This window comes from Furipterus horrens, unplaced genomic scaffold (genome assembly GCF_987537825.1).
Source record: "Furipterus horrens unplaced genomic scaffold, mFurHor1.1.pri manual_scaffold_10, whole genome shotgun sequence".
Lineage (NCBI taxonomy): Eukaryota > Metazoa > Chordata > Mammalia > Chiroptera > Furipteridae > Furipterus > Furipterus horrens.
In genome coordinates, this window is record NW_028327180.1 from 50742993 (window position 1) to 50866709 (window position 123717).

General features: G+C 48.1%; 5 protein-coding genes and 1 long non-coding RNA gene across 16 annotated transcripts; 5 read left to right on the forward strand and 1 right to left on the reverse strand.

Annotated features, from left to right (window-relative positions):
* Positions 1-356: 356 nt before the first annotated feature.
* On the forward strand, positions 357-35822 carry XPO7 (exportin 7). Of its 2 annotated transcripts, none has more exons than XM_090290086.1 (28): positions 357-424; positions 936-1082; positions 3429-3522; positions 4080-4246; positions 5836-5928; positions 8224-8328; positions 9901-10066; positions 10626-10699; positions 12483-12602; positions 13672-13818; positions 14648-14820; positions 16929-17122; positions 17573-17678; positions 19026-19161; positions 19670-19743; positions 20887-20967; positions 21877-21940; positions 22324-22432; positions 23390-23496; positions 25992-26080; positions 26751-26858; positions 28833-28915; positions 29161-29375; positions 29560-29698; positions 31414-31574; positions 32322-32420; positions 32960-33087; positions 34236-35822. In XM_090290086.1, exons 1-28 carry the CDS (start codon positions 404-406, stop codon positions 34327-34329), a joined length of 3294 nt encoding a protein of 1097 aa, XP_090146212.1. In that variant the 5' UTR covers positions 357-403; the 3' UTR covers positions 34330-35822. The 2 variants fall into 2 exon arrangements, with proteins under 2 accessions (XP_090146212.1, XP_090146213.1); XM_090290087.1 differs by having other exon boundaries at positions 5836-5901.
* Positions 35823-44972: 9150 nt separating this feature from the next.
* On the forward strand, positions 44973-64498 carry NPM2 (nucleophosmin/nucleoplasmin 2). Of its 5 annotated transcripts, none has more exons than XM_090290096.1 (9): positions 44973-45172; positions 45405-45544; positions 45658-45739; positions 45836-45921; positions 46034-46159; positions 62092-62182; positions 62937-63112; positions 64092-64125; positions 64213-64498. In XM_090290096.1, exons 3-9 carry the CDS (start codon positions 45682-45684, stop codon positions 64485-64487), a joined length of 846 nt encoding a protein of 281 aa, XP_090146222.1. In that variant the 5' UTR covers positions 44973-45172; positions 45405-45544; positions 45658-45681; the 3' UTR covers positions 64488-64498. The 5 variants fall into 5 exon arrangements, with proteins under 5 accessions (XP_090146222.1, XP_090146224.1, XP_090146221.1 ...); XM_090290098.1 differs by lacking the exon at positions 44973-45172 and adding an exon at positions 63238-63272 and having other exon boundaries at positions 45291-45544; positions 64213-64320; XM_090290095.1 differs by lacking the exon at positions 44973-45172 and having other exon boundaries at positions 45292-45544.
* Positions 64499-69372: 4874 nt separating this feature from the next.
* FGF17 (fibroblast growth factor 17) lies at positions 69373-74326 on the forward strand. Of its 2 annotated transcripts, none has more exons than XM_090290100.1 (5): positions 69373-69407; positions 69590-69626; positions 72527-72704; positions 72897-73003; positions 74033-74326. In XM_090290100.1, the coding sequence occupies exons 1-5, from the start codon at positions 69373-69375 to the stop codon at positions 74324-74326; spliced, it is 651 nt and encodes a 216-aa protein (XP_090146226.1). The 2 variants fall into 2 exon arrangements, with proteins under 2 accessions (XP_090146226.1, XP_090146227.1); XM_090290101.1 differs by having other exon boundaries at positions 72560-72704.
* LOC150000181 (uncharacterized) lies at positions 73811-81432 on the reverse strand. The gene is made up of 2 exons (XR_016513678.1): positions 81100-81432; positions 73811-74744 (listed from the first exon to the last, which is right to left on the reverse strand). It is a non-coding gene; the product is annotated as an uncharacterized LOC150000181 (long non-coding RNA).
* A 1216-nt stretch (positions 81433-82648) lies between these two features.
* On the forward strand, positions 82649-103895 carry DMTN (dematin actin binding protein). Of its 2 annotated transcripts, XM_090290094.1 has the most exons (15): positions 82658-83012; positions 91656-91861; positions 92513-92668; positions 93549-93593; positions 93949-94048; positions 94428-94484; positions 94698-94850; positions 95345-95466; positions 96097-96202; positions 101502-101566; positions 101713-101761; positions 101944-101951; positions 102139-102204; positions 102475-102555; positions 102675-103895. In XM_090290094.1, exons 2-15 carry the CDS (start codon positions 91844-91846, stop codon positions 102786-102788), a joined length of 1140 nt encoding a protein of 379 aa, XP_090146220.1. In that variant the 5' UTR covers positions 82658-83012; positions 91656-91843; the 3' UTR covers positions 102789-103895. The 2 variants fall into 2 exon arrangements, with proteins under 2 accessions (XP_090146219.1, XP_090146220.1); XM_090290093.1 differs by lacking the exons at positions 102475-102555; positions 102675-103895 and adding an exon at positions 92114-92188 and having other exon boundaries at positions 82649-83012; positions 101944-102147.
* A 3536-nt stretch (positions 103896-107431) lies between these two features.
* FHIP2B (FHF complex subunit HOOK interacting protein 2B) lies at positions 107432-121207 on the forward strand. Of its 4 annotated transcripts, none has more exons than XM_090290102.1 (17): positions 107432-107558; positions 113609-113687; positions 115646-115815; positions 116174-116278; positions 116377-116499; positions 116701-116940; positions 117055-117251; positions 117584-117692; positions 117901-117977; positions 118311-118500; positions 119026-119171; positions 119271-119399; positions 119554-119644; positions 119865-120008; positions 120357-120497; positions 120682-120782; positions 121000-121207. In XM_090290102.1, the coding sequence occupies exons 1-17, from the start codon at positions 107514-107516 to the stop codon at positions 121136-121138; spliced, it is 2226 nt and encodes a 741-aa protein (XP_090146228.1). In that variant the 5' UTR covers positions 107432-107513; the 3' UTR covers positions 121139-121207. The 4 variants fall into 4 exon arrangements, with proteins under 4 accessions (XP_090146228.1, XP_090146230.1, XP_090146231.1 ...); XM_090290103.1 differs by having other exon boundaries at positions 107433-107558; positions 116713-116940; XM_090290104.1 differs by lacking the exon at positions 120357-120497.
* Positions 121208-123717: the final 2510 nt, after the last annotated feature.

Here is a 123717-nt window from a genome sequence, read left to right on the forward strand (position 1 = left end):
CTAAACCAAATTTTCCTTGCTACTACTGTATAGAAAATTCCTTCTTAGAGTCCAAACCATTCCTTTAAAGACTAACAGATGTTTGTTCTCTTCTCCAGTTAGTCAAGGGTGATTGTTAAGTCATCTCTTACTCGTTCTTCCCTTTTTGCTTTTCAACACGACATTAAGTAGAAGGAGATCTGTGTTCCTTGGGGTTTTGACCAAAGCACACACCCATGCCCTTCCTGCCTCCTTGGAACTGGTTCAAGATTTGGCAAGAAGGGTTTGTTTGGGGGCGTTTCCCTCGTCTTATCTCTGTGTGAGCATACATTAGGGTTGAATTTATTTTGACCCTACCATTTAAAATTTGGAAGCCAAGCAAGAGTTTAAAGTACAGCGGAAGAGAGTCTGCAGAACTTTAGTCATGAGGGACCCGGGGAGGAAGGTGCGTATATGCATTCTGAAGCATTCTCAGAGAGGTTGGCCATCTTTGTGCATACACATACTTGTAAGCTAATAGCTACTTGGCAGAGGGAAAGTATTTAAAACTATGTAAAGATATATGTGACACCTGTAGTATGTGTTTATTAACTTTACAGCAGTGCTGCTAGTACTCATAATATTGGCAAACAGGTAAATTTTGAATTTTTATTTGAAAGTCTTGGAAAAGCTTAGGAAAATGTGTATTTTCAAGGAGAAAAATGTATCATTCATGATTGATCTTTAAGGGAGTAACTGAAGAAGTATATAGATTGATTAGGCGTTCTATCATTTTGTCTTCTAAAGCATCAAATAGAGTTATAAATGGATGTTATTCAATAAAGATCACCCAGCTTCTCAGAGTCGAGAAGCAAGTCTCTCTGCATTGATTATTTCTCTTTGTCCAGTAATTTCGAGCACAGTATCTTGCTTATATAGTAGACTGTACTGATTTCTTTTTGACTGATCTTTTCCAGAGCCTGGCCCAGCTAGAGAATCTGTGCAAACAGCTGTATGAAACCACAGATACAACCACTCGACTCCAGGCAGAGAAAGCCTTGGTTGAATTCACCAACAGTCCCGATTGCCTGAGCAAGTGCCAGCTACTCCTCGAAAGAGGAAGTGTGCGTAAGATTTGAGAAATCCTGAAGGATAAAGAGGTTTAAGGAAATATACTCTGGTGTAGGGGTGGATTGGGATTGCTTCTATTCCTTGATTCTTCTTGGTGCTTCTGCTGTCTTAATTTCATTTTTATTGTTTTATTTTTTATAAAAGATTCTGTTTATTTTTAGAGAGAGGGGAAGGGAGGGCGCAAGAGAGGGAGAAAAACATCAATGTCCAATTGGCTGCCTCTCACATGCCCCCAACCGGGGACCTGGTCTGCAACCCAGGCATGTGCCCTGACTGGGAATCAAACTGGCAGTCTTTCAGTTCATGGGCTGGCACTCAATCCACTGAGCCACACTAGCCAGGGCTTATTTCACTTTTAAAAAGCACCATAGCTGGCAGGTGACCTTTATCTAAAAAGAAGGCCATGCAGCCTCATCAGTAAAATCTTATTGAACATGTATGTTGTCCTGTCATTTTTCATCTTGAGTAATTTCTGGGACTCCTTTTCTGTTGTTTACTCTTAAATACTACCTCTTTGCAAAGAAGACAGGGCTGTATATAAATGACCTTTCTTATCTACAAAGTCCTTGTCACCTTACAAGGTCCCTAGTCTTCTCTATTTTTCCTCCCCTGTACTATAGCTGCTGCTTACTGCCTTAGAAGTGTAGGGGGGAAATGGTCTTAATGAAAATTATAGGAAGTTAAGTTTCAAATTAATATTTTTGGCAAGGTGGGGGTCTTAGGAAGGGTATCCGACCACAGTATCATGAAAGGGCATTGAGAAAGTCAGAATTCCAGCCAGACTAGCAGCTAGTACTGTACTTATTACTGGGAGGAAATGCAAAAAGAACAAAAGCAACTAATTTGTTGAGAGGGTAGAATTCTAGGTGACTTTATTTTTGAATTTTAATGAGTAGTGTTACAGTTTTATGCAGTAAATAGAACAAATTAAAATTGTCTACAAATTATCCTTTAGTAGCTGGTAAGCTAACTTTTTTCCTAGGATCTTAAGGTTACAGTCATGGTCAGAGGTTGCTTGGTGCTCTCTTCTGTTGTCACATGTAGTATTTTATAGAGATCCGTTTAATCACTCGATCTTAGGACTGGTCCACTTAGATTTGTATCAAGGAAGATGCACCACTAGGTTTTCCAGTTGTCTCCCACTGGAGCCCCATAGTATCATTGCTGACACTGTGTTAACTCAAGATCCTCCGGTTGACAGTGAGCAGGCTGGAATAAAATAGGATCAGTGCAGTGCTAAAAACAATTATAGTGGAGTCCTCCTTTTTAATCTTTGTTGACTTCTTGGTGACTTAGCAGACTTATTGGAATTATGTGTCAAGACCATTTGCATGTTGTATAGTATATAGTTACACACCATGTCATATAGTTATGTAGCCTCTCTTGCATTATTAGTGATTTGACATACCCACTCTGATCAGTGTAAACTATGCTCAGGGGTGCTGAATAACAGTCACATTTCAAAGTCACTTTTATAGATTTTTTTTTCTTAAGCGTAAATCATTTTTATAACTGGTGGTGTTATGTAATGCCTATGGATGGCCTACTGTCTTGAGGACATTAGTTTCACCGAAAATTATCCTTCATTCTTGATTAAATTATTTTAATGTTTCTGAGTCTGTCTCTTGTTATGTGACGTTATATAATATGTCACATGGGGGGATTCACACATGACTTCTTGTGCATTATGATCAGATAGATTATTCGGATTTTCTATAAGGTTAAATTTTATTAAAATCCACACTTGAGAATATGATAATGCTATTCCACTCCTGTGGCCATAATTTTTTTTCTCATAAATAATTGTTACAGATTTACTTTAAAACTAGCATATATATTTTCCAGAGCTGTGGCTGATTGATAGCTGTGCTGGTAGAAGGACGTAATTTGGGGTTTAACTGTACAGCATAGTGTGGTTCCCTCTAATATTTTTCTTTCTACCATACTGTAGGAATATTTTGAGGTGACTTTGAGAATATTTGTGAGGTGAAACTTTTTGAAACATCACTTTAACGAGGTTATTGATAGGAGATTTCTGGTTTAAATGAAAGAAGAGATTTGTCTTCCAAAAATTTTAATCTTGCTAAAAAGATTCCCTCTACCATTGACCTCTTGAAGTTATGGAGGTAGTGGGTTCAGTTTGATCAGCATTCACTTTATCCTGCCCCTTGTTCATGATTGAAATCAGCTAAATGAGCACGTATGCCATATAGGCCTCTTAGAATATAGAGCTCTAAAATCCGAAAGATGGAATATAGCAAAACTAATTTTTCTTGAATCTGAGCACAAATCTCCAAATAAAAAAACTGTATGACTGACTTTACCCCCTCTTTCCACAGTCATCGTACTCCCAGTTACTGGCAGCTACATGCCTTACAAAGCTTGTGTCCCGCACAAACAACCCTCTGCCACTGGAGCAACGAATAGATATTCGTAAGTAGAATCATCTCTTCTCTCCTAAAGAAGTTAGTTTGTTTAGTCATGTGCTGGTAATAGTTAAATGTATGTTGGTTGTTTGGTAATGTTCTGAACTTGCCAAGCATACAGAATATCTGGAATACAGGACCCCCCACACACAAGAATTTTCACCTTATGAAAGTGAAGAGTGCCCAAGATAATTTCTTCTCGATGAAACATAAGTAACCCCTTTTGTTGTCAAAAGGTTTCTTTCATTCAGTTCTTACTGCCACTAATAACTAAGAAAAACATTATTAAGGATTTTGAATTTCTTGCAGACTGTTTTTTAAGCTTCTAGGAGTAGATTCAAGGCTGCCATGCTTCAGATTCTTCATTGTGACAAGTATAAAATTCTCAATTGGAAAACCTACTGATCTTAAATTCTAAGTCCCATTTCTCAGTAGCATGAAGTATTAAGGGAGTTTAGGGTTTAATAGTATAAGTTTACCATTTCTCAGACATTTCATGCATTGAAAGATGTATACCCTTCCCTGTCAGAGCTTTCTATCATGTGGATTGTTTCTGTTTTACAGGGAACTATGTGCTTAACTACCTTGCCACTCGGCCAAAGTTGGCTACTTTCGTGACACAAGCACTTATTCAGTTATATGCCAGAATCACAAAACTGGGCTGGTTTGACTGTCAGAAGGATGACTATGTCTTCAGAAATGCAATCACAGATGTCACAAGGTTTTTACAGGTATGATGTATGTATTTAATGTAATAGGAATGGGAGAAGCAACATGTATGTACTTAGTTATATTCTGTTCTATCTAAAAAGTACATGAAATGGAATTATTTGGTAGTTCTCTTCTGTGTCTTTTTTCCCCTTAATATATCTTGGCTTTGCATGTTTGCATGTCAGCACAAGCAAACATCCTTTATTCTTTATAATGCCTACATAGTATTCTGATCTAAAATACCATAATTTTATTAACTGGTCTCTTATGAGTAGACTAGTGTTTTTGTTTGTTTGTTTGTTTTTGAGAGTATGCTTAATTGAGTTGAGAGAGAAGAAGGGAGAGAGAGAAACATCAAAATAAACATTGATCAGTTACTTCTCATACATGCCCTGACTAGGGATTGAATCCACAACCTTTTGGTGTACGGGATGATGCTCCAACCAACTGAGCCACTGGCCAGGGCTTGAGAGTACATTTATTAAAGCTGGAGACAGTGAAACAAGAAAGGCCCTAGGATAGAAGCAGCACCAGGAGACTAGACGGAGCTGCTTTGGCTCTCTAGAAACATTATGGGAAAGAAGTGAGCCAAGGCCGACTGCTCTCCTCACTGAAAGTCGGAGAAAAAGGGGCCTTGGAGACAGGGGCAGGGGATTAGCCCGGGGTGAGCTACCATTGCCTATGGCTACTCTGGTTGCAAGTCTCGCAGGGACTCTTAGAGTGTAGGAACACACTGGTTGGGGAAGAAGAGGGCGCAGGGAAAGGGAAAGGCACAGGTGTCCTCCCAGGAGGTGGAATGTACCTTGTTTCTGTGTTGACTGGTAAACTCTTAAATAAATACTTCAGTGACTGTTCATATTAGATAGATAGATGATAGATAGATAGATAGATAGATAGATAGATAGATAGATAGAACTACTTATATATCTATCTTGTCATACACTGAATAAGTGTAGAGATTATCGGAATTACTCAATCAAAAGGATAAATGTATCTTGGCTTTTAAAGATATTTCCAAATCACCCTAAAAAAAGTTGCTTCCTCCAACAATTAAAAGGTTCCTATTTCCCTGTGCCTCCACCCTGGGATCTCAACTCTTTGTTTTTCCAATTAATAGATAAAAAGAATTGGTATCTCAGCATTTGAGTTATGAGTGGGATGGAACAATTTTTCACATCTTAGTTTACTAGTTAGTTTTTGGTTTTCTATGAACTTATTAATGTCTTATGTACATTTTTTGATCGGGTTCTTTGCCTTTTTCTTGTATACAATTTCTTTGTAGATTATGCTACACAGTTATTTGTAATTTGTCTTAGGTGTGTTTTGCCACTTTCTCTTCTTATAATGTGCATGGTGTAATGCTTGTAGTTCTTTGTAAAATATGTGAGGTTCCAATTTTGATGAAGTCAGGTATAGCAGTTTTCCTTTGTGGCAATTAGGTTTTATGTCCTGCAAAGCAGTGATTTTAAACTATAATTTCATGCCACCTTGTCTAGGCAGTTCTAATAGCAGCGCATGATTCTGTCATTTCTAAAGGATGACTTGCATTTCCAGCGTTGAGATCGGTGTCACACACCACCTCTTTCTACCTTACATTTTTTTTAACCAGGATAGTGTTGAATACTGCATCATTGGCGTCACAATTTTATCTCAACTAACCAATGAAATTAATCAAGTAAGTGCTACAGCCTTCCTCATTGAAGTAAGTGCCATATTTTTTCTTAGTATTGGTGTTTTCTGCTCTGTGTGGGATGATCTTTTCTGGCAGTTGTGTGCTTTCGCGGTAAGTGATTAATACCCCTTTGAAACAAAATAGTTGCATTGGACTTTCCTCTGTAAGTACAGCCTATCTCACTATTTTTTGTCCTGGTCCCCTGTTGTCTCCAGTGTACTTTATCCCCGACTCAGCTTTCCTCACTGGTATTCACGTTCATAGTAGAGATGCAAACGAGCAATGGTCCTAAGTCAAAAGCTTAATGACGTAATTTCTCTGTTAATGAAAAAGAATGAGTCCAAAAAAAGGAACCACGAAGTGGAACCAACATCATTTTTGTCCCTCTTCTGCTGTATACATTAGTGCATGTTTATAATTATTTAAAAATTACTATGTCCTAGTATTAGCGATTTTGCTGGTAATCTTTTCAGAATGCATAAAACATTCTACTAAATACCAGATAATGTTTAAATAGTCATTGATGGTACAGAGCCCTACAGAGGAAACACCATTGGCTTTCTTTTGCTCTGGCTGTTATTTTTTTCAATCATTTATTTCTGTATCCAGCTAAAATTTATAATTATTGAACAGGCCAGTATTAATATGAGTTGTAATAGCTCACCCTTCAGTTGTCGGCTAATAATTACATCGGCATCACTATTGCTATTGCTCATGTTTATGCAGACAGTTTTATTAACCCATGAGAAATTTTAACTGTGAATTGGTACTATTTTAAGTACACTTGCTTAACCTATTAAAATCTGGAGTCCGTACTGTCACATGCAATCCCCATGGTGGTCGGTAGTTATCATCATCATAATAGCTTTTCCATTTGAATGATTACTGTGTGACAGGCACTGTTCTAAGCGCTTATATTAACTAATTTCATTCTCACAATAGTCCTAGATAGGTACTATGCTTAGCCCATGTTTTAGAGAAGGCAACTGAGATACATAAAGACTGAATAACTTGTCTAAGTTGTCACAGTTAGCAGGCAACAGCATCTGAACTTAAACCCACATGGTCTTATTCCAGAGTCTGTTCTCTTAATAACTTTTTTTTAATAACTTTTTATTTAACTACTGTTACCTTTGTAGTCAGAGAGCGTACATTAACTAAGTACAGTGTTGATATTTAAAAAAAAAAAAAACTTCAAAATTTTATTTATCTTTCTTAAAATAGGACTATGAGTAGCACATTTAATGTAATTATTCTTGGTATTATGGTCAGCACAGTAAATTATATGTGGCATATTATATATAATCTAGGAGTGACTTATTTATTTAGGACATTTGTATAACACAGTGACACTGAAGCTGGAATTGAGGAATATTTTGAACCTCTACGTAACTTAATTTTCTGTGGGGTTTTTTAGGGGTTTGTCAGATTCAATCAGAAAATGTATTTCTGTTTCTATTCCTACTTGAACTTAGAAATAAAATCAAGGAGGGCCCATAATTTGATTGTCTTGTCAGAAATCTTGCCTCATTATTTTTTAATGTACCAGAAGCAAAATGAGCTCCCTCTTGAATGAATTGGTCAGTATATCAAAGAGATTTAAGCTTTCAATTGGACTAAAAATACCCTTGACAACCTCGAAGTTTTTTTATTCCACTACTGAGTATCTACTAATGTGTCAGGAATGGAGAACATTACTAAAGAAGTGAAAGATTTAGTCCTTAACCACAAAAACCTTTAAAATGTGGCTGAAAATAGAAGAACAGCAGAATAAGTGACTAATACAATCACTGAATTAAAGTGTTTACTTTTGTGGTTGCACTCCATGTAGAACTAAATAGGTTAGAGAAGGAAGAGGGGGAGCTACAGGCTGTTGTCATTTAAGTTCATGGCTGTTGGTTAATGACTGTTTTTGGAAATTCTGCAGTAACTTCAGCCCAGTGGACTACTTACCAAAACCCAAGCCTTGCTACTGTTTTTGAAACTAAACCTCAATGTAGCATAATAATAATTATTAGCAACATCTTCCAAAATTGTTAAATTTTACCTAAGTGCAGAGGAAGTTAAAACTTCGCAATGGAGATATTCATTTCTTTTTTCTGTCTTCCCTCTCTAAGCTCTAGAAACATGATATTCTGACTATTAGCAGCTTATTGTTTCATCCTCTCACTTTATATAATTCCATAGTAATTTAAATGTTAAAAATCATTTTGTATTTATGTTGCTCTTATAGGAAATCTTTCTAGTTTATTTGAAGTCTGCATGAAATTTTTTTTTTCTTTGCAGTTAATTCTAAAACTTGCAATGGTTTATTTTTCTGCACAGGCAGACACCACTCATCCTTTAACTAAGCACAGGAAAATAGCCTCTTCTTTCCGAGATTCATCGTTATTTGATATCTTCACACTTTCCTGCAATCTACTAAAACAGGTGAGATTATAGGTTGGGTCCAGCTTCCTCGTTCATTTTCAAAGGATGAGAATGAGTGAACACTTGTTAGATAGCGGCTCTTAATGGGTCCCACGAGCATGTATGCATCTTTTTAATCGTCACCATCATCTCTTACATAACACCTGTGTCCAAGATGCTAAACTTGCCAGACTTGACCACTGATGGTAGAGAACGGATTGTGATTTCCTTATTTCAGATCTCTCTCCCTATGTAAGAGCAGTAAGGAAACACTTATACTCTGCTCCTATCTTAAAGGAATTTCGTTCACCACAAAGGTTGAGGTTCTGTTGTTTGCTTTTTTTTATACCTACATAAGATCTTCCTATACGAGTAAGAGCATGTTAACTTTAGTGCTCTGAAAGCAGACTCAGATGACATTGTTAACACCAACATGAGGCTGACTCCCCATCCCCTGCTGAGTCAAAAGGAGCAAATAAACAAGCAGCATCTGTGAGGAAAAGCACATTTTGAATTTTTAACATCCATTTAGATTTCATAACCTGAAGGGTTAGACAGTATCACATAAGGAAATTGCCTGTTTTAAAATAGAAAAGTTGGTGTTTCAATTCATTTATTGATAGAGTTGAACTAAGAAATGTTAATTTACATGTTTCTGCACATTTATAACAACGTTTTGTCCCTATAGAAAGCTAAATGAGATTAGCGTCTGGCTCTTTGTTCGTTTGGGGGATTTAGGATTTTTTGGTTCTTACTCTTATTTTCCAGTATGTCCCAGGTCTCATTTTAGAAACCAGTTTGGATTCTTTCTGTCATTCTACTTAATGATGTCCATCTTTTTCCTCAGTTACCTACTTATCACAAAATTCCCAGACGGTCTTCAGGTTAGGCAGGCTGCCTGGAAAAAGCTGTTGTACCCCCTGGAGGGGAAACACTTTTGAGAAAATGAAGGTTTACATCCTCCTCACTGACACTATCAAAAGCAATCAGCGAGCCAGTCACCAAGGTCATAGCTGGTATGAACTTTGATTATGAGAATCCCAGTAGCTATGGACCAGCATTGAGCTATAGGCAGGTATAATTGCAAGTGAATAAATCAAATTCAGTGGCGATTTTGTTTTAAGTTTTGTTTGAAATATTTTTATTGATGCTTGTGATGGTAACATTAAAAAGAGGAAGGAGGGAAGGACAGAGTATCAAACTTATTAGAACTCCCTCCCAGAATTTAATCTTGATCTTGTGTAGAAATAGCTAGAATTTCACATAACAAATGAAGTAACCACGAGTATTGCTTCAAGATTCCCTGTGGCCATTATGTCTACATGTAAAGAATAAGCATCAAAAGGGAGATTTCTTTAAATACCAGCTTTATGTTTTGTGATAAATATGTTGTAATATCAAATAAGGAGCTAGGATTTTCATAGTGACATTAAGGTACTAGAAGCACAGCATCTTGTGGCAGAGGAAACACCACTTTTCTGTGTTGAAATATAGCCCTCCTTTTCTTAGCTCAACAACCTGCCTATGAGACTGGTAGCAGGCTTGGAAGAGAGGAGTGTTTGTTCAGGACTCATTGTGTGGTAATTCTTACAGGCCTCCGGAAAAAATCTAAACTTGAATGATGAAAGTCAGCATGGTTTACTCATGCAGCTGCTCAAACTCACTCATAACTGCCTGAACTTTGATTTCATTGGCACATCTACTGATGAGTCCTCAGATGACCTCTGCACAGTACAGATTCCCACCAGCTGGAGATCAGGTAGGAGAGTTGCATACCTGAAACAGGCTGCTGCTCAGCTCACATAGCATCTGTGGGATGATCTAAAGGACCCCGGGCAGTTCCTGGCTTACTGTACAGGGACATTCAGAATCTCAGCATCTATCTTTATATGAGGGAGAGGTTCTTGGAGGATCTTCTAGATTCCCCCAGCCTGGAAGAACTCTTTAATTACTGACCGATGTGACTTTGACCTTCTTACATTAACCACCTAGAAATGTTCATTTGAGGTAATGACTAGCTTTAAAAACAAAATCAAGCAAAAGAACATGCGCTTATGTTTTTTGTTCCTAAGGATAAAAATTCTTGCTATGAACAGAACCCTGGTTGTCTTAAGTTCTCCATCAGAAGAATGAATCTGTTTCTCAGAAAAGCTAAAAACTAGTGTTTTAAAAGGAAAACAAAAAGCTCCTATTAGCATGTCACTTTCAAAGGACATATTCCCTAAGACAAGAAAGTGGAAGTATGTACACCCTAATGTATAGTGCCAGTAGCAGTGTGCAGACATACTCAGTAAAGTGCTCTTGTGTCTCTCTTCCAGCATTCTTAGACTCTTCAACTCTGCAGCTGTTTTTTGACCTGTATCATTCCATCCCTCCTTCATTTTCACCTCTGGTGAGTCAGTTTCTAAAGCAAACCTATTTCCAGAGAGTGGCAATGGTGAATGAGCCTCGTGTTTATTTAGTTGTACAAAACCTGGTTGGTGTGGCTCAGTGTATTGAGCACCAGCCTGTGAACCAAAAGGTCTCAGGTTCCATTCCCAGTCAGGGCACATGCCTGGGTTGCAAGCTAGGTTTCCCTGGGTCTGGGGAATGTGAGGCAACTACACATTGATGTTTCTCTCCCTATCCCTCCCTTCCCATCTCTCTAGAAATAAATAAAATCTTTTTTAAAAAATTACAGAACTAAAGCATGGAAATAGTAGAGTTGGTTATCTAGCCAGGATGAAGCTTATAGCTTAGAAGTTCTTACAGTAAGTCTTAATTTTTAAAAAATTATTCCTGTCTAATGACAGATTGCTACAGATGTCAAGTTCTTTTACTCTCGCCTTGACCTTATACTTCAAATTGCCACAGGCCTGAGTGCGGGCATTCAACTTATTGTTCGGCTGAAGGTTGTCCTGAGTGAGAAAGTTCTGAAAATCCCTCAGGCATAAGTGATACATGGAAGCTATAATGGGAAGGCAAATTTGCATACTTATGTCTAAGTAACATTTGGAAGCTCTTGGGAATGATGTATTTCTCCTTTAAAGCAATAAGTAAACTCCTCAAATCACAAAATTCATTCAAGTCTTAAAAGACATAGGTCTGGTATTTCAGATTATTGGGGTAAAATACTATTATGCAAAACATACAGACAAAACATAGCAAAGTAATGAGTTTTGCATAGTGTTTCTACAGCGGACTACTTTCCTGGTCATTGTAGTACTTTTCCAAATTAATGTAGACCATTGCTTTAGCAAAGCATGAATTCATTGTTAGTTTACTGTAGGAAAAGGTAATGTACTCAAGAAGGGCAATTAATGAAAAGGTTATTTATAAAGCTATGGGCAAAATTAAGGAAGTCCAACAAGAGGACTGACCGTACCTCATGGGACGAACAATTATGGGAAGCTTCAAGGGGCAAGGTGGGAGCCCTGGAGAAAGCCGATGTAGCCAAGGGTCGGGCTGTATGACAGAGGCAGAGAGGCTGCCCGCCATGGCCCAGCAGGGGGTGGCACTGCCTTCCTCCTGCCTTCATCTCATTGTGGTACTTTCCAAATGGTTGACACCAGCTAGAAGCAAGAGGCAAGGGAGCTTGGCTGTTGTTAGGCACAGAGGCCAGCCTTCCAGGGAACAGAGCAGGGTGGAGCAAGGTAGAAAATAGATCTGGTGGGGCAGAGAGTAGAAATATCTAGCACAGTAGGGAAAGGGTAAAATGTTTTCAACATAAAAGCTGGGGGGTTTTTCATGGCACAGATATGACTTGCTTATTTCATTGATGTAGCAAAGCCTGTTTTAGCCAAAAAAAACCTCAATAAAACAGGAGAAAAAAATAAATCTAAAGCTTTATTTAATTATGACTTGCTTGGTATTGTCAAGTCTTAAATATGTATCTTAATAAGAGTTAAGAAAGCAGCCATTGGCATGGTCAAAGAATAATGCCTAAATGAATTTCCAAAGTGTGAATTTAAGTAGTTGTTATAATCAAATTGGATTTTTCTTTTAATAAAGTTGTTTCAGATATCCCAAGTTATACCCTCCTTAATCTTTCTATATTATTATAATTGTAGCAGGGGTTGAAAGGACAGACTTAGTGGCATATGTAAAGAAGAATGTTACAGGATCTGAAAAGATCATGAAAATCACTGTACAGTCTTTTTAAAATCATAGGTGTTTGGGTTGTGCCCTGTTTTTAGGTATTATCCTGCTTAGTACAGATCGCCTCAGTCAGAAGATCCCTGTTTAACAATGCAGAGAGGGCCAAATTTCTCTCTCATCTTGTCGATGGTGTTAAACGAATACTGGAAAATCCACAGGTAAGATTTAAGGATTTGTTTTTATTTGAATATATATATATGATTGATATATGTACATAATATATATAATTTTGTGTCAATGTGTCTGTCTGTTATGCATCAGAAGGATATCCATCTAGAGGCTTTGCTTAGGGGACATCCCAGAAAACAGCTCAGTCTGTTCTTCAAAAGATTTAAGTGAATCTATATTTGTAGAAAATTTTTGAGAACATGTGCCCCAAAGAGGAGCTTGTATCCTCTAGCTTCAGGAATGCCAGAGCTGTGGAAAGGATTGCTTTGTACGGAGAAGACAGATGGACTATAGTCATTTTTCTTCAAGAAATTAATAATTTAAATTTGTTTATGTTTTCATTTTTTTGAATGTGCATTATACATGGAAGTGTATGAGGCTGCTTTTAGGTGGGAAGGGAGAGATTTCTCAATTAGTTGTCATTCATTCAACAAATTTTATGAAACACCTGTGTGCCAGGGATAGCGTAGTGAACAAAACAAAGTCCATTTCCTGTGCTATAGAGGAAGACATATATAAGGAAACATATGCTGGTATAATATGCAAACAAGTCAGAAGTTTAAGTATATAATAAAATATATAAACATACAGGAATAAATTTATTATAGCCATGATAATATAAATATGTAAAACATTTGCATAACTTTGCTACTGCAGTTTAATTGTACTTGATAAATTTGGCAGATGTGAAAGTGAAAATTTCATTGTCTGTCCTTTAGTTGATGGAAGACAAACAGACTGGTTACATTTTAGATCATGTCCCTTATCTGCCCTTTATCAGCTTTACAACCTTAGACTTGTGTGATCTTTCTGGGCTTCCGTTTCAGCCTCTTTCAATTGAAGCTAATAATGCCACAAGATGATTATTATGAACAGATGAAATCATCAATGTGACCATCCTTTTTTTTTTTTTTTAAAGAAGCATTATACAAATGTGTCATTCTGAATGATGATATGCATCTCAGAAGTTCTTCCCCAGCCCCCATGCCATCTCAGATGTCATTCGGAAGTATTGTGAATCACATTTTACATTTTCTTTTCCTCCTCTGCTATTGCCAGAGTTTATCAGATCCAAACAATTACCATGAGTTTTGCAGACTACTGGCCCGACTGAAGAGTAACTATCAACTGGGAGAATTAGTAAAGGTGGAGAACTACCCTGAGGTCATCCGATTGATAGCTAACTTCACAGTGACCAGCCTACAGGTTTGTCTTTGATTGCTTGGCTCTTTCTTCCTAAACACTGGAAACACTGGAACCTCTTCTCTTGCTCACTGGCTTTAATCTTAAAAGAATATTCTTTTTTTCTTTTCCTTTCTTTTCCTCTTTCTTTCTTTCTTCCTTCCTTTCCTTCTTTCTTTTCCTTTTGGCAAAAGTAAATATAAGTACATGCAGGGTGACCCTGCAGAGTAGTTACAATTGTAGCCTACTCATGTGTATCACAAAAGTTCAAGGAACATTGGGAGAGGAACATGTGGGAATTGCAAGGGTAATACTTAAGATGCAAGGCAAGAAGCATCTCCTCAGAATCACCTCCGAAAGGGCAGGATTGGAGCAGAGCTGGACAGAAAAGTGGAGAGAGTCTGTGTCCTCTCTTTCTTAGTCATGTAATGTACAGATGTGCTTCTCAGACGCCGTGGCTTGTGTCAAAATCATCCCGGGAGCTGGATGAAAAAAACAGGTGCTCGGATCTTACCCCGTAATTTCTGGTTCACTAGGTTCTGGGTGGAGCATGGCGTCTCTGTTTCTGCCATGTTCTCAGAGTGATTCTCGTGCACACTGATGTTTGAGAACCACTGATGCAAGATTTTTCTTGTGGTAAGGTTTATTCATCCAGCATAGAACAGCTTTCTCATTAGGTGCTTCATCTTTGAAATACTAAGAAATACATTAAACTAGTTGCCATACACAAAACAAAGCCCATAGAAGCTTATCATCTTCTTTTTAAATCTTTATCCTTTGTGTCAAATGGCACGAGACTAGTGTATTGTGTACAAAATAAGAACTATGCCCCTACTCTTTTGGTTTTCCTTAGCACTGGGAATTTGCCCCAAATAGTGTGCACTATCTCCTGAGCTTGTGGCAACGGCTGGCAGCCTCTGTGCCATATGTGAAAGCCACAGAGCCCCACATGCTGGAAACTTACACTCCTGAAGTCACCAAAGCCTACATCACATCCCGTCTGGAATCTGTGCACATCATACTGAGGTAAGGACACTGGAACAGCCCCACCCCCACCTTGTTCCCCCACCAGCAGCCTGGTGTCATACTTGCCAGGGATCACTCAGTTGGCAAAAACGTATTTGATAGTAGTCTTATTGGAGCTAATGCTGTTATTGGTCATGTTTTTATGTCAGCAGAGTAGCATAAAATCTGAAAAAATAGTCTTTAACATCCTATTCATGCCCTCCTGTTATTGCCATCAATAGCAGTATCTTTGAATACAAAGTATATCAGTATCAAGTTCGTCCTTGCCACTGATTTTCTTTAAACAAGAGAGAAACATTTATAGACTATAGATGATAAGAATTATAGGTACTTAATGTGAACTCCTAAAATATTAAGTAGATCAAAAGGGATTACACAATCCAGAGCTTACTAGAAGATATAAGCATTCTAGGCAACTGATCACTGATTGCATTACATTTAACACATGGTTTCTGTCTACTCTGACTGTTCACTGGACCAGAAACCAATAAATAGCTAAAGAGATGACCCTTTCAAAATGACCTAAATAAAGTTATGTTAGTCTGTGTTTTAGGGACCTTTCATGTTTGTGTGGGGTTTCTTTTTTGTTCTTTGTTTGGCATAAACAACATTTATTTTTCTCACAGTTTTAGAGGCTAGAAGTCTGAGATCGGGTGGCAGCAGGGTTGGTTTCTTGTGAGGTCTTTCTCGTCAGCTCTCAGATAGCCACCTTCTCTGTGTCCTCACGCGGCCTGTTCTATGTGTACACGCAGATACATCTGTGTTGTTTCTACTTATAAGCACACCAGTCCTATTGGGTTAGGACCCCACCCTTAAGACCTCATTTAACCTTTTTCTTAATTGAGGTATAATTGATATACAGCATTCTATTCGTTTCAAATGTACAATATAGTGATTAAATATCTGTATAGATTACAAAGTGATCATGATAAGTTTGGTTAACATCCATACAAAGGTACAGTTTTTTTTTTTTCTCATGATGAAAATTTTTAAGACTACTCTTATATATTCTTTTATCGGCTATTTCAAGTTGGATTCTTACTTTGCTTAGATTCAAATGCATTTAATTGTAACAGTTCATTGTCTCAGCTGTTTATGACTTCAATCATTTCAAAGGCTGAATATTTGTGGAACCAAATGGGAGGCATTGTTTTATTAGCTACATAGTTTCTGTTCCTGAGGAGTCAGCTGGTTTCAGTGAGACCATGTTGGGGGGTGGTTACATGTGTGGGCTCTGGGCCCAGAGAGCTAGTTAATAGCTGTGTACTCTTGGGTAAGATTATTACAGTGATTAAATTCCTATGTCCTGGCCCACTGTGTGGACCATGGTAAGCACACAACTATGACCTGCTAGTTGTGGTAGTGGTGGTGCTGCTGGTGCTGGATTGTCGTGCTGTGATGTAATAATAGACAGAGAGCTTGTAATTTGACAAGATTTTCAAATTTACAAACCAGTAGATAAGGCAAGATCTGGTCTAAATCTTTCTCCACAGTGCCGCATCTGCAATTCTGAAATCCGAGATGTGAAAACTAAATTTTCTCATAAGCTTAGCACCAAAATTCATTTGGTGCCAAACTTGACATGCGCTGGAAACCCTTTGTAATCTTTTTTTTTTTTAATTCTGCTTAATATGACTTCATGATATTTATACATTTTGCTATTGGAATATTGTATTTGACACACCACAGAGTGCATTGAGGATTCATATTACATGACAAAAACATCATATTGCCTCCCTAAAACCTGAAGATTTCTGAATTCCAAAACACATCTGGTCAGAACAGCCTCACTCAGGGACAGGGCACTTGTCATCCCAGGGTTTACTGTGGTCACGAACAAACAAGAGGCTAAGAGGCCAGAGCTCCTAGGGGTGGAGAAACACAGGAATGAGGGGATGAAGGCCGACAAATGTTAGGAACTGGAAGTTCAGATTAAAAGATTGGACACCAACAAGCAAAATATTCCTAAGGGAGACTGGTGCTAAGTTGAAGACATCTCCCTTCAAATTTTTTTGATGTCCCTCTGCCATGGAAATAGTGGCTAAATGAAGAAGAAAAAACTGCTCAGATGGGGAAACCAATAGATATGTTTCTTCCCTTGGGGGCAGAGATGGACTGGAAGACCCTCTGGAGGACACAGGTCTGGTGCAGCAGCAGTTGGACCAGCTGTCTACAATTGGGCGTTGTGAATACGAGAAGACGTGTGCACTCCTTGTGCAGTTGTTCGACCAGTCAGCCCAGTCCTACCAGGAGCTGCTGCAGAGTGCCACCGCGAGCCCAATGGACATTGCCGTGCAGGAGGGTGAGTGCACCGGGAGCTGGGCCTGGGCGCAGGTGATATTGGTGCTCTTTCATTCACTGCCACCTCTTTCCAACCTTCTCTCAAAAGGATTCTTCCCATCATCACTTCCCTCCATGTACACACAGAAATAGTTGTTAAGTGCCACACGGAACAAGGGAAGAGTAACTGAAATCATCTGCAGTGGTTGTGTTTACCTTTAAGAAAGTCCTGCGCTCTTAACAGTAATGACCTTGTCTGATAGGGGAACCTTGGTTATCTGATGAGTTTCCCCTTTGGCCTCACCTTCACCAGAGCGGAGTAGTAGCTACACTCTAAGAAAAGGAGGACTGGCTTCTCCGTAGTGTCCTTAAGATAAAGGAGGCACCTAGGAAGAAACAAACCCCACAATGAGGAATTTCTTTATGACATTATCGCTGGAGGTGACAGTAGTGGGTCTTCTTCCTGTTGCAGGAAGGCTGACGTGGCTGGTTTACATCATTGGTGCAGTGATCGGTGGCCGGGTCTCTTTTGCCAGCACGGATGAGCAAGATGCTATGGATGGCGAGCTTGTCTGTCGGTAAGCGCTCCCACCAAGGCTTCCCATGTCACTGCTGCAGCCCTCCCCTACCCCCACCCTCTTCTGGGTTCTGAGACCACAGGAATTGGACATGCTTTTGTTAATGCTTTCCTCCTCACTTACGGAATATAATCTCGTAAAGCTGATTACCCACAAAAATGAAGGACTGTTAACAGATCCGACTTGAAACCTTTTATAAATTCAGCAAGAACTCGTCTATCATCCTGACTAAAAAGAAATATTGTAGTAATTCAGTGTAGAACTGATGGATACAGAATTAGGAAAACCAGACTAGAGAGGAACTTTTAGTTCTGTTTAAGAACAGTATTCAGAGTTAATAAAATGCAGAACTGCTTTGGTTTTGTGGCCTTTCAGAGAATTGCTACCCTGTGAAGGGTTCTCAACTTTTAGATACTTTCTTTATAGATAAATACATTTTACAGGATGCCTTAGAATTTATTGGTCCCAGGCATTTCAGTCTGTAATTTTTATCTGTATTCTGAAAATCCCTTTTGTCTCTTTCTACCCTCATTTTGTTTATCAGTATTCATCTGCCCTTAGGTGCCTTAGTCCTGACAGAGGTCTTCACAGCGTGTCAGGCTGGCACTTTTGGAAGAGTCAAGCAAAAATTTACTGAGGATGATATCTAACACCTCTCTGAGTTTGCAGCCTGGTGTGCTACCGTCTGTGTCACAATATAAATGGAATTTAGACGGTTTCTTCTATGCCAGTTGTTGATTTGAGTGTTGCAACACAATGACTGAGTCTAATTCACTCATGATATGTCACAAATTCTTTGTTACCTATTCTCACAATATCAAAATGTCAAATGACTCACTTGCAATAATACTGTTCTTACTCATCCACTGTGATTTCTCACTTGTATTCTAAAAGGCTTTCTTTTGGGGGAACAGGTGCAGGGAAAAGGGATGACGTCACAGGTAGCGTATCTGCTCTTGGTCCCTGGAAGTGTTACCCCCTGTGCACATCGTCTTCACATATGCTCATTTCTTTCATGGCTCTGAGAAAAAGGATTGGGTGGGAATCATTGGTTTCCTTCAGTCTCTCTCATTTTATAGAGGGGGGACTGGGAAGCTTATGACAAGTTCTGCCTCAGTCTACAGTCTCACTGGGTTGAAAGGTTTAAACTTCTGACTAGTCGTTCCTATTTATTCTTTGGCCATGGTTCCTTCGGGGCAGAAATGGAGAATTTTTTTCTCTACAGTGCGTAGAGCCTGCAGAGAATGCGTTTCAGAGAGGACAGGAAGGAGGGGAGACATGTGTGGCTCTTTCTAGAGTGATCAGGATACCCTGCTGTTGAGAGAACCATTGCTCTTCTTTCTCCAGGGTGCTCCAGCTGATGAACCTCACAGATTCCCGCTTGGCTCAGGCAGGCAACGAGAAGCTAGAACTGGCCATGCTGAGCTTTTTTGAACAGTTCCGTAAGATCTACATTGGGGACCAGGTGCAAAAATCCTCTAAGGTACCAGACTCTCAGTGGCTCCATTGGTTCTCCTCACTGCTTGTGGAATTGCTGATTGAGGGAGCGGCTGGCAGCAGCTCAGAGACAGTCTCCAGGTTTTCCATATGGGGATAGTTCAAATGTCTCATCTTAGTCTGTAAAATTGGGAGACTCCTCAAAGAAGGGGTCTGTATCTCCATTGCTCCATACATTTACCAAATGGCCAGCCAAAAGATCTGTTGGTATCCTCAAAATTGTCAATCTCGGTCTGTGTGCATGAATTGATGTTCAGAACAGAAGGTTCTGACTGTGTAAATTCGGGGCTGAAGGGGACTGACTGTAAGATAGCTCAACATCTGTCCAGTATTTAGTAATCCTTAGAGCCTAGCTTATCACTCCAGTAGACTTCCCGAGCATTGCTGTCCACTTTTCTTCCCACATCTCACCCCTGAGTGAGGTTGCAAACGGTACTGGGATGTGATTTTTCTAATCCATGTTTTCTGATTACTCTCTCTTCTCTTAACACCAGCTATACCGCCGACTCTCAGAAGTCCTGGGCTTGAATGATGAGACTATGGTCCTAAGCGTCTTTATAGGAAAAATGTAAGTGTTTTGGCTTGCCATCAGCAAGCGTCCCTTGCAATCCTGTACAACTGTAAAATGTGATCTTGGCATTGTGCTGCCGGTGCCTTGGTATTCCAGCATTGATCGTTTGCGTCAGAAACTTGTGCATTTGAGTGTGTGACAGCTGTGCTTAGAGATATGGCCCGGCCCCAGAGCATTCCAGGCTTGTGCAGGCAAGGATTTAATTCAGTTCACGTGGAGTCTCATCCACAGCCTCTGGAGTCACAGGTGAAACCCTGTCACGGCATTATGAAACAGCCCTCCCTCCCGGTGACAGGTGCTCAGCCTCTCACTTGATCTCTCTGCTGCCGGGGGTGCCCAGAGTGGGCACCCCTTTCTGGTGCTGATTTTCACTAGGCATGCCCCCCAGGAGGAGAGCCCCACTTTAAACCAGGCTTACTCCTCTCAAGAAGCATCATACCCTTGAGAGTGTTGAATCTCCAAAATCTAGTGCTTATTGTTTGACTTGTCTTCAAAGTTGGAAGAAAAAAAGCTCCTAATTGGCCCTTTTTTTTGTTGTGTTTTTTTAAGTTGTGCCCCCTTTGTTTACATTTTCCTTTTTTTAGGAGTTCAATTTATCAGAGCACACACTAGGCGCCAAATTACCCAGGGCTGTGTGCAAAGTGACATTTTGCCTCCTTCCAACCATCCCAATCCTAAACACTCATATCCATGAGCTGGTTAATAATTTAAGATGAAAAAAGCAAAGGGGGTCTAAAGGACTCTGCCAGCCAAGAACCCAGAAGCAAGGGCTACTAGAATTCTGCAGCTGACAGTGGATGGTGCAGGTGCAGAATTGCAGACGTCTGCATGTTATCACTGCCGCAGAAATCTCTTACCCTTGCTGCAGAAATCAGCCCTGGAGTGCCCCAGAATTCCAAGGGCCTGGGTATGGGCCAGTGTAGCTTTGGAACCAAGTAGTGAAGATTATCTGAAGGATAATTTTTCTAGTCAACCAAATGTAAGTACGGAGATTTTATACCCATTTTTTGTGGTTGTGATGTCTGTGAATTGGTGATGCAGATGTGTGGTGGTTCGTTGATGGATGATTTTCTTCTCCCAACCCTCAAGGAAACCAGGCAAATCAAAAGTGTCTCCTTTTTTTTTCTTTTTGTCCTCCAGCATTACCAACCTGAAGTACTGGGGCCGCTGTGAACCAATCACCTCCAAGACACTACAGCTTCTCAATGACCTCTCCATTGGATATCCTTTTCTAAGCTAGCTTCCGTGCACAACGGGAACTTGTGTGCCACCCTCTTGGAAGTGGTGGCTGCCTGCTGTTTCCACTTTAATATAGTTTTATGAGTACTTGAGTATCTTCCATTCTCCTAGGAGCCAAAGGCAGTGCCCGTACAGAATCCAGGAATAATTCCAGACCCCAAAAATGAGCCCACCTACAATCTGATAGTTTACTACGGGTTTATTCCTGACTATCTCAAAGATCCACAAATACCCAACAGATCTGTCTGATGGGTACACACTCTTTATGGCCAAGATTTTAGCATCTTCAGTAGCGGCAGAGTTCATCTTGCTTGTCAGCCTATCAGTAGAAGCAACCTAATTACAAGTTTTGCGATAAAAGTAGTAGCTCTGCCTCCTCTTGACTTGGACTAGGTCTTCTTAAAGTTTGAATTGCTCTAAGATAGCTTTTCACAACCAAGGGTCTGCAAGAGAAGTAAACCCTAAAAATAGTGAGTTTTTTCTCAGTTCTCTCAAAGATTGTATATAGCTAGTATCATTCTAAATGCATAGGAGAGAAAGTTGATTCACTGCACACAATGGATGCCTTAGGCAGGGCTTTAGGGCTTAATTGTCTCAGAAACCTTGTTGAGAAAAGTTACTTTAGGATATTGTGATTCTTGGGGGAAACTGTTGGGCTGTACCTATTTTCTTACAGATAGGAGTTTAGTATGAGTGTTTTCATGGATCAGGTAAATACCTTTTCCTTCCCTTAGGACAGTGTTATACTCAAGTGGTTAAGAAAAATATGATCTGGGTGTGGAATTCATAGTAAAGAAAGAGACTGTACTTAGAATAAAGTCGAGTTTCATTCTGCATTAAAGATTCTGGGTTTGCATCACACTTTCCTTGACCCTCCTCCTTTGTCTTTACATACAGTAGTGTGAGGAAGCTAGTGAAGCTTAGTGCGGTACAGTTCATGCTGAACAATCACACGGTGAGTGACAGCAGCCCCGCCTCCTGCCTCTGCTCTCTAGTCACCCTACTCACTCCTTGCACACGCATGGAAGGGGGATGTTACCTCAGGTCCTTGGCACTGCCCCGGCTGAAAGCCTTCCTGACTCCCAGCCTCCGACAGCTCACGCTGAGCTGTCACCAGAGCTACTATTTGGGAGCCTAATGACCTACTGTTCATACTAAGATAAATTAGTTGTAGGTAACAATAACAAAAATTTTTTTTCAATACTATCCCTGGTACCCTTAAGGAATGTTGATGTAGCCATTAGCTTCAAAAGGCTCAGTTATTCTAAAATTACTGGCTTGCATTCTGTCTCTAACCCATACTTTTATCGTTTTCACTTGTTTTCTCTCTTCTAACAGAGCGAGCACTTTTCGTTTTTGGGTATTAACAATCAGTCCAACCTGGCAGACATGCGGTGTCGGACTACCTTCTACACAGCACTTGGGCGCCTCCTCATGGTGGATTTAGGTACTGCAATAAATCCTAGAGGCTCATGAAGTAATCCGGCATTGCTCTGAATTTTTACTTGAGGATAGAAAACTAGATGTGGGGGGAGGTCTTTTCTGTTGTTTCAACAGTAACAAAGCTACATGAAATAATAGTCTGATTTCACCGAGACTACATCACACTATCATGGTCCCTGTAACTAGAAGAGGATAACAGTATGTGCCTCCAGTTTTCAGCTAATGTGCAGTGGTTTTTAAATTCTGTTCCTGTTTCTCATCTGTAAAATGAGGAAGTTGGGCATTGAGATTCCTAAATGCATATTGTTGATCATATGTCCCCTCCATCTCACATAGGGGTGCAACCCACCTGAGACAGTCAACGAAACCCTTTATTTCCCAGTTCATTAGCACCTGTGAACCCAGAGGGTGTAAGTGCCTTCCTAGCTTTAGCTGTGATGTTAGCAGTTTGTGGTCAACTGATAACTGAACCAGAATGGCATCTTCATAATTTGGAGCTATTTAAATTTACTTCTACTACAGTGACGTTAAAAAATATATATTTTTTTAAGCTTATGAATGGTTGCTGAAAGAAAGAAAAATAGGAATAAAGACTTTATGCACACCTGATTCAAGTTTGAGTCTCATCTAGTTCTCATGCACCAGACTGAGTCCTGCTCCGCTGAGTCTGGTTCTCGCTTAAGGAAAAAGAAAGAAATACCAGAGTGCCTTACACTCATACATAGGAATCTGATGTTGTAAGTTATTATTGAGAAAATTTGAACAGTCCTGGACAAGATGATTTCTGCCATTTTCTACTTTAAAAATAGTTACTGTATGGATACTTTATTCTGTAATTACTACTAATACCTATTGGGGTAATAAAGGGCCCTGGATTTACCCTTGGATCTGCTTATTTTTCATGCACACACAACTTTGAATTTTGTGCGTTGGGGTCACATCCTCCTTGTTTCCGTTACAGGAGAGGATGAAGATCAGTATGAGCAATTCATGCTACCACTCACAGCAGCATTTGAGGCTGTGGCCCAGATGTTTAGCACGAATACTTTCAATGAGCAAGAGGCAAAGGTGAGTCCTTCACCCACTGATTAGTCAGCTTCTGGTTGAGGACAGTTCATGATAGAGACTTGATTAGCTAGCGGTGCAGAAAATAATGCTTACCCCTAAATTTTCCATTGGGTTGGCTTTGTGTTTCATATCCCTGACTCCTAGGATTTTGATGTAGAAGAGCCAGTATGGATTTATAAACTCTATATGTTAAAGTGTGTTCCTAAGCAGCCGTTAGGATTTGTTTGTCTGAATTTTCAAATGTATGAGCATAAAGTTAATTTATGTGCTTTGCCTTGCCTTGCTGATCTCTGTTATGTATTTAGTTTATTCCTCCTTTTCATTTTTAATACTCTGTTATTTTCATCAGTCTGCATTTTTTTACTTTGTTTTAGCTCTATTTTATCTGGTATTTCATTTATTTCTAGTTTTAATCTTTACTTTCATATATTTTCCTTGGGATTATTCTGTTCTAACTTATTAACTTTTCAGTCCTTATTTCCTGTTGTAACTGTGAAAGACTATAAATGTCCTGCTAGGTGTGTTATTCCAAAACTTGTTTTTTTTTATTGTGGTAAAAACACATTCTCTCTCTCTCTCTCTCTCTCTCTCTCTCTCTCTCTCTCTCTCTCTCTCTCTCTCTCTCTCTCTCTCTCTCTCTCTCTGTCGCCAGCTGGCTCAGTGGGTTGGAGTGTGTTCCTATACCAAAAGATTGTGGGTTCAATTCCCAGTATGGCACATACCTGGGTTGTGGGTTCAATCCCTGGTTAGGACAACCAGTCAATGTTTCTCTCTCACATAGATGTCTGTCTGTCTGTCCCCCCCTGCCCAGCCCCCATCACTCCCTCACTTTCTCCCTTCCTCTCTCTCAAATCAGTGAACATGTCCTCAAATGAGGACTAAATTATATATTTTTTAAAAACCCACATAAAATTTACCACGTAACCATATTTAAGTGTATAGTTCAGTAGCATTAAGTATGTTCACAAGTTTTGATGTGTCACATTTTTATTATTCAGTTTTTTGTATCTTCTAATTTCCATTAAGATTCTTTGATACATTAGTCATTTAGAAGGGTTAATGAATTTCTATATATATGGAATTTTTAATTTACCCTTAGTTATTGATTTCTGGCTCTCAAAATTTTCATTTTTAGATTCTACTTTCCTCATATTTTCACTTCATGTACATCTGCTCTCCTCACCTGTAGATCTCTGTACTAAAACCAGAAGGCACTGTGCTGTTAATATTTGTAGGATGTTTTCATAGTGTTCATAATGACACTGAGGCTGAATTTTACAGCTACCAACTAGCCGGAGGTATTGCCCCCAAAATGCCAGGCTTTACCTGACATTCTAAAATTCTAATTTTTCATCTTTAGAATGCCTCTTAGTTTTCTGTATTCAAGTGAGCAGGGAAGTCAGAGAGCAACACCACTTGGTCCACCTCTGTCTCCACTTTATCCCAGTGTTTCAGGGTCTAAGACGGGTATCATTCAAAGCTAAGTTAGTGTGGAACAGCAATAATATAGACTAGGGTGACAGCCAATATCAAGGATAACTGAGGGATGTCAGCCCTTTCCCCATCATATTAGTTACATACAAAGCAAGTAAAATTAATGAAAAGAACCACCATGGCTGTGAACTACCACTATTACCGTATCTTTGTTACACCTCATGTAACAAGTCTTTTGGATTGACCATGTCGTAAACTTGAAAATTGAGCTCATGGTATCAGTGTAGGAATAGAACTGGCTTGCTTAAGGCAGGCTTTTAGTAGAAGTACAGACATTTTTAACAAATGAGCCAGGATACACAAATGTGCTACCTCCTTGAGCCTACTGATAACTGCTAAGTATTAAAGGGGTCTATTGCTGTTCAGAGCCCATAACTAAAAGTTCTATTGAGAAAGGAAGCATTGGATTTGGAGTCTTGGTGCTGTGAGTCCTAATCCTGGCCCTCTTGCACCTCACAGAATGACTTCAGGAAAGCTATTGACTGCTGGGCCTCAGTCTTTTTCTGGAAAGATATTATCTAATACTTCTCAGCTCAAAGATTTAACCCAGCAGTCTTATTTCCAGGAATCGTGGAGACTTTTGTCTTCCTCCTGACAGGGTCTGCATTTGGGGTCCAGCAGTGCTGCTGGCACCTTTGTGTCACTCTGTGGTGCCAGGCCTTCAGGATATACGACTCTTCTACCTCTTCTTTTTTGCCCTTTTTTTTTTACCCATTTTTTACATGATTTATCACATTAATATCTTAAAACTTTGTCAGCCTCTATTTTTGCTGTGATGGACCAGGGACTGTCACTTTTTCTCTGTATAACAAGGTTCTAAACCTAATTTTCTGAGGGAAAAGATTTTATTCTTATATGGAAGAGATCAATTCCAAATATTTGGGAAGGATTATTTGTTGAACGATGGGAGGAAGAATTTGATTGCAGATATGTGAAGGCACCATTAGGTGGTTATAAGTTTGTTTGTTCTCTTTTTAACATACTTTTGCCTTCTACTGCAGCGAACTCTAGTTGGCCTGGTAAGAGACCTGAGAGGGATAGCTTTTGCCTTCAATGCCAAGACCAGCTTCATGATGCTGTTTGAATGGATGTATCCTAACACATATCACAGCTAGCCTTCATTGGAGTTTGAATGAGTGATGGAGTCATCAGGGAAGGCGGCAGGGGGAGGAGTGGGAAGGTAAAAAGAACTGCCATATATGTCCTGTAAGCTGCCGTTCCATAGTGGCCTGATGACATATGCTGTCTGCTCTGCTCAATGAGATAGGAAGTGAATGAGCTGCTTCCCATCTGCTCTTTGAGTCACAGATACAAATGCCTGTGGAACTCGCCCACTGTGGAACTGTTGCACAGGAGCTTTGCTACACATAGGAAAGAGAGACATTTCAGTCTACTACAAAAAGACAGCTTTACTAGGAATTAGAAAGTCAAACCTTACTGACATCATAATTTGAACAGATCATTTTAAATCTGAGTGCCTCTGTTTCTCCAATAGTTACATAACAGAAATAGCTGATTCCCTATAATTACAATATGAAATACATTGTGCTCTTTAGAAGAAAGGCAATATGTAAATTACAGTGTATTATTAGATACCTATTATAAATTAAAGGACACACAATATTTCTAAGATTAGCAAGCAAGAGACAGGAAGTTAGAGAAGTGTAATCAGACCGTTTATACTGGACCAAAGCTGAGAAATTATTTCAAATTTTGTACATTTCTGTATTCAGAATTCTTCCTTAGCTTTTTGTTTCCAGATACCCATCCTACATGCCAATTCTCCAGCGGGCGATTGAGTTGTGGTACCATGATCCAGCCTGTACCACACCTGTGCTTAAGCTGATGGCCGAATTGGTTCATAATAGGTAAGGAGGAAGGGCACAGCTGCCCTTCTGTCTGAGTCAGCCCTCAGGCAGTTTGCTCTATGTGGTGTTTTGGGCAGATTGTGGAAGATGATACAGTTCACTGCTAAAAAGATCTCATGGTATACATTCTTACAAGAAGTGAATCTGGCAACCAAGAATCTGATCTCCCTGCCCACACATAAAAGTGGACATTTGGTAATGATGCCTTGCCCATCACATTCCATAGAGACAATTGAGAGTGACTGGGGACATATTAGCATGCCCGTTCTTAAGAAAGGTACTTATTAGGCAAATTACAGCTGGATCAGTAAAGATTTACTTTAAGAGAAAGAACAATTTCCAGAATACCAGGTTGTTACATTTGCCCAATAATATAGGGATGGAAAAGAAGAAAAATCAGCCCTTTGACATAACTAGAACTTCAGATTGGTGTTTCTGCCTCTCATGGCACTCCTGAGAGACTAGTTTTGGTGAGGAGTAGGCAGTATTCAAAGAGGTTGTTGCCTCCCATGAGGCTTATGATCAAGAGTTATTCATTCATTTATAGAACAGAGATCTGAGAGCACCTGCTCTTTGCCTGTCAGTTTCCTAAGCTATTGTACCAGACAAAACCCATGACCTCTTAGGTGTTACATTCTGGGAGGGCAACAGACAATAAAACAAGTATGGACAATCATTTCAAACAGTGGAAAGGGCTAGGGAAAAAGAATATACTAAAACAAAGGAATTGAAGGAGAGGGGGTCAGAGAAGGTGACACTTAAGCTGGGATCTTAGTGACAAGAAAGATTATGGTTGCCCTAGAGAGATGGGAAAGAACAGCGAAAACAACAGCCCAAGTCCTGCTATGGGATGAGCTTGTTGGGACTAGAGAGAACAGTGCCACCAGAGGGAGCACAGTGGTGAGGGGGCCTCGTGGGCAGAGGGCACCACACGGTGATTTGGCACTACAGTAGTGAGGAATGGACCTCTGCTCAGTGCAGCGGGAAGCTGCTGAAGTGTTTTAGGCGGTGAATTAAAATGATCTCATTTACATTACTTAAGGTACCATTCTAGCTACCACGGGAAGAATGGGCCTGTAGCGGGGCAAGAGTGGAAGCAGAAGGACCATAGAGGAAGTGGGAAGATTCAGGGCACATTGAAGAGCTAGGTCTTGATGGAGTCAGCATGGGGAGAGAAGGAAAGAAGAATGAAGGACATCTGGGAGTGAGATCTAGGATTCAGTGGAGTTCATTAAAAGGTAGAGCAGACCCAACAGGAGTTGCTCTGGTCTCGGGAACAGTCAGGAACTCAAAACTCAGGGTGGTTTAAAGTGTTTGCCCTCCCTGCCTGACCTGTGTTGCAGCATTCCCAGTCCCTTCTCACCTTCTTGCCTTAGAAAGTGGTAACCACGCATGTCTCCTCCCTTAGTTGCCACTCAAGCTAAGGTAGATGTAGATTAATGTCTGAAGTCTGTGAATTAGTACTACCAACTGTTAGAATCTCTACTTATCAAATAAAATGAGAATTTTAAGACAGTAATTTTAGCCCTGGCTGGTGTGGCTCAGTGGATTGAGCACTGGCCTGCGAACCCAAAGGTCACCAATTCAATTCCCATTCAGGGCACATGCCTGAGTTTTGGGCCAGGTCTCCAGTTGGGGGCAGGCGAGAGGCAACTGATTGATGTATCTCACACTTCGATGTTTCCCTTCCATTCTCTCTAAAAAAAAATTTTAAGTAATTTTATCTGCTGCTTCATTTTTTTGTTTACTTTAATGTTTTCAATTTGAGCAGCTGAACTTGACTCTAGCAAGCATGTTGGTCTTCAAGATGTAAGCTATATCACTGGTTAAATATCTCAGATTAAGTTGGTTATTTCACATGAGTATAGGTAATCAGCACATCTTAGTGCAAAAAGAATCACCCAAGGTGAGAGCCTGGAGCATCCCAGTCTCTGGCACCACAACTCTGACTTTCCTTCTGTGTTCTCTGCTCAGATCCCAGCGACTCCAGTTTGATGTCTCTTCCCCCAATGGCATCCTACTCTTCAGAGAAACTAGCAAGATGATAACAATGTATGGTAAGTGCTTTGGAGGAGCCCAGCCCTGGAGGAGAACTTCGCCTCCATCACCACCCTCTGCGTGCGGGTCTCAGCCAGCTCTGGGGTAGTCAGGACAGTGCTGTGAGGCAGGCTGTGCTGCTCATGCGTTTGTGTTCCAGGGTCAGCTGGACCAGGAGCCTTTGGAGTAGGATGATTGAGTTGGAGTATAAACTTATCAATTGGTAACATGCTTAAATAAATATATTTATCACATGTCTACTCAGGCAATCGCATCCTGACACTAGGAGAGGTCCCAAAGGATCAGGTCTATGCACTGAAGCTCAAGGGCATTTCCATCTGCTTCTCCATGCTGAAGGCTGCCCTCAGTGGGAGTTACGTCAACTTTGGAGTCTTTCGTCTCTATGGAGACGATGCCCTGGACAATGCTCTCCAGACCTTCATCAAGCTGCTCCTCTCCATTCCCCACAGTGACCTCCTGGTAAGCCTTATGTGTCATTGGCAGGCCTCGACCCCTGCTGTTCAGGCTTTCTTGGCCTGAGACCATGCTTGAACAGTTCTCTGGAGAACTGGAAGCTAGCTCCAGCTATGTCTTTTGTTTTCCCATCTGAAGGGAACTGATTCACAGTACTTAAGCTGATGTTTGTTTTCCTATTTTCCCACAGGACTACCCCAAGCTCAGCCAGTCTTACTATTCACTACTGGAAGTCCTGACACAGGACCACATGAACTTTATTGCAAGCCTGGAACCTCATGTCATCATGTATATTCTCTCTTCCATATCTGAAGGACTCACTGCACTTGGTAAGCACCTGGGTTGGTAGGTTTGTTTTTATAACTAAACAGAAAAAAGAGAATCTTGCCCCAGTATACAAAGGATTATTGCTTTGAGGAATTGGCCCTGCCAACAGAGCACAGAACTCACGGGCACATTCTCATCGGCACATACTTACTGATCACGTCCTAAGGACCAGGCACGTGCTAGGGATACAGTGATTAATAGCACAAAGTCCCTGTCCCTCAGGAGCTTTTTAGCTGTGGGTGAAACAGACAGCTGCCTCTTTGCTTACCCAGGACAGTAGCAGGTATATGAAGTGCAACGGGAGCTCTCAGGAAGCACCCCTAAACTCCTGGATTTCAGAAGCGGGGTCAGGGAAGTCTGACAAAAGAGCTGGTATTAAACGTACACCCAAAAGCAGCAGAAATATTACTAGGTTAATGGCAGAGGCTTCCTAGCAGCAGGAACCACAAGTACTAGCACCTAGAGGCAAGAAAGATCCAGAAATCCAGATGGCTGCACACCATGCAAAGAGAATGAAAAGAAATGAAGCTGGAGAAAAAGAAAGGCAGGGCAAACTTGGAGGTCACCCAGGGGCTCTTCGGCCATATCGGGGTATTTGGAGTCTATCCTGAGGCGGTAGAATCTATGGGAGAGCTTTACGCAGCTAGTCCGTAAGTTTCCCATCCTGCTCCAGCTGGTTTCTGAAAACCATTTTGTCCTCAGGATGCCTTCCAACAATCCTAGTATGTGTTCAGAGAATAAAATACATTTTTATATTAGGCTGAGCACAACATAAACAGGAAGATTAAGTAACTGCAAAGTAATCATGATTCATTGCAAATGCATAGAATAACTTTTGGGTTGTCTGCCCTGGTGAGTTCCCTGTACCTCTCTGCACTTCTTTGCTGTGCATTTACCTCCAGCTGGTGCACAGCACATCTAGGGCAGCTTTGGAACGCTTCTTTATAGCTTCTTAAAAATTAAAGGACCTCTGCACAAACAGGAGCAGAATGCCTTCCTCTTCTACGGGTTCATTCCTTAGTCCTCTGGCCTGAGCCTCGCCAAGTCAGAACTCTGTGCACAGGCTGTGCTGCCGTGTCATCTTTGAAATGCATGGATGAGTCTGCAGCCCCCGTCACCACGCTTCCCCAGGACACTTCAGAGACAAACAAACAGTACAGCAGCCCACTCTAACAAACGTAGGTGTCGATAGGCTGCATTAAGCTGGGCTCAGTGACATCCCCCAGGTAACTCAGAGTGTAGGCTCACAACTCACACCTGGATTCTGTTCACAGCCCTTCCAGTGACTGACAGTGGGATCTTGAGGCAAGTCAATAACCTCCCCAAACTTTGGTTTACTCATTTGTAAAATGAAAAGCCTATTTCCTGGAGTTCTCAAGTGGATAAATTAGAAATAATATCTGTAAAGTCCTCAGCACAGTGTCTGGCACTGTAGAAGTACTTGCTACCTGTGAACTATTCTTTTTTATGAAGCAGAGGACACAAATATACTACATTGAGTCAATAATATCAATAATATTTATTTATATTGTTATTGCACAGTCACTTTTAAACTTAGACTTTGACCTGTATTGAGGGTTGAGAGGTTGACAGAAAGCACCCCGAGCAGTGGCCTTGGCTGACCTGGGATCTCAGTGAAGGGCAGTCATGTTTGCCCAACTCACCATCAGCAGCTCAGGGATTCCACTCTTTTCCACCCCATTCCTCTTTCTTCCAGACACCATGGTGTGCACAGGCTGCTGCTCCTGCCTGGACCACATTGTGACATACCTCTTCAAGCAGCTGTCACGTAGCACCAAGAAGAGGACAACACCCCTGAACCAAGAGAGTGACCGCTTCCTGCACATCATGCAGCAGCATCCAGAGATGATCCAGCAGGTAAGGATGTGCGCATTAGCGGGCAGTGGGCAGTGTCCTGCAGGGGAAGACCTCTCTCTTTTCCTTTGGAAGAACCTCTCTTCAAAAGAGGGGGGAGGTCAAGCCAGATAATGAGTCTGACTCATATCTCACTGGACTAATGCTGCCCAGATGAAGTCTATACCTTAAAATGGCAGCAGATTTTGAGTGTGTGGAGTAATCATTGGCTATAGAAATTCTGAGTGTCACAGCCACGCCTGGTCACTGGGCCTCTCCCATGAGTACTGGCCTCCTTCCATGACGATGACTTTGCTCACCCATGACTATAAGCGGAGCATGGGTGAGCAGCATCCAGCCGCAAAGCTTGTTCCTCCCATATCTCGTCTTTGTCTGCGTTATTTGCTAAGGAAGCCGTAAAATCATTCACATTCCCATCACACCCCCAAAAAGGTTTAAAGCTATCTCCTCTGAGATAAGTGCAAGGTGATTTTGCACTATAATCATTTGCTTGACCAATCCCACAGATCAGGGTAAACTAGGAAGGTCCATTTAAAAATGAGTCATCAAACCAGCTTAAAGAATAGGAAATAAAATGTCTTAGAGAAATTTACCTGGCAATAGAAAATTAAAATGAAGCTGCGTAAAATATTTGTCTGGTTTACCGTGGACAGAAAAGGCTTCCACCCTAATAAACTCCTCTATTTGGAATCTGTAATTCTATCTTGGGTGGCCACCACTAGGTCACTGCCTCAGGTTCTCCATTTCCAGATGCTGTCAACGGTGCTGAACATCATCATCTTCGAAGACTGTAGGAACCAGTGGTCTATGTCCCGACCACTACTTGGCTTGATACTACTTAATGAAAAGGTAAGGGAACCAGTCTGATGCCCAGAGCCAGAAGCCAAGGTAGGTGCACATTTTCCAGGACACTCAAAGAAACAAACAAATGAGAGGGGAAAAGCCCATTTTCCTAAGCACGTCCTACGCATGCTTTGAATAACATGTAATCACTTACCTGTTAGAAGTCAGCACACATGGCAAGTCAGACAAAGGTAAAGGATGAGGAAGTGTTACAAGAAGAGAGTGTACCTGGGAATGAAAGCACTTGCGACCCTAAGTTCTAGTTCCAGGCTGCCATAAACAAACAGAAATAAGTCGATTCCTATAAAAAAAGAATCTGATCATAGAATGCTTAGTGTTTACGAAGTTTAAATTCTTGATGTTTGTGAAAAAAAGGTATTATACATTATCCTGCTGGCTTGAATTTTAAAAAAAACAGTATCCAATTTTAGTAGATACCCCATTCCTGTTGGAGAAGAGCGCTCCTTCCACCCTGCAGATGATGGAGGGCTAATCTGCCTTTCCCCGTCTTCTCTCCTCACGCTGTCCCACTCCTGGCCCCGCAGTATTTTTCTGACCTAAGGAACAGTATCGTGAACAGCCAGCCTCCAGAGAAGCAGCAGGCTATGCATCTGTGTTTCGAAAACCTGATGGAAGGCATAGAGCGAAATCTTCTAACGAAAAACAGAGACAGGTGAGTGTAAAGGGCCCTGCCAAGAAATCCTAGAAAAATTTTTTTCAGACCATTGAAACAAGGGAGACTCCTTGTCTTGTAGAGGCCATTTAAGCAGTGCTGTCCAATAGGAAAGCAAGTCACATAAGTAACTTTAAATTTCCTAGTAGCCACGTTTTAAAAGGGTAAAAAGAAACAGACAATATTTTATTTAACCCGTGTACCAGAAATATTGTCAGTGTATAATCAGTATTTAAAAACTGAGAATTTTAATGTTCTTTTTATTGTATGTATTAAATTCAAGATCTTGTGTACATTTTATACTTATCATGGTATCTCAATTCAGCTGCTAAATTTTCATCAGAAATATTTTATTTATATTTAGATTTCATAAAATTTACATACTTAGAAGTTCGCCAATAGCTGAAATTGAATAACAGATTTTTCTAAATTTTTTAATTTTACTTTGATTAGTTTAAAATATGGCTTTTTTAAAAAGATTTTATTTATTTTTAGAGAGAGGGGAAGGGAGGGGGAAAGAGAGGGAGAGAAACATCAAAGCGTGGTTGCCTTTTGCACTCCCCCAACTGGGGACCTAGCCTACCACCCAGGTATGTCCCCTGACTGGGAATTGAACCGGCAACCCTTTGGTTTGTAGGCCAGCACTCAATCCACTGAGCTGCACCAGCCAGGGCAAAATACGGCATTTTAATTTAAAATTAATTAAGGTGAGATTGGGAAACTGAATCAGTTCCTCGTTTGCACTGGACATAATTCACGTGCTCAGTAGCCACACGTGGCTAGTGACTACCATATTGGATAGCATAGCTCTACCATATGGCTCTTGGCATTAAGAAATGAAATAGCTTCATCCTTTTCCTTTGTGAAGCTTACTTCCTGCCTCTTGTCAGCAAGATTCCTTTTGTGCTGCCATGAACCCAAGATGGCCCTCCACCCCAGATATGACCAGCCATGAAGTTGCAAGTAGAAGGGGGCACAAAACTAGCCCAACTTTCCCTTAGTCTTAAGACTGATATTTACTGACCTTAAAAACAGAACCTGTTAATTCATATGTTCTGCCTCTCAGCAGCCCCGTCTACTAGAAATGTTTCAGGCAAAGACCTTTCCCTTGCACCCTGCTTTGCCAACCTACATGCATCCTCTCTTAGGTTCACCCAGAACCTGTCAGCATTCCGTCGAGAAGTCAACGACTCGATGAAGAATTCCACTTATGGCGTGAACAGCAATGATATGATGAGCTGACACCTCCTTGGACTCTACCTGTACAGAGCAGCGTCCTTTTGGTCTGGCCCAGAGGGGCGAACAATTATAGGGGAGAGGGCCTGGCTGACCCTGGCTCCCTCCTCCAGGGGCGTGGGGGAAGTGGCAAAGGTCAACTAGCTGCTTCCCCAGGGAATAGGGGTGTGTGCGCACTCACTAGGGGGCAGGGTGCTGCTGGTTCTCGGGGGATGGGGTGGGAAGGGTGGTGGGAGGAGATAGAGACACACATGTGAGACTCCAGCCCCTTCTCTTGGGGCCACCCAAAGGCGAAGAACCCCCAGTGTCCTGCCACAACCTGCCTTGTAAAAACATGTACATTTTTTCATAACATTTTGAACAAGGTTTATATTGACTCAAGTTTAAAAAAAAAGTGTGACTGAAAAATTTTTACAGAGTCTAGTGCACCAATGCTGATCTGATGTGAGGGGTTGTGTATGCGAGTGAGGAAAAATGTGTATTCTGGTGGCCTGAAGCTTTACTGGACGAGGATGTGTGAACGTGCAGAGATATATTTAGTGACACAGTGTAGAGAGGCAAAAAAAAAAGTAAAAATTCCAAATGTATATTTTTTCTTATTGCCTTTTCCTTGCCCCCCAAATTATCACTTCCTGTTACTGTATTACCCTTGTTATTAGGAACTCTAAGCCATGCGGAGCACCACCCCTCCCCCTTCAGCCATAGACGCTGCCCCAGGTCCCTCAGCCTCTTGCAGGGACATGATTCCAGCTACAAGTGTTTGGTGTTCTTAGCTTCATCCTTCTTCCCAGTTTGCTTACCCTCATCCTCAGACAGATGCCTCTTGCTTTTAAAAGTCAGATGTAAGTCTGTGATTTAGGTTCTTGGTCTCTGTAAAGGTAGAGACCAGAGAGAAGGGATTGAGCCAGTTGCTCTCCTATGGAGCGATTTGGATGAGTCCACCAGAGGCCCAGCTGCGTGTGGCCAATAACTTTTAGTCTTCCCCAGCCCTTGAGGCATGTGTGTGGATGTGTGCGTGTGGATATTTATATATGTACCCTGCACTCGTGAATGTATGAACTGGAGGAAGTTACTACAGCAGAGGGGTTCTTAATAACAAGGTCTGCCTGGCATGAAGTATTTAACATTCTCCCACCCCCTTAAAAATATACATTTTTATAAAATGAAAACCATAATAAATGTTTTGAATATTTAAAAAGAAATTAACCTACAGAGGAAAATTAATGGAGAAAGCTATTTGCCTTGTACTTTTCCCACAATTGTTGCTGCTAGTTGTACGCATCTCTAGTTCAGCTCTTGCCCATGGGACACTCATCAATTAGGTTTTATTTGTATTTCTCTCCTCTGCCCCCACAAACCTACTAATTTTTTCTTCTCCTCTGGCAACTGTGTGGTGAATCCTTTCTTGCGTGATCAGGTTGCGGATAGACTTGTAAGGGTGTTTGCTGCATACAGTGTAAGCATTGTGACCGCCAATAAACTTCAATGGTTTCTACTGACCCGGCTTCAGCAGTCAAGTCTAGTGTATCTGCAGGACATGTCTAAACACATGAAGACATTTGAAGCATGCATTCCTAAAAGCCAGTGAATGACAGGGACTCCTCAACCTTGTAAAATCACCTTCTCACTGGACTGAATCTAAGTCAATTTGTTTTAAAAGTATGATTGGTTTAGTTGATACATGTATGCACGTAATACAATTCAATCTGCAGTAAAGACTACATTTTTGGTAACATTTTGAGCAGGGTTTATATTGGCTGAAGTTTAAAAACAAAAAGTATGACTAAAATGTTTACAGTCTGGTGTACAGTGCTGATGTGAGGAGGGGTTGTGTATGTGGTGAGGAGAATGTGTATGCACATATATGCTGTTGTCCACAACGATAGAAGTGGGGCCACCCTACCTCTGTACTAGCTTCCAATAGCATGGCAACCAGCAGAGAAATAATTTCAGAAAGCCCAGTTTTGTTAATGTTCTGACATCTGCTCTTCTAATGTGGATTAAACCCTGATGAGTTCAAGGATAAGAATTATCAAATGAAGCACATTAGTTAACAGAGACCGCTTCTCATCCCCCTACTATGTAGTACCTAGGTATGAGGGAACGAAATTGCCAGGGACATTTAGGTACAGATAGGAATTGTACCTTGGAACATTTACATTTGATGAGTCACAGACTATAGAGTACCACTCTTGTCCACCTTATCTAGGGGAGCTTTGCCTGCTCTCTGTCTTCTGGGTGACTTCCTGGCACTAAGTTATTTTGAAGGCAAAAGAATTGTATCCTTATGGCTAAAAGGCAGTCTCGTAAATTATTCCCCATAGCCAAGTCTGTCTCTAAGCCAGCCTTCATTAATATGTAAAGCACTCCAATCACATTGCCTTAGTGACCTGGAATTATATTTCTGTAGTGAATGAGACAAAAGGTAACTCACAGGAAGGCTCTCCCTTCTCTTCCCCAAAAACTGTTTCAGAAGCAAGAAACTCCTAAGAGGTGGTAGTCTCTGTACAGCCTGAGCACAGTCTAGTCATGGCAGGGCCCTGAAGCAACTCTTCCACAGCCACAGTTTTTCAGACAGTCAGTTAAGCAAGCTGCTCTTGCTTAATTGACAATTATAAGAGGAGGCACCTAAAAAGTAGCCTTTGTTTCTGGTCAGCAGTTTCAACCTACTATGAAAGCCAGTTATCCTTAAAAGTTTCCCCAAGAAATCATGTGGAAATTTTATTTGGTTAAACGTGAGTTTTATTCGTTTTGAGGCTATTCTGGGAACTAAGGTCATCAGTTCAAGGGCTTTACACAGTGTTTCCTGACACCAGTTGTCTCTTACATTGACAGAACAGCTGAAGTCTACTATAGGCTATCAAATTTTAAGTAGTATGTGTGTATGTATTTGTTTTGTTGGCTCTGCCAGAATAAGAATTATCTATTCCCACTAAAATGAAAATCGGACAAAAGGGATTTGGCCCAGGGGCAGATTTTAGGTTTTTAGATTTTAAAAAGGACTTTCAACTGTCAACTTTCCATTGACAAATGACGATGTACTAAAAATAGTAGTTTTAATTTGGGGAAACCTGCAAAAGCCCTAAGTCTGATCACAAAGCCTTGAAAAATGTAAATAGTTATAACTGTCTAAGAGTCCTAGTTCTTTAAATACTTTAAAAGGATAAAAATACTGGCCATAATTAAAACTGCCAACTAGGTGCTAAGTAATTAACATCTAAGAGGATTCTTGCTGCTGTAGCTTGACCTTGGGTGCATACACCTGTCTTGGGTTTCTTAGCTACCCTGGAATTCATAGGTGTGCCACGGTGTATTTCAGGAGCAGTGAGTCAACTAAACAAATGAGCTGTCACACAGATGATCAGAATGGAGGGCAGAATTAAGCTTGGAATATTCCCCTTCCTCAGAAAAACCCTTACAGTTTGCAGGACAGGCTGGCTGCTGCTGTCTGTTCATTCATTAGAGATACTTGGCACTAGAGGCCAAATACCTTTTTGGTGATAAGCGAAAGAAAAGCAAAAACAGCATTTGCAAGGCGAATTCATTGCCACTCTTCTGCATAAGATCCCTCACCAGAACAAACTCCAAAACAGTGAATAGAACTTAAGCAGCATACACAACTATTTTAAATTCTGCTTGGTAACCATAAAGGCAGAAACTCAGACCAGCATACAGCATCACCTATATGGCCCAAACCATCCCATCCATTATTAGTTTACAAGGGAATAATGAGTGACAGGAGAGCATCTCTTAGTCTCTGTTAGCCAGTGGATAACAAATTAAGTCCAAAAACGCCTGGATTCAAGGTCAGTGCGCAATCAAACTCAGGGTAAGACCTGATTAATTGAATAACTGGTTTGGCCTTAAGTAAAGCTCAGAAGGGCCAGTGAACAAGGGTAGGCAAATGTAAGAAAGCAGTAATCTCTCAAACCAGAAAACCCACGCCATCTCCCCTCAGCTCTTCAAAGATTGATTAAACTGTGCAGGGAAGATAATGCATCCACTCTAAGAATATAGCAGGCCATTATCATTTTACATACTTATCAGTTCCCCGTCCTTACACAGCTTGCAGTCTGTGAGTTCATCACAAAGCAAATCATGTTATAAACTACCAACCAAGCTACAAGTGCTGCAGTGGAACCTTTCCATTCAACTAGACAGTTACCACTGCCGTGTCTGCCTTCACACCCTGCCTCCTGCCTATTCCTCTCTGCAGAACCCTCGCTTCTCAGGCTGGACGTGCATGCCCTGTTCCCGCCTACCCTTTTCAAGACCCCAAGGTGAGAGCGAGGCCCTCTCCCTGTCTGAAGCCTCCTGACCTGTCCTTCAGTCTTACAGCCTTCTCTGAGGTAGTACTAACCCCACTCCCTTCTCGCCTCTGCAACTAGAATGTGCTCATTACAAGCTGAAACCAGTCAAAAAGAATCATGATGAAAGAAAATGATGTGCATCTGGGACCTCGGTAGTGTCTGCAGAAGATGGAAGGTGGAAAGTGGTTGGACCTAATTTCGGTGAAACCCCTGCACGGAGCCCCGGCAACCTGGTTTGGGCGGGTTAAATTCACATCGTGGCCATAGATAGCTCTCTACCAAAAGGTAAAGAGCAGAAGCCACAGACATCAGACCCCACGACCCTGCGAAGGAACTAGGGAAAGCGTTCACCCCTGTCCCGGTACTACTTCCCGACACACTGCCGCGCCCCGGAAGTGGTTCCGCGGGTTCCTGCTGTTACCATAGTACATACAGGCCCGCTTCCCAGACCAGTCAGCCTCCTGCCATCGCTCGCCCCGCCTCCGCCGCCGTGCGCAGGCGCAGTTATGAGTCCTCCCGCGCTGAATCCCTTGGTCATGTGGCAGGAGAAAGGGCTTACGAGCTCAGTAGTTGCAGGAGCGTTCCTGGGCAAGACCAGACCTGGGCCACTGCGACTGTCAGACCCCCGCCGAACCGTGTGCCCTGTAGAGGTTCGAGTTGCCACGCTCCGCTGCCTCACACCCAGCGCCCGCGGCGGCGACCACAGAGGCGCTGCTCCCGAACGTGTCCCCGGATGGAAGAGCTCCGTGGCGTGGGCGGACAGGCTAAGGGCGGGGCTCTGCGGCTCCCTGTGCGCTGGGGTGCGGGACAGGGGCCCGAGAGGAGGCCTGCAGAAGGAGACAGGCGGCGAAAGGAAGGGAAGGTCACAAGCAACACCTGTACCTCTCCAGGAGATGCAAAATAGCAGGACTGACAGCCGAGTGCAAACCTAACGTTTGTCTGACCAAGGGGTGGGGCAGAGGAGGTTGGAGTTTGAGCCTAAAAGCCATAAATTTCCACCAAGGGCCACTTTGCAAAGCAGTCTAGTGACCAGTCTTTGTTTAACCCACCAGCTAATGGATAATAAGGATTTGAACCAAGACGAGGGCTGTGGGGAGTTGAGAAGTATTGGTGACGGGCAGAGGAATCAACAGGATTGTGTGACCCATTTGGATGTGGAGAGTAAAGGCAAGGGGATTCTAGTATGATTCCCAGGTCCCAGAATAATCGAGCAGCAGCTAACTCAAGGCAGAGGAAGCGTGGGGTAGTGTGGAGGTGAGGGCAGAGTGTTCCGCGTCCAGAAGTGCCTGTTCTTGCAGTCAGACCACCTGAAACTGCACAAAAACCAGAAAACAGGAAGGTATACTTCAGACAACAGACATTAAAAGGAAATATATATATATATATATATATCCCTCGTGAACATAAATGCGAAAATCCTTAACAAAATACAGGCAAATCAGATTAAGGAATATATAAAAACGATATTATGACAGTGATATTTATCCTAGGAATTCAAGGTTGGTTTATCATGCAAAAAAATCAATAAATGCAATTCACCATATAAACTAAAGGAGAAAGCTGATATTCTAAATAGATAAAAACATGACAAAATAATACCCATTTATGATAAAAATTCTCAGCAAATGGTATAGAAACATTTTTTTCCTATGTCTTCTTTCAAGACTAATCACATTTATTTTTTCCACTCTACATTTTTTTTTTTTCAGACTTAAGACCCTTTATAATCTTATAAAGGACAATGGGCGAAAGTCTCGAGCTCCTCTAGCTGCTTCAAGCTGGACATGGTCGTCGTCCTACCTATCCTTGGGTCCAGAAATCCCTTATAAGAGTGGGGGTGTGGAGGGGAGGGTGGCCTTCCCACATGGGGAAGGGTCTTGCAGACTCCAGGTCAGTTGGCTGTCCCCAGACAACGGCATGCTTGGTTTAACAGGGTTGTATTCTGGGGGCAACAGATTTGGCAACACGTTTAAAAGGCATCATTCAATCCATAACCACTAGATGACAACAGGCAGGTATTAATTTTTCAGTGTCCCACATTAGGGGAAAAAAGGGTTTCTTTGGTAGAAACATTCTTAACCGTTTGAAAAGACATCTAGAAAAAACTTCCAACTGCATACTTAAAGATGAAAAACCGAATGTTTCCCACTCTTACCACTTTTGTTCAACATTGTACCTGAGGTCTTCACCAGAACAAATAGGCACAAAAACGATATAAAAGGTACACAGATCAAAAAGGAAGAAGTGAAACTGTCTTTATTCCCAGATATCATTATTTCGGATACAAAAAAAGCTATTGGGACTAATAAGAGAATTTAGCAAAGTCACAGAATACAAGATCAATATACAAAACCAACTGTAGTTCTAGATACTAAAAATAAACTATTAGGTATGAAATTTTTAAATACACTATTTGCTATAGCATCCCAAAACATGAAAAACATAGGAATAAATTTAACAAAACATGTACAGACCTGTACACTAAAATTTGTAAGAAATTGCTGAGGAAAAAATTTAAAGATCTAAATAACTGGAGAGATTATAACATGTTCATGGATTGGAATGACTCCAAACTGTGATGTCATTTCTCCCCAAACTGAACTATACATTCAACAAAATCCTAATAAAAATCTCCAAAGGCTTTTTTGTAGAAATTGACAAGCTGATTCTAAAGTTTTTATTAAAATGAAAAGAATCTGGAGTAGCCAAAACCTTTTTTAAAAGAGCAGTTGGAGAACTCTATTACCTGATTTCTAAGGTTTACTATTATGCTACTGTAATCAAAACCGTGTGGTAATGTCATGAGGGTAGACAGATTAATGGAACATATAAAGTCCAGGAATAGACTGACATATATAGTTAATTGATTTTTAACAGAAGTACCAAGGTAATTCAGTAGAAAAAGGATAGTCTTTTTCCAAAAATGGTGCTAGAAAAAGTGGATGTCTACTTAGGTGGAAAATTTTAACCTTGACCCTTGCCTAACACCATCACAATAATTAACTTCAAATGAATTACTGCTGGAAAAGTCAAAGCTAAAACTACAAGACTTCTAGAAGAAAATTTTCACAACCTTAAGTTAAGCAAATATTTCTTAAAACATCAAAAGCACAAGCCAGAAAAGAAAAAAATATTGGATTTCATTGAATTTTTACATTTCTGCTCTTTAAAACTGCCATTTTTTAAATGAAAAGACAAGCTATACACGGGAATTAAAAATATATGGAATATATATATACACACACACACATATATATATACACACACATATATATATATATATATTGACACAAAATGGGTATCCAAGATATATAAAGAACCCCTACAACTCAATAAGAATAACTCAATTTAAAAACGGACAATACATTTGATTAGGCATTTTGCAAAAGAAGATACACAAATAAGTAATAAGCACTTGAAAAGATACTCAACATCACTTACAATCAAATAAAAAACAGAAGAGATCACTATATACCTCCACTAGAATGGCTAAAATTCAGAGGGATCACAATACCTGATATAAAACTATACTACAATGCCACTGTGATCAAAACAGCCTGGTACTGTTTACTGGCATAAGAATAGACACATAGCTCAATGGAACAGAATAGAGAGCCCAGAAATAAACCCATGTTTCTATGGCCAGTTTATATTTGACACAGGGTGCAGGAGCATACAATGGAGTAAAAATAGTCTCTTCAATAAATGGTGGGAGAACTGGACTGTACATGCAAAAAATTAAACTAGACCACCAACTTTTACCATACAACAGAATAAACTCAAAATGGATAAAAGACTTAAATATAAGTTGTGATACCATAAAAGTCCGAGCGGAAAACATAGGTACTAAAATTTCAAATATCCCATGTAGCAATATTTTTGCTGATACATCTTCTAGGGCAAGGGAAATAAAGGAAAAAAATAACAAATGGGACTACATCAAATTATAAAGCTTCTGCGTGGCTAAAGAAACCTTCATCAAAATGAAGAGGGAACTGACTGCATGGGAGAACATATTTGCCAATGACACATTGGACAATAGTTTAATCTCCAAAATATATAAAGAACTCATTTGACTCAACACCAGAAAGACAAACAATCCAATCAAAAAATGGGCAAAGGACCTGAATAGACACTTCTCCAAGGAGGACATACAGATGGCCCATAGGCATATGAAAAGATGCTCAACATCACTAGCCATCAGAGATGCAAATTAAAACCACAATGAGATATCACCTCAGACCAGTCAGAATGACTATCATTAGTAAATCAACAAACAACAAGTGCTGGTGAGGATGTGGAGAAAAGGGAACCCTAGTGCACTGTTGGTGGGAATGCAGACTGGTAAAAAGCAGTATGGAATTTCCTCAAAAAATTAAAAATGGAACTGTTTGTTGACCCAGCGATTCCACTGCTGGGAATATACCCTAAGAATCCCAAAACACCAATTCAAAAGAACTTATGCACCCCTATGTTCATAGCAGCACTATTTACAATAGCCAAGTGCTGGAAACAGCCTAAGTGCCCATCAGTAGATGAGTGGATCAAAAAACTGGTACATTTACACAATGGAATACTACATAGCAGAAAAAAAGAACTCCAACCATTTGAGACAGCATGGATGGAACTGGAGAATATTAAGCTAAGTGAAATAAGCCAGTTGGTGAAAGACAAATACCATATCATTTCACTTATAAGAGGAATCTAATGAACAAAATAAATTAATTAGTAAAATAGAGCCAGAGGCATGGAAACATGGAACAGACTGATAGCAGCCAGAGGGAGTGGGAAGGGGAACAATGACGGAAAGAAGGGGAAGGGACTAGTCAAAGAACATCTATGAATGACCCATGGAGATGGACAATGGTGTGAGGATTGACTGTGGGAACTGGGGGGTGGGGGGGTGCTGGGTAGAGAATGGCAAACGGAAAAATTGGGACAACTGTAATAGAATATCAATAATAAAAATAAAAGGGAAGGAAGAAAGGGGAAAAAAGAATGGCTAAAATTAGAAACACTGACAGTTCCAAGTGTTGATGAAGTAGAGCAATTGGAATTCTCATACATTGCTGGTAGAAATGTGAAATGTACAGGAAAGTAGTTTCATAGTCTCACATAAAATTTAGTGTATGCTTACCAAATGATCCAGCAATTCCACTCCTAGGTATTTATCCAAAGAAAAGTAAAACATAGTCCATGCAAAGACTTTCTCTCAAATATTTATAGGATTTTTTTAGAATAATCTAAACCTGGACTACCCAAATATCCATCAACAGGTGTATCAATCAGGCATGTATTACAAGGAATTGGTTTATGCAGTTATGAGGGCTGGTTAGGCAAGTCTAAAATCCATAGGGCAGGTCATCAGAAAGCTCTCCGGCAGGAGCTGAAGCTGCAGTCCACAGAACTTCAGGGAAATCTCAGTATCTGCTTTTATGGCCTTTGAACTGATTGAATCAGGTCCAATATTTGCATAAAGGCAACCAATTGTAGATGTTAAGCACGTCTACAAAATACCTTTACAGACACACCTACATTAGTGTTTGACTGAGTAATTGGTTACAATAGCCTAGCCAAGTTGACACAAGTTGACAGCTGACCAGCAAGTGACTGGGTATACAAATTGTGGAATACTGCTCATCAATAAACAAGAAAAAAAAAAAACATACAAGCAACAATATGGACAAAAAAGTCCCAAACACATTTGTCCAGCAAAAGAGGGCAGACAAAAAGACCCTATGATTCTACTTGTAGTGTGAAATTCTAGAATCGATGTTAATCTATAGTGTCAGAAAGCTGGCATTTGCCCAATACCAATTAGTCATTAATAAGGGGAGGAGATTGACTGCAAAAGAAACAAGAAAATTTGGGGGAATGACTGTGGCAATGACTACACAGGTGTGTACATTTGTCAAAATTCATCTAATTATACACTTCAAATGAGTTCATTTTTGTATGTAAATTATTTTTCAATAAAGTTGACATGTAAAAAGAAATGGGGAAAAAAAGCTGATTCCTGCTTAGCACAAGCTCAAGTCAGGGTTCCAGAGAGAACTATCCAGTTATACCCTCCAGTACTGCTTGTGGAAAAGACTGTCCTTTCCTGGCTGAATACCTTTGCACCTTTGTTGAGAATCAGAGAATCTTACATGTGGGTGAGAAGCTTCCAGAAGGGGAGTGCAGGATGAGGATGCGAGGACAAAGAGCCCTGGTTGTTTCTGACTCTGCACTGCTATTGGTTACATGACTGGCCTTGGTAAAGACATTTCACTGTCACTGTCGACTCCTCACCAGCTGCTGCACCCGCCTCCGCGGTCACCTGCCTCATGCCCACCCCTTCCTGGCCACGGGACAAACCATCCTTCTGGAAACAGGGCTCTGCTCTCTGGGGACTACAGTCCTGGGACCCTCACTCAGGGAGAGGGAAAGGAGGGAAGAAAGGCGATGAGCATAAAGAAGTGCGAATGTTGCTGCTTCCTCCTGGGGACAAAACCTGTCCAAGTTGGGCAGCCTGGCGCGGCAGACCCCGGTAAATGCCCGTAAGTCACCGTGTGGTTCCGGACCCGCACCACCTGGGGACGGTTAGAAGTACGAACGCGCTTGGTCCCAGCCGCACCTGCTCAATGGGAAACTGGCGGTGGGGCCTGTAGCACGTGCGTTTTAACAGGCGCCAGGTGCTTCTGAGACACACAGGAGGAAGGAATGGCAGGCGGGGCGAGAGAGAAGGGCCCCTCCTTAGGGCTGATGAGACACCACCCGTGCTCCTCGCAGGCCTCATAACAGCTGCGGAGGGCAGCCCGGGGGAGGCGGGATGAGGCTGGCGTGAGAGCCCAGAGGGAGTGCTCAGAGGACGGGTCCAGGGCGGAACCCACACCTGCCGAGCAGCCGCCGTAAGGGCAGTCGGGCCCGGGGTGAGTGAGACCCGGAGGGCACCGCGTGTGCCTCCCCAGGTGCGGGGCGGGCAGCGGGTGGCCGGGCCTGGTCCCTTCCCGAGTACAGCCTCGCCTCACCGGCCGCTCCACAGCGCAGCGCTAGCTCCCCTCGCGCCATGAACCGCAGCGGCGCCAGCAGCACAGCCGACAGGGCCGTGACAGCCACGCTTTGGGGTGAGTGAGCACCCAGACGCCGGCGGCGCTTCCCCGGGGTGAAGACTGCCTGGAGGAGGGGTGCCTCCCCTGACCCTGCCCGACCCTCCCTCCCAGGCTGTGAGCTAAACCAGGAGAAGAGGACCTGGACCTTCAAACCGCAGAAGGAAGGGAAGCAGAACTGTAAGGTGTTGCTCAGTACGGTGGGTGTCGCCCCAAGGCGGGGAGCAGGGACTCAGACTGCTAGAGAGGAAGGAGCAGGGGGCGTCTCCGGCCCTGGGTGATGAGGTGCCCTGCTGTTGTCCACCATCTCAGATTTGCCTGGGGGAGAAAGCCAAAGAGGAGATGAACCTCGTGGATATCCTGCTCCCTGCAAGCCAGGAGGACAAGAGGCCAAAGCCTGTCACCGTTGCCTCGCTGCAAGCCTCAGTCCTGCCCACGGTGAGCCTCTCCCCGCTGGCCCAGAGCTCTGCCTACTGGGACCACCGTGGGTGGGCATGGGGGTGGCCATCCTGCCGGGACAGGGTGTCAGGGAGGTGATGTAGCCCCTGACTAAAGGCCCAGACTCAGTCCTGCTTCCATCCCAGCCCACCCTTTACTAGCTGTGAGACCTTGGGTAAATTAAGCGACTTCTCTTCTAAATCAGTGCATATTCAAAAATTGTTACTTCTAATAACTTATCTCTTGAGTTTTCTATGCAAGTCATCATTGTGAATAATGGCAGTTGCTGTGTCTTTTTAAAAAATCCTACTACCCTGGCTAGGACCTCCAGTATGATAATCAGATAAAACAATAATGGTAGATGCTGCTGTTTCAGTCTTGCTTTCTTTCTAAAGGAATGCATCTAAGGTTTCTCCATTAAGTACAACAGGTTTGGTAGGCACCCTTTGTTAGCTTCAGGAAGTCCCCATCAGCCCTACTCTGCTTTTAGAATTGAGTTTTCTTCTTTTTAATCATAAATGGTTATTAAATACTTTTCTATTCAAATGATCTTCAGTTCTTCTTTAATGTGTTAAGTGGTAAGTTATATTAATAGAATAATATTCAGCCAACTTTGCAATTCTGAAATAAACACTACTTCTAAATTTGCTTTATTAATATATTAAGACTTTTTAAAATTTTATATACTCATGAATGAGGTTGGCCTATAAATTCTTTATCTAGGTATCAAGGCATGCTAGCCTCATGAACCAGGGGATGGAATGTTCTCTGTGGTGGAACACTGAACCGAAGGCTAGGATTATCTCTTTGAAAATCTGGGAAACCTATTTTTTTCTGTCTATGAGATCCCCCTAGATCTCATTCGTCCCCATAGTTTTAAAGACCATCTCTATAAAATGAATACTCTGCCATTTATTTCTGTAAACCCAACCTCTCTCTTGTGCCCCACCTCCTCTGTTAAACTGAATATGTTAAGAGATAACCTAGGCTCCACAAATGTAAATCCAAATTTTTGATTTTTATCTATAATCTCTTTCCCTACCCCCAACTGGTCCTCTCCCAGTAAACAGTTGTTTCTCCAATCAGGACAAAACCTCCTTCTGCAACATCGTGTATCAGATCCGCCAGCAAATCCCAACCTGACTACCATTCAACATCTCCCTGCTACACCCTGGCCTAGATGACCACCACTTCTTGCTCAATTTTATTGCAGGCCCTCCTAACTGGTCCACCTGCACTAATCCTTAGTTCCTATAGTCTAGTCCAGGGGTTGACAAACTCTACAGGGTTAAATCCAGCCAACTGCCTGTTTTTTTTTAAATAAAGTTTTATTGAAACACAGCCACACTCCTTCATTTACATATTATCCATGGCTGTTTTCATTCAGCAACAGCAAAGTTGAGTATTCTCCACAGAGACCATATGGTTTACAAACCTAAAATATTTACCCTCTGGCTCTTTACAGAAAAAGTTTCCCAACCTCTGCTCTATTCTATACACAGCTGACAGACTGATGCTGTTAAACAAAAGTTAGGCTGTGTTGCTTCTCTGCTTAGGCCAATGGCTTCCCACTTCCAGCCCTCAGCAGCCTCTCTGACCACCCGTGCTGTTCTCCCCTCCCTGACGCTGCTCAACCACACTGGCTTCCCTGACTGTATCTTGAAAATTCCCAGTTCCCTTCCTTGGAGTCCTCACATTTCTTATTCCCTGTGTCAGGGACACACCTGTCCCCCACTTGCATCTTGTCTTTGTTCCAGTGTCATCTCATGGAAGAGGTCTTCCCTGGCCACCCAGAGCATCCACTCTGGCTCCCCAACACAGAATCACTTTTCCCTGCATCGGGCCCATCCCTGGCACGCCTTCATTTTGTATTTTCTCCTTAACCACAATATAAGCTCCAAGAGAGCAAGGACTGGGACTTGGCCTGTTTTCTTTGCTGCATTATCCACACTGCCTGCATAATAGTGTCTGGTATGCAGCAGGACCCCTCTACAACGAAGGAGTGAGTAAAGAAGCAAACATTGTGTGGGACTGGTTTGGTTTTAAGTTATTGTGACTTATTTAATAGTTTTTTGACCTGCTGAGATTTTTTTTTCCTTTGAGTCAGTTTTTTACCAGCTCTATTAAGATGTAATTTAGAACAAGACTCACCAATGTTCAGTGTACACCTTGATACATTTGATAAACGTATATACTTGTGTAGCCACTACCACAATCAAGCCTCTTCTCAATCAGCCCTGCCACCTCACTGCCTCTGCAACCAGTGATCCACTTTCTGCCACTAGAGTCTTAACTTCTTTAGAATTTCCTTTAAACAGAAGCATGCAATACGACATCTCTGTGCCCAGCTTTTTCCACTTGGATAAATCTCAAAAACATTATTCTTTGTTATTGGCAAGATAATAATGTGCTCTTTCTTATATCTGAGTAATACTCTATTCTATGAATATATACATATATAAAGATTGTTTATTCATTCACTTATTAATGCACATTTGGGTAGTTTCTACTTTTATACTATTATGAATAAAGCTGCTATGAACATTTAAGTGTAAGTATTTGTATGGACAGTATGGACATATTTTTTCATTCCTCTTGACTAAATACCTAGGGGTGGAATTGCTGTATCATATAGCAAATGTATGTTAAACTTTGTACAAAACTGCCAAACTGTTTTCCAAATTGCATCATACCAGCAATGCACGAGAATTATAGTTGCTCCACATCCTCACTAACACTTTGCATTGTCAATCTTAATGTTAGCCATTCTAATGCCTATGTAGTGGCATCTCATTGTGATCTTTATTTACATTTCCTTAATGACTGGTGATGCTAACCATTTTTTTTTTTTTTTTTTTTTTTTGCTTCTTTTGGTCATTTGTATATCTTTTGCAAAATGCCTGTTTAGATATTTTGCTCATTTTTGTTTCTTTATTTTTTTAAAGATTATTTATTTTTAGAGAAAGGGGAAGGGAGGGAGAAAGAGAGGGAGAGAAAAATCAGTGTATGGTTGCCTCTCATGCACCCCCAACTGGGGACCTAGCCCGAATCCCAGGCATGTGTCCTGATGGGAATCGAACTGGCAACCCTTTGGTTTGCAGGCCAGCACTCAATCCACTGAGTCATACCAGCCCGGGCTATTTTGCCCATTTTTAAATTGACTTATTTTTATTGAGTTGTAGTTCTTTATTATTATTATTATTATTATTTATCTACCCAAGGACATTTTCTCATTACTTTTTACAGAGAGAGGAAGGGGGAGAGAGAAGCATCAATGCAAGAGAGAAGCATAAATTGGTTGCTCCCCATACATGGTCCAGGCCAGGGATTGTACATGCCCAGACCAGGGACTGAACCCACAACCCAGGTATATGCCCTGACCTGGAATTGAACCCATAACCTTTTGATTAAGGGATAATCTCCAACCAACTGAGCCACACCGGCCAGGGAGAGTTGTAAAGTACATGATTGTCTAACCACTTTGCTGTATACCTGAAACTAATACAAAATAATACTGAATGTAAACTGTAATTGAAAAAAAAAAAGTGCTAAATACATCTATGTTTCCATCTTTAAAAGAAATACAGCTTTAGCCCTGACCAGTGTGGCTCAGTTGGTTGGATGTTGCTCCGCAAAATGAAACATCACCTGTTTGATTCCTGGTCATGGCACATGCCTAGGTTGCAGGTTTGGTCCCTGGTAGGGGAGAGAAACAAGCCTTCATTGTTTCTCTCTCACATAGATGGTTCTTTCTTTCTCTTTTTCCCTCCCTTTCCCTCTCTCTAAAAATAAATAAATAAAATCATTTAAAAATTTTTGCCAAGTAATGGGGATTTTCTAAGACTCTTTCATTGATTTCTAGTTTAATTCCATTGTGGTTCCGATAATATGCTCTATATGATTTCAGTCTAGACTGTGTTATGACTTGTTTTATGAGTCATAGTATGTTATATCTTGGTGAATATTTCATTTACACTTGAGGAAGGTGTGTTCTTTTGTTGGGTGTGTTGCTCTATAAATGTCAAGTTGGTTGGTAGTTTGGTGGAGTCTTCTATATTCTTTCTCGTTATCTGTCTACTTCATCTATTAATTACTGAAAGAAGAATGCTGTAGTCTTCAACAATAATTGTGGTTTGTCTATTTCTCCTTTCAGTTATCAGCTTTTGCTTTATATATTTTGAAGCTCCCATTAGGCACATACATTTCTAAGATGGCTGTATCCTCTTGGTTAATTGATCCCTTTATCATTATGAAATGTCTCTCTTTAGCCCTGGTAGACATTCTAAAGTCTACTTAGTCTGATTAATATGGTCAATGTAGCTCTCTTTTCATTAGTGTTTGTGTGATATTTTTTCCTATTTTTTAAATTATTTTAATTTTAATCTCTGTATCTTTATGTATAAAATAGATTTCTTCTAGATACTATATAACTGAGTCTTGTTTTGCTATTCAGACTGATAATCCTTGCCTTTTAATTAGAGTATTTAAACCATTAACATTTACTATAATTACCAACAAGGTTCGGTTTAAATCTATCATCTGGCTGTTTGTTTTTTTATTTGTCCCATCTGTGCTACAATTTTTCTTCCTGTCTTCTTTTGGATTAATTTTTTTTTATAATTACATTTTCATTTCTACTGTTGGCTTATACCTCATCTCTTCGTTATTTTTTAGTGGTTGCACTAGAGATTCAATATGCACCTTTAACTTACAACAGTCCATATTCAAATACTATTACACCACTTCATGTATGATATGAATATCTCATTACAGACACTTTGTGTCTCAGTTCCCCTCCTTTGTATTGTTGTTGTAATAACTTTTGTTTCTACATATGCTATAAATCCCACACTACACTGTTATTGTCTTTGCTTTAAACACATTTTATTTTTAAAAGATTAGGAATTAGAGTGAAATTTTTTATATTTACCATTTCCAGCGCTCTTCATGCCTTTGTGTAGATACAGCTTTCCATTTGGTATCATTTTTCTTCTGCTGGAAGGACTTAAACATTTCTTGTAATGCAGGTCTACTTGTGATGAATTCTTTCAGCTTTTGTATGAAAAGTCCTTATTTCACTATAGTTTTGAAAGGTATTTTCACTGGGTTAAAAACTCCAGGTTGAGGTGGGGGGTTTTTTCTCTTTCAACACTTGAAAAACATTGCTAGATTTCTCTAAACATAGCTTGCATAATTTGGAGATATCTACTAGCATCTTTGTCTTTCTTCCTGTGTATGTAATGTCTATTTTCCTCTGGCTGCTTTTAAGATTTTTCTCCTTACTGCTGGTTTTAGGTAATTAGATTATGAAATGCTTAAAGAGCTCATTGAATTCTTAGATATGTGGGCTTATTGTTTTCACCAAATTTGGAAATTTTTTGGCCATTATTTCTTCAAATATTTTTTCTACTCTCCCTTTCTTTCTTATCTCTATTGGAGATGAGTTGTCCCAAAGTTTGTTGATGATGCTCTGTCCATTTTCTAAAAGTACTTTTTCTCTACTTATTTCATTTTGGATAGTCTTTATTTAATGTTATTATTGTTTTCTTCTGCAGTATCTAATTTGCTGTTAATCTTATCAGTATATTATCATCTCAGATATTGTAGTTTTCATCTCTAGAAATTTTGAATCATGTCTGATACATTTTCAATCTTACCTCTAGTTCCTTTAATTTTGTTTTTCAATTACAGTTGACATTCAATATTATTTTGTATTAGTTTCAGGTGTACAGGATAGTGGTTACACATTTATATCCTTTACAAAGTCATCTCTCCGATATCGCCAGTACCCCCCTGGCCCCATATATTGTTATTACAATATTATTGGCTATACAGTAGTCCCTCTCTATATCATGGTTCCCTTATTGCAGCCTCACTCTATTGCGGGATTTTAAAAAATATTAGTTAATTATCGCAGATTTTTCACTATATCATGGGATTTTGTGGTACTGTATATTGTATGTATGTTGTTAAAGTTACATAGGTTTTAGAGCGTAGAATATGTTTAAGAACATAAGTAGTGTTTATAAAAGTGTGGAAAAGGTTAATAAGGGAGTGGGAAAGGTTAATAAGGGACTGGGAACAGTTTATAAGTGTGTGAGAATGGGTTTATAAAGCCTTAAAATATATATAAATACTAAAATAAATGTAAGGTTCCTAATTTTATGAATTTTCGCCTATCGCGGGGGAGTCTAGAACATAATACCCACGATAAGTGAGGGAATACTGTATTCCCTGTGCTATACTTTACATCCTCATGGCTAATTTGTTTACATCTAGTTTCTTAAACATGTGGACTACAGTCATAATAATTATTTTAACATTCTTGTCTACTAATTCTGTTATTTATGTCAGTTTTGATTGAATTTTTTTATTATGAGTTGTGACTTCCTGTTTCTTTGCATGTCTGGTAATTTTTAATTTGATGCTAGACATGAATTTTATCTTGTTGAATTCTGGATATTTTTATAGTTTTATTCTAGGATGTAGTCAAATTACTTAAATACCATTTGATCCCTTGGGTCTTGTGTTTAAGCTCTGTTTGGCAGGACTAAAGCTGAGGTCAGTCTAGTTCATTTCCCCACATAACTACCATGGCCAGACCCTTTGTAGTCCTCCAACAGGTGGTCCATAAGTTAGGAGATTTTCCACTCTTGATGTTGGAAACAGGCACTATCTCTGACCCTATGGGGGTTCTTCCCCAGCTGCAAGTAGTTTCTTCACATGCATGTGCTGATTACTACTGGGCTGAACATTCAAGGGGTGCTTTTTCCACGTCTCTGGAGTTCCTGTTTTTGTAGCTCTCCCCTCACCTGTATTCTTGTCTGTGAACTCCAGGTACCTTGGCTTCCCCAAGTTCCCAGTTCCATTTTCTCCATTCAGCGAGATCACTGAACTCTGCCTGTGTCTCCCTCTCCCTTCATTGTCTAGGAAGGAAGTTTGGACATCACAGGGCTCATCCCATTTGTGTCCCACTCTTAGGGATTACTGTTCTTCCTTGACTGATGTCTAATGTCTTGAGAGCCATTTTTCCTATATTATGTTTGGTCTCTTAGTCTTTCCAAGTTCAAAGGTAAATTCAGTCCCTCTAATTTATTTGACCTGAACCAAATGTCTCTTCCAAGTTTTCTTTTTTTTTTCAAAATGTTGTTTATGCTATTTGCTGATAATTGTTTTAATCACTACTATATCTGCTATTACATATATCCTTCTTTTTTTAAATTCCCAGTATTGTTTATTATCTTTTCTCTCCGCTCCCTGCTTATTTCAATCACTGGAGATTAGTATGGATGTTTTTGGTTTGTTTGTTTTTTTCACCAGAGAACCAGCTTTTGGTTTCATTGGTGTTTCTATTACTTCCTTATTTTCTATTTTATTAATTTCTCTTGTTACCTGGTATTTTCCACTTTCTTTGCTGCTTTTTTTACTTCCTGAGTTAGATATTTAGCCCATGCATGTTCCAGCTTATTTTTTCCAAGTAAATTTTATTTACTTTAAATACCATAAATTTCCCTCTAAGGATGATTTTTTTAAGTGTATTTTATTGATTATGCTGTTACAGTTGTCCCAGGTTTTTCCCCTTTGCCCTCGTCTGTCCCCCCTTCCCTCCAGCAATTCCCCCCATTAGTTTATGTCCATGGGTCGTGCATATAACTTCTTTGACTTCTCCATTTACTTTACTCTTCTTAACATTCTCCTGTATATTTTGAACCTATTAGTTATGCTTCTTGACCCCAACAAGTTTTTCCCCATTCTCCTCCTTCCCCTTCCCCACAGACAACCCTCCATATCATCTTCATATCTGTTCCTGTTCTAGTTGTTTGCTTAGTTTGTTTTCATTTTTTAGGTTCACTTGTTGATAGTTGTGAGTTTGTTGTCATTATACTGATCATAGTTTTGATTTTTTTTTTCTTAAATGTGTCCCTTTAACATTTCATATAATAATGGCTTGGTGGTGATGAACTCCTTTAGCTTTACCTTGTCTGGGAATCACTTTATCTGCCCTTACATTCTAAATTATAGCTTTGCTGGGTAGAGTAATCTTGGTTGTAGGTCCTTGCTTTTCATCACCTTGAATACTTCTTGCCAGTCCCTTCTTGCCTGAAAAGTTTCTTTTGAGAAATCAGCTGACAGTCTTATGAGAACTCCTTTGTAGGTAACTCTCTTCTTTTCTCTTGCTGCTTTTAAGATTCTCTCTTTATCTTTAACCTTTGGCATTTTAATTATGATGTGTCTTGGTGTGGTCCTCTTTGGGTCTAGCTTGTTTGGGTCTCTCTGTGCTTCCTGGACTTGTATGTCTATTTCCTTCACCAAATTAGGGAAGTTTTCTTTCATTATTTTTTCAAATAATTTTTCAATTCCTTGCTCTTCCTCTTCTCCTTCTGGCACCCCTATGATTTGGATGTTGGTACGTTTAAAGTTATCCCAGAGGTTCCTAAGCCTCTCCTCATTTTTTGCAATTCTTGTTTCTTCATTCTGTACTGGTTGACTGTTTATTTCTTCCTTATGTTCCAGATGGTTTATTTGAACCCCAGCTTCCTTCCTTCACCATTGGTTTCATGTGGATTTTCCTTTGTTTCACTTAGTATAGCTTTTACTTATTCCCTTATGTGTTTGCCATACTCAATCATATCTGTGAGCATCTTTATCACCAGTGTTTTGAGGTCTGTATCTGTTTGGTTGGCTGTCTCCTCCTCACGTAGTTTTCCCTCTGGAGCCTTGATCTGCTCCCCATTTTGGGTCATATTTCTCTGTCTCCTCAGCTTGACAACCTCCTGTGTTTTCCTCTGTGTCTTAGGTAGAGCTGTTGCACCTGTTACATTGTAAGGGGCGGAGCCTTAGATATTTGTCAGTACAGGGCAACCCATTTCACCATGTTGTGTCGCTGTATGTGGTGGAGGGGTCAGAGAGGGAACAGTATTGCTTGTTCTTCACTTGCCCCTTTTCCAGTCAATTCACCAGCTTCCCATATGCAACCAGTGCCCCTCTAGCTGTTGCCCTGGTGCTGATGGTTCCTAGAGTGGGTGGGTTTGCAGAGATTCTAGGACTGTGGGAACGTCTAAACAGATTCCCCTGAGAGATGGGCAGTTTTTTCCACCACCCCAGCCCCCACTTGTTTTTACAGCCAGAAGCAATGAGGCTTTATTTTCCTTGTGCTGGAACTGTGAGCTGTGCAGTCTGGTCTGGGACTAGAATCACTCCCCAGGTGTCCCTCAAGGCTTTTATAACTTGTGACTGCTCTTTCTGCCAGCCGCCGCCACTACCACACCATGTTCTCTCTGCCCTGGCTCCCTGGCTCCACCCCTTCTACCTGTCTGGATGAGTATTACTTATTTATATCTTTGTTTGTTGGACTTCCATGAATTTAATTTTATGGTAGTTGTAGTTGTTTTTTGTTTTGAGGTAGCTGTACCTTCTTTTTATTGTACAAGGAGGCAAAGTGTGTCTACCTACACCTCCATCTAGGCTAGAAGTTCCCTAAGGATGTTTCTTTAGCTGCAGCTCTCAATTTGTGTTTTGTGGTATTTTCACTTTATTTCATTTTAAATATTTTTTAATGTCATTATGATTTATTTGATATATTAATTACTTAGAATTTTTAAATTTTCAAACATATGGGTGGGTTGAGTTGTCACTCTTTTTCTCAATGTAGTTGCAACAGAAAATGTGATATATATATCAGTTCTTTGGTATTTGTTGAAACTTGAATTCTGGCCTGTTGCATGGTAGCATTATAGAATTCTATGTGTGTCCATTAAATCAAGCCTATTAATTGTGTTCAAATCTATATATTTTTGTCTCCCTGATCTATCAATTATCAAAAGAAATATGTTAAAATTACTTATTAGGTGTGTGGATTTTCTGTGGATTCTTATAATTTTATTGTTTTCTTCATATATGTTTTTAATTGAATTTTTATGGATAATTGTAGATGCACTTTCAGCTGTAAGAAATAAGACAGAGAGATCCTTGTACATTTTTCCCACTTTTCCCCAATGGTAACATTTTGCAAAACTATAAAATAATATGGAAACCAGAATATTGACACTGAGATAGTCTAGGGCTCTTGTTCTACACAATTTTATCACCTAAGTTCATATACCCACCACCACAGCAAGATACCAAACAGTTTAAACGCCACAGGGATCCCTTGTGTAACTACACCCTCCTCCACCTACTCACCCACCTACCCCCTCCTCTCTCCCCCACCTCAAACCCCTGGCAACTACTGGTCTGTCTCCATTTTCTAAAATTTTGTTGCAGGAGTAGACTCATACATATGTAACCTTTTTGGAACTTACTTTTTTCCGCTCAGCATAATTCCCTGGAAATTCATCCAAGCTGTGGTGTGAATTCTTTTTATTGCTGAGTAGTATGCCATGGTATAGATATACCACAGCTCCACCATTCATCTGTGGAACAGTTGGGTTGATCCAGCATGGAAGTATTATGAATAAAGCTGCTAGGAACCTTTGTATAAAGATCTTTGTGTGAGTGTAAGTTTTAATTTCTTTGGGATAAATGCCCAGGCATGTGATTTCTCTTTCATATGGTAGCTGCACATTTAGTTTCTTAAACTGTCATGCTGTTTTCTAAAGTGACTGTACCATTTCACATTTCTACCTGCAATGCATAAGTGGTCGAGTTTCTCTGCATTTTCACTGACATTTCAGTTTGTCACTTTTTCTTTCTTATTTTAGCCATTCTGTTATGTATTTGAATTTCCTGATCACTAATGAGGTCAAACATGTTTTCCTGTGTTTATTTGTCACTTGTATATTCAGAAAAATGCCTGGTCTTGGCTTTGGCCCATTTTCTAACTGGATTGTTTGTTTTCTTAGAGTTGAGTTTTGCTAATTCTTTCTAGATCCTAGACACTACTCCTTTGTCAAATATATGGTTTATAAATATTTTCTCCTCAATCTGTAACTTATCTTTTCATCCTCTTCACATGAGCTTTTCGAGAACAGAAGTTTTTAATTTTGATGAGGTCCATTTTGCCTAGTCTGAGATCAGGAAGATGGCCTATTTCTTTTGTGCAGAAGTCTCACAGTTTTATGTTTTATATTTAAATCCATGATCCATTTTGAGTTCCTTGTTGTAGAAGCTGTGAGATTTCAGTCAAGGTTGATTTCGTTGCCTGTGGACGTCTAATTGCTTGAGCACCATTTGCTGAAAAAAAGCTATCCTTCCTCCATTTAACTGATTTTGCACCTTTGTCAAAAATCAGTTGCACATATTTGTGTGAGCCTATTTCTAGGTCTTCTGTTCCATTGATCTATAGGTATGCCTCTAACACCACGTTGTCTTGATTCTTGTAGCCACAATTTTAGGTACGTTTACATTGTGTTGTTAGTGCATATAACTTACAGAATTACCTTCCTTGTAGACTAATTTTTTACCAACCAAATGTAGTAGCCATCTTTATTCCTAAAGTACTTATTGAATTAAAGCCTAAATCATATGACATTAATTTTTCAGTTGTCCCTCAATATCTATTATTCCTTTATTCTTTAATAGTAGAATGCATGACTTTTAACTGGTCACAAGGCTACTGAGAATAAAAACTATATTCCTTCTTCATTAGTCATGGCCAGGAAGTTCTGGCCAATGGACTACAAGCAGAAGTGGTATCTGCTCCATCTGCAATGTGATAGTTTCTTGTCTCTTTCTCCTTCCTGCTGGCTGGAATATGGATGTGATGGCTAGAATCTGAGCAGCCATCTGGCCAGAAGGCAGAGACCACATATTGAGGATGGGAAGCAACACAGTACACAGAACCTGGATCCCTGGTGATTGGGGAGGAGTATACCCACAGCTGCTCACAACCGGACTTAGTTTATATGACAAAGACACAAGCCTCTTTCTAGCTTGTGTAAGCTACTCTTACTGAGTTTTCTGTTGCTTGATACCAAATCTAATCCAAAAAATACAACTAGCTCATTTCTTATTTTTTATTCTCAGAGCCATTTTAGGATTATAATAAAACTGAGAGGAACGTACAGAGATTTCTCATATGTTGCCTACCCCTACACATACAGAACCTCCTCCATTATCCATATTACTCACCAGATGGTACGACTAGCTTCGTTGTCATTTTCATTAGGTATAGCTACAGTAGTGGAGACTCAGCCACAGGGGCTTCAACAAATTTGACATTTATCGCTGTCTTGCATAAAAGGCCAGAGATGGGCAGTCTAGGGCTGGCAAGATGTCTCCATGGTCAGCAAAGTCCAGTCTCCTCTTTTCTCTCTCCTCTCCTAAGTGCAGAGCTTCCATCCTCAAGATCACCTTACAGTCCAGGAAGGCTGCTACAGCTACAGCCCTCACTTCTGCATTTATGGTAATAGGAAAGAAGAAGCAAGTGAAGACCAAAGGGGCTTTTTCTCAGTGCTATGTCCACCTTTAAAGAAGTCATTGCACAAGTACTACCCACCAAATTCTGCTTATAACTCATTGGTCCAGATATTAGTAACATGGTCATAGCTAACTGCAGAGGAAACTGAGGAATACAGTCTTTGGCTGGGTATAATATTTGAATAACATCAGGGCACTATTATAATGGCAGAAGGGAAGGATGGTATTGGATAACCAACTGGAAGTCTCCGCCGCATCTGGATATATGCTTCCATCTCTTTACTTCAATATTTCTGACCTTATGTTTTAGGTGTATATCTTTTAAGCAGTATGTAGCTAGACTTTGCTTTAATCTATCTGGCTGGTATAATCTGTTTATATTTATTTTGCCTGCTAATATGCTTGCATTTATTTATAACATGTACTTTGTGCTCCTACTTTCCTTGCTCGTTTATTTATTTTTTTATTGTTTCTCCTTTTTTGGTCTTTGTTAGATTGACTAGTCCCCCCACCCCCTTATTCTTCCTACTGGTTTGGGAGCTATAGAGTCTCATTCTAAGTTTTATGGATTGTCCTTAATTTTTTAACAATCATCCATGATTAAAATCTAAAATTAATGTTTTTGTTCCTCCCAAACTATCCAGGGAGCTTTTCTAATTACCCTCTTCTTCATTTACATGTTGTTCTCATATAGTATTTTAGCTTCAACTTGTTTTAAACTCACTCAACACTAGTCATTACCAGTACTATCTAATTTTATGGTAATACTTCAAGTTTTTCTTTGTTTACCAATTTGCTCGCTCACCACTGCTTCTTGCATCTGCTTCTTCCTTCTCAATTTAATTGCCATCCTCTTGAAATACCCTTTAGTAAGCCTGGCAGTAGTAAACTTATTTGGGCTCTGCCTAGAAATATATTTTCCCCTCATCACTTCATAGACTGTTTCTGAATAATTCTAGGCAGAGAGGTAGTTTCCCTCAAAACTTTGGAGATGTTATTCTATTCTTCTGGTTTTTGATGTTGAAATCCTCAGCCTGTCTGGTTCTGGTGCCTTTTTTTTTTTGGTCTTCCCTCTCTGGTTTATCTTAAGATAATCTCTTTTCTTTTATGATCTACCATTTCACCTTGGCATGTGCAAGTGCAGAATTAGTATTATGTTTTATCTGTTTGGGATTTCGTTTTCCTGGATATGAGAATCTGTAGGTTGGCTCATTTCTGGAAAACCCTTGGTGGTTTTCACTTTGCATACTGACCCCATGGTCTGCAGTCCCCTACTCTGATGAGATGTATGTTGGGTCTTCTCACCCTGGCCTCCACAGCTCAGCTTCTCCTTCATATGTTGTAAATCTGCCTCCCTGTGGTGCGCTCTGGGTAATTTCCTCACAGCAGTGTTCCAACTGACAGATTCTTGCTTCAGCAGGCTTACTCTGCTTTGTAAACATTTGTTCAGTTTATTTCAATGCTTATACAAGGTCTGTCCAGAAAAAGTCCAGCCATTGTTAATATAACAAGAACAGTTTGCACGACATTGTTGTAACCTGACAGCCAACGAGAGTGGACTGGGATGCGCATATATGAACAATGACGACTTCACGGTACTAGTCAGTGGGGGCGGTAGATGCTGTTGAGTGAGCACGTGTACTGTGTGGCCATCGCATTCAAAATGACTGAGTGAGTAAAGCAATAAATCTGCATTTCATTTTGCATAAAGCAATCATTTTGTTGTCTTCTGCTGACCATAGGCTTGCTTCTGGTACGTTAAGCAATTGTAGATGGCGAATTGTCTTCAGGGTTTGTTTCCTCTAAAAGAATTCTGTGTGAAAAGAATAGAGACCAGTTTTGGGTTTGTATCTGCCATTTGCCCAGGAACATCACAAGCCAGGATATTATCTGGATTTCTCAGCTTGGCAGTCCCCACCTGGCAAACGCAGACTTCATACAAGTGACAGGTCACAGGAGACTTCCATGCCACTCCCATTTCCTTGTTACCTTCCTATGTAGTTTCTTTCTTAATTTTATTTTAAACATAAGTTTAATAACATGTATACCTCCAGTATACCTGGGAGAGACCCAGGAAAATAGAGTAATTCTCCAAAATGGCCCAAGCCACCACCGTTTTTTAAGTTTTATTTTTCAATTATAGTTGACATTTAATATTATTTTGTGTTCATTTTGGGTGTACAGCATAGTGGTTAGACAATCATATACTTTACAAAGTGCCCACCTGGCCCCATGCATATTTATTACAACATTATTCTCTATATTCCATATGCTGTACTTCACATCCCCGTGACTATTCTGTACCTGCCAATCTGCTTCTCAGTCCCATCCCCTTTTTCTAGTGGTGTGTAGTTTCTAGCTGCTGGCTTGGGGTTCTTCAGCTCCCTCTTCTCGAGCCTTACCCTGGGGCTTCTTACTGAGGGTCCTGGCCTCCGTGCAGTGGGCTTTGCAACAACTCTGCTGTCCTGAAGCAAGGTCTGTCTGCAGGTGTGTGTTGGTTTCAAGTGCATTTCCCTTCAGCAGCTACAGCAGCCGGCTTCATTCATGCCTAGGAATTCTTCTTTCTCCCTTACTGTTCAGCTACACAGAGAAAACACTGCATTACATTTTATCCAGCCTTTCCAGGTGTCCGTGACTGCAGTTTGTTTTTGCTTATTTGCCCCCTGTCTGAACCAGAAACTTAAGTGAATCTCTCTGAGCCCCAATTTCCTCCTCTGTAACGTAACAGCACCTCCTTCATGGGTGGGAAGTTAAAGGAGATATAGCAGGTGAAACACTTGATGGGGGCCCTGGCACATGGTAGGAACGCAATAAATATGCGTATCATTGTTACTCTAGAAACTTTGGAATGGCTGGAAAAATATAAAGAAAAGAAATACTAAACTAGCCATTGAAAATTATGGTTAGCAGTTTAATATATTTCCAGCCTTTATTCATAAGCATATTTGCACATTACTCATAAGACAAAAGTCACACTGTATGTACAGATTTGCATCTGCCTTTCTCACGGGATCCCTGTCGTAGTCTGCCTGAGGCCAGCATGCTGGCTGGGCAGGTCTCAGCAAGGGCCCTCTTCCTTGCTTGTAATCGGCCAGCTGGCTCTGCGTCCTCACCTGTGGTGGAAGGGGGCGGGGGCGGGGCTCTCCAGCCTCATTTCACAAGGACACCAGTCCCATCATGACTCTCCTGACTTCATCTCACCCTGATCACCTGCCACCCTGATCACCTCCCAAAGGCCTCCTCTCCAGATACACCGAGGCCAGGGCTTCAGCCTAAGGATCTGGGAGACACAATTTAGTCCAGGCCAGTAAGGTTGCCCCCCCCGCCCAGGAAAGCCCATCTGCAGTCTTAGCAAGAATGAGATGTTCGGGTTCGCATTCTTCTCTGACTGAGCCCTGTCGGAAGCAAGGTCTGGGGGCTGATTGCACAGCAATCCAGGTCCAGAGAGCCCATGGAGCTTGTGTGGTTGGGGTTTGGGGAATAAGCTGTGAGTGTTCTGCAGAAGGCTAGCCCCCAGCCAGGTGGCAGCCCTGGATGCTGTCTTCTCTGCTCTTGCCCCCATCCCTCTCCTGCAGGTCATGATGGGCCTGGAGCTCTCTCCTCCAGTCACCTTTCAGCTCCGGGCTGGCTCCGGGCCCGTGTTCCTCAGTGGCCAGGAATGTTTCGGTAAGTCTGAGCTTGGACTCACGCGAGATCTGAGAGTGCAGTGCCTAGCACGGGCCACCGTCATAATGAATACTCAAGCCCTTGAGGGATTCTGGAAAGATTATAGAAAGTCCCCAAAGGCAACACCACTGCAGGTAGCCGGACTGTGCCGTGCCCTGGGGCCCCAGCCCCTTGCCGCAAATGCAAGGATAGGGCTATATTTGGCTTCAGTTTCAAAGACCAGTTGTGAGGAGTAAATGGGATGTTCAGGGAAAGCAGTTTGCACAGCACCTAGTATGAGCATGCACTTAAAATGTTAACTTCAAGGGAAGGACAGAGCTGCAGTCTTACATGGACCCTAGCAAGTCACTATGCTGTTGACTCTTTTTAATAGCCCTTTAACTGGCCCTGTTCACTGTCCAGCTGTGACCCTTTAATCAGGGTGCCCTCCTGCCTCCAAACCCTAGCAGGGGCCACTTCCCTTAGGATAAGGCCTGAAGGCCTTAGCTGCTGCTCAGGGTTCCTGCCCACCTCCTCCTCCTTCCCCTCCCTAGCCAGAGAGCTCCTTCCCTCCACCCTCTGGGGCTGCCTGGATCTGTCACTCAGCCTCACCTCCACGTTGTCAGGGAGGTCAGGAGGGGCTCCCTGGTGGACAGGCAGACACTTTCACCTCCATGCTGGGACCCCCCAGGGTACCTCTCAAGCTAGATGATGGGATAAGAGCCAGACTGAGACCCTGTGCTCAGAGGCCCTGCCCCTTTTGCATGCATTGCAGACGCAGACCTCTCCATGGAGGAGGAGGAGGAAGAGGAAGAGGAGCAGCAGCCAGAGGAGGAAGAAGATGAAGAGGATGATGACGATGAGGATGATGATGTGGATGTGTCCCTAGAGGAGATCCCTGTGAGACCAGGCAAGAGGCTGGTGCCCATGAAGCAGGCAAGCGTTAGCAAGGTGAGGGAAGGGCCCCTGCAGAGGCCTCCTGAGCTGAGCGTGCAGAGGAGCCCTACCAGGGGCACCATGGAGGCTGCTCAGGCCCCACCCTAACCGGCCCAGGGACACTTGTGTTTGGTTCCCAGAAAAAGAAGGTGGAAAAAGAAGAGGAGACGATGAGGTAACTCTTCCCATCTCTTAATTTGGCCAAACTCTTTGGGCAAAGGTATACTGTGCTAGAAAGTATGGTGTGCCTGGCATGTGCGTGTGTGTGCACACATGTGTCCATGTGAAGGCATGATGTGCTGCCACAGCTGGTGGCCACAAACTTTTTGAAAAGCATTAGACTTTTTTTATCTTCTGACCTAACTCCACTTATGGCAACTCCTTTCCAAAGGAGTCCATCCAAAATATGGGAGAATTATATGCACTAAGAAACTCATCACTGCATTATTTAAATAGAGGCTTTCTAAATGTCTACCAGTGTAACAGGAGATTAAATTATGTCACATGTTCTCAGTGACTGTCATGTAAGCACCTGAAGGAGATAGCAACCTGGAAAGGTTCATGGAATTAAAAATAACAGGATATTAAATTGTTTTCATTTGACTTCACATGTTGTTAGAAGAAAACAAGCAAAGTAAGGCACTGAGAGGAAATATACCAAAATGCCAATGTTAGTGTAAGGTAAATAACATAAGGGATTTATCCTGTTCTTTATTTGCTATATTTTGTGCAATGTGATTAACATTACTTTTATAATGAAAAGGAAATACTGGTGGTTAATAAAAGAAAGCAGGTAGAAGCCTAAGAGGAAAACATCTTGTTTCAAAAACTAGTCAGAGTGGTCCATGGCAGGAGCAGAGAGGTGAGGTCTGTAGCCCCCCTCCCCAGGGCCCAGCCCCCTGCTTCCTGGTGTGGACACTGGGCAGCCGGGGCTGCTGGCACCAGGCTGAGCTCTCTCTCTCTCACCCTCCTACCCACACCTTGCCCACCCAAGACCCAGCCTGAGAGACAAGAGCCCTGTGAGGAAGGTGAGTCCACAGAGGGGCTGGCCCTCCTGGCGATGGGGTGGTCTCTGGGAAGCTGCCAGGACCTGGAGCCCTCCCTTCTCTCCATAGGCCAAAGCCACACCCAGAGCCAAAAAGCCTACATACAAGAAATGAGGAGCCAGGAGTGGTCTGGCCACAGTGACCATGGGAGGGCCTGCCCGGCCACTGCTCAGAGTTGGCCTTCGTGGGGTACACCGTGGATCCAGGGACATCCTACCTGGGCCCCTCCATCTAAGCCTGAATGTGATGGATGTACTGGGAAGCAACACAAGAGCCCCCCCACTCCAACTCTCCAGATTGAGCAGGACCTGGAGGAAAGAGCCCCAACCTCAGGGACACAATAAAGTTTGCTTTGCCTGGACCTTGTTTCCATATCTCTTCCCAAGAGCCCTACTGGTTGCCGGCTGCAGTGAGCCCTTGTGCCCAGCAGAGGGCGGCCGTGTCCCAGCACGCCCTGCCCACTGGCTCTAGCATCTTCCTCTTCTCCAGGCGCGCCCCACCACCCATTTTGGGGGAAAGAACCAAGTGTCCCTGCCCCTTACCCAGCTTCTGCGTCCTGCCCTAGGGGAGGGAGGGAGCTAGAGCTGCTGTGGGTCTTCCTGCGTCTACACTCGCTCCCCACCGGGTCCTGTTTTTTAGGTGCAGAACTGAGGGACCTCAACCATGTGGGACAAGCCTGAGGGTGTGCATCCATTGGGACCTCAGGGCACAGGCTAATCCCGCATCTGGTTCAGCCTCACCCAAGGACATTTTTTCATTGCTCGGGGGGCGGGGGGGGGGGGGAGGGAAACATCGATTGGTACACACCCCGACCAAGGATGGACCTCACGACACAGGTATGTGCCCTGACCGGGAATTGAACCCTTGATCTTTTGGTCTATGAAACATGCTCCAACCAACTGAGCCACGTGGCCAGGGAGACTAGTGAACACTATCAACTCCTATGCTAGGGTTTCCCCAGGGCAACTCTCAGAGCCACCAAAACCAGGTTCAGGAAGTTGTTGGAATGAGGCCAATAGAGGACTGGAAAGAGGTGCAGGTCCCCTGCCCTACCCCCAGCTTACAAGGCCCCTGTTCCCCCACGGTGGCTCACAGTCAGCCTCCACCTCGGGTCAAACTTGCAGGGCCTCTGTTGGCATCTCCCTGCCCTTCCCCAGTGCCTTGCAGGCCAAGCCTAAAGTGGGCTGCTGGGGAGCCGGCCCTGCCCTCTCTCCTGGGACCCTGGGTCTGGGTCCCAGGGGGAGGGCTCTGGGCCCCTCACAGAAGTCCAGCCCAGGCTTGGGGCTCCCACCCAGCTACATCACTCTCTTGGGCTGGTGTTCCTGCTGCCGGCTTTCCACTCCCCATGGGATGAGGTGTCCTGTCCACCCTCTAACACACCTCAGGTTAATTAGGGGGTAAAAAGGCACGTCAGTTTGGGTCTGGCTCCAGGCGGGCAGTGGGAAGTCACTGTGGCTTCCTGCCACAGTGGTTACAGGTGGATAGGACAGTTCCTCACTTTCACATCAACTGCAGCCTAGTGGCAACACAAAAGCCAGCAACATAATTTGTTACTTTTGAGTGTTTTGGAGCAAGTAAAACAGGCTAATATCCAGGGTGGGAAGTGCTATTCAGTAAGATCTGAGATTTTTCAGAGGCAGCAGCCACGGGAGGAGCAGGCGAGACACTTCCAGGAGCAGCAACAGAGAGTGAGTGCAAAGGCCCCAAGGCAGAACAAGCTTGGAGGTTCGGATGGAGGGAGGCCGGTGTGATTGCAGGAAAGACACCATGCCTGGGCACCACTCAAGGTGTCTTGCATGGGCTCACCCCTTTAATCCTCATAGGCAAGCCTCGAGGGGGCCTTACCAGCCCTACCGCTCAGACATGGAGAGCGAGGCAGAGAGCTTAAACCCCTTGCCCCCTAGGCCGGACGGCTAGAGGAGAAGCCAGGATTCATTCCCAGGCAGCCTGGTCCCGGAGCCCTTGTTTTAACCACTGTGTGGATGAGAGGGAGAGATAGGCAGGCAGCACCAGGCAGGTGCTAGAACGTCTCCCACACTGAGAGCAGGGGCAGTAGAACTGGGTCCGGAGTCCCTGGCTCACTGGAGTCCTAGGAGGGGCAGCAGCAGAGCCTGGTCACAGCAAAGCCATGTCCCCACAGGTCCTGCTTCCTCTGACCAGCCGCAGCAAGCAGGCTCAGCTGCAGGCCTGCCCTAGGGCCCTGGGCAGCTACACTGCTGCTAATCACAGGGGTCAAACAGCAACGGTGGGGCTCTACCCACTTTGCTGAGGGGCCCTTTGTCCTTCCCCCTCCCTCGGCCCTAGCTCTTCTGTGTCTCAACAGGAAAAAGGTGGGCTGAGATCAAAGCAGGTGGTGACAAGTAGCAGCTCTGCAGGTGGGCTCTGTGAGCTCTGCATCTGTACCAGCTGGGCGTTCAGGTGGAGCAGGAGAGAGACACCCCAGCTGGGGGTTATCGAACTTGTCACTTATGGGTGGGGGTTAACCACTGTGCAGCCAGGGCTACTTTTCCCACCTCCCTTATCACCTTCTGCCATCATCACCCCCAAAACGTTATCAAACCCTACCCTCCTCCAGTCAGAAGTCAAAGTTTAGGTAAACTGAGGCTGGACCACATACGAGGGTCCCTGTCCCCTCCCCCCATTCTTGGGGGGATGTTTGATACTTCTCAGGGAGTGTCCATCCTTCCCCTCAGTGGACACCGTGGCAGTTTTGACAGCTTCAATAATAGTCATTTCCTTTTACTGAGTTGGGAAGCTGAGATCAGAGGCGTGAAGAGACTTGCCGCAGGTCACACAGTCTGTCATGGCCAGGCCCAGGGCATGGGGACAGAGGCCAGACCTGGAACTCTCCATACTGCCTCCCTGCGTGGGGCAGCCACTGGCCTTTCCAGGGGGTAAAGGAGCACACCGTGTCCAAGGCCAAGCCGGCAGGTGCGGAATGGGAAGGGACCGGAGCAAAAGATGCCACAGCATGAAATAAGCCCTGCCCGAGAGCCCCCCGGCACCCCACCTGAACCCCAAGGCCAGGCTTGACTGCTGACATCTGTTACCACAGGGACCCAGCCTGGGCTAGGGGCTGGCCAGTGACTGCAGACCCTTCCCCCACCAGCAGAAACCATGCTCAGGCCTTGGGCCCAGGCAGCACTAGGCAGAACACCCCACCCCTGCCTCCCCCCCCCCACACCCCCACCTAAAACACAGGCCTGAGTGATCTCCTCCCTGCATCTCTGCTCTCACCTGTGAGCCCAGGAGAGAGGTCAGGAGGAGGTAGCCTTCACTGCCCTGCCTGGGAGCTGGGGCTTGGGGGCTTCAGGTCACAGAGCAGAGCCAGAGCCAGCAGCAAGCACAGCACGGAGGTCAGCTGGGGGGTGTCCATGGAAGAGGCAGGGCTTCAGTGGGGCACCCAGTGGCAGGAGGACTGTGGGAAAGGGCGATGCTCAGGAGCCCAGGCCCAGGCAGAGCAAAGCAGTGGACAGGTAGGTGTGTTCTGGGAGGAGCCAGCCCTGGGCTGGGAGTCCAGGTACCTATACCTTGTCTGGGCCATGCCGATTAACAGCTGAGACCGTCATCCATGAGCGAAGTCCTTTCTAGTTTTGACGTTGTTTCCATTTGATGCCAACCATCTGGGCTCCCCCAACTGTGCAGGACTAGGGGCCAACACCACCCTGCCCAGGCCAGCTCAGGCTCCCCTGGCCCACCCCTGTGGGTGGCCTGGGGAGCGAAGGGGCTGGGAGCCAGGTGGGGCCACTAGCAGCCCGGCAGCAGGCAGAGGTGTCTTGTGGGGGAGGGGTGGCAGACGACTTTGTGGATTGCTCTAGATTAGGAAGGTGAGAAGCAGGCCTGGAGGGGAGAGCTTTACCCTCCCACTCATCTCTGCAGGTAAATCAATCCACTGTCAGCATCTCCCCTTCTCTTCCCATCCTGGGGGCACTGAGACCCCCGGAGAGCAGAGCTCCCAGGACCAGCCCCCTTCCGAAGTCACCCTCACCCACCTTCTTCAGGGAAGGAACAGACCCCAGACATTGGCTGCTGGGCTAGGCTGTGCCTTGAGGGTGCGGACACAGCAGAAAGGCTCCAGACACAGCCCACATGCAACAGAAAGAGCTTGGACTCGGGAGACCTGGCTCTGACCTTCAATCACTAGCTGAGTCCGTCTGAGCTAACTACCCACTAGTGCCCCTGGGTTTCCTCACCTGCTGCATGGGGTACCAACTAGCCTGGGACAGAGTGGTGTGGGACCAGAGCTCACGTGAAGAGGCAGGTGGGCCCTTCATCCCAGGCAGCTGCAAGGGGATCCTGAGAGACTCCAGGATTGGTTGTTGCTCTGGGGCGGGGAATGAGGTCCAGAGCGTGGCCCTCTTGCCTTCCGCTAAGGACAGTGAGTTATCTCTGTGGGTCCTCCAACATCTTGGGCGCTCCTGTCCCAGTGTCTCAGAGGAAACTGATGAGGCCTGGGCAGCCAGCTCCTCTGGTCCCGCTTCAGGCCAGCTTTCAGGACACCACGGGGCTCCTCCACAGCTCCAGCTGCTCCTTCCTCCCCACCTCTGGCCCCCAAGCTGTGGCCCCCACTATTTGCTGCCCATTGGGACAGACTTCACCCCTCCTCCCCGGTGGCCAGTGAGCAAGCCAGGGACTCCAGGGGCACAGAGGCACGGGAAGCGCAGCTCCAGGCCAAGCCCACCTCCTGCCCCCTGCAGGGAGGCTCCTCCTTTTAAGGCTGCTTCTGGGAATTCCTGTCCCCAGCCAGACCCAGCGACCCTAGACAGATACCTGCCACTCACCCTCAGGGAGTGGGGCACCAAACCTGAGGACAAAAGGAGCCGGCCACGAGGGGAAGAGGGGTACTGCCGTCATCGGGGTCTGCCAGGGTCGGGAATAACTGGGGGCCATAGGGCCAGCCTCCTATTGAGGAAGCTCCAGTAGCACCATCCTCCGCGCCTGGGCCCAGAAGAGGCTGGCAGCCCCACCAGTGGCCGCTTTGCAGTCTCTCTGGCTGGGAAGGTGGACACCTCACACCTCGGTCCCCCAATTACGCCCTCCTCCCCCTCCTCCCCCTCCTCCTACCCTCTCTTCTCTCTCCTCCTCCTCCCCTCTCTCTCCTCCTCTCCCCCCTGAAAACCTGTGACTTGAAGAGACCTTGGCTTCTCTGGGACTACCCCTGGGGACTGCCCACATCTTCTCCTGAGTTTGGGGGCAGGGGGGCAACTGCCCCAAGAAACCTCTCCAGTGATGGAAGCCGCTCGCCTCCTGCCCAACTTCGCTCTGTAAGTGCATGGCCTCTCCCACTGCAGCTTTGTGGCCAGGTCCAGCCTTGGGCAGCCCTAGTCTTAGTGGGACTCCCCCACGGACCGGCGGGTGAGGCGGGGGTGTGGGCGGGGGCGGCGCCCGGTGTGCTCTGGGCTGGCTGCTGACACCCACACCTGGCTCTGCCTCGCTCCCCACACAGGTGTCTGCTGCTACTCATTCTCTGCTGTCAAACTCAGGTAGGCACCCTGCCCCCACCAGTTTCTCCCCATCTCTCCCACCCAACCCAAAGGGGCAGGGGGCAGCATCCTTTCACTGGGTAAAGGCAGGTTCTGGCCTCTCTCTGATGTTTGAGGGGCTCAGCCTTTGGAGGGGGTAGGAGAAGGGGCTGTTGCAGTTTTGGGGACTGACTGAGGCTTTTATCTGTCCTCCCTCCCATGACCTCCCTCTTCCCTGGGGTCTCTGCCTCTCTCTCCATCCCTCCACACTGGGTCACCCCAAGGCTAAGGGCAGGGGCAGCATAGACTTGAGGGCTGGAGGCAGGACAGGCTGGAAGCGGGTGGAGGTGATGGCTCAGATGAGGCTTGTACAAAAGGACAGGTTTCCATGTAAAAGCACCTGTGTACTCCTCTCATGTCCCTGCTCCCACCAACGTGGATGTCCTGTGGGGCGCTGTCCTGAGGGCCATGTGAGCAGTCAGGATGCCCAGCCAGGGCGGGTGACTCCTTACCTACGGGCAATGAGGTCAAGCCCAAACAGGCTGCTTGAGACAAGATTCAGGGTTTGCTTCTCCACGTTCCCCCACCCGCGGCTGCCCCCATGCCCACCTCCCCCAGCCCCAGCACTGCCCCAGCACTGGGCTCCATCCTTTTTTGTGATCCTCCATAAAAGTGCAGCTATTAAAATGCACTGGTCCAGAACCGCACTGGGGAGAGCTCTTGGCTTTCCCAGGCCCGAGGCCGCTTCTCTTCATATCCAGTGGGGACTTTTTTTGAAGGTAAATGCCTTTTCTCTGGGAGAGGGAAAGGGGCTGCCTTTGAAGCAGTGGGGGGGTGGGAGAGAGAGAGAGGGAGACACCCCCCTTTTCCTTCCCCCTTTTGCTCAAGCCCCCGTTCCAGGCCTTTTGCTTCACACATCCAGGGAGAGCAAGAAGAAAGCCCCCCGGCCTGGCCGGGAGGGGCCTGGGGGTGGGCCCAACCTGTTCTGGAAGGGAATTAGCACAATGGCGTGGCTGGCCTGGCGTTCACGGCCTGGCTGAGGCCCCATTCAGGACTCGGGGAAGGTGGCAAAGCCGTCCTCTCCCCCTTGAAGTGCCCCCCCGCCCCCTTGGAGGGGGCGGGCAGGACGGACCACAGCCATGCTTGAGGGGCTGGCTGACAAGCAGCTGTCTGCGCACTGGAAGGGGAGGTCCCCCTGCAGCGGGAACATGAAAGGGACAGGCAAGGTCCCGCGGGGAGAGCGACTTGTGGGCTGTGGGCTGTGGGGGAGCGTGGGGCTGCTTTTGTGCAGGACTTGAAGGGGACAAGAAGAGGAGGGGGCTGTGGGGGACCTCCTGCTCCTGACCTGGAACAGGCAGCCTGGAGGAGGCTGCCCGCCAAGAAGGGCGGAGGGCCTGAACCTGGGCCAGGCGGCTGGGGCTGGGGCCAGGCGGACCGCCCGAGGGTCCTGGGCCAGCCAGACCCCCACCCCCTGGCAGGAAGGCGGGTCCCCCACCCCAAATGGGGGCCTCAGGTTTTTCTAGGAAGGGTCATAGGGCGAGCTGGGGTCTCCTAGGCTGGGGTCCTGGCACAGCTCCTGGCCTGTGGATAAGCCTGTGGACAAGCCGCAGGTGGAAATGAGCAGTGACAGGAAGGGTTAACCCAGCAGGTCACACTGTCAGCCTCCAGCTGCCCCTCACTTCCCCACCTCCCAGCAGCACTCCTGGCCCCTCCCCCCAGGAGCACAGCCGTAACAGCTGCTGATCCAGGTCTAGCTCCCTCCAGATGGTTGGACTTAGGGACGAGGACAGGGAGAAGCTGTCTCAGCACAGGCCACAGTGTCGTGGTGGAGAGAGGAACATTTCAGTGCTAGAGCCAAGCCTGTGGCCAGCAGTTGGGTAGTGCCTTCCAGGTCACACCTGGCTGGACAGAGCGGGCAGGAGAGGCTGGTCCCTCTCCGGCTCAGTGTTGCCCATGGGTAAGGAGAAACTGGCCTGGACAAGGGACTTACCCTGCCTTTGTACACCCTGGCATGTGGGTGGAAAGAGTCCCTCACACCTCCCGGAGCAGCGGGCGGACGGCGGCATCGCTGGCCACCAGCCTCTGTTACATTGTGGCGCAGGCAGGTGGCCGCGCAGAAGCAGCCCTCAGCCCCTGCTGATAGTGCCGCTGGCAGTTGCCTTCACCTCCCCCCACTCAGAAGGCACCTCCCCACACAGGAGGGAGTAAATCTGGAAGGGAGTCTGGCTTCTCTGAGGGCACTGAGCACCCAGGGGGAGAGGCAGGGGAGCTGGGCATAGCTTGGGACTCCACATGCCCTAAAGAAATGCTTCCAGGGGCCCCACAGAAGCCTAGAGACAAGGCTCTTAGAGACCCCATAATGCTCTCCAGGGACCCTAACAGATCAACTGCTGTGTGTGTGCCTGCATGTGTGTGCTTGTGCTGGGGGTAGGATCCTTCAAGGCTATTGGGGAGCATGGAGAAAAAATCTAGTTGCCCTGGCAACAGAGCCAAGACCCCAGAGTTCTGGAGAGGTGACAAGCTCCAATGCTAGAAGCAGGACAGGGGTCCTTTCCCTAATTAGCTGTGTCACCTGTGCACCTCCTCCATAAAATTTGGGGATCAGGTACCACAACTCTGGAGGTTCCTCCCAGCTCCCAGAGTCATGATTCCAAGTATGCACTCTATCACCAAGTGTCTCCAAGCCTGGGCAGCTTCCAGTTTTCTGCTGTAGGCTGAACAGGGAGCCAAGAGGTCAGGACTGGGTCAGCCACTAGCCTGATAAGGTCATGGCCCTATGCCCCCTTCACCCTGAACCTCTACTTCCCAGGACAAGTGGCCTGGCCCACCACACTCACCTCTGCACCCCTTTCCCCTGGATGGACCAGTGATGGTGTTGCCCAAAGCAAATTGACACTATTTTTCCCTTGGTAACCGCAAAGGGGGAGAATCACCCGTCTCCTAATTTTAACCAGTACGTGAGGGACCAGGGCGCCATGACTGACCAGCTGAGCAGGCGGCAGATCCGTGAGTACCAGCTCTACAGCCGGACCAGCGGCAAGCACGTGCAGGTCACCGGGCGTCGTATCTCTGCCACCGCCGAGGACGGCAACAAGTTTGGTGAGACCCAGCCCTCACCTGAGGCCACCCATATGCCTGGCCAACCTCACCGGGTTCATCCCCACATCTTGTGTCTGGGCCTCCCCCAGCTCCCCACCTGAGTTCAGAGTCCAGGCTGGTTGAGGGGCCCCTGCTGTCCCCTGGTCAGCAACCCTCATGGACAGAGGTCTCTCCCTCCCTCCCCCATCACAGCCAAGCTCATTGTGGAGACAGACACCTTTGGGAGCCGGGTGCGCATCAAGGGGGCTGAAAGCGAGAAATACATCTGCATGAACAAGAGGGGCAAGCTCATCGGGAAGGTGAGGCCTGGAGGACAGAGCAGGTGCTTGACTGGGTCTTACTGGGGTGGGGCACCCATGGCCCAACAGCTCCCTGCTCCCCTCTGCAGGGCAACCAGGACCATGACTCTTCTGCTCTCACCCACCACTGTCACTCTCTGTGTTCCCCATCCCACTGAGTCCCTCTGGGTCTACGATCACCCTGAGGGCAGGACTGGTCCACAGGGCCTGGGCTCAGATTCACTGGGTGTTTCTCAGCAATGATGAGTAAGAATTCCAGCACCTACATGATGTTGCAGCCCCTGTGTTGAGGGTTAAGTGGCATTCATACAAGATCAGAAGCTCCCCCAAGGTCAGTGGGCTCCATGGAATCCAAACAGCAAGACACACACCGACCACCGACTGCTGTAACCACCTGCTAGTGTGACCACCTGCTAGTGTGACCACCTCCTAGTGTGACCTCTCACTCACTGTTGTGCAGGGAGAATTCCATTTCCCGTAGCACAGGTTGGTTCTGGCTCCCGATTCTGGCTCTTCTCACCAAACAGTTGCTTCTTTTTGTCAAGCCTCAGGTTTGCTACTCATCTATAAAAATGGGCACAGCATCAGGGTCATCTATACAGTCAAAGGGGTGCCTGTGTGGCTGTTGGCACAGTTGGTGTCTATAAATGTTTGCTCCCTTCTCCCAGCAACACTATTCACCCACACTGAGGACTGTTCTCAGGTGCAGTGCCCACTGGTTGTGCACGGACTGCACAATTAACTACGTCTTTATGCCGCATCTCAGTAAACCGATGCTCAGCGTCACTAAATACCTTGATCAAGGTGTACGGCTTCCACATGGCACATCTGTATTTCAGTTCAGATCTGATTCCAAGCAAAGCTTGTTGCTGTCTCCCACCTTTGCCTCTCCAACAAAGGCACCATCTCACCAGGCAGAAATCCTTGGGTTCCTGCCCCTCCTCAGTCTTAAAATAGGCCCATAAGGCAGATAAGCCAGATGGGGGGGTGGGTGGACAAACTCCCCTCCTCTCCTTCCTTCCCCGACAGCCCAGCGGGAAAAGCAAAGACTGCGTGTTCACGGAGATCGTGCTGGAGAACAACTACACTGCCTTCCAGAACGCGCGGCACGAGGGCTGGTTCATGGCCTTCACGCGGCAGGGCCGGCCCCGCCAGGCCTCCCGCAGCCGCCAGAACCAGCGGGAGGCGCACTTCATCAAGCGCCTCTATGAGGGCCAGCTGCCCTTCCCCAACCAGGTGGACAGGCAGAAGCAGTTCGAGTTTGTGGGTTCAGCCCCCACCCGCCGGACCAAGCGCACTCGGAGGCCACAGCCCCTAACGTAGTCAGGGACCCAGGGGCTGGGCAGCTGCCCCTCACCAGCCTTCCCACCTCCTTCCCTTCCTGATCCAAAGATGGGGCTGGGGTGGAGGGAGGGGAGCCAGAGCCCCCCAGGAGGGTCCTGAGCACCAACAAGCATCAGAGCCCTAAACTGCAGAGAGGCAGGACTGGCATCCACCAGGGCTGGGCCTCGGGGCCGTCTCCTCCCCCAGCCCCCGCCCCCAGCACTGGGCTAGGCCCCAGGAGAGGCGCTGTAGTGTCCCCTGCACCAGACACACTGCGGCAAGGTCACCAGGTTCAAGGCCTGGCGGATGCTGTGGGGAGGGGGATCTTGAATTCTGCTCCCGGTATCTCACTCAGCCTGCCCCCAGCATCCAAGCTCCTCCTGGCTGGACTGTAGGAAGGGACTTTCATGTTTTGCTTCTGGAAAAAAGAAAAGAGGAGGAGGAAAAGTAGAGGGTTGACCATTCTTCATATTCCACTACCCAGGCCTGCACCCCCACCCCCAGCTCCCAGCCCCAGAATAAAACCATTTTCCTGCAAACTGGCCATCTGAAGGTGGCGAGGGGTGGCGGGATCCAACTCCAAAACCCCAGTGATGACAAACTGGCCGCTCAGAGAGGTGCGAGGAGGCGCAGCGCCCCAGCTGGGCTACTGCAGGTGCAGGGCCGCGCGGGGCGGGGCGGAGCGTCCTCGAAGGGCCGCTCGCAGGCCCGGGTGGCCTGGGTGGCCCGGGACGCGCGTCCACCCGCGGGAGCCCAGGGCGCCCCTCCCTCCCTCCACGGGCTCCGGTTTCCTGGCTCTTCAGGCGCGTCCCGTGCTACCTGTTGGGACGCAAAGAACCCACACCCTGGGGCCGGGCGGGAGGCCAGCCGGGCAACAGGCCCGGCGCCCCGGCCGCTGAAGCTGCCTGGCCGGGAGCAGGATTGCTTTTTTTCCGGTGAGGAGGGTCGGGGCGGGGGAGGAGGGCACAGACGGGCGGAAGGGGGTGTGAGGACGAGAAAGTGTCCCCTGGTCTTCCCAACTCCACTGTGGTAGGGCAGGGGCGCACCTGAGGGGTACCTCAGAGGCCGGACTGGGGGAGGGGACCCAGGAGGGGGCGGGGCGCCCCGACCCGAGGGTCTCTGGTGGGCTTTCCCGGACGCCCCCAGGTGCGCATTTCAAGGGTGGAACTCAGAGGCCATAAAAGCCTCCTCTTCGCTCCCGCGCTCTGGCTGGGAAGGCCCTGCCGCGGATCTCTCCCGCAACCCCAGCCCAGGTTTGGGGGAAACACCCTCCCTGAGTGCTATCTTCCGCTGGTGGACCCCCAGTCTCAGGTTTCCTCTTTTCTGAGCATACATCAGGGAAGGGGATTATGGAAAGAGAAGGAAAAGGAGGAAAGACATCGCTCCTCCTAAGAATGGCCTAAAAATGAGGACAAATTGGGGAGTGGTGGAGGGGCCTGGTTTAGTCCAAATGGGAGGAGAGGGAAGCCGGGGTTTAACTGGAGGGGGGAGGGAGTCCCTTGCCTCTCCCTTGAGGAGCACTGGAGCCGCCTGACACCCCCAACTCTGGGCAGCTTAGACAGCCACAGCCGAGAGGGAGGTCCCCAGGCCCCAGGACGTTCTCCCTCCTGCTCGTCATAATTGGCTTTCCCCAGGTTGCTTTCCTCTCCCCCCCACCCAGGCACAAAGACCCTTAATCCCAGTGCAGACTGCGGGGGTGGGGGGATGTGTCCACGGTCATTTTCTCGGGGGTGTGTAGGGAGGGTGGTCTGCAGCCACAGCTGATAACTGGCGAGATCAATGGGATTTGAAACTCAGGGGCAAAGCCCAGCAATTACCTGAGGACAAAGGGTTCGGCCCCCAGGTGTGGAGGCCTGGAGTTGGGGGGCTGGGAAGGAAGTGTGTGAGGAGGGGCAGCTCTTACAATCCCTGTGATTTCCGAAGGAATTTGAGACATTCTTTAAAACTCGAGACTGCCTCCCCACAGCCAGGCTCTCAGACCCACCCCCATCTTCCCTGGCTGGGGTTAGGGACGGCTTCAAAGGTGGACGGGCCCTTTGTCTTGCTTCTGCTTTCTTCTCCGCCTTCCACGGCCCCTCCCTCGGCTCTTTGGCCTGCCGGGCACAGACAGGCCTCTGGGGGCCAGCTCCAGAAAGCCGGCACTGTTTCCTTTCTTGCTTTCCGAGGTGAGACCTGGCCAGGAGGGACAAACTGGGGACCAGTGAGGGAAGTCAACTTGGAGGCTCTAGTGCTGTGTCAGAGAGAGCCCGTGCCCTGCTCCAAGCCTGAGCCTGCCGGGTCTCAGGCCTGCTGGCGGCCTCGGGTCCCTGGCTCACCCCACTATTTACTACCTCTTCATACTCTGGGGACATCTGTTCAGCTCATTCGTCTCTGTTTCAGAGTCACCAACGGTGGTCAGAGGAATGGCTCTCTCATCAGGGGACCTCCAAAGGGTGTAGAGTATACGGATGTGTGGTAGGAAGGGGGGCTTCCCGGGGACAACCTGGCTGTGGGCTCCAGCACCCTAATGGGCGCCTGAAGTTTCTGAGCAAGAGTGCAGTTGGGGGAGGGGAACACAGCAGGGGAAGACACAGGGCGGATGAACCTGCCCATCTTGGGGAGGATGTGACAAGGTGAGGGAGGCGGTGGCGGCCTGCCTCAGAGCCTGTGCCTGTTTAGGATTACCAAGAACTCTAGCTAAGAATAGCCTCCACATCGATCCCGCTTCCCTGTCCTGTCCTCCAAACAGCCGGATGAGGCGGAGGGGAGTCAGAGAAGGGATCCACTCTTTTTAGTCCTTGCAGGCTGGCTTCTACATATGTCATTCCATTCAGCCCTGTCCCTCAGAGTCCAGTGGCAAGGACTTTCCAGTCACCAAGCCAGAAAGCCTTGCCTCAGCCCTGGGTGTCCTCAGGCCACAGCCCCAGACACCGTGAGGACCAGCCCTTTCTGAAACTCTTTCCTCCCCCAGCCTGCACAGGCCATTCGTTTTCTGCTCTCCTGTTCTTTCCCTGTCCCATCTTCTCTGTCCTGCCTCCTCTTCATAGAAACATTCCCTAAGATTGCTGCCGTCCTCTTCTTGCCAGTTCTTCATGCTGTCTCTTTCCCTGAGCAAGCCAACATCTCAACTCTCACCCCCTGGCCCATGACCGCTTTCTCTTCCAAACTCTGGGTCACCGCGGCTGGCCCTCCTCGCTGGGATGTCTCAATCCCTGCAAAGCTTTCTAAATGGCCTCTCTGCCTCCTGACGCCAGCACCCACTCCCATGCCGGGTGTCATGGTCTTTTCAGCTCGCCTTACCCTGCTGTGCCCCACAGCTCTGTCCGCACCACACGAGCTCTGGGAAGCTTCGCATGGCTTTCCAGGCTCCTGCACAATCCTGACCGAAGGCCCTTCGCAGCCCCATCCCCATCCCCATGGCTGTTCTTTCAGAGCGCTGCCAAAACAACACCCGTGCCCTTCAGCAAGCATGCTTGTCCCTTTGTTTGTGAGGGTCCCACTGCCCAGCATGCCCTCCTCCATAGAGCTCACATGTCCAGACCAGAGCCACCTCGCCTGCCCCGTGGACTTTCTGCTCTCCTGGAGGAAGTGGCAGTCTCCACGGCGCAGGTCCCCCCAGCTGCACAGCCCTTGTCCAACGGCACATAACGCAGCTGGTCCAGACCGTACTTATTTATGCTTGTCATGGATCTGCTGGACGGCAAGTGCTTCAGATGTAGAAATAGTCTATCTTTGCCCCCCTTGCCACTTATACCCAGCACAGCACCTTATACAGAGCAAGGGTCTATTGAGGGAATAAACCATCAGAAAGCCCACAAAGGTGTCACTGGCCCCGCACCTTGCAGTCCCTCAAGGTGGAGGCAGGAGGAGGAGCCAGAATCCAGCCTTTACCCTCCATCCTTAGGTAGACTTGGGTGGGAAGGGTCCTAAGCAGTTAACCCAAATATTTATTGGTTCCCTACAAGGTACAAGCACTGTTCTAACCCTTCAGTTAAATTAACAAGATGGGCAATATACTGCATCATCCCCTGTCAAGTTCTCAAGACACTTGATATTTAATTGGGGGGGATAAACCCATAAAAAGACAGTTCTTATCTGGGGCTTTTGGAAATCTCTCTCTTACACCTGAGAGAGCAGAGCAGCGTTTGGCACATTCAAAAGGGTGAAAAAGGAGGAAGAGCTGTGGGCAATGGGGACGTTTACATGCCCAGAGCTCTGGCGATGTGCCAGGCCGCGTGCAAGGCATGCTCATATGGACCCTGCATTAAGGGGATGAGGCCATTCCCATGTCACGTGTGGGTGAGCTCACATGCAGGCACGTCTGGTGGCCCGCGGCCACAGCCAGTGAGCCCCAGAATCTAGATCTTGTCCTGTCTTCAATACCTCGAGGGGCCATTCTCTACTCCCTGTGCATGCAGGCATGGGGCTCTTGGGTGGGAGAGTGTGTGGGAAGGGGCAGTTGGGAAGGGCCTATAAGAACGAGCAGGGTTTCAGCCAGCAGAGAAGACAGGAGAGGGGCAAACGCAGTGTGAGAACAGTGGGAGAAGAAAGGCCTGGAGGCAGGAGCACCTGAGGTGTGCCCAGGGGACCTGAGCAGTTGAAGGTTTGGTCGGAAGTTCTGAGAGCAGCGGTGGGAAGTGGGGCGGGGGAAGGGGTCACATTTTGGAGAGTCTGGTCTTTATGTTTGGCAGGGAGGAGGTAGTGAGGGGTGTTGAGAAGGGGAGTGAGCAAATGCAATTGCGAGTCAGGGCAAGGCTGGTCTGGAGGCAGCACGCTGAGGGCCGAGGCTCTGCGGTCCAGGAGGCAAGGGGGCCGGTGTCTGGAGGTAGGAGGGCATGGTGTCCAAACTCTGATGAGATAGAGTCCTGTCTAGGCCTCATCCTTCCTTTTGTTCCTGTGGCCCAGTTCTCTGTCACCTCTCCCTTCTCCTTGGGTGCCCAGGTGTGCCTGTCCGCTCTGGGGGTTAATGTTTAGATGGTGCAGGCGCAGGCAGGCGGCCCTGCTGCTGGGCCTCCCCGGCAGGTTCACGTGTGGGGCGGGGCATGGGGCACTGGAGTGAGACGAGGAGAAAGGACAGAGAGTCTATTGCACCGGCCTTGGGGAGGGGGCTGGTGGCGGGGCCGGAGTTCAGTCAGGACATTTGGCACCAGAGACATTGCTGGGCAAAGAAACAGAGGACTAGGCACTGGGCCTGGGGCAGCCTGAGAGGGGCAGGAGCTCCAGCCCCTGGTGTGGATCCGACACCATCCTCAAGGCCTCAGGCACTCCTGAGCTTAAAGGTACTCCCGTCACCAGCCTTCTGGGTACGGCCCTACCCTGGGCCTGGGCTAGCAGGCACCTGGTTTCCAGAGTTGCTGCTTCTGGGGAAGATTTTTGCCTCCCCTCTCATTCCTGCCTGAAGGGGAGGCAGGCAAGCAGTTGGGGGAGGATCGTTCAGCTGGCTTGGGAGAGTCTGGGGCCTTCCCGAGAGGAGGCACAGGAGGCAGAGCGAGTGTCTCTGTAGGATGAGGCCAGAGGTGAGGTGGAGTGGCAGGCTCAAGAAGGGTCTCCTGCCTGACTGTGCCCTCTGGACCCCCAGGATCACTCTCAGCAAGAAGTGACCTTGCCCTGGCTGGTGTGGCTCAGTGAATTGAGTGCCAGCCTGCGAACTGAAAAGTTGCTGGTTCAATTCCCAGTCAGGGCACTTGCCTGGGTTGTGGGCCAGGTCCCCAGGTGGGGGCATTTGAGAGACAACTGATCCGTCTTTCTCAGGCACATTGATGTTTCTCTCCTTCTTTCCCCCTCTCTAAAAATAAGTGTATGAAATCTTCTTTAAAAAAAAAAGAAAAGAAAGAAAGAAGGAGGGAAATGACCTTGACAGCTGCCATGCTCAGGTCGACAGAGGGAGCCCTCGCTCTGCAGTCCCCTAGGTTCCAGGCTGGGTGGCAGAAAACCGGTCCTGCCCAGGGTCACTCTGCCCATGGAGGGACATTCCCATGGAGCTGGGGGCCGTGGCGGTGGTGGTGGGGGGGGCTCGTGGTATTGGAGGGGCACTGTCCCAGGCTCTGGTGCTCCTGTGGGGAGCGGGGGCAATGAGAGGGTCAGGAACACAGAGGTCAGATGGGGTCAGGCTTCAGGGCCCAAAACCGCATGCCTACCCTGGCCTTGCCTAGGGCCTCTTCTTCCCGCTGGAAGTCACCCTCTGACCTTCAGTATAGACTGTTCCTCCCCTGTACCTGTCGCCTTTTCCCAACTCCACACAGCACTTTCTGGAGTGGGTGGGGGGCGGGGGCTGCTGCCCAGGACTGCCTCTGGCCCTGGATTAAGATCCTCTTGAGGCTGCCCTGGGAGCCAATCCCAGAGCCCTGCGGAAGGGGGAGGGGAGAGCGTTGGGGTTGGGTCCAAAGCTCTCCTACCCAACCCACCCTGGCAGAGAGGCCGACCTCCGGCCTCCTCCCTCCATCACTGAAGAACAAGCAGTAGGAGCCACAGCCACCGCCTCCCCCCTCCCTGCCGCCTCCTCGGCTGAGCCGGCAGGTTGTCTTGGCAACGGGAGGCGGAGAGGAGATGCGCGAAGGGATGGAGGTATATGTCACCGGGGAAGCTGTCCTGCTCCTGCCCCACGCCCTAGGCCCTTGAAGGTACAGAGAACCCTCCCCACTCCCCCTCCTTCCCCTTGAACCCCCCCCCCCCTCATTGGACATGCTTGTTTCCCTGATGAGAATGCCTCCCCTCCCAGCCTGGAAACTGCTACCCATTCCTCCTGAGCCACCTCTCTCCAGGCCCTTCCCAGCAGCGGCTCCTTCCAGCCTTACCTCTGGGGGCTATGCACAGGAAGACAGGCCTCCTGGGGTGGGGTCTGCAGAGGGGTTGAGTGAGAGCAGGGGAGGACCCCAAGTAGTGGGAAAATTGTCAGTCCTGGAGGCAGAGGCAGAACCGGGCCTGGCACTCATCCCCTGCAGGGGTGGAGGGAGGCTGTGCAGGCCTGGGGTGGGGCCAGGGCAGCAAGGGTGGGGTGGAAGGGAGAGAAAGCACAGAGGCCCTGGGGCCAGTCTGGTTACCCAGAAAAGCCTGGCTCTTCGCTTCCAAGGTTGGAGCCCCTCCTGTGGCATCAGAGGTACACCCCCCCTCCTGCATCATCTCTTGGCCTCTTCTTCATGCTTAAATGGATCCTGTGCTTCCTCCCCTGTTCCCAGCATCCTCCACCCCACCCATTCCCACCCCCACACAGCAGCTAAGCCTGGACTTTGTCTACTCTTCCTCAGCCACTCAGCTACCTGCCTTCTCTGTTCCTCCGGTCTCTCTAGAGCCCATCCTTTAGGATCCATTCTACTCCGTCTTCCACTAACCCAGACACGTACCTCCCTTCCTGTCCCACCTGCCCCTTCCTGTTCTCTTCTCTTAGAGGAAAAGGTCCCAGGGCACATTCTCACTTGTCCCTCCTCCAGACCCTTCCCTGTGACTTTCCATTCACATATCCCAAGCCCCCTCCCCGTGTTCTAGATGTCCCCAATGACAGCTGACACATCAGCTGACTGGCTGTGGGCAGGTTACCGAGGCAACAGTGCAGGCTGCCTAGGTAGGCAGGTCTTCCCGGCAGAGGTAGGGAGGAGGCCAGGGCCAGGATCAGCTGGCTGAGCTCCATCCCCTGCCTACCTCTGGGGTGACGCATGAACTTCGCTCTGCTCTGAACTCAGAGGAAACCAGCAAGCTGGTGACAGGGTCCTGGAGTGGTGGAGGTCTTCCCAGAGCCAGGGAGAGCACATCCCGGAGATTCTGTGCTGGGACCTGGGCATCACCCGGCAGGAAGTCCCCTTTCGATGAAGTTGCCCTGGCCAGAAATGGGGTTTGCTCACCCCCACCAGCAGTGCTGTGCTCTACCGCAGACCCTGGGGGCTCAGGTCTCCATAGGACCCACCCATCTAGTCTTCCCATCTGCCCTTGGGTGATCAATTCTGGCATCTGTGCCCACACCCCTCAGTGTCCAGGCCCTTTATCACCCAGGGAGCAGCGGCCCCGGAGGCCTCTGTGGCTGCTGTTAGGTGCTGTGTAGGAGATACAGGTTTTTGGAGAAACCAGAAGCTGTCATCCTGGGCTCCGAGTCAAGCCCAGTCTGGCTGTTTAGGACGAGGTCGGAGAGTGTGTGTGTGTGTGTGTGTGTGTGTGTGTGTGTGTATGCGCATGAGTGTGGTGGGGCTGGGGTGTGGGAAATGGGAAGAGGCCAGTGGCGGGCCCAGGCTGTTTCCGATTCTGCTTCGTCATGATGCCGGCTTAGTGCTCCTCTTGTCTGAAATGGACTGAGTGCAGCAAGCAAGCCAGTGAGCGAGGTGGAAGAGCAGACACATACAAACACACCCTGGGCTGGCCACACACTATCAGCTGGAGGTGGGGAGGGTGCTGGTGCGGGGGTGCCAGTGGCCCTGCCTGCCTGCCTGCCAGACGCAGACTCCCCAGCTCCGCTCAGCTCCGGGATCCAAGCTCCAGGCTTGTAGAGGAGCAGGGTGGGGGCTAGAGAGGTGGGGGCCCAGAAGGGTAGGTCTCCTCCTTCTCCAGTCCCCCACCCACCTCAGCCAGCTTTTTTCCTGTTATTTGTGCTCTGGGAAAACACGGCTGGGTTCTTAGAAGCCATGCCTGCTACCTAGGCTCAGAAGAAGAGCAGAAGCCTGGGACCTGGGCCTGCGCCTGTCTCTGCCCGGCCTTGAGGCTCAGAGCACCTGTCTGGGAACAGGTAGGTGGCAGGGTCTCCCACTCTCTTCCCCTCTGCAGACACTTTGGGCCACAGCACCAGCCTGGGAGAGGGACTCTGGGAGGTGGCAAGGAGCGCCTGGGGAGGGTCAGCTGTGGCCCTTGTTCAGTGGCCAGCCCCTAGGAGTAGCTGGGTTTGATCTGATCCAACCGCCTTCTGATTTATGGAAGAGGGGGTGGGGAGTTCCATGTGCTCACCCCAGTGCCCCTTCACCTAGCAGTGTGGGCCAGAAGTTCAGTGATGAGATGAGGCCCAGGGTGGGCAGAGACGCTGTTCCCTTTTTGCTGAGCAACAGGGAAGGGAGAGAAGGGATGGCCAACCTCCCTCCCACTGTACCACAGATATTCCAGTGTTGGGAGCAGTTCACACAGAGGTCTGAATGCTGTTGGTGGTCGGTGGTGTGTGCTCCTGGGGTGAGGGCCCTGGGGAGGCCCTTTTTAGCCCTTGACTGGCCAGGCTTGGTGAGGGCCAGATGCAGGCTGAGGTTGGGTTGTAGGGTGTGGCTGCAGGCCTGACCCCAGCTGTCTCCAGGTGCTGGCTGTTGATGTACTTGAAGTGGCTGGGGGCTGAACAGACATGCAGGCCTCCCAGGACCCAGAGATGCCCCTTCTAGCGGCCCTGCCTCAGCCCGACAAGCCTAATGCCCTTTCCAGGGCAGATGCACCTGGGGGCTATGTTGCCAGGTGCCAGAGTCAGGGGAGCAGTGGCAGGTCTGGGAGACAGGCAGCTGTGCTTTGGGAGTGGGTGGCACGGGAAGCCCCCAGGCAATGGGTAGAGGTAGGGGCTCTGCGTGTGTTGCTGGAACGTGCACAGCTTGGGGAGGGTTGTCAGCACATGATGTAAATGGCTGTGAAGGAGACACTGGTGGGTGGGTACAAGTGGGAGTCCAGGGCACAGTGTGTCATTGTGTGGGGGCCTCTCTGGGAGAGTGGGGGGTGTCATCTAGCAAGCAGGTGCATGAGCTTTGCAACTGTTTCAGTGTGGGCTCTCCTGCCCATGCCCACGTGTGCATCTCGCCTCAGTGCTGCCGCCTCTCCAGGGCCAGCTGTGGAACACCTGGGGTAGGCTGTCTACCTGGGGGTGCAGGTCTATAGGAATTCCTCTTTTGGAGCACATGTGTGTGTGTAAAGGCAAGAATAGGGATGGCGCATAATTCAGAAAGCTGAATTTGGGATGTAAGACCCTTGCGTCTCCCCCAGCCCTACCAAACCAGCTTATACAAGTGACAGTCCAACTCATCCCAGGACCCACTGGAAAGAGAGGCCAGAGCAGGAATGTGCTGAGGACCAAGCAAGCCTGAGGGACTGGGGGTGCCACAGAAGGAGGAGCTCCTCAGAGGGAGGATGTAGAGAGAGGATACAGAAACCAAAGTGAGAGAGCTAAGAAAACCACATGAATAGATGCACATTGTGTGGGGTAGGGGGGAGGAAGGGGGTGCCTGGGCCCAGTCCTGATGTCATCAGGAGCAGGGCGTGGGGGACACAGGCCTTGAGCAGATGGGTTCTCAGACCAGGTCCCAGATTCTGGGCCCATCTGCTCCTGCATGATGGTTCCCGGAGTGTGAGAGGGAGCTGGAGAATGTTGGCATTAGAGGAACCCCAACCCGAGTCCCAGCATCTAGAACAGGGTGGTGGTGGGTGGGCGGTGAGGGCTTCTCCAGTCTTGGAAAAGGCACAGGCCTCAGGATAGGCGAAGGGAAGGGATACTCTGACAGACCCAGAACAGGGAGCCCTCTCCTGCTCACCCCACATCCTTTCTGGAGGAGCATGGGTGCCCCTCCCCGCAGAGCCCAGCCTCAGAGCAGGCCTGGGCCCCCCTGCTTCCAACGCTCCAGGCCTGTGGGCCCGTCCCCTCTCTGCGCTGGGATGCTGTTTTGGGGACTGGCAACCTAGCCAGATCCTGCCTTTATTTCTGGCACTGAGTTGTTGCCACAGTAACAGCGGGGGTGGGGCTGGGAGCTGGAGAGGGGAAAGGGAAACAAACCAGGGAGCAAGGATGAAGAAACTAAAGAAGGGAAAGGAAAGCAGACAGAGCCTGGCGGGAGCAGGGACCTCAGTCACACTGTGAATGAAACCAGAGGAACGGGGGAGGGCAAAGTTCCTGCCCACCCTGACCCCAGCCCACTTGGACAGCTGGCCTCATTTCATAACGGTTTACTGTTGGCACCTCAGCTTGACCCCGCCTGGAGGCTCAGAGCCCAAGTCCCACAGACTCCCTGCTCCTTGTCGACCGTCCAGGCCCGCAAGCGGGGTTCTAGATGGCTCCGCCGTATGAGGTTAACACATGGGATCCAAAGTCCCAAGTTCAGATTAAGTGGGATCATTTGGGACCCTCTGAAAAGAGTATTCATTGACTTTAAGCTGGGTAGCAATTCTAGCCTGGCTTCTATCTGGTGGCCTCTGGCAAGCTAAGCTCTCAGCCAGGGTTTCTTCATCTCTGACTGGGGAGGGCACTGGCTCGTGTGAATGCAGAGCCCCTGGCCCAATGGCTGGGGCACAGCAAGTGGTGGCTGGCTTAGGACAGGAGCAGAGGCTGGGCCAGAGGACTCAGGTTGTGCGTCTGCCTGTTGGGCCTTCATTTCTGTAAGCTGGGAGAGCCACAGTCAGGTCAGCGCCTACCGGGAGCAAGAGCCAGCTGGTTGGGTGGGCGGGTGTTATCGCCCCTTCCGGGAGCTGAGAGGCTCTAGTTGTCCTGGAGATTGGGGTGGGCAGCGTGAGGTGGGGCTGGCTGGTGGCTCAGATAAGGCCGGCAGCACAGCAGGGCGGGACCTGGGAAGGATGAGGAGCCCACCAGGGTCTGATCCCAGCCAGGAAGCTGAGATGTCCCTTCCGCCCTCTGGGCTTACCTTCCGCCCAGGTTCTTTCCCTTCCTTCCATACTGCCCTACCTTCCTGCTGCAGCTTGCCCTGTGGCCTTCTCCAGCAGAGCTTGCTGGGACCTAGGGAGTACATAGGCAGTGGGTGTGCTTGGTGGGAGAGGGTGGGGCTGGAGGAGGTGGAGTGTGAGGGGGTGTGGACTTGGAGGAAAGTAGCTTTGGGGGCGGGGCTACACGTGGGTGGAGTAAGCCGTTGCCTGTGGTGTGATTGGACCGAAGCCACACACACACACACACACACACACACACACACACACACACACACACACACCACCACCATTGTCTCTGTGGTGTGATTGGACCGACACACACACACACACACACACACACACACACACACCACCATTGTCTCTGTGGTGTGATTGGACCGACACACACACACACACACACACACACCACCATTGTCTCTGTGGTGTGATTGGACCGAAGACACACACACACACACACACACACACACACCACACCGTTGTCTCTGTGGTGTTATTGGACCGAAGACACACACACACACACACACACACACACCACACCGTTGTCTCTGTGGTGTTATTGGACCGAAGACACACACACACACACACACACACCCTTTCCTCCCAGAATATTTTCTGTCCTGGTTTAAAATTTCACCAGTAACATCGAACACCATAGACTAGCACAAATTAAAAAATAATCCCCCCAAAGGGCAAAATATTAACAAGGTACCAGTGTGCTTTCTAACACTGGTGTGAGGGTCTTGGAGGGGTGTGGCTCAGGACAAGGAAGGAACCTGAGGCTGAGGGACTACACCCAGCACAAGGATGGGCAGGGGGCTGTGGACAGCTGTGGATTAGAGGGGGCCGGGGTGACTGGCAGAGACATCATTATTTTGAACCCCGTTCTGAATGGCTGTGCCTGTAGGACAGTGTGCGTATGTGAGTGTGGGTCTCAGCATGACCACATGTTCCTGTGACACAGCTTATCTTGGACCCCTCCCCCCTCTCTGTGCCTGGGCAGTTACCACTGATGGACAGCCATCACCCTGCTCCAGGTCACCTCAAATGGCTGTTCAGTGGGAGGGCGCCAGGGCCACCCAGGTGCAGCCTCAGTCTCCAGGAGACCAGAAGCTCTGTCCTCCCCAGCCTGCTCAGCCACCTATACTCTCCACTGGGACCCTCACAAACCTCAGCTCTCTTTAATCTCCACCTAACTGGCCTGTGAGATCTGCGTAGGACCTTATCTCTCACTTAAAAAACAATTATTTATTTTCAGAGAGAGGAGAAGGGAGGGAGAAAGAGGGAGAGAAACATTGGTGTGAGAGAAAAACATTGATTGGCTGCCTCCCGTAGGCACCCCGACCAGGGATCGAACCAGCAACCTTTTGCCTTGCAGGATGATCGCCAACCCACTGAGCCACACTGGTCAGGGCTTTTATTCATTCATTCATTCATTCATTCATTCATTCATTCATTTATATATTTATCTCTCACTTTTAATAAAAGCCTCCAGATGGAGACTGGCCCCTCTAAATGCTGCTGTACGTGGTTACCCTGCTTCTTACCCCGGCCTCTCCTTTCAGGGAAGCAAGTGTTTCCTTCCAAAGTTGGTCCTCTGCTTGGGCATGGACCGGTCCCCCCACCATGCTGGAACCTGGCTCCTGCAGCCATCTCTTCCTCATTATCCTTCCCTCTGCCTGCAAACATGGTCCAATCTCCCCTTTCCTTAAAGACCTTCAGCCAGTCTTGCCTCTTCCAAAGTTCCTCTTCTTGGCCCCGTCCCACCCTTCTATCACACTCCTGGGAAGCACCCACCATGGACCTGGGCCACACCTGCCCTCCTATGGTTCCTAACAAGGTCTCATATTCCTCTAAAGATGATCTCAGAGGCCAGCAGGACTGGACACCCACGCGGGCAGGCTGTCACTCCTTGAAGCACTCTGGCCTTCTCTGGGTGATGATGTTCCTTCTCAGCCCCTCCTCCGCCCCCTCCCATCCTCCCAGTGTTGACTGCATACTCACTGTGCTAAAAATATAAAGAATTGCTAGACACACCCCCTGCCCTTCAAGGAGCTAGCGGTCCAAGTCTCCTCCCATTCATGCTGCCTCTGGCCATCATTCTAGTCCCCTGGGTGTTTCCCAGAGGATGATTTTGACCTTCTTTCTCCCTTGGCAGACCTCATATGCAGACCATCACCTCTAGCTCAAATGGCTCCCAAATCTCTATCTCTAGCCTGCTTCTCCTGCAACCTCCTGTTCTCCCTGGACAGTCCCACCTGTTCACCTACTGCACCCACTTCCACCCCAACCTGACCAAAGTGAGTTCATTGCTTCCCCCTCTCCTGTCTTGCAAACTGCCTCTCCACGGCAGATCTCCAGATCAAGTCCTGTTTCGCACATCCTGCCCGTAGGCTATCTCCCATCTTTGGCCCCATGCCCAAGTCTAGGCCCTCACAGTGCTCCCGTCTGAACTGCGTCCATAGCTTCCTGGCTAGTCTCTCTCTGGATGGCCTCTTTCTCTCCAGTGCATCTCCCAGGCTGTGACCGGATTCATTTTCCCAAAGCACTGCTTGGATCTGTCACTCCTTTGTTTAAAACATGTTTCCAAGTATATCCATGGATTTCATTGCCCACAGAACACAATCTATATCCTGCAGTCTGGGTTCAAGGCCTTCATAGTCTGGCCCCCATGCCCCTGCCCCAACCATACCTCAACCTCATGAGCTCCACAGTTCAGCCATGCATGCTGTTCTGCAAACAGACCCACTTTTACTCCTGCTGCTTTCTCTTTCAAGAATCCCTCTTTCAATTCTTGTATGATCTCAAACAGGACATCCTTCAAGGCCTATCTCATATACTGCCTCCTCTTCTAAGAAATCTTCTTAATTTTCCCCTCTTGACATCCCAGCAGGAGTGATCCTCTCTCCTGTGACCTCTCAAAGCCCCTTACACTATCTTATCTGGCACATGTAATTTTCTGCTTTGCACGGGAGTTATCTATATACATGTCTCATTTCTGGAGGGGCAGCTAGCTCCTTTGACTCATCTTCATGTTCTCCAGAAGACTTATCACAGAGTGCAGCTTTGTGGTCATTGCAGAATAGGTGCTGAGAAAGAATTCAGTGAATAGACGGCCCAGGGTGTGTGTGTGAATGGATGGATGGGTGGGTGGATGGATGGATGGATGGATGGATGTGTGTGGGGGGGGGCGGTGGATGGATGGATAAATAGATGGGTGGATGAATAGATGGGTAGATGGATAGGTGAGTGGATGGATGGGCTAATGGATGAATAAGTGTCAGCCTTTAGGGCTAAACCAAATGTATAGCTAGTGTGACAATGGCAGTTAAAGATTAGAGAGGAGTGAGAGGGAGCTAACAGGTCCTTGAATATGTACTAGAGTTTATTCTGGTCCTCAGACACCTAGTTAAAAGCATTACCAACTGAGCTAAGAAGGCAGGAAAAAGATGAAGCTGTGGAATGGAGTCTTCCCATGAGCACCAAAAACCTGGTGTAACTGATTGGCCAGAGTCTTGTCTTGGAGAAGCTCTGGCTCCAGAAATCAAAAAAGACTTGAGAAATGTGGCAGACTTTTCTCACGATGCACCTGACATGGTACTAGGTAGGCACTCTGAGTCATGCCAATGATTTTCATTTTTAGCTCCATGACTCTGGACAAGTTTTTAACCTCTCTGAGCCTGTTTCCTCATGTGCAAAATGGGACTACCTTATAGCATTGTTGGGGGATGAAACAAAATCATCTATGCACGAGCATGCAAAACATGATAGCTATTATTATTGTTGTTTTGCCCTCCAAAAATGAGCAGCCATTCTAGTTAGAAAAATAAATAAAAAGTATAAAAACACGTTCCTGTGTCAGGCAACATAAAAATCAAGGTCTAAGTTACACACTTTTCCTTTAAAGTCCCACTGGAATTCAGAGAAGGCTGAGGACTAGAATGGTCAGGAGGCTTCCCAGGAGATGAGGGTTAAGGGCTAACCTTGAAGGGTGCGTGGGATCTGGAAGACAAGGAGGTGGATGGAGAAAAGTGAAAGGGCATGCACTAAGGCAGGGAAGTGGGAGTGAGGGCTGCTTGTGCAGCACACAGGTGGTTTTGATGGTGGAGAGACAGTGAGCAGAAAAATTACCTGATATAAAGAAACAGGTGATAAGATTGGGAGCACCACTGATCTCAGTCTTTCATGATCCTCTGTTGCAAAGAACTACAGAAAAAAACATCTAAGTTCATTAGTCCTTGTGGAGATGCAACCAAATGAAATGGAGTTTCGGCTGCCTGTTGTAACAAAAGCCAAACTTGTGAGGCAGGTGCCAGTGCAAAAGGAAAGAGGTTTAATTCAGGTGCCACACGATCTTGTTTTTGACATGCTCAGGGCCTTATCCATTCATCTTTCTAGCTTTTGGTGCACTCAGTGTAAGAACCTCCCCCTGCTGCCATCCCAGCCAATGGGGGAGGCTCCCCAGCACTCTGTCTTCAGTGAGAGAGAGAGAAATAATAATAATACTCTACATAGTATTCATGTTTTGAGTGTTTCATGTGTTATAACTTATCTGATACTCAGAGCAACCCTGTGACACCATCCTCCATTTTACAGATGAGAAACATGAGGCACAGAGAGGGTGTGTAATATGCCCAAGGTTACACAGCTTCTGAGTAGCAGTTTTGTACTCACCCCCAGGCTCTCCCAGGTCCAGCTGAGTTCATGCTCTTAACCACCTCATTATGCTGCCTCTCCCTGGACCACTCTGTAGCCATCAGTTCTCTTCACTTTGTGGCTTACTGCCAGCAGACAGAAAGACAATCCCACAGCCCCCATCACACTGGAAACTCAGCCAGGCATCCATTGATGGTTATTATGTGTCTAGTACCGGATGGAATAGGGGGAGGGGGAAGGGGAACATTGCTAAGGGAGTCACTGAGCAAGAAGACAATCTGTGGCTGCAGGGAGCTCCTTCCTAGGAACCAAGGGAGAGCAGCACCCACCAGGATGCCTTCCCACTGGCCTGGGGCAGCGGTGCTAGCCTGAAGGGAAGTAGCTCTTCAGAGGGCAACCTCAGCACAGGCATCCGAGAAGGCTGCGGGAAGCTGGGATAGGGCCTTGGCCCCAAAGGGTGCTTTACTCTGCAAGTGAGTCTGACTGATGTACAGAGACAGGCACACAGGGATGTGGGATCCCTCTACCCTCCTCTCCCCTTGCCACAGGGGTTGGAACCAGCGGCAGACCCGGGGGGCAGAGTGGCAGCCCCCAGCCAATGATCTGACCACTTCACCCCAAGTCTGCTTGGTACCCTGTCCTCTCTCTGGGTGTGCCCACATCACAGGCATTACTGAGACCCTCTGTGTCCACCCTTCCTGGGGTATGAGAGCTAGTGGCACAGAGAACAGCAGATGGAGGGGGAGTGGGACAAGGGGCCAGCACAGAGCCAGGGAACCTGGTGCCGCAGAGAGGAGGTGAAGCTGGCCTGCAGCCCCAGGGCAGGGCAGGTGTGACAAAGCGGCTGCACCGGGAAGGCTGACCCCTGCCGTCATTTCCTTTCTAGCCAGAGAACAATGGCTCAAAAACAAGCGCGGCCCTCCACTTTCCCGCCTCCCAGGCCCGCCAGGCTGAGCGAATGGAAGCCTGAGGCCGGCGCCCTTCCGCCCTGCTCTCCGGAGCCTAGGCCAAACGCGAGGGACTGCCCGGCCCCGGCCCCGGCCCCAGCCGCAGCCCGCGGAGACCCCGGCCTGACAGCCTGGCCGGCACGTTCTCCGTCCCCTTCCAGGCCCTGTATTCGGCTAGCAGCCTGCAGAGCCACCGAGGGATGAGGACGCTACAGCCCAGTGGGACGCCCTTTCTGCCTTCGCGGCCGCACGCGCTCAGCGCCCAGGAGCCGGGCAGAGCTTGACGCCCTGTCGTCTCCCATCGCGCACAGGGATCTGCGAGCGACCCGACCGGCCATCTCCCTACTGCATGGATCGGCTGCAGAAGGTGCGCCGGGCTGCACCGAAACCTGGGCAGTGGGCGCCTGGGGCTCGCGGTGGGTGGAGCCAGGCTTCCAGCCGAGGGTCAGATGGGGTCGATGGTGCCACCTGGTGGTTGCCCGCAGCGCCGCACCCTGGGGTCCCAGAGGCCTAGGAAGCCCTCTCTGCCCTGGCCCACCCTTCCGGGGCCGGTCCTGAGCCTTTGGAGCGGCCCTCGCCCGCACACACATTCCCACGCCCGCCTTCTCGCTCTCCCCAGCAACCACTTACCTCCCCCGGGAGCGTGAGCTCCTCCCGAGACTCCAGTGTTCCTGGCTCTCCCTCCAGCATTGTGGTGAGTACCTCTTGGCCACCAGCACCCTCCATGCTGGGCGGCTTCACTCAGCCTCCCTGATGGTGGTTCTGCCAGGGCTGGTGGGCAGAGAGGACCCCCAAATCCAGAGAAGTTTCCCCCACCCAGAGGACTAGGTGAAGGACTACGATTTTCAAGGCAACTATAAACCCTTAAAATTAAGCAATGGAACTATTAACTTACAGGAGCCAACATCTAAAAAGGCTGTCCGTTTCCTTCCTAATGAATTGCAAACCTGGTTTGTAAGGCCAGGATCCCAGGTGAGCCTTTGGTCACAACTGTTCCATTGCCACCATTTCCCTTCAGGCCAAGATGGACAATCAGGTGCTGGGCTACAAGGACTTGGCTGCCATCCCCAAGGACAAGGCCATCCTGGACATCGAGCGGCCTGACCTCATGATCTACGAGCCTCACTTTACCTATTCTCTCCTGGAGCATGTGGAGCTGCCCAGAAGCCGGGAGGTGAGTTGGGGGAAAGTTCCTCTTGGACAGGGCATTGGAGTTGGGCTTCCCCAGGCCACACTGGGTGGATGGCTACCCCTGTCATGCCTTCTTTCCTGGAAGCCAGACTCCAAAACAAGAAAGGGAGCTGGGCGCAGGAATGGACCAGTGGCAGCTGAGTGCTTGTGGAAAGCAGGCAGAGATGGGCTGGGGGTCTCCGTGGGGGAGCAGGGCTGACCGAGTTCCGATGGCAGCGACAGACAGCAAGGGTCAGGTAGGAGGAGCATGGGAGTGGGCAGAAAGAGCAGATTTGTGGAAAGCACCCAGGAGCACTGAACTCAGCGGCTGAAAGTCCCTGCTGAGTGACCTGTGTGGCAGTGTGGTCGGTGTCCCCTCCTGTAAAATACAGGTGACCACTTTGCCCACCCACCTCACCAGGGAGTCAAGTGTGCGAGGTAAAGCGCGCATGCCAGGTGCTCTGTAGGTGGTGCTTGAGAAAGGGGTAGTGTCGTGGCTGAGCTGAGATGGGGTCAGGCTGGGGGAGACTTAAATGCTCGGGCAGGAGCGCAGGCTCCATCCTGGATGCTTGTGGGTCTGGCCCTGAGGACACGGCCACAGCCATCCTCGGCTGGCCCTCAGAGCAGAAGCACACTGCTCCAGGATCTGGGGCTTCTCCATGCGTCCCAGGGACAGACTTGGGACTCTGCTCAGGAGAGCACAAGGAGGGAGCAGGACGGAGGGCCAGCACTGGGAACTGGAAGGGTTGGTAGAGACGAGGTGGCTCAGACATCGGCCGGGCAAGGGTGCAGAGTTGGGTGGGGGATGAAGTGGCCCCTCTGGGGGTGTAGGGATGAGGGTTTAACCCCACCCTGTGGCTCTGACCAGCTCCTCTCCTTCGCAGCGCTCACTGTCACCCAAATCCACATCCCCCCCACCATCCCCAGAGGTGAGTGTCACCCACAGCCCTGCTCTGACAGGCCCAACCCCTCCCCCACAGGCATCCAGACAGGGCTCTGCAGAGCCCAGGGGATGACAGAGTCATTGGCCCTCATCCGGCCACTGGCCAGCTCTGTCTATTCTCCTGTCTGACCCAGGACCTCGAGTAACCTTTTGTCCCTAGGCCAGGCACCATCAGCAGGTTGAGTCCTTGGATGCCTTCCTCTGCCCTGGGGTTGGGGACTTGTGGGCTGCTAGGTGGGAGGACAGAGATGGTAGAGGAAGGTGAAGTTGCGCCTGCATGGGTTGGAGGGGACAGAGTGAGGGACCTGGGAGCTATAGTAAACCTCACTTCTGCTCTGCAGGTGTGGGTGGGCAGCCGGTCCCCTGGAACCATCTCTCAGATTTCAGCGCCAAAAACCTCTGGGACCCTCCGGACCAGCCTACCCCATTTCCACCATCCTGGTAGGTTTTATTGTCAGCCTGGTTGCACCTTTGTCCTAGGAACTCCTCTCTTCTTCAGGAATCCCCTTGCTTTCAGTCCCCCACTGCCTGGGGACATGCTCCCCACAGAACTGGCCAGACCCCCTGGTGCCGGACCCCAGACCGAGCTCCCAAAGAGGGTGGATGCAGTCTCATCTTCCTTCCCACCCAACCAGAGAAGTGCAGAAACTCCCAAACCCATAAGGGACAGTGGCAGGAAGTCTGGTTCTCTCTGGGCTCCAGAGAGGAGCCCCTGAATTTCCTGTCTTCTCCCCATTCCTCCTGTCTCCATTCTCATCCCTGGCCCGATCTCCCCAGCCATCAACACACACTCCTTCTTATCCGCTTTTACTCCCTACAGAGACCACTCGCCCAGATTCCAACATCTACAAGAAGCCACCCATCTACAGGCAGAGAGGTGAGGTCCCCGACCGACCTGCTCTGCCCGCTGGGAGGCTGTGCCAGGGGCTGGGAGGGGACAGGAGAATAACCGTCCACACCAGCACGCCACCGTGCTCTGTGCCCTGTGTTCTTCCTTGTGCCTCTTTTTGACACCCACGATTTCGTGGCTGTGAAGGGGAGAGGTGAGGGGCCAAGGGGTGCACAGGCTGATGCTGACCTGCACCTCCAGAGTCCACAGGAGGCAGCCCTCAGAGCAAGCACCTGATTGAGGACTTCATCATCGAGTCATCCAAGTTCCCTGCAGCCCAGCCCCCTGACCCCAACCAGCCAGCCAAGATTGAAACTGACTACTGGCCGTGCCCCCCATCACTGGCTGTTGTGGGTAAGAGAAGCTGCTGCAGAGGGTAAGGGGGGTCAGGCCACTGCCTTGTAGCCCCCTGTTGTTGCCTGTGAGCTGCCCTTACCCACTCCCACCCCGTGTCCTCTGTGAGCCCTGCAGGCTCTTTGTGCATGCACTTCTAGAGCTTCTGGTATCAGTGTCCTATATTAGTCACTCGTCACTTTCCTGCACTTATTGGACCACTCAGCAGACTCTGCCACACTTGTGCTGCATCCCAGGCTCTGGTAGGAGCTCCGGGAAAGGAAAAGAGAGATGAGACGAGGTCTTGGTCCCCAATGAATTTAAGCCATGGGAGTGTGTGTTGCCTACCCAGCCCCATTGCAAGGCAATTGTTACTATTTTTTTTTAATTTTATTTTTATTTCATTTCGTTTCATTAAAAAAAAAAATAATTTGTAGTGTTTGCACACAGCCAGCACCTGGTAAATACTTGCTGAGCAAATGGTTGATGCACTTGCTTTTGCCTGTGTTTCCCAGAAACGGAATGGAGGAAGCGGAAAGCATCTAGGAAAGGGGTGGAGGAGGAGGAGGACGAAGATGATGACTCTGAGGAGGAGATGAAGGCTCTCAGGGAGCGTCAAAGAGAGGAACTCAGCAAGGTAGCATCTTGTAACCCCAACCCAGCCTCCCTGTGTCTTCCTGGGACAAAAGTTCCAGTTGCATCGGTCTTCTCTTCTAAACGGGTTCATGCCTGGAGAGTGTCCTGAGCATGTGAGGAGCCCCCTTTCTTCCCAGGACTTCAGCTGCTGCTGTGGAAGGGGCGCCGGGCTTTCATGCTGCTCCTGGGGGGACACTAGTTAATATTAGGGTCAAAGCACAGAAAGGGTGGCTCCATCAGTACCAGGCTTCCACAGGCTGAGCAGTTCATGAGAAGAAGCAAAGGAAGAGAGCAGGCTGCTGGGCTCCCAGGGAGGAGAGAAGGTGTTGGGAGTCATGAAAAGGCCACCGGCGGTGACATGGGCTTGTGCTCTGGACATTGTGACCTGGGACAGAAGGTCACTGGGACAGAGTTATACTGAGCAGCTCTGACCCCTGTCTCCCAAGGGTGGCCAATCCCAGTGTAGCAGTGCATCAGACCAGAATGACAGGCTCCACGGGTTCCTGGGCATAGCCGAGCCACTGAGGAAATCTGTCCCCACTCGTACCTGCAATATGCCCAACTCTGAACCTTTTGGAGATAAAAAATGAGTATTACAGCCTTGGATCCATTTCCCTTTCTCCCTTCCTAGGTTACTTCCAACTTGGGAAAGATGATCTTGAAAGAAGAGATGGAAAAGTCATTGCCCATCCGGAGGAAAACCCGCTCCCTGCCTGACCGGACACCCTTTCATACCTGTGAGTGCCATGAAGGGAGCCAGACTTGCCTGGCCAGACCCTGAGGCCAGGAGCAAACAGTCAGTTGAGTCTGTCTGTCCTCTGCCCAGCACTGTGCTACTGTGGGTGTGAGAGACAGAAAATTCATCACTGGCTCAAGGGGCGCATGCTCTTCTTAGGGCAAGAATTCCAGTCATGGAACAAGGCTAGATGGTAAAGGAGTGCATCAGGTAAAGCAGAATTAGCCAGTAGTGTTTTGTTTTGTTTTTTTTAGTATATTTTATTGATTATGTTGTTACAGTGCTTCCAATTTTTTTCCCTTTGCTTTCCTCCATCCAGTACCCACCTTCCCTCCAGCAATCCCACCCCCCTCAGTTCATGTCTATGGGTCATGCATATAAGTTCTTTGGCTTCACCCTTTCCTATATTATTCTTAACTTCCTCCTATCTATTTTGTACCAACTGATTATGCTTCTTAATCCCTGCACCGTATCCCCATTTCTCCCCCTTCCCTCTCCCAGCTGACAACCCTCCAAATGCTCCCCATACCTATGAATCTGTTCCTATTCTGGTTTGCTTAGTTGGATTTTGTTTTTATTTTTTAGATTCAGTTGTTGATAGGTGTGTTTGTTGTCATTTTAGTGTTCATAGTTTTAATCTTCTTTTTCTTAAGTAAATCCCTTTGACATTTCATATAATAATGGTTTGGTGATGATGAACTCCTTTAGCTTTACCTGTCTGGGAAGCACTTCATCTGCCCTTCCATTCTAAATTATAGCTTTGCTGGATAGAGTAATCTTGGTTGTAAGTCCTTGCTTTTCATCACATTGAATACTTCTTGCCAGTCCCTTCTCACCTGCAAAGTGTCTTTTGAGAAGTCAGCTGATAATCTTATAGGTACTCCTTTGTAGGTAACTCTCTGCTTTTCTCTTGCTGCTTTTAAGATTCCATCTTTATCTTTAGCCTTTGGCATTTTAATTATGATGTGTCTTGGTGTGGTCGTTTTTGGGTCTAGTTTGTTTGGGACTTTCTGTGCTTCCTGGAAATATGTCTATTTCCTTCGCCAAATTTGGGGAGTTTTCCTTCATTGTTTTCTCACATAAGTTTTCAATTCCTTGCTCTTCCTCTTCTCCTTCTGGCACCCCTATGGTTCGGATGTTGGCACATTTAAAGTTGTCCCAGAGGTTCCTAAGCCTCTCCTCATTTTTTCCAATTCTTGTTTTCTCATTCCATACTGGTTGACTGTTTTTTTCCTCCTTATGTTCCAAATCATTGATTTGAACCTTGATTTCCTTCCCTTCACCATTGGCTTTGTGTGGATTTTCCTTCGTTTCATTTAGCATAGCCTTCACTTCTTCCCTTATGCGTTTGCCATACTTAAATCTTTATCACCAGTGTTTTGAACTCTACATCTGTTAGGTTGCCTACCTCCTCATTTGTTAGGTTGGCTATCTCCTCATCTGTAAGGTTGACTCTCTCCTCGTCGCTTAGTTCTCCCACTGGAACCTTGCTCCATTCCCCCTTTTGGGCCATACTTCTCTGTCTCCTCATCCTGACAGGCTCCTGTGTTTGTTTGCCTCTGTGTCTTAGGTAGAGCTGTTGCTCCTATTACATTGTAAGGGGCGGAGCCTTAGGTATTTGTCAGTACAGGGCAACCCATTTCACCATGTTGTGGCACTGTTTGTGGGGGAGAGGTCTGAGAGGGAATAATGCCGCTTGCTCTGCACTTGCTCCTTTTCCAGGCACCTCTCCCACTTCATATGGGACTGGCACCTCTCTATCTGTTGCCCTGATCGTTGTTCCCAGAGTGGGTGGGTCTGCGGACGTTCTAGGACTGTGAGGGCCCTTTAAACAAGGGACTCTGCTGAGAGACCAGCAGTTTCTTCCTCTGCCCCAACCCCCACTGGTTTGCACCGTCAGAAGCAATGGGGCTTTATTTTCCCTGGTGCTGGAACCGTGAGCAGTGCAGTCTGGTCTGGTGCTGGGAACGCCTCCCAGGTGTCCCTCCCGACTTTTTAAAACGTGTGACTACGCTTTCCACCGGCCTGCCGTTGCCACCACACCACGTCCTCTCTGCCCCCCCCCCCACCTGTCTGGATGAGTATTTCTTTTTATATCTTTGTTAGTTGGACTTCCATGCAGTTTGATTTTTTTGGAACTTCTAGTTGTCTCTAGTTTTGAGGTACAGTAGTTGTATTCTTTCTTAGTTGTGGAGCGAGACGCAGCGTGTCTGTCTAGGCCTCCATCTTGGCCGGAAGTCCAGTTGTATTTAATTTAACAAACATCTATTGAGTGTCCACCATGTGCTAGGCACTGGGGATTCTAAAGAGTGAAAAAATATAGTCTTGTCCTTCAATAGCCTCCAATCATTGGGAACACTGACGTGGAAGTGGGGGTTTGTGCAGTGCCACAGGTACTGAAATACGATCACACGTGCACAGTGCACGGTGACTGGGCCTGGGGTCGGATGGTCGGGCCTGCTGAGTCTTGAAGAATGAGACAAAGCGAAGGGGGGAGATGGGCATCGCAAACACTGGGAACTGTGGGAACCAAGGCCAGGAACAGGAAACCTCCTGACCTGTGGAGAGAGCCTGGAGGAGCCTGGAAACCCAGAGCCCAGAGTGAGCCACATGGTGGCAGGATTGAATCAGAGAAGAGGGCAGCCAGCGCTTTGGGTACCATGCTCTGAACCCCCAGAGTCCAGTCTGGACTTCCTCAGAGCGTGGCAGCCGGGGAGGAGAGAGGAGATCTAGAGCCCAGACTGGGAGTTACAAGGCTGCTAAAAGCCTAGCCCAGGAAGCCCTAGAGCCCCACTGTCACTGCGTTCCGCTGGTCAGCACAGCCCACTGGCAGTCCAGACCTGGGAGAGGGAGAGATCCCACCTCCTGATGGCAGGAACTGCACACAGGCCTTGGGGAAAGTGATGCGGGCCATATTTGGAGACATTCTACCACAGTTGCTAGCAACCTGGGTAAGAGCTAAAATACATGCAGGTTCAGAGAAGAGGGAACGGGTTTGAGAAAGACAGGATATTAAATCAACTGGACTCCATGGCTGATTGGGCGGGGGAGGTGAGGGAGAGGCACGTGGGCTTTTGTCTTGGGTGCCGGGTGATGACGAACCTAGAACTGAGATCATGAGGGAGGCAGGTTTTGGGGGAAGGTGAAGAGCCAGGTCTGGTAAAGTGGGGTTTGATGTGCAAGTCTGACTGAGTTGGGAGCTTGAGGGGTGGGGTCGATTCTCAGGTAGAGCTGTTCGATGACAGGTAGTAGCGAGGCTGTGAGAAAGGCAACTGCAGAGAGAGCAGAGAGGGCAGGGACGAACCCTGGAGACCATGCGTTAAGAGCCTATTGAGGATTGGTTCGGAGGAGGTCAAGGTGGGGCCCAGCCTCAGGGTTGGGTCTGGCCTGGAAAGGCCTCTGTCTCTGAGGGTTGGGGCCTTGACCTGGGAGCGAGCCACATCAGCAGTGGATGTAGTCTGCTGAGTGAAAGAAGGGGAGACTGCTGAGAATTGGAAGGTTTGGAATAGCTACCCCTACAGGGACGGGAGCTGCCTCTGTAATGATGATAAGCTATGCACTTTGGGCTTCAGCTCCACAGGCTGCCTGCCAGTGGGGGCCGTGGCTGATCCAGGCAGAGATTTCTGAGCAGGTACTGTGGAATGAGGGGCCAAGGGAGCTGCTGCATGCTGGTGAAAGCAGTTTTGTACCCAAGCACAGGCTGAAGGACAAGGGAGCGTGGGGGAGCAAGACCCCAGAGGGGCCCATGAGACTGGTGAGCAGATATGCTGGGAGCGAGACTGAAGGAAGCTGTAAACAAAGAAAGGCACTGTGGCCACAAAGTGAGACACCCAGGCTTCAAATGTCAGGGTGAAGCAGGTATGGCCGGCAAGGCCCCAGGGGGAGGGCCTTGAAGAGGCTGCCTGCTGTGCCCTGGGATGAGGGACTCAAGGAACCCTAAGGTGGCTAGGACATCCGCAGGGTCACCAGAAGACCAGGATGGTATTGCAGGATGGATGGGAAGAGGTAACAGAGGCCTTTTTGGAGAATGTGGAATAAGTAGCTAAGGCCTGAAGAACGAGACAGAGATGCTCCAAAGGTTGAACTCAGTCTCCGTGTTCCACTAGAATTTGCTTTTAGTCAAAATTGGCTCTTTAACTTCACATGGTCTTGCAAAGTTGACTGGCCAGATGTCTCCATCATCTTCATTTTGGCACCCTGAACGTGTATGTGATCAAAGATAGTAAGATTGCGTGGGCTCCTGTGACAGCTAACCCACCTTAACAAATTCAGAACTATAGGTGAGCATGTTATTCTGGTTTAATGGTGACATCAATCACTTTCAAACATAAATATGCATACACAAGTAATTTGGAATGAAAGCCTTCTTGTGTGCCTGGTGGACTGAAATTTTATCGGTCAGTTGAAGTAGAAATGTACACTTAATTACAAAAGCAAAATGCTCCAATAATGAATGATGATTGCGAAAGCAGATAATTTTCTACACAAAAATAAGCACTAAGTATCTTAAAAATTAAACTTCCAAGTAACAGATTTTATAAGAATGTCTTAAAAAGACAGTTCCTTATACTTTTGAGTCTGTCAAGGTTAAACATTAAACAAAAAGTCTGTTTAAAATGATTGCTGTAGAATGCTAACAATTTCTAGTAACTGGAGATGAAGAAATTTTGAGATCTGCCCAAACTAAGAATCTTAGGCACCAAGTTTTTCTAGGAAAGTCTATTACCGAAAACCAGTTTTCTTGACTTATCTGCAGTGCTTAAAAGCTTAGTGATAGTATTTAACGTGCAAGTTGAAAGTGACATCTGATCAGGTGAATGCCACGTGCATTGACTGCTGGCTCAATCTAGCAGAGAGCACTGAAAAATTGTTGTTGCTGTATTATAATGTCAAATGTTTGAAATTTGGTTACCAAATTCGCTCATGATAAAATGGTGACTTGATTATTCTCACAAGATGTCAGATTTATTCTTATATCCCAGAGGTTCATTTTACTATGGTGAGCCTCATTATCTATCGCTGGCTAACTATGGATTTTAACATGCAGGCATTCAACCCTAATGAGTTTTTGGTGCACTTCTGTTAGAGAGAGAGGGAAGGCCTTAGAGGTAGTCCCAAGGCACCAGCACGATGCCACTCGCTGAAGGTAATGGGCAGAAACTGGAAGCCAACAGAGGCCCCCCAGGTTCCCTCAGGTCTCCCCTTCACTGCCCTGCCCTGGCCGGGGAGGCCGGACAGGGAGGCCTCTCAGACATGGCTGTCAGGCCAGAGGGACTGATGGGCCTCTCCCTCTCTTCTAGCCTTGCATGCTGGAACGTCTAAGTCATCGTCTCTCCCGGCCTATGGCAGGCCCACCCTGAGCCGGGTAAGGCCCGGGACTGCAAGAGAAGCATGAGTGTGTGGCGTCCTCTAAGGGACTGAGCCACCTGAGGGAGAGGGAAGACCCTCAGAGTGAAGGGGACTGGTGAGGATTACGCCAGCTCCCTTCTGATCCTTCTATGTCCTTTCTAGCTACAGTCCACAGACTTCAGCCCATCCGGGAGCGAGACTGGAAGCCCAGGTGAGAGGCAGGGTCAGGGGAGCCAGGGAGGGGGCTCAGGAAGTCCCCCTGGGGCAGCTGGGTCTGTAGCTGGGCTCTGTGAGCAGAGCTGTGTGGCTAGAGGTCGGGGAGGCCAAGCTGGCAGATTTGGAGGCTTCCCGACCTCAGAGCTGCCTCTGAACTCTGACTCTTCTCTCCTGCAGGTGTGCAGGTGAGTGCTTTCTGGAGGGGAACACATGGAGCACCAGAAGCCATGGACAAGTGACTAGCAAGACTAGCAGTGTTGGGGGAGGTGGGGAGGGCCACAGAGTAGCCTGGTGAGCACATGAGAAGCCCAGGGTAGGGCTGGGGAGGTCTCCCTGCCCCACTCTGGCTCACTGCGGCTTTGGTCTCCCCAGAACGGAGAGGGCCAGAGGGGGAGGATGGACCGGGGGAACTCCCTGCCCTGTGTGCTGGAGCAGAAGGTGAGGGGCAGCGGCAGAGCCAGGGGGTGGTGGGCTGGGGGCAGAAGCATCTCCAGAGGGGGGCCAGCTTGCGGAGAAGCCAGGGAAGTGAATGCGCTAAGGGGTCCTCCTGAAGTTGCTGATGGGGGGCAGCAGAGAAGCTGGGGAAGATGGATGCAACATGGCATGAACCCAATGGCCCCTGCAGGCTGATGAGGGGCCTGGGGAGTTGAGGGGTTACAGCGACAGAGAACTCTATGACCCTAAGACTGCCCCTCCCCTGACCCCCAGATCTATCCCTATGAAATGCTGGTGGTGACCAATAAGGGGCGGACCAAGTTGCCTCCAGGTGTGGATCGGATGAGGCTGGAGGTATGTGGGACAATGCGCTGGGTGGGTGTAGGGGCTCCTGGGGGTAGGGAAGACCCCTTGGTGGCTCAGCCTAGCCCTACCCTCCTTTCCCTAAGCAGCCTTGGTGTGTCCCCCTACAGAGGCATCTGTCAGCTGAGGACTTCTCCAGGGTATTTGCCATGTCTCCCGAAGAATTCAGCAAGCTGGCTCTGTGGAAGCGGAATGAACTCAAGAAGAAGGCTTCTCTCTTCTGACCACCCCCACGCTCTATGTCTGACCCCACCCCTGCTGTTCTCTGGAGCTGGGTCCCTAGACGGAAAGCATCAAGTCTGGGGGGAGCAAGTAGGCAGACAGAGGCGGGGCTGGCCCCATGTGCCAGGTCAAGGGGAGCCGAGGCCCTCGCTGTGGGACAGGGACGTTCTTCCCAGAAGGAACCAGACCCTCCCTCACCCCTGGTCCTCACTGCACAGGGCAAACCCAGGCTGGACTCCAGCACACGCAGTTAATGTCTGCACCCCTCTCCCTGTCCCCACCCCATGGAGAGGTCCCCAAGAGGGTGAGTGAGGAAACAGGAAGGTGCCACTTGGTCGACAGGCCTGTTAATATCTAGACCAATGGCCGGCTAGTACCCTCAAGCCTGGCAGGAGGGGGTGAGGGCGGGAAGCAGCAGGCAGGCAGGCAGGGACTAGGCCAGGACCCTGGATCTGCCCAGCACTCCTCGCCTCACCTCAGACAGCTTCCCCTGCGCCTGGGCCTCCCGCAGTTCTGACCCCAGCGGGAGCAAGGTTGAGCTCAGCCCAGCCTCCGGTAGGGAGGCCACCCTGCCCTCCAGCTTAACCTGTTCTCTCCTTGCAAATCCTATGCTTTGAAGCCTCATGCTCAGCCCTGTGGCTTCCCCAGAAGCCTTGGCTTAGAGTGGAGATGCCGCCTATACTGAACCCCAGCCCCTCATCAGCCTTCAGGCAAAGTGAGCTAGAATCCTACCTTCTGAGACCCAGGTCCTAGGCAGAGCCAGGCCTTCAGGCTCCCTCAGGTGGGATCAAGAGGCCAGGCTGGGGTCCTGGCCCCCCAGTGCCACCATACCCATGCATCCCCCACCATGCTCTCTTAAGAATGTAATTTATTGGGGCACCCCCAGCTGCTTTCCCCACCCAACTCTCTCCCCTACCTAATCACATTCCCAGCTTTTCTTCTCTACAAATACATATGTGTATATAATTATATATATATATTTTTTGCCCAGGTCTGGGTTTTGTTCCTGCCCAGATGCTGGCATCCCTTTCCACTGTGTGTGTGTGTGTGTGTGAGATGATGATGCTGGGGGAGGGTAACTCTGCTTGGAATTAAAAGGTTGCATTGGGTCCCCAAATTCACTTGTTCTTTATGAGCGGCCAGGTCCAAGTGAGAGGGACAGGTGACACCAGGCTGAGGGAAGTCATGGGAGTGAAGGTTCTCTTGGGGGCACATAGGGCTGGAGGAGGCAGAGATGACACACATACCCTGGGCCACAATAGCCAGGCTGGTCCAGCGGGCTCCCACCTGCCACATTCCTTCAGGGACTGTGTGGTGGAGAAGGCAGAGAGCCAGCTAGGAGGAGAGGCTGCTCCGTCCAGCCCCTAAATGTCTCCCTGGCAGGCATGCTCGTCAACAGCTGACATGACTGCACCCTCCAGCAGCTAAGATACTGACAGTTCAATGAGAGGTCACACACAGCAAAGGTCAACAGGGTACGAGGAGGCAGTGAGTTGACTGTCAAAGATCAGGCAGAGAACACTAAGGAATGGAGAACTCTAGCAGGAGCGAGGGGCAAGTGGAGGCTGAGGGGGAAGGGGAATTTGGACTTGGTTGACTTGGCAAGGCATTCCATGAGGAATAGACATGGAACTGGGTGTCGAAGTGGGTGGAGGGGGAAGATTTGAATGGAAGATCAGAGGGAGGACTTCCATGTGGGTACCTGTGGGTCAATGGGCCAGCCTCACCTGGCTGGAACTGAGCTCAGGTGCGGGCGCATGAAGAGGCGTGTGTTTGGTCAGAAGGATCAGGTGAGCTGGAGGGGGCCCCAGTGGGAACCTAAGACTGGAGCTGGGACCTGAATCCAGTCTCTCACCCCAGGATGAGTTTCTAGCCCTTGGGGCTAAAACAAAAGCAAAATGAATGAGAATCACTCTAATGTGAACAATGATTCTAAAGTGTGGGAGTTCTTTCACATTCACAACATTGTTTTATCTTCTCAACAAACCTGTGAGGCAACAGCACACGTTTTACTCTATTTAGTGAAGGAGAAAATTGTGAAATAGAGACATTTCATCTGACGCCTGAAGCTCCATGCAACTGAGTAGAGAGTGGAGCCAAACACCTGAGTTTCTTGACTGCTAACCCAGGACTTTCCCAGTATAGATATTTGCTTCTCATAGGGCAGAACAGGAGGCAGAGAGAGGAATGGTCTCCACACACGCACCTCTAGGAGGCATCTGCGAAGGCAGGGAGGGCTTAACCTGTCTGGCACAAGGGATACATCGGTGAGGAGGGCAGCACCACTGCGTGCACCCAGTTCCCAGGCTGTTGATCGATTCGGCAGGCTGAGGCAATCTTCAATTACAGTTCACAGGGAAATACTTGCAGTGGGGCTAAAGAGAGAGCATGTCCTAAAGGATTTTAAGTTACTGAGATTCAGAGCAACTCGGGCCGCTCCGTCACTAAACAAAAGCTTAGAGAGGGTCTCTCAGGGTCTCCTCCTCAAAACACACACGCACACATGCACATTTGTGCACATGCAAACACACACATGCAAAACCTTGGTGGTTATTTAGTCCAGTGGTTTCCAAACCTTTTTAGTAGCAACCTTAAAAAAAAAAAAGAGAGAGAGAGATCTTACAACTACTATTTGGAGCACATTTGTAAGTTGATTTTATAGTGAATTAGTTATTATGAAAATCAATGAGAACAAAGAAGCTATGATGAATAAAAAGTAAGCTTTGATGAATATAACAAATTTAGGTCAGGGGTTGCTCTTTTGTCAAGTGGAAGATCTAATCTATCACTGTATTTGGTACACAGGTAAGCAGCTCCAAAATTGCGGAGGTTTAAAAGTTCAAGCCTATCCATTCACACTCTTCCTGTTGAGCGGCAGCGTCTATGTCCCCTCTCCTTGAATCTGGGGCTTAGTGACTTCCTCATTTAAAACTGTCTGCCCTAAAAAAATAAATAAATAAATAAAACTGTCTGCCCTGCAGTAGCCTCCTACCATTATGTAAGCTGACAGGAGAGACTTTATTCAAAGGTCTTCCCCAAACGAGCTAACCTGACAGCAGACTTTAAATACATCAGTGACTCTTAACACTTTTGGCACATAACACATATAAGGTTGTCCACTGACTCTCATCAGAATTTTAAAACTATAATCTAAAAAGCCAAATAAAAGGCTATAGATTCCTGATACATGTCCACTATACCCTAGAGTTCCTTGACACGTATTGAGGGGGCAAAACAAATTGAATACACCCAGCGGCTTCCTCTGCCTGAGAGGAAACTGGCTCGGAAAAGAACAGTACAGGACTGGGCTAGGGTCTCCAGCTCTCCAGGCTGCTTCTGGGTACACAAACCAGGCTGGTTTCTTCCCTTTGTATACATTTTGGCCTAAAAACCTCCTCATAGCGCTCCTCACCAGAGACCCACTTGCAGATAAACTGTTAGAAAATATCAATTTTTTCCCCAAGCGGCACAGGAGAACTGAGCTCCAGACAGTAGCTCCGCCTGGACTCAGTCAACACCTGCCCTCCGGTGCCTCAGTCTGTACCGCAGGCTGCACTCCACAGCACAGCCAGCTCTGGGCAGGTCCCTGCTTCCTGGGTCTCATCCCTCCTGGGGAATGGGACCCAAAGGCAGTGAAGCCCCCAGACCCCACAGCTCTAGGTTCCATGGTTCTGTGACAAGGGCTACCCCACCCCCACCTCCTCATCCCGGTCCCTAGTGAGACTTCCAAAACCTTGCCCTCTCATCATAGGATGGTAGTGCTCAGCAGAAATGTATTTTGAACAGACATCCATATCCTGTCCTCAGAAAGAATCTCTCCATTCCTGGAGGAGTGGAGCCGGTAGAGGGGGGATGGGCTCTAAACTGGCAGAGTTGGCAGGTAGAAGGTGCATTCCTAAGGCCCTAGCTTGCGACATTCCAGGAATCCCTGCTCTTGTTGAGGGTTCTGCCTGCGTGGTCCTGGGGTGTAATTTTCCTGGTGTGATGTCCACACGGGAAACCCACCTTCTGTTTCTTCCCTTGGTGCAGCTAAATGGGCAAAGTGGGGCCACTTGCTACTTCCTGCGGAACCTCTGACCCAGCGCTGTGAAGTAACAAGCAACAAGTGAAATTAATTTTAACATTAATCCAATATATATAATTACCACCTCAACATGTAATCCACATAAAACCTCATTAGTGAGCTACTTTACATTTCTCGCACTACGTGGTCAGAGCCCCGGGTGTATGCACTTCCCCCTCAGTCCACCCCAATTGGGACGCACGTGGGTCCGTGTTCCACGGCCACTCATGGCCTGTGGCTACTGTGCGGGGGCAGGAGTTGGCGGCGGGGCCATCTAGAGACTTACAGAACCCAGAAAGCTTCTCACTCCTGATGGAAACAACTCGCCCTCCTCAGAGGGGAAGGGTCATTCTCTCGCTGCCAGCTGGCTCCCTAAGGCATCCCGCGGGACTGAACCTGCACCTCCGCTGCGGTGCCCCCAATCCCGGTGAGAGGCCCCTCCCGCCCCCCGGAGTCGGCTCCCTTTCCCACGATGAGCTTGCCCGGGGGCTCCGGGGACCGGAGGGAGGGTGCCCCCAGCCCAGCCGGGGCGGAGCGAACCGGGCCCCGCCTCCCTAGCCTGGCTGCGCCGCGCAGCGACGCGGGGCCGTCCTTGCGCCCGGAGCTCCGCAGTTGCCACCCCCCGGGAGCCGGGAGCCGGAGCTGGAGCGGGCCGGGCGCCATCATGCTGAGCCGGCTAGGGGCGCTGCTGCAGGAGGCCGTGGGCGCGGTGAGGCCGTGGGCGCGGGGCGGCGGGGGCGAGGGGAAGCCGCGGCGGCCGGGGCGGAGCCGGCGGCGGGCGGAGGGCTCGGGCCGCTCCGGGGAGGGACCCCGACCGGGCTGCAGCGCCCTTCCCGGTCTCCGCAGAGCGCTGCCTACTTCCAGTGGCTCCTTTGCCGATCGCGCCGTTTTCCCAGACTGCTCCGTTCCCTAACTCTGCTCCCCAAACTGCTTCCTGTTTATTTTTCAGCTCCCCAGTCTCTCCCAATTCCCAACTCTCCTGTGCCAGAGAGCTCCCATGTCACCCAATAGTTTCCTCCCCCAATCCCCAAGTTCCCTCCCCCGGCCTCTGTGTGCCTTCCTCCCGCGCGCTCCCCTCTTCCTGGTCCCCTGGGCTTAAAAATAGCGGCCCCTTCCCTCTCTCAGAGCCATCCCTCCCAACTCCAAGACCTTGTTCAGGCCCAGCGCGTCCTCACCCTCCACTCGGGAGTGGGGGCCTGACTGCCCAGGTCCCAGGGAAGCATAAACAGACAGGACAGACAGTCAGGCGTGGGTGTGGTGTGGGTGGGCGCTGGCCCTGGAAGCAGCCTTCTGCAGTTTTCTAGCGTGCTATCTCTCATTAGAGGAGCCTTGAGTCAGGGGAGTCCAGCCACGGTGCGGCCTAGGGCAGCCGCGCTGTGGGGAAGAGTATATTGATTTCTTATAGTCTATCAGAGTTTGTGCTTTTGCCTTTTTCTGTTGGGGGTTGAAGGCTGGTCAGAGGCGGCCCACTGAGTTCACTTCATTCAGTAAGGTAAAAGTGCAGTTTAGATAGGATAGGCGGAGGCCCTGTACTTAAAGTAACCCTGCTAAGAATCTGAAGTTAACGATTCTTTTTGTCTCAGCCTAAACCCTCTTCTATCTGGTCAGTTTAGTGTATCAGATTTTCTCAGGAGAAGCAAAACCTTGGTTTCCACTCCCTTCCTCCTCAACAGCCCCCTAACCCCCAAATCAGAACTTTGAATGAGAACACTGCAGCCTTAAGCAAACTCGTGCAGAACGTGAAAAGCTTCTGCTCCTTCCAGGACAGCCCGCCCACTAGCCCTGCCCACCCCAGATGTCCAGGGGCCTCAGACCATCCCACCTGGGGAGGGGGTCCAAAGGATGTCTCCCTCCTCTCTTCCCTGTCCCCAGTCAAGACAGCTGTCACATGAGAAAGTGACAAACTACTTCACACCTCTCAAGGAAAGCTCCAAGCGGGGGTGGGGGCAGGGGGCGGGAGGTGGAGACACACACAGACGGTACCTTAGCCCTAAGAAGTGAATTTCTAGTGCCTCCAAGGCAGGACTTGCTGCGTCAGGGGCTGAAGGGAATATTGGTGGTCAAGGGAGATACTTTTAGTCAGGTCATCTTCTTAGGCCATGGAGGTTTGACCCTGTGTGGTGTGGAGAGGGATGGGAACCCCTCTTTCCTCTGCACCTCTTCATCTTGCACAAGAGGTCTTCCCTGTCCTGGGTCATCAGGTTAAGACCCAGCAAGGTCCTCCTTGTGAAAGAGGCAGCATGCTGCTCTTTGCTGCCCTCTTCTGACGAAATAGAGTAGCAGTCGTCGTCTTTGAACAGAAATCATTTGGCCTAGAGTGAGAGCAGCTAGCAATAGTCTCAGGTAAAGAGTATCCCCCTGCTTCCTTCTTCTTTTTTTTTAAATATGCTTTATTGTTTGTGCTATTACAATTGTCCCAATTTCTTTTCCCTTTGTTCCCCTCCACCCAGTGACCCCCCTCCCTCCAATTGTTACCCCCCTTAGTCCATGCCCATTGGTTGTGCATATAGTTCTTCTCAACATCTTCCTGTCTACTCCACTCCCTCCTACTATGCTTCTTAATTCCTGTACCATCTCCCTCCCTTTCCCCCCTTCCCCCTCCCTGTTGACCTCCCCCCTAATGTGTTCCCCATACCTATAATTCTCTTCCCACTCTCGTTGCCTACTTAGTTTGCCTTTGTTTCGGTTCCCTAGCTTCTGTTGTTGGTTCTTGTGATACAGTTTCCATTTTAATGTTCGTAGTTTTGATCCTCCTTCTCCTAAACAAGTCCCTTTAACATTTCGTATAACAGTGGTTTGGGTCTGAAGAACTCCTTCGGTTTTACTTTGTCCTGGAAGCACTTTCTCTGCCCTTCTATTTTGAATGACAGCTTCGCTGGATAGAGTAATCGTGGTTGTAGGTTTTTGCTTTTCATTACTTTGAATATTTCTTGCCAGTCCCTTGTTGCCTACAGAGTTTATTTTGAGAAATCAGCTGATAGTCTTATTGGGATCCCTTTTTACATAATTCTCTTCTTCTCTCTTGCTGCTTTTAAGATTCTCTCTTTATCCTTGATTTTTGACATTTTGATTATAATGTGTCTTGGTGTGGTTCTCCCTGGGTCCAGTTTATTTGGAACTCTCTGTGCTTCCTGGACCTGTAAGTCTATTTCCTTCCCCAAGTCAGGGAAGTTCTGCTTCATTATTTTTTCACATAGTTTTTCAATTTCTAGTTCTTCACCTTCTGGCAGACCTGTGATTCGGATGTTGGCCCACTTACAGCTGTCGCATAGGTTTCTGAGTCTCTCCTCATTTTCCTCACTTTTTGTTTTTCTGTACTGGTTGACTGTTTGTTCCTTCCCTATGTTCCGATTTGTTGATTTGATCCCTAGTTTTCTTTCCCTCACCACTAGTTTCGTATGTGTTTTCATTCATTTCAGCAGGACTAGCCTTCATTCCTTCCCCGTCTTGTTTAAGATCTGTTAGGTCTGTAAGCTTTCTTATAACCAAAGCTGTGAACTGTGCCTCAGAAAGATTTCCTACCTACTGATCCGTTAAATTAGATATTTACTGTCTGGTCAGCTGCATCACCGGGATCTCTGTCTCATGATCCCTGCCATCCTGATAGTTTTGTGTTTACCTTTGCTTCCTGGGCAGAGCTGTCACACCTCCTATGCTATAGGGGGCGGAGCCCCATGCATTCATCACAACCGGGCGACCCTTTTCACCACGCTGTGGCATTTTCTGCGGGGGTGGGGGTCCAAGATGGATTCCTGCCGTTCACTCTCCGCTGAGAGACCAGGAGCCTCCTCCTCCGTCTCCACCCCCTCTGGGCCTCACAATCTAAGGCAGCGGGGGTCTGCCTTCCCTGATGTTGGAATTGCAAGCTGACGGGTCTGGTCTGTAGCTGGGGGTGCTCCCCACGTGCTTCTCGCCTCCCCTTAAATACGGGTGTCTGTGCTTACCGCTGTCCCGCTGCCATTGCCACTGCTGCCGCCTCCAGCACAGCTTGAACTCTCCGCCCCAGCTTCGCCCCTCCTACCTGTCTGGATGAGCATCACTTCTTTATAACTTCATACGTTGGACTTCCATTTATTTCCTGGAACTTCTGGTTATTTCTGGTTTTGCGGTAGTTGTATTCCTTCTTAGTTGTGGAGGGAGATGGAGCGTGTCAGTCTAGGCCTCCATCTTGACTGGAAGTCTCCTGTGTTGCTTCCTTCTTTTTAATGATCTGTTTTGGCTAACCAGCATTCTCCTATTTCTACTTCCCATACTGCATTGTTATTGTGAATAATGTGTTTATTTTGGTTTAAGCCAGCACAAGGTTTTGGACTATAAATGAATTTTGAGGTCAATGAGCCCCCATCACAGACTGGTGAGATACTTGTAGTGCTGGCCAAGGGTCAGAGTCATTACCAGAGACAGGGAACTGTGGAATAGTGTCTTAAGGAGCTTGCTGAGCTCTTTAGTAAATATTACTTAGTCACTGTGTGTGCGCCCTGTTAGGGACAGATAGATTCTGAAACACAGACCCCTGGCTCCAGGTGCTAACAGTTTAGTGGAAGAGGTGACTGCTAACCTGACAATAATAGTGTCATGCAGAACGTGATAAGATGTGATCGTACACAGTGTGTTTGGAATGACTGTGGGAGATGCCACTCTGGTAAGGGCTGTGGTCCCCACAACTAGTTTTGAAAGAAGACAAGATGGGGCAGCCAGGGCAGGGGGAGAGTGTCCGCTTCAGTGTGCCTGTTCCTCCCCCATCATGAGGGTCTTCAGAGCACTCTCCTCGCCTTTGTTTTCCACACACAACTGCCAGATGACTCTTCCTAAAACATGGCTCAGAGGTCTCTGACCAGCTCCCCATTGTCTGCCAATATGTATATTTGTTTATGTATTTCTCCAGACTCCTTGACTTGGCATTCAAGGCTCTGTAACCTCATCCATCCATTCTTGCCCCAGACACACTTTCAGAGTCCCTGCTGCAGGAAATGTGTTTCCTTCATCTCTAATTGTAGAAATCTGACCCAGTTCTTCAAGTTTGAGTTCCCACATGACCTCAGCCTTCTCTGTTCCAGCCTGTTGGGAGTGATCCCTCTTTTCCCAGAGGTCACTTTCCACCTTTCATGTGTTCTCCTCTCACACAACTTCAGTGTGGGCTTATAGTCTCTTCTCCTTTGTGTCCTGGGTCTTAGACACCCTTGTGGCATCTAGCATGGTGTCTGGTATTGGGTTGGCCAAAAAGTGTTTAGTTTTTTTTCAGTAAAATAAAAGACACATATTTCATTTTCACCAGTAACGTTATTGATTTGGGTGTTTTGAGTATGTTGGCTATCTCGCACATGGTATAACATTGAGTGTTCTCAGTTAATGTCTCAATTCGATCGCTATCAGCTTCTACTGGTCTACCTGACTGGAGCATCATCCGGTGAGAAATCTCCAGCACAAAACTTCACAAACCACTTTTAACACGTTTGATCAGTCACAGCACCTTCTCCATACACTGCACAAATCTTTTTTTGCATTTCAGTTGCGTTTTTACCTTTCTTGAAATAATAAAGCATAATACGCTGAAAATGTTGTGTATTTTCTTCCATCTTCAATACTAAAATGGCTACACAAAAATTCACCAATTTTGATTTTTTTAAATGCATGCTGATATGACAGCTGTCACAATACAATCTAACAAAATTGTTTTGAATGAAGTTAAAGACAGCTAGGTGCTACCAGAGCCATCTTACGGGAAACCTGAACAAACTTTTTGGCTAAACCAATATGTAGCCTGCACTTGGGCAATACTTCCTGAATAGATTAAAGGAGGAGATACATAGTTTTGTGGTGCGGTAAAGCATGAGGCAGAGCATGATGCATCCAGGAACTGGGTGAGGGCTTTGTGCAGCTGGAGGCCCTCAGCTGGACCTCACGGGGGACGATTAGCATCTGGGTGAGTGTAGAAGGTCCAGGGCCTCCTGGGCAGAGAAGTGGCAAAGACCCAGCACAGAAGTGAACCATCTTTTGAGAGGGACTACCTGACTATGTATTTTTCTCCTGCAAATATTTACTCTGCAAGGAAAGAGAAGAAATGCCCTTTTGGGGAGAAGTTTACAGGGGAAGTGGTTGTTAATCGGTTCAAGGGGGAGAGAGCACAGGAAAGGGGAAGATTTAGTGCTTGCTCATAGCAGAGTCAGAATCCCCCGTGGCCAATAGAAGGAGCTGGAGGAGGTGTTGATGGGAGCAGAGCTAGCTAAGAAAGACCCAGGGCTGCATAGCCTGAGGCCTTGGACCAAAGCTGCAGGAGCATTGTAAGTATGACACTTTCTAAATGTTATGCTGATGTTACCCATCTGGCTGAACTGAGCCTGATGTGGCCTTTTCACAGCTTTTCACAAACAGGTTCAGAGGGACCTGAACACTTTGTCTATCACATGTTCCATCCATGTCATTTTGCTTTTGTTTTAGGGGTGCGCTCCTGTTTTCCTCCATGTACCTCTATTGTAGCACAACCATGTTGTATTGAAATGATCTGTTTCTGTGTCTGTTTCCCCCACCGACATTCTTAGCTCCTCCTGTGAGACAGGGGCCATGGAATCATGACTTGTGGCTGGAATACAGCACTGCCAGCAGAGAGGGGGTGTCTGGGGAAGGGGGCCAGATTGTGGGCGACAGTGCAGATGTGTCCTGGAGAAAATGTGTTCGTGGATGGTGGAGTGTCTGTCCCTGCGCGTGTTGGCAGCAGTGGAGCCCACGATCACGCCGGTTATGCCTCTGCTCTCTCCGCAGCGGGAGCCCACCCTGGACCTCCTGGAGGCGTTCGTGGAGCACTGGAAGGGCATCACGCACTACTACATCGAAAGCACAGGTGAGGCCTGGCCTCTCCTTTGAGGAGCTGGGCTGAGTCATGGAGCAGCTCAGAGACGCAAGGGTCCCAGGGAGGGTGACATCTGCCCTTTTGAGGGAGGAGCTGTATGACCAACATGGGGAACAAGAGGTCGGGGGGCTCGCTGGCCTTCTCTGCAAGGCAGGGGTTGAGCACCACTCATCCCCAGCTTCCTGCGAGGTAGAGCATCTAGGCCTTCAGTCTTCAAGTGCCTGTGTCCAGGGCTTACTGATCAAAAGAAAGGAAATTGAATAAATTTCTCTTTTCCCTGAGCCAACTTAGAGGGGTAGGAAGAAGACAAAAACCAAGGTAACTACCTAGTCCTTGTGCCTGAGCTTACACACCAGGGAACCAAAGCCTTGGGGCATCTGGGCCCCTCAGGCTTGCTCCCTGGGAGGCAGACTCTGATTGATTGTCTGCTTTTCAGTCAGAGTGCCGACATTGGCGGATACACACTGGTTGCCAGGTAACCTTGTCCTGCATCCCTAGATTTCACCTCCTGCAGTTCAGACCAGGGTTTGAATCCAACCTGTACCTGTCCTAAAGGCTTTATGTCCAGCCTGAGCTAGCCCCAGAAATTAGAAAGTGCCCTCAGACACTCTGAGGGACCCTCTGCCCTCTGAACCCTCTATTAGACCAGGTTCCTCAAGCTGGCACTGGGGACATTTGGACTGGGTCACTCTGTGTTGTAAGGGCTGTGGGAGTGCACTGTAGTGTATTTAGCAGCAACTCTGGCCTCTACCCATCAGAGGCCAGTAACCCCCTGTTCTCATGTGACAACCATGCATGTCTCTCCAGACATTACCAAATATCCCCTGGGGATGGGATGGGGAACAGAAAAATTGCCCCCAGTTGAGAACAACAATGTTAGACTGATAATCTCTCTTTTTTTTTTTCATTGAAATAGAATTGACATATAACATTAGTTTCAGTTGCACAACATTGATTCAATATATGAATTGATTGCAAAATGATCGCAATAAGTCCACTTAACATTCGTCACCACACATAGTTACAGTTTCTTGTGATGAGAGCTTTTGTAGTCTCTCCTAGCAACTTTCAATTATACAATACAGTATTAACAGTATCATTAACTATAGGCACCACTCTGTACATGACACACCCCAGGACTGATTTTATAACTGGAAGTTTGTACCTTTTAGACAGAAGATCTCTTGACAGAGAGCCCTAGTTCACCAGGAGAGCAGTAACAGTCCAGGGCTGCTCGGGTCCGTCTGGGGCTTCATCTCGGCCCCATCCCCATACCAGAGGGCAGCTGCCTTGCCCAAGAGCCTGTGCATTCAAAAAAAGCTAGGGGGTGCTCAAGGCCAGTCCCAGACTACCAAAACCTTCTTTCAAAAACACTACCCACTGCAGCTCTAAGAAAGCCCCACTGACCAGCTTTTCCGCTGGGATCTCTGTGCAGTGCATGCAGCAGAGTCTGAACTCATCGGCTGCTCGGATATTTTCCTGCTTTTTAAAATATAGAGTATTGCCTTCCGTGAGTGTAAAAGGGATAAACAGGCCCCAGGAGGTGATCTCTGGGGAAGCCTCTAGAAGACAGCTTCTAAATTCTATGAAGAGACCTGGAGCTCACAGCTATTCCTCAGGCCCAGAGCTGGCCTGCAGCCCTGGCAAAGGTCCTAACGTTAGCCCCAGGGTTTGGAGGAAAAAACGGATGCTCCGCCTTCTAATAAAGAGCTGGGGCACACACACATGCTCAGAGTTGCATCCTGGGCCTCCTTCTGGAAGGTCTTTTACATAGGGAGGCATGAACTGTGACTTCCGTTTCCCCTGGCCTTTACCAGAAGCAGACTGTTAACCTGGCCTCTCCAGGTTGCCCTCAGCCACCCCCACCTCCGGGGCCCCTTGGGCTTGACCCCATGGAGCCAGAGTGCTCATCTTCTCCCCACTCCCCCTTTTCCCGAAATCTCGATTAGATGAAAACACTCCAGCCAAGAAGACAGATATCCCCTGGCGGCTGAAGCAGATGCTAGACATTCTGGTGTATGAGGAGAGGCAGCAGGCGGCGGGTGAGGCCGGGCCCTGCCTCGAGTACCTGCTGCAGCACAAGATCCTGGAGACTCTGTGCACGCTTGGCAAGGCCGAGGTGGGCACAACCCCGCTGCCTCTGGAACCTTCCGCCCTGGGTTTCAGGCTCTTCCACCTGTGCTCCCCAGTCCCGACACTGAGGATCGGGGGCCAGTGGGGGGCACTGGGGCCGGCTCCTAGCACACCCACTGCCTCCCCTTGCTCATCTGCCTGTGTTCAGTGATGACAAGGTTATGGAGACAGACAGAGCAGGAAGGGGTACTGGCAGCACAGGGGAGGCCCGTTGCCACAGTGGGAGAGGGGAGCATGCTGCAAAGACACCCTCTGAGCAGTGGGGCAGGGAGGAGTGGTGCAGGGACGACGCCCTGGGGGGCACAGCTTCCTCTCCTGACGGCCACTGTGCTCCCTGGCCTCAGTACCCACCAGGCATGCGGCAGCAGGTATTCCAGTTCTTCAGCAAGGTGCTGGCCCAGGTTCAGCACCCCCTCCTGCATTACCTCAACGTCCACAGGCCTGTGCAGGTGAGGGGCCAAGAAGCCAGGGGGTGTTGTGTAGGGGTGCAGCCCCCTCTCTTCCCTGCCCCCCATTCCCCTCTGCTGCTATGCTGCCTACCCCCTAGAAACTTCTCCGGCTTGGTGGGACAGTTCCTGGATCCCTCACAGAAAAGGAAGAAGTACAGTTCACCACTGTCCTCTGTTCCAAGATCCAGCAGGACCCAGCCTTGCTCGCCTACATCCTGGAAGTGAGTGCCTCTGTGGGGAACAGCAGTGTGGGGCCCAGGCCCCAGGACAAGCCCCATAGCTCTCCCCCCAACCCGGAGGAAGCAGAGGTGTTCATGCAGCCTCCCCCTAAGCCCCATGTGGGGCCCCAATGGTCCCCACACCCTGCGTTCCCCAGGGAGCAGCATGGGGAATGGGCTCCAGCATGACCTGGCCTCATGTAGCCGCCTCTGCAGGGTAAAAAGACTGTCGCGAAGAACAAGGCATCCAAAGAACCCACCACCCTGCCTAGAGAGATGGTCAGCATTGAGGACAAGGACCACCCCCACGGCGAGGCTCCTGACAAGGGTCCCTGTGGTGCCCAGCCTTTGACCACGCAGCTGCCGGTTGAGACCCAGGAGCCGGATGGAGGGATTGGGGAGAGCAATCTGTTAAGCTCGCTGGTTGGCTTGTGCAAGAGCAAGGTGCTGGCTGCTGAGACGGCGGGGGCCAGGGCAGGGTGAATTGCTGGGCGGGGGTGGGGTGAGGAGGACTTGGGGCTCAGGCGCATGTGCTGAAGCTGCACCCCTATTCCCTAGAAAGGTCGTGTGGCCCTAAAGGCCCAAGAAAACCTGCTGCTCCTTGTTAGCGTGGCTCCCCAGGCAGCTTCCACCTACCTGGTGCAGAGCAGCCCCTGTTGCCCTGCGCTTGTCGAGCACCTTTGCCAGCTGTACCAGTCCATGCCCACCTTCCTGGACCCTGCAGACATTGCTGCGCTAGAGGGCATCAGCTGGAGGTAGGGGAGGGAAGGCGGGGCTGCATCTCCAGCAACTGGAAGCTGGGCCTGGCCCCTGGTAGCCAGCTCCTCCTGTTTTCCCGCAGGGATGGGGGCCCCTGCTGGCCATCTTCTTCCCAAGGCTGCAGCCCATCCTAAGGGGCTTCTCACCCTCTAGAGAAGCATCATTTTTGCTTCTGCCCAAGAACCCCGTGTGGAACTGACCACCCCACTCTACGCCCCTGCCCACCTCCCGCCCTGCAACCTAAGGTCCAGGACCAAGGGAGAAAGGGCCCAGCTTCCTTCTGAAACGGCTGAGGCAGGCCTCACAGCTTGTCCCTCCCCTCCTGCAGGTTACCCAGTGCCCCATTGGATGAGGCCTCCTTCCCGGGGAAGGAGGCCGTGGCTGCCTTTCTGGGCTGGTTTGATTACTGCGACCACCTCATCAGGGAGGCACACACGGTGAGTGGGGGCAGGGTGACCCCTGCTTGGTGCTGCGCTCTTGCCATTTCCACCTGGAGGCCTGAGTGGCTCTCAGGAGCAGGGCCAGGACCCGGGTCAGCAGGGATCCTCTGCCTGTTGTGCTGGATGCTGTACAAGGATCGTTATTTCTTGGTGGGAAACTGTCCATGGAGGGAAACATGTTTAACACATGCACTTTGGTGCCCAGGTGGTTGCGGATGCCTTGGCAAAGGCTGTGACTGAAAAGTTATTCGTGGAGATTCTGCAGCCTCAGCTCCTACACGTGTAAGTCTATGTCCAGGCCCCTCAGCTATGGCTGTGGTGTGGCTTGAACTGCCCACCCCACCTGCCCCTGCCTGTCCCTACAGCCAGGGACCTCCTTAGCCAAAGTTACAGGAGTGTCGGCTCCATCAGTTCATGTGGGCCAGGCCTTCCCCCCGACACGTGGCTCAGGGCCACCGTGGGCCAGCAAAGGCCTCCACCCTTGGACTCCATGACCTCAGGAGGGATGGGAGTGAGTAAGGAAGCCAGGAAAGGGTTTTTCCCCCGCCCCCACTCGTCCACTCCCTGTCCCTCTGGCCTCCCCTCCCTGCCTGGCTCAGTGTTCCGTCCACGTAGGTCTGAGCAGAGCATCCTGACCTCCACCGCCCTGCTGACGGCCCTGCTGCGCCAGCTGCGCTCCCCTGCTCTGCTTCGAGAGGCTGTGGCCTTCCTCCTGGGCACGGAGCCGCAGCCCGCAGCCCCCGAGGACGGCCCCTGCACTCTGTGCGCTCAGCTCATCAGGCACTGTGACCACCTCTCTGATGAGGTGAGGTGGGAGGGTCCTCCACTCACTCCCACCCCACCCCTGCCAAAGGGTTTTCTGAAGTCTCCCATTTTCATTAGCAGTCCAGGTGGTTCTGTCTTTGAGACAGTGAACCCCTCCCCCTGCCAAAAAGAAACAGTGATGCCATGATTGGGCCAGACTGCTTTTGTCGCAGAGTAGTTTTCTGTGATCACATACTTATGATGGCTCTTTATAGTTTGCAGGCTGCTTCACTGGACTTGTTTGAGGCTCACAGCCACTCTGGGAGGGAGGGAGGGAGGCGAGGCCAGCCTTCCATTTTCGGATGTAGAAACTGAGGCACAGAGAAGCCAATTTCCTTGCTTGTTATCACCTCTTAATAATGGAACCAGGACCAGCCAGACTTCCAATTCCCAGGCCAACACCCTTCCATTCCCCTTAGAACCTGCCTGGGAGTGGAGATCCCCTTCTAGAGGCACCATTCTTATCTGGGTGAGCAGTCCCCCTGGCACACCCGGAGGGGTTCCTGCTGACCCCTTCTTGCTGCAGATCAGCATGGCCACGCTGCGGCTGTTTGAGGAGCTGCTCCAGAAGCCCCATGAACACATCATCCGAAGCCTGGTCCTGTGCCACCTGGAGGGCCGCCCTTATGTGGCCCGGGGCTCCCCAGAGCCTGAGAGCTATGAGGACACCCTGTAAGTGTGTAAGGACACCCAGGCCCCACCCCGGCCCTCAGCATCCCACACTCTCTTCTGTGGGTTCATTGGTGCCACGTGTGTGTACCCTGGCCACAGAGACCTGGAGGAGGACCCCTACTTCACAGACGGCCTCCTCGATGCCGGCTTTCAGCCCTCTGCCAAGCCCCTCCCAGCTCCTGCCACCACCTCAGATGGCAAGACGGCAGTGACTGAGATCGTCAATAGGTGGGGGCAGGTTGGGAAGTCTGAGCAACTTCAGCTTGTTCTGTCTTTGGCCGTAGTGCTGACAGCACACAGCCTGGGAGTGGATGTTCTCTTGGGGGGTAGATGGAGCAGGGTGAACTGGGCATCCCGCCACACCAAGGGTCCTATCTCTCAGCTTCCTCTGCCTGGTTCCTGAGGAAGCCAAGACCTCAGCCTTCTTGGATGAAACTGGCTACGACACTTATGTCCACGATGCCTATGGACTGGTGAGTGTCCAGGTCTCTGCCGGCACCCACTTCTTGCCCCTCAAAGCTGTGAGGTTAATAATTCCACCTTCTCCCACTGTGAGCTCTGCCCAAGGCACTGCCAGCTCCAGCCGAGAGCCCTGGGCCTACCTTCCTGTGTGCCGCCCCGCCCCGCCCCCGCCGTGCTGCTCGGGCCTCCTGACCACTGGCCACCTCCTCTCAACTCTCCCTCCCCTTCCAGTTCCAGGAGTGCAGCTCCCGCATCGCCCCCTGGGGCTGGCCCCTGGCTCTCATGCCCCTGGACCCCCATGAGCCCGAGCGGCCTTTCTTTGAGGGGCACTTCCTCCAAATGCTGTTTGACCGCATGTCTCGGATTTTGGAACAGGTAGCCAAGAGGACTGGGCCCACGGGATCACCCCAGCTGGATGCCTCTGGAGTCCCTCGGGGGAGCAGGGCCTGACCCCAGCCAGGGGTAGGGGGGTCACGTTGTCTTTGTTTCTTCAGCTCCAACACCCCACTCCCCTACCTTTCCCTAGATGGGAAGCCCCATCTCGCCTCTGCTCCACACGCCCTAACACGTTCTGGCCCTCAGCCCCGAGGAACCATGACACACACATCATGTGCGTCTCCCACCCCCGCACACGTTCGTACTGGCCAGGCGCCCTTCTGGGGGAGTGCAGAAATGCTCACCAGCCCCTGCCAACCCCTGGCTTGTCCACCATGTTCCCTCCAGCCATACAGCCTGAACCTGCAAGTGACCTCAGTCCTGTCCCGGCTCGCCCTTTTCCCCCACCCCCTTATCCACGAGTACCTCCTGGACCCCTACATCAACCTGGCCCCTGGCTGCAGGAGCCTGTTCTCTGTGCTGGTCCGGGTAAGGCTGCCTGGGAGTGGAGTGTGTCAGTGGGGGGCAGGAAGGGGTTGGGGACTGCAGGAGTGGGGACCCTTGCCAGTGCCAGGGGCGAGCACAGGTACCACCTCCCTGGTACAGCAGAGCAGGGGCATCTTACAGGAGTGTCGCTGGTCCCAGCCTCAGTCCTCTCTTGTTCCTGCTCTAGGTAATTGGGGACTTGATGCAGAGGATTCAGAGGGTACCCCAGTTCCCAGGCAAACTGCTCCTGGTGCGCAAGCAGCTGATGGGTCATGTTCCTGGGGAGCAGTAAGTAACTGAGGGAAGTGGGTGCTGGGGAAGAGTCCTGGGTGGGAGGGCAGAGTGCTCCAGGGTGGGGAATCGCCAGGCCTTGGTGCAGAGGGCAGTGCTGAGCTCTGTTCTCACTCAGAAGGGTCTGCCACGGGGTTATGCCTCAGGGACACTGGGATGTCACACTGGGGGCATACTGGCTGCCTTCCAGCTGTGACTCTGCTCTCCCCTTCAGGCTGGACCACCAGACCCTCCTCCAGGGCGTGGTTGTACTGGAGGAGTTCTGCAAGGAGCTGGCTGCCATTGCTTTTGTCAAGTTCCCCCCACAAGGTCCTCACCTGCACCTCCCCCCAGCCCTGGAAGGGCATGTCTGAGCCAGGACATGACAGGAGGGGAGGCTCCTGTCCTCACTTCTGCCCAGGAGCTGCCTTCTGCCTGGCACAGCCGCCACCACTCCTCTCCCAGGGCAGGGGCTTGCCCTGTCCCCTCTATGTCCAGGGACCTCTGCCTCTATGGCTCCCAGGTTACTGCAGGGAGACCCTGCCTTGTTGGCTACACCAGACTGGGCTTCAGGAAGTGGGTCGCCAAGGAGTAAAGGAGGTGGTGGCCTTCTGGGCAGCACGATGTCCCTAGGGCCTTCTCCGTGGAACTGGGTGATGGCCAGGTGTTCTGTGCCTGTCACCTGTCTCTACGGGGACATCTGTGGCCAGGGCCAAGACCTGTGACTCAGTTCCAGTGGCACCAGGGGGAGTGAGCTGATGGCTCCGAAGCTGCTCAGGACTGTAGGTCAGAAACACCTGGGAGCCCTGTCTCTGTCACACTAGGTACCACAGATGCTGCTAAGACTTGACCTAATTTTTTTCCTCCTACCTTCTTGACTTAACCCTTGTGGAGGGGCACTGGATAACAGGGATAGCCCACTCTTCTGGCCTGGCCCTCCTGGAGACTGTTGCAAAATCCCCAACCGCCTCATGGCAAGAGGCCAAAGCATGCTCCTCGCCCAGGCGGGGGCAGCTGCTAATGAGAACCTTGATGCAACTCCACCAGGGCGGGAGAGGGCCTGGGGAGCCGGGGGCTGGCTGCCAGGCTCCAGCTCCAGCTGGTTTCTCCCTGGCGCCTTCTGAACCCGTCTCAGCAGGTCCACAACACCTGGGCAGAGGGGCTCGGGACTGGGGGAGCCCAGGCACAGCCCCAGCCCTCAGTGTTCTCGATGGAATGCTCTTCCAGGGGAGCAAGGGAGCTCAGGGTGCAGGTGAGGCCCGGATGCCCGCCTGGTGGCAGGCCCCCGAGGCCTGGCAGGGAGGGTTTGGGGTACAGGGAGCAGCCCTGGCGCTCTTCTCCCTGAATGCCCTCTGAGGCTGGGGCTGCCACCCCACCCGGCCAGAATCTGTCTCGACCTGCAAGAATACACGGGCGGCGCCAGGCATTACCTCACAGCAGGACTGCAGTTGCTGGCTTTGCTCCTGGGCAAGGAGGAGCAGGCCAGAGCCCCTTTCGCTTCCTTTTCCTGCCCATGCCGCTTCTAGAAGCCAGCCGCAGGTTGCCAAGAGGTGACATGAAAGAGGAGGAAACTCAGTGACCTCTACCTCTCCCGCATTCCTCCCTACTGGGAAGGACTGAACTGTGCTGAAGGACACCGGGCATGTGTGTGTTGGTGTGGGATGGGAGCAGAGCTCAGTGGGTCTGGACTCTGATTCTGAAAATGTTCAAGGGTCCGGGAGTCACAGACACTCCCCTCCTCGATGCGCTTTGGCATTCTCACGGTGTCCCCCCATCCAACACCACGGCAATAAACGGTGCGGTTGCATGGACAGAGCCGCCCTGTTCTCCACCCTTTGTGTCCTTCTGCCCAGGACTCCACTGCTAATTTGGGCCCGTCTTCCTCCCCAAGGAAGACAAATTAAGTTCCTTTTTCAGACTGGAGTGGAGAGGGGGGTGGTGGTAAACAGACAGGCTCTGGCAGTGCAGGTCTGACGTTCCTCAGCGCCTGCCAGGAATGGCCTCTCTTGGCCGGGCAACGTTGTTTCTGCCCCACTTGCCCACAAGCAAGGGCTGGCTTGCCTCTGGACACCGTAAGGGAGCAGGCCATCTGCAGCATCTGTGTGCAAGTCTCATGTTCGGTGCTCAGGTTGTGAGCTGTGTGGCTCCTTTAGTGGTGAACAGTGGGCCTGCTGGTTTAAAAATCTTGTCCCTAAGTGTACATGTACTGTGGGTCCTCTGTAGGAATTATCAAGCATGCGCCGAGGCAGGGAAAGCTGAGGGCTCGAGAGGGCTGGTCAGTGCTCCCCACCTCAGTGCACATTAGCGTCACTTGGGTGGCTTTTTTTAAACTACCAGTGCCCCAGCCCCCTCTCCATGAGTTAAATCAGTATCTCTGGGGGTGGCCAGAGTTCTCCAGATGAATCTGATGGGCACCCAGGGTTGAAAACTACCACAGGCTAAATACTAGGAGCAAAGATCATTGCCCTTGGACGTGGATATGGACTGGTGTGTCTCAGATACTGAGAAGTGGCTCCATCATTTGGAAGACACCGGTCCTCCAGGGGCACAGGATACCTACCACAGCCCCAGAGGCCAGAAAGACAGGATGGGAGAGGTGTGGGGGAGAACGGGAAGGGGCCTCTGAGGGTCCCTGGTTCTTCCCTTTGGTGCCAGAATGTACTTAATTCAGAAAGAAAGCCTAGCTCGGAATCAGATCTAGACTTGAGAGGCAATGAGGAACTCACATATATTTTCTTTGTTCCTATCTTTTGGTTTTCCCTTCAATTTCAGTGAAGTTCTTTAAACAGTTCTCACCTTCACCTGAGCTAAGGGGAAATAAAGGAGTTGGGTTGGGTTGGGCTGGGGCTATAGAAAGGCAGAGGCAAGAGCCAGGGGCTGGCAGCACGGATCGGGGCAGGATCAGCTCGAGGAGAAGAAAACCCAGCCTAGACAGCCCTTTTGACTTCCGGCC

Excerpts from the sequence above, each read along its gene's own strand:
- XPO7 (XM_090290086.1), top strand. The coding sequence starts at position 404 with ATGAGGGACCCGGGGAGGAAG. Across the intron at positions 17,123-17,572 it reads GGACATTGCCGTGCAGGAGG|GAAGGCTGACGTGGCTGGTT; the intron begins GTGAGTGCACCG and ends TTCCTGTTGCAG. Across the intron at positions 26,081-26,750 it reads ATGATGCTGTTTGAATGGAT|ATACCCATCCTACATGCCAA; the intron begins GTATCCTAACAC and ends TTTTGTTTCCAG.
- NPM2 (XM_090290096.1), top strand. The coding sequence starts at position 45,682 with ATGAACCGCAGCGGCGCCAGCAGCACAGCCGACAGGGCCGTGACAGCC. Across the intron at positions 62,183-62,936 it reads CAGTGGCCAGGAATGTTTCG|ACGCAGACCTCTCCATGGAG; the intron begins GTAAGTCTGAGC and ends CATGCATTGCAG. Across the intron at positions 64,126-64,212 it reads ACAAGAGCCCTGTGAGGAAG|GCCAAAGCCACACCCAGAGC; the intron begins GTGAGTCCACAG and ends TTCTCTCCATAG.
- FGF17 (XM_090290100.1), top strand. The coding sequence starts at position 69,373 with ATGGAAGCCGCTCGCCTCCTGCCCAACTTCGCTCT. Across the intron at positions 72,705-72,896 it reads CGAGGACGGCAACAAGTTTG|CCAAGCTCATTGTGGAGACA; the intron begins GTGAGACCCAGC and ends CCCCCATCACAG. Across the intron at positions 73,004-74,032 it reads GGGGCAAGCTCATCGGGAAG|CCCAGCGGGAAAAGCAAAGA; the intron begins GTGAGGCCTGGA and ends CTTCCCCGACAG.
- DMTN (XM_090290094.1), top strand. Across the intron at positions 94,049-94,427 it reads ACCCCATTTCCACCATCCTG|AGACCACTCGCCCAGATTCC; the intron begins GTAGGTTTTATT and ends TACTCCCTACAG. Across the intron at positions 102,205-102,474 it reads CCTGTGTGCTGGAGCAGAAG|ATCTATCCCTATGAAATGCT; the intron begins GTGAGGGGCAGC and ends CCTGACCCCCAG.
- FHIP2B (XM_090290102.1), top strand. The coding sequence starts at position 107,514 with ATGCTGAGCCGGCTAGGGGCGCTGCTGCAGGAGGCCGTGGGCGCG. Across the intron at positions 117,693-117,900 it reads TCATCAGGGAGGCACACACG|GTGGTTGCGGATGCCTTGGC; the intron begins GTGAGTGGGGGC and ends TTTGGTGCCCAG. Across the intron at positions 119,172-119,270 it reads GAGAGCTATGAGGACACCCT|AGACCTGGAGGAGGACCCCT; the intron begins GTAAGTGTGTAA and ends CCCTGGCCACAG.